This window comes from Poeciliopsis prolifica, unplaced genomic scaffold (assembly GCF_027474105.1).
Source record: "Poeciliopsis prolifica strain line A6 unplaced genomic scaffold, Auburn_PproV2 SCAFFOLD030, whole genome shotgun sequence".
Taxonomy (NCBI): domain Eukaryota; kingdom Metazoa; phylum Chordata; class Actinopteri; order Cyprinodontiformes; family Poeciliidae; genus Poeciliopsis; species Poeciliopsis prolifica.
Genome location: NW_026562405.1, coordinates 3,179,251 through 3,321,138, shown reverse-complemented (window position 1 = coordinate 3,321,138; position 141,888 = coordinate 3,179,251). Strand labels below are relative to the sequence as shown.

General features: G+C 36.4%; 11 protein-coding genes and 1 long non-coding RNA gene across 22 annotated transcripts in view; 8 read left to right on the top strand and 4 right to left on the bottom strand.

The window, feature by feature from the left end:
- Window positions 1-5,683, top strand: part of LOC129372834 (potassium voltage-gated channel subfamily A member 2) — a 6,792-nt gene extending 1,109 nt beyond the window's left edge. Inside the window, exon 2 of the mRNA XM_055050364.1 lies at window positions 335-5,683. Coding sequence (XP_054906339.1) covers window positions 472-1,968 — 1,497 coding nt within the window. The 5' untranslated portion in view covers window positions 335-471 and the 3' untranslated portion in view covers window positions 1,969-5,683. The remainder of the gene's footprint in view (window positions 1-334) is intronic.
- A 12,573-nt stretch (window positions 5,684-18,256) lies between these two features.
- LOC129372621 (potassium voltage-gated channel subfamily A member 10) lies at window positions 18,257-22,601 on the top strand. Of its 2 annotated transcripts, none has more exons than XM_055050024.1 (2): window positions 18,257-18,325; window positions 19,506-22,601. In XM_055050024.1, exon 2 carries the CDS (start codon window positions 19,663-19,665, stop codon window positions 21,340-21,342), a length of 1,680 nt encoding a protein of 559 aa, XP_054905999.1. In that variant the 5' UTR covers window positions 18,257-18,325; window positions 19,506-19,662; the 3' UTR covers window positions 21,343-22,601. The 2 variants fall into 2 exon arrangements, with proteins under 2 accessions (XP_054905999.1, XP_054905998.1); XM_055050023.1 differs by lacking the exon at window positions 18,257-18,325 and adding an exon at window positions 18,518-18,605.
- A 6,292-nt stretch (window positions 22,602-28,893) lies between these two features.
- Window positions 28,894-32,945, top strand: LOC129372781 (uncharacterized). Its single transcript, XM_055050285.1, has 6 exons — window positions 28,894-29,147; window positions 29,497-30,096; window positions 30,185-30,295; window positions 30,501-30,562; window positions 31,308-31,568; window positions 32,405-32,945. The coding sequence occupies exons 2-6, from the start codon at window positions 29,505-29,507 to the stop codon at window positions 32,468-32,470; spliced, it is 1,092 nt and encodes a 363-aa protein (XP_054906260.1). The 5' UTR covers window positions 28,894-29,147; window positions 29,497-29,504; the 3' UTR covers window positions 32,471-32,945.
- Window positions 32,946-35,279: 2,334 nt separating this feature from the next.
- On the bottom strand, window positions 35,280-37,325 carry rplp2 (ribosomal protein, large P2). The gene is made up of 5 exons (XM_055050016.1): window positions 37,212-37,325; window positions 36,247-36,370; window positions 36,128-36,176; window positions 35,551-35,652; window positions 35,280-35,408 (listed from the first exon to the last, which is right to left on the bottom strand). The coding sequence occupies exons 2-5, from the start codon at window positions 36,367-36,369 to the stop codon at window positions 35,332-35,334; spliced, it is 351 nt and encodes a 116-aa protein (XP_054905991.1). The 5' UTR covers window position 36,370; window positions 37,212-37,325; the 3' UTR covers window positions 35,280-35,331.
- Window positions 37,326-37,803: 478 nt separating this feature from the next.
- On the bottom strand, window positions 37,804-40,186 carry LOC129372790 (uncharacterized). The gene is made up of 2 exons (XR_008607290.1): window positions 38,463-40,186; window positions 37,804-38,359 (listed from the first exon to the last, which is right to left on the bottom strand). It is a non-coding gene; the product is annotated as an uncharacterized LOC129372790 (long non-coding RNA).
- A 677-nt stretch (window positions 40,187-40,863) lies between these two features.
- Window positions 40,864-43,166, bottom strand: LOC129372809 (adenosine receptor A1). The gene is made up of 2 exons (XM_055050326.1): window positions 42,410-43,166; window positions 40,864-41,688 (listed from the first exon to the last, which is right to left on the bottom strand). The coding sequence occupies exons 1-2, from the start codon at window positions 42,772-42,774 to the stop codon at window positions 41,052-41,054; spliced, it is 1,002 nt and encodes a 333-aa protein (XP_054906301.1). The 5' UTR covers window positions 42,775-43,166; the 3' UTR covers window positions 40,864-41,051.
- Window positions 43,167-44,938: 1,772 nt separating this feature from the next.
- Window positions 44,939-46,129, top strand: LOC129372830 (adenosine receptor A1-like). Its single transcript, XM_055050358.1, has 2 exons — window positions 44,939-45,300; window positions 45,420-46,129. The coding sequence occupies exons 1-2, from the start codon at window positions 44,939-44,941 to the stop codon at window positions 46,075-46,077; spliced, it is 1,020 nt and encodes a 339-aa protein (XP_054906333.1). The 3' UTR covers window positions 46,078-46,129.
- Window positions 46,130-63,679: 17,550 nt separating this feature from the next.
- On the top strand, window positions 63,680-75,370 carry LOC129372876 (tubby-related protein 1-like). The gene is made up of 13 exons (XM_055050440.1): window positions 63,680-63,848; window positions 65,606-65,738; window positions 65,831-65,941; window positions 66,355-66,483; window positions 69,241-69,360; window positions 69,658-69,792; window positions 69,865-69,947; window positions 70,083-70,247; window positions 71,741-71,853; window positions 71,937-72,045; window positions 72,155-72,253; window positions 72,946-73,117; window positions 74,350-75,370. The coding sequence occupies exons 1-13, from the start codon at window positions 63,834-63,836 to the stop codon at window positions 74,481-74,483; spliced, it is 1,518 nt and encodes a 505-aa protein (XP_054906415.1). The 5' UTR covers window positions 63,680-63,833; the 3' UTR covers window positions 74,484-75,370.
- Window positions 75,371-78,408: 3,038 nt separating this feature from the next.
- tead3b (TEA domain family member 3 b) lies at window positions 78,409-112,568 on the top strand. 8 transcript variants are annotated; one of them, XM_055050185.1, is made up of 16 exons: window positions 78,409-78,573; window positions 78,907-79,032; window positions 91,700-91,954; window positions 102,384-102,448; window positions 103,502-103,564; window positions 103,707-103,769; window positions 106,823-106,834; window positions 107,581-107,706; window positions 107,813-107,856; window positions 107,992-108,048; window positions 108,472-108,533; window positions 108,605-108,741; window positions 109,104-109,277; window positions 110,007-110,150; window positions 110,238-110,390; window positions 110,475-112,568. In XM_055050185.1, exons 3-16 carry the CDS (start codon window positions 91,831-91,833, stop codon window positions 110,586-110,588), a joined length of 1,338 nt encoding a protein of 445 aa, XP_054906160.1. In that variant the 5' UTR covers window positions 78,409-78,573; window positions 78,907-79,032; window positions 91,700-91,830; the 3' UTR covers window positions 110,589-112,568. The 8 variants fall into 8 exon arrangements, with proteins under 8 accessions (XP_054906160.1, XP_054906164.1, XP_054906163.1 ...); XM_055050189.1 differs by lacking the exon at window positions 103,502-103,564; XM_055050188.1 differs by lacking the exon at window positions 103,707-103,769.
- Window positions 112,569-113,482: 914 nt separating this feature from the next.
- On the top strand, window positions 113,483-120,253 carry smpd2b (sphingomyelin phosphodiesterase 2b). The gene is made up of 11 exons (XM_055050461.1): window positions 113,483-113,903; window positions 115,430-115,565; window positions 115,674-115,770; window positions 115,933-116,009; window positions 116,417-116,510; window positions 117,249-117,338; window positions 117,428-117,510; window positions 117,724-117,856; window positions 118,330-118,434; window positions 118,574-118,742; window positions 118,897-120,253. The coding sequence occupies exons 2-11, from the start codon at window positions 115,516-115,518 to the stop codon at window positions 119,319-119,321; spliced, it is 1,323 nt and encodes a 440-aa protein (XP_054906436.1). The 5' UTR covers window positions 113,483-113,903; window positions 115,430-115,515; the 3' UTR covers window positions 119,322-120,253.
- A 2,944-nt stretch (window positions 120,254-123,197) lies between these two features.
- Window positions 123,198-132,962, top strand: pkp1b (plakophilin 1b). The gene is made up of 13 exons (XM_055050206.1): window positions 123,198-123,550; window positions 124,581-124,675; window positions 125,287-125,729; window positions 125,846-125,987; window positions 126,632-126,839; window positions 127,145-127,301; window positions 129,255-129,372; window positions 129,504-129,674; window positions 129,901-130,071; window positions 131,151-131,304; window positions 131,474-131,660; window positions 131,790-131,874; window positions 132,285-132,962. The coding sequence occupies exons 1-13, from the start codon at window positions 123,358-123,360 to the stop codon at window positions 132,357-132,359; spliced, it is 2,199 nt and encodes a 732-aa protein (XP_054906181.1). The 5' UTR covers window positions 123,198-123,357; the 3' UTR covers window positions 132,360-132,962.
- Window positions 132,963-133,508: 546 nt separating this feature from the next.
- Window positions 133,509-141,627, bottom strand: tnnt2b (troponin T type 2b (cardiac)). 3 transcript variants are annotated; one of them, XM_055050207.1, is made up of 12 exons: window positions 141,557-141,627; window positions 141,411-141,464; window positions 138,699-138,729; window positions 138,594-138,615; window positions 137,564-137,627; window positions 137,364-137,480; window positions 137,164-137,241; window positions 136,951-137,052; window positions 136,453-136,562; window positions 136,272-136,362; window positions 135,241-135,281; window positions 133,509-133,622 (listed from the first exon to the last, which is right to left on the bottom strand). In XM_055050207.1, the coding sequence occupies exons 2-12, from the start codon at window positions 141,438-141,440 to the stop codon at window positions 133,583-133,585; spliced, it is 726 nt and encodes a 241-aa protein (XP_054906182.1). In that variant the 5' UTR covers window positions 141,441-141,464; window positions 141,557-141,627; the 3' UTR covers window positions 133,509-133,582. The 3 variants fall into 3 exon arrangements, with proteins under 3 accessions (XP_054906182.1, XP_054906184.1, XP_054906183.1); XM_055050209.1 differs by having other exon boundaries at window positions 141,538-141,573; XM_055050208.1 differs by having other exon boundaries at window positions 141,534-141,568.
- Between the last annotated feature and the right edge of the window lie 261 nt (window positions 141,628-141,888).

The window sequence follows — 141,888 nt, the reverse complement described above, 5'->3', positions numbered from 1 at the left end:
TTAGTGTCTGCTGCATTACCATTACATGTAGCAATTCAGTTCAACAGATATAGATGTTGCAGCAAATGCGTCTTGATTTGGGAGCTTTGCAAGTTTTTAAAAATTATTTTAGCCCATGGTTTTATCTGCATTGATGTTATATACATGTAAAGCGAGCTGCTTTTTTGAATGTTAATCAGTGAGACTGTTAGAATTATTTTCCATTTTCTATTTGATCTTCAAGCTGAAAAAAGTTTTTGATTTCTCTGAGCTAAGCAGAAGGATTTATTAAATGCTGAATCATTTCTCAGGTTTCTCTGACCTTGCCACTTTTCTCTGTTTGTCCTACCGCCAGTCAGATCCTAGGTGACATCCTGTGGCCTTCAGGTCTTCACTCTGTTGAGTCCCTACCCTCTCCTGGCCCCCACCTGCAGTTCTCCAGGCTGCAGGACCCAGACATCCTGAAAGGTGCAGGCCACCTCGTCCTGCAGAATGACTGTTGCCACAGGCGACCCCTCTGACGAAGCAGCTGCACATCCAGGGCACCCCCTGGACTACGACCCAGAGGCTGACCATGAATGCTGTGAGAGGGTGGTCATTAACATCTCAGGGCTGCGCTTTGAGACACAACTCAAAACCCTCTCTCAGTTCCCCGAAACTCTGCTGGGGGATCCCAAAAAGAGGATGCGCTACTTTGACCCACTAAGGAACGAGTACTTTTTTGACAGAAACAGACCGAGCTTTGATGCTATATTGTATTATTACCAATCAGGAGGTCGATTGAGAAGGCCGGTCAATGTCACTCTTGATATTTTTTCAGAAGAGATTCGCTTTTATGAGCTTGGGGAGGAGGCCATTGAGATGTTCAGAGAAGATGAAGGTTTCATCAAGGAGGAGGAACGTCCTCTTCCTGACAACGAGTTCCAAAGACAGGTGTGGCTTCTCTTTGAGTACCCAGAAAGCTCAGGTCCTGCTAGGATTATTGCCATAATTTCTGTCATGGTCATCCTGATATCTATTGTCAGTTTCTGTTTGGAGACTCTCCCAATATTCCGCAATGATGAGGATGAAATGCATAAGTCCCATGCTCAAATTTTTTCACCTGAGACTAACTCTACAATAATCAGCTACACATCCACCTACTTCACTGACCCCTTCTTTGTTCTAGAAACTCTCTGCATTATATGGTTCTCCTTTGAGTTTTTAGTGCGTTTCTTTGCCTGCCCAAGCAAAGCAGGCTTTTTTGGTAACATAATGAACATTATTGATATTGTTGCCATCATTCCTTACTTTATCACTCTTGGCACCGAGTTGGCAGATAGAGCAGAGGATGGTCAGCCAGGTCAGCAAGCCATGTCTTTAGCCATTCTCAGGGTTATCCGCTTGGTACGAGTCTTCAGGATCTTCAAGTTGTCCCGTCACTCCAAGGGGCTTCAGATTTTAGGTCAAACCCTTAAAGCCAGTATGAGAGAGCTCGGCCTCCTCATTTTCTTCCTCTTCATAGGGGTCATCCTGTTTTCCAGTGCAGTTTATTTTGCTGAAGCAGATGAGCCTGAGTCACAGTTTGAGAGCATCCCGGATGCATTTTGGTGGGCTGTGGTGTCAATGACAACAGTCGGCTATGGCGATATGGTTCCGACTACAATTGGAGGCAAGATAGTGGGCTCCCTCTGTGCCATTGCAGGTGTGCTGACCATTGCATTGCCAGTGCCTGTCATTGTGTCCAACTTCAACTACTTCTATCACCGCGAGACTGAAGGCGAAGAGCAGGCTCAGTATCTGCAGGTTAATGTACCCAAAGCTGATTCAGGCGAGGAGCTAAAGAAGAGTCGGAGTGGCTCCACCATCAGCAAATCTGACTACATGGAGATTCAGGAGGCTGTGAACAACAGCAATGAAGACTTTCAGGAGGAGAACCTTAAAACAGCCAACTGCACACTCGCCAACACAAACTATGTAAACATCACCAAGATGCTCACAGATGTGTAACCTGCATATGTTTCTCCCCATCACAGTGGGAAAAAATAAAACTGTACTGCCAGATGGGACAGAAATGCACCCTACTACAACAAATGTGATAGAAAAATCAAGGCAATAGAAAACAGAATGTCAATGACGATTGAGTGAAAAATATTCCAAATGCCATGTCTTTCCTTTGCACCGATCAAGTCTTCACTTTTCATTATGTTCCCTTTAAAACTCCTAAAACAATTTCTGCAGTTCTAAGATTTGAATTTCTGCATGGAGTTGTCTTTGTGTGATCAGCTACTCCAAAAAATTGACAAAACCTAAAACTGTCCTTCTCACCACTGTAGCCAACAGTTCCACACAATGACAAGAAACTGAAAAAAAGCAAACTCCCCGCTATTGACCGGTGTCCCTTTAGCTGTCATTTCACATGGCACACAGCTCTGTCGGGCTTTCTGAAGAGTCTGTTGTGTTTTACATATGCTACTTCTTGGAGCAAAGAAATAAAACTGCCATATGCTTTAACATTTAGAAAAAAAGGGGGATGTGTGAGCATTAATCAAGCCCACTCCAAATGGCCCGTGGATGATTTGCAACGATGCTGGTGGTTAAGTACACCATGTTATTTGAAGGATGTATGATAGCCATCAGCTTTTAGCTTATGGTTTGACACCCTTTCCTCTAGTAGACATCAGTATCTGATGAATGACTGACAATGGCCTTGAATTTTCACTGCTTTGGTCTTATATGTACTCTATGTATTGCAATGCAAGCTTCCCCACCTCCATTCACCCAAACTTGTCTTACTGCAGAGCTTTGAGACATCTTGAATGTTTCTTCCTGTTTAGTATTTCACTGTTTCACTTTTACAGAGCTTATCCATATAGATAGGTAACTTAACTGTGACTTAGCTGATATCCAATAGATAGGTAGGAAGAAAACATAGTCAGTAGATTACTGCATGATATTTTTATCTCAATGAGAAGTTCCACTTGGTTTTCAACTGCCACTTGCTTCACCTGGTCACTGTATATTTGTCTGTACACTGCCTTCTGTAGAAATCCACACTTTTAAAAGGATGCCTGCAGATAGCTATTAACCTAGAACTGTAAGTTTGAGAACTTTTGACTTATTAATAATAAGGTCATTTTCTACATGTAAAAAGATGCTTATCAATATTTACATTCCATCCAGAAGACATTGCCATTTTGCCAGGTTGCTGTAATCTGAGCTGTGGGTAGGTAAACGTAAACTCATACCCTGCTTTTGGATGTTGATCTCAGCCTCAGTGATCAAAGTTTTGCAATTGTGTCTGTTTCACAGATTCATCTAATTGTGTCCTTGTTATCAAAATAGCAACTTGTAGGGAAATGTGTGTTGGAAAAATGCTTTAACTGCCTTTTGTCTGGGTTTACGCTTTTCACCTAGTGTTGCATGACTAAAACATTTCTAGCATGCATGTAAGCGAAAACAGGAGGCCTCTAAGAGACTAAAATAAAATATTGCAATAGATATATTTCTTTCTTAAATGTAAAACAATATATCTTTATAGCCAGATCACATAATACAGCATACATACGCTTTTATCAGAGATCTTAAGCCCTCAAAAATAAGCATGAGCTTTTCCATCTTGGCTATTTCTAACAATATTAATCGTTCCTTTCAGAGTGCCAAAGACTCACTCTCGCTAGGCATCTTCGTAAGTTTTCTAGTCAAAGTAGTTCTTAGGAAAATTGACATATGACCTGTATCTTAACCATAATTTTAGAATGCTTTGTTTTTAAACTGCCCTCTATAAAGTAGGTATTTACCAGTAGGTTGAACTTTCAGCTGTAAACAATAAGCTTACATTTTTACCCTAAACATTTTATGAACATTGGACTGATATAATGTCAGTGATGTCCCACTGTCTCCTCAGAAAACTCTGATGCCAGAAGCTCAATATATCTTTGAAAGTTGGCATTAGACGTGAATTAAGTTCTCAGATTGCATACAGCTAAAACTTTCCACAGTTCGCTCAACACTGCCAAGGTAACGATCAAAGGCAGTAACATTAATATGGAAGGTGATAATTAGCAGCAGTGTAGCAGACATCGTCTGACCTACATATGGTCTGACTTTGCCCTTGTGTCTCTTGGCTCTGCTTTTTCTCACAGATGTCCAATACAGTTACAAAAGGTTGTTGCTTAAGAGAAGGTGTGTAGCAAGAATTGTGTTGATGAATTTTGTGAATGCAAGGGTTTCCTTTTAGATATTACAGTCTCAATCTAGAGTGGCAAAATATTCCAGTGTCATCGCTGCCAGTATGTGCTCAGGATGCATCGTCCAACTGCCTGACATGAGGCTTCCTAAGTCGTCTCTCTGTCCAAACTGTGGGTTTTTAGAAACTTTTTTACGTAAGTAATTTCCTGGGTAGTCTAAGGTAAATTGAGATGTTAAATTACTACTATCTCAAGGTAGAATAACTTAAGTAGCTTTTTTTTTTAGCAATACACCCATTCTACATATGTGGACCACTCTTTGTGAAAATATGCATGACTGTTTAACTACTTATTTTCATAAAGCTCTTTCATCCAGTTATGATTTTTTCTCCTGCATACCAATGTGGACGTGCTAATGCACAGAGAGCAGTAATGTACCCATGTCACAGGGAGAGAGAAGAACCTCTGAATGTCAGCATCATAGTCTGGTTCTACAGCTGCATTTATGCAACCGGATATCTTTGTCTTTGTGGAAAAACTCACAGTCTGACCAAAAATATTTGTCTATGCATGCAAATGCATCATATTTTTCTGTCTTCATTTGTTTTGTGTTTGGCTCTTATGATAAATGTTAGCATCTTAACATTTATCTTTAATGTAATAGGTGTGTTACTGTGTTTTAGTCTAACTCACTGTAGCAACTCATGCACTGGAGACCACAACATGGTAACTGAACATCCACTACTGTTTCTTCTTAAAGCACAAATGGAGCTGACTTTAAGAATATAAGTTCCTACCCACAGAGGGACCCACCAGCAAATCCCACTCCATGAGCGGAGTGTCTGACAGTGAATACGTTGAGAGATCTATGCAGAGGTTGATTTTTAGCTGGCCGCTTTCAAGGAAATAGAACGTTTGAGTTCAGATTTCCTTTAATGTTTTATCTGCCACTAGTTTCATGATGGTTTAAAAAGCTGTTGAAAGAAAACCCTATGCTTGTTAGCTAAAGAAGAAATATTAACTCCCTGAGTTTTGGTTTGTTTGAACTGCCATGTCAGCCCTCTGCAGCAGGCCCCCAGATATCTCAACAATATAAGACACAAAATGATCAATATGCAAACTGTGTGCAAGTGTGTGTTTAAGAATCAGTGTCTTTCTTTCTCTTTTACACCCAGAGCCTGATAGTGTGGCATCCATTAAAACAACTTGTACAGCTATTCACTTCACTTCTGCTCTGCTGTACAGAAGCCTAAAACATCCGACAATGCTGATACAGTGGATAATGATTTTTCTTTCTGTGAAATGAAATGTGGAACAATATTGTAAATATTCATAAAGAAGAATGGAGAAGAAACACATGTACTACATATTGTATGTAATGTTTGGATTCAAAAGTAGTATTACCTGCACTTTACAACAAAAAGGACAATCTATGGACAAGAAAACATGTAAAATAAGAAATGCGTATACTTCCAAATACTCATAACCCTGAAAAAGTAATATCAATAATGAAGCCAATAATTATTCAACTGAAACTGTGTTTGGTGTGTTTATTGTGTGTATGGTTTTGCAGCTTGCATAGACAGATACAGAGGTGTTTTTACAACGTTTCGCCATCCTTTCTTCCATCACATTCCAATGTCTGTGAGGTATTTGGTCTGCGAATGATTTGACTATCTAAAATTAGCCCACGGGCGTATTTGCTGATACAAAATGCCACAAATCTATCAAAGCTCCATTTGTTGTTATTTTTAGGGTAGTCAGCGTCTTTGTAGCCACAGGCATTGTAGAGGACATTTTCAAATGCCTCCTGGTATCTTCAGATTCTTCCTCCCTTTAAGTGCATGCTATACGCTCCCTGCAGTTTAAAAGAAAGAGCAGGGTGTTCTATTAATAGCAGTTTTTATTAGAGAATGAGAGAGAAGGAAAAGAAAGAGGAGGAGACAAAAAGAAGGTGGAATAAAAGATGCTATTGTAAAAAGATTGTTGAAGATTCCTTTACTTGAACTTGTGGTTCATCCAGCTACAAGGCACAGCTGGAAAGAACTGGAGAAATATAAATATTCTTATTCTTAAAAATATTTTTTTGTGTCAGGAAAAAACATTGAAGAAGAGAATATAATGCTTGATCATAAGGTTGTTAAACTCATGGGATAATAATGCATGTAGATTGTAGTTAGCATGAGTGCATCCTTTTCATCTGATTTACACCATCTGTAGTCAACTTGTGGTTAACTTCAGCTCTGCGTTGTGAGCAGGAACACTGAGCCTCGGTTCTGTGTAGCTTCAGCTCTGCTGTAGTCATTAGTCTTGCTTTGATTTAGTGGTACTGTGTAACACTCCACAGCTCCACTTTGCAGGAACCAGGGCAATCATTGAGAGACAGATGGGACCTAGCAAGGAATGCGGTTCTGGTGCAGGTGGCCACGGCTATGTACAGTGCAGTTGTTGTTATTGTTAGAGAGGAGTGAGTGCCTATGTGTTGTTTATTAGCAGCATGCCCACAGGAACACAGCTGAGGAGTCCTACAGGCTTGCACTGTACTTACCAGCGTGTAATTAGCAAGAGAGCACTGTGGGACCTGGAGCTTATCCAACAGGACTGCCCTGGCATCAGAGAACAACCTGCCGTTGGGAGGTGCACCTTCAAATCCTGCCCTGGTTTAGTGAGAGTGCAAAACTACTTTAATAAGGAGGAGCAGATATCCTGAGCACACTGTCACAGTCACTTTGCTTAGGAGTTTGACTGAAGGCAAAAACTTAACATAAGTGAACATTGTTTTATAGGTTTACCTAAATGCTAAGGGATGAAGTGAGAAAGAGCAAAGAAATGCTGCCCTCTAGAGGTATCATGGCAGAAGTGGTGACACAGTTGCTCAGACTTTAGTGAACGAGAAACTTAATCCTTTAAAGTGTCTGGTATAGATATTTACCAGACTCATTTCTCCTATGAAAATATAGTAAACATGTGATATTTGTTTGCTAATATCTGTTATTCAGTGTAGTATTGTAACCGTGTGAGGACTGGACATGAAGTTTGTGTGAATACTTTATTTTTAAACATGTTTGTCAAGTACAGCCCACAGTTTCTTGATGAATTGAGATCTGAGCAATTCTGAGACCAAATCAACACATGACATTTGCTGTTTTTCCAAATCCTTTCTGAACCATTTTTCTTTTGAATTAGGGCACATTGTCTTGTTGAACAAGGGGACAGCCATCAGGTCATAGTAATTCCTAATCCAAAGTTTGTATCAGTATATAACAGCAGCACAAGAGTCAGTTATAAATCAGTAAAAATTACAGGTTTAGTGATGAAAAAGTCAGTTTTATTAGTTTTAAAAATATTTGATTCTATGTTTTAGACAGTAGATAAGAAATTTCTTCACTTTGTAAACCCTTCTAATTACCCATTATTTTCACTCATCCTCCTGTTTGACTAAAACCTTGACTGGACATCAGAGAGCTTTGGAAATTCACTCATGAGAGATAAAACCCTTTTCTGAAAACAGAAAAAAATGTAGCACTTATTGATGCACTTAGGAAACCTGGAAAACCTGGGAAAATTGATTATTTAAGTCTAATTAGAAGACACTCGCTCATTAATCTGACCAGGTTCATATTTTATGAACAAACATGTTTCTCAGCACGAAAAAAAAAGAGAAATGAATTATCTATGTAATCTATGAAATATTTATATTCACTATATATAGAACTAATCAAATATAGATAAACTTTTAACAAAAAGTAGGGAGAGGTTTGCTTGGATAAATATATCTGATACTATTGAAAGGCCTGTTTATTTTTATTTACATGTTGCCACTTTTGTAAGAAGCATTTTGGGGGCTTACAATAAAAAACTTGCCAAATCCCATGAGCAGCAGCTGCTTGGTGGGAGAGTGCATGTGATAGCATGAACATGGCTTGTCATCAGTGGAGGTAATGTAAATGCAGCCGACGATTTCAAGACAGATTGTTCCAATAGAGGCAAACCCATATAACCTTGTCTTGGGGAAAAAACTATGTTCTCCGTTAATGCTCAACATCACAGAGCAGAGATTTTACAAGGACTGGACTGGAGAGGATAGATCGACCCGCCTGCAGTCCTCACCTCAATTCACTGAACACTTGTGGGATCAGCTCGACTGTGTCAGAGTGACCAACAACACCACACTGATCAGAAGCAGAATAAGGTGTATAATATTGCTTAGAGTGAATTTGAACATGAGCATGATCCACATACTTAACTCTGCTATATACTGCAAGTTACTTAGATATAAAAACTTTAATAATCTTGATCTAACAGAAAATGCAATGGAAGGACCTTTAAAACCCATCAATTAGAATATTAGTGAAAGTTAATTTGAGTGTAAATAGAGGGATAGAATTCCTGTTTCGGAAAAATTGTAAGGAAAACTTTTGATCATAAAATTAACAAATAAAAAAATAAATAAAGAACAATTAGAGAAGATGTTGGTGGACAGACACCATCATAGATGTGAGATGAAAAGCTTTGCTAACTTACTAACTAGAAAAAAAGAATAGTAGAGGCTTTAAGATACTTTAAAAAAAGTTTAACCTGTTATCAGCTGAAAACATATTTTAAACACTTAATTTATTATTTAGAAAACTTTCCCCTTCTCCCCGTTGCTGTTGCATTTTTATAATTGTATGCCTTTTTAAACCATTGGATCATGAGAAAATTGGCATTAATGTCATTATTCATTCACAAATACATCAATCATTAGGTTCTGGGTTTTTTCTGTATAATTATTGACTACTGTGTAGTTATTTCCAATGATGAATATATATTAATCTGAGAAATATACATAGATGTTCTTGATTTTTAAATGTTCTCATCTATACATTAAATTGACTGGCAAATGAAATGTGCCAGTATTTAGGTGATAAAATATTGACCTATTCTTCCAGGCCAGTATTTTATTTTTTGTCTGTACCTGAATCTCTGAATCATCATGTGAGAAACTGGAGCTACGTGTCTGCTGACAAAAGGTTTCCAGGGTGGAGCTTTTATGTCAGGCATTAGAAACGAAGCAGTTAAGCAGCTTGCCTTCATTCATAATTCATGTTGGATCAAAGAAACTGATTCACTTTAAACCGCATATAGGTAAACAAAGACTTAAAATAACAAATGGATGCAGTTTTGATCTTGTGGAATTGAGCAACATTGTTCTAAGTAGTGAAAATTGAGGTCAGCCTAAAGGGTGAACGTTTCTACCAGATGTTATAAAGGGAACAAAGGCAGCTGCAACACATGGCACACAACAATTGCAACAAATGCCAGCAATGCTCCTCTTGATAAGCTGATACCCAGTGCTTAGAGTTGAATACCTGTCTGTCTGTCTCCAACAACATGGTAGCAACCAGGGCTTTCCAGCACCACTGAGTCAAACACACTGAGGTATCCAATTCCTGTACATACCAACGCCTAGAGGCTGAACAAAGCAACCAGAGACCTCACAAGGATTTAGCCCCTCTGTTTAGAGCAGAAATATTTTATAAGTCAAGAAGAAATGCTACTCCAGGAGACTGTATTAGCACTGAAGAACTGCATTATGGGTATTGTGTGGGTTTTAGTGCTGCATGTCACTGATAAGACCCACATTGGTCCCTAAGACAAGCTGAGGCTGAATTAAGTGGAAGATGAAGGTGATTATAATCATTTAAATAAAGGGATATATGAATGACTAAGTTCACTTTAGGAACATTAACCAAAATAGTGTTTTTAATTGCACTATAATATTGTGTTGTAATAGCAGCAGTCCTACAGAAAAGGATACAGCCAGGTGCTTTGTAAGAGTTAAAACCTAAAAAGAAAATCAGACAATGTCGGCATCACACAAAACTTTAAGTGAAACATTATTTATTTTATCCAATATCAAAGACTTTAGAAACTTGGTAGTCTTGGTAAACTTTTGAAAGTAAATGTCAAAAAAGAAAGAATGAAAGAAGGAAAAAAACAATATAAAGATGCTCAGTAAATAAATGAAACAAATCAGAATGGCAAAATAGTTCTGAATTTGTATTTGCAAAAATCTATTTGTTGGCTTCATGTCAGTAAATTTTCACTTTATTTCTCTCCTCTTTGCATTTCTAGCTGAATAATTGTAACCTCATGTCTTTCCAACCAAGCCTTAACTTCAACACTGGATATGGATGTTTATACATTTTTCAGACAATGCCACTAATGGAGCAACTACCACCATTAACTTCATTAACTTGTTACTTTTCTGTAACATAAAATGTTCTCTGTATTAGTGCTTGTTTTTTTTTTGTTGTTGTTGTTTTTTTTAATCGAAGTTTACATTTACCTTCGAGTAAGTCCTTGGGCATAAAAACCCAATGAGCAAAACTCAGTTTCTAGTTTTTTGACAATAATAGGGGTCTACCTAAAAAGATTTGGAACAAAATAGCTGCGCAATGTGTGCTTGGGTTTTAGTGCTGCATGCCATATATAAATTTAGAGAGTAATTCAATACAAATACATATGTTAAGTTTTCATTCATAAAAAATAAAATGTGTAATTTTTTTCATTCCACATTGCAACGTACACTTTGTGTTGACTTATCATATAAAATCTCAGAAAATACATTGAAGTTTAGGGTTACAGCTCAAAAATGTTGAAAAAAAAATAGAAATAAAGGCTGTGACTATTTTGCTGGGCAGTGTGTGCCTGATTCACATTTGTGCAGATTTTTGATCACTCTTATTTTGTATGGGGTCAAATTATTTTACTTCATTGATAAACTAGCTGACAGTATAACATTATTCATGTAGTTGCTATGAAAGAATTATACAAAAACATTCACAAATTAGATTTTTAGGGTGTCACTTTAAGATCAAAAGTAAATAGTTGAGCATATACAATGACCACTTGACGCAATTAATTAAAACACATCTTTAGGTGTGTAACGTTTACAGTAAGGACTTGAACGTTTGTTGCCATTTTGAGTTAAGCTGTGAAATTACATACAAAAATACATCACTGGCACAACTACATGTTGCATGAATGAAAACAGATGAAAGCTTATTACAAGTGAAGGTGAAGGTGTGTCTGTGAAAACTCAACCCACAAAGGCCCCATTCTGTCCTTTGGGCTCCAGTGACTTTCAGTAAACTCTACATGGACAGTAGAAAGGGCAGAGAGGTGAAAACATAGAGAAACGCTGGCACATGACCAGTGAATCCTACACACAACTGTGAAATATGATAGAGAGGCCAAACAAGAGCACCTGACAAGAAGACGGATCAGTTCAGGACTTTACCAGCATTGAGAAAAATGAGCCCCATGCTGCACAAACTCAGGCTGACTTGTTCATTACCCTGGTGAAGGACAGACGACTCCCAATCAGCACTTGCACAGATCTACCACAGAGTCCCCCAATGTCTTGATGTAACTGTTACTGAGTTGTGATATTGTTATAACCCAAGGTGCATGTCCTGCTGTAAAGAACATAAATAAGACACTGGCACAGATGTGCAGTGACAGGACTTGTTTTGTTTGTGTGTTAACTGAGACTTATCCAAGTGACTGGAACCTTGTTGTGGTGAAAAACATCTGTCCTGTCTGTGGCGTGTGTAACTGTAACTGCCCTGCATCCTGCCAAAACGTCCCGTTTTAAAGAGATTTGTCATCGCTCCTTAAGACTCTGCCGTCGCCTGGTCACTGAATTAATCTGAGAGGATGGGTAAGCGGCTGCAGCCAAGCTCCCGTCACCGCAGCACAATGAGGTGAAGGTTTTCTTTGTTTTATCCTGAGAATGCCATAGTAGGAATAATTTTTCAGTGTTGTTGATTTCAATGTTTGTGTTGTTGCAAAAATTCTTAATGTTGCATTGTTATTTAAAGCTCAATGAAGTATCGCTTTATTTGACCTTCAAAATTTAAATCAGCCAATATTACGTAGCTTGTTCTTTGAATTTAACATGTTTCGTTTGCTTCGAGACAGGGCTAAAAGAAAGACTTGGATGAAGCTGAGGGTTTGGATGACCATAACACTAGCAGTCATGGAACATCCCTGTCCAGCGGTAAGAAATGTTGTTAAACTGGCTGGGGTATTCATAATGACTGTTTAATTGTTATCGAGCAGACATTGTTAACAGCCAAACAATACACCACTGGATTTTTTTTATTTTTATTATTAATCAAGTGAGTTTGAACATGTAAATACTTTTGTGTCAAATGTTCAGCTTCATGTTCTGCTATCAGCTTGTTGTGTATTGCTATATTATCTGATCTGCCATATCAGACCAGATAAGCACTTATCTTTTGCTAAGTAAGGAGAAAATTGATCTGGATATCTGAGTTAAGTCTGTATGATTTTGTTTACGGTATATGTCCATGTGGGTGATCTGCAGAGCTGATTTCCTGTGTTATATAATACTCTTAGTAAAGTCATCCTTTCCCACACAGGCGGCTCCATCAATGACACGCCAGATTCTCAGACCATAATTAAAACATTTTACTTATAAAAATAAAAATATTTAGTATAATAAAATGTTCATAGTTATTCCAGATTTATGGATGACTCCATCCATCCAGCCATTGTCTTCTCAAAGATAAGTCCAGAAATGAAATGCTGGCAAGTCTCCCCAACAGCACCCTGTAGCTCGCTTCAGGGTTTGTAAGACATTTTCAGGCCAAAAGTTTTATTTGGTTCCTCTGGGAAAACTTCTGGGTCTGTCCCGGGGTCTCCTCCTTGTGGGACGTGGTTCCATCCAGGACAATAGAACTCTAAAGCTTTCCTGCAGTGGAAAGAAACTAACTTTGGCCACTCAGTGACGACTTATTGGTGAACCTCTCTAAATCAGGAAGAGCAGGGTCAGCCTTTAACTGACCTTTAACTAACTCTTAGGACATGAGGAAAGGTTACTGGCTTGCTTCTTTCAAAAATCAGGAAGCCTCCTTCACTAAGTGTGACAGCTTACATAAAGTAAAAGTTGGACACTGATTAGATCACATGTGTCAAACTCAAGGCCCGGGGGCCAAATCCGGCCCGCCAAAGCTTTTTATGTGGCCCTCCACAGTGTAGACTACACTATTTAATTACACTAAGTGTAATTAAATATTATATTATCAATCATATCAATGCAGTTTTTATTTGTTTACTGCCAATTTACATCAATAAATCCCTCCTGTTTCTTGAGAATTTAGTTGATGTATGATTATAGTTCATGATTTATACAGCGAGTAAATAAACAGTCACATTTATTATTAGTTCCTGAAGGACTGAAAAGATCTTCAATAATATTATGTAATTTTAAGAATTTATTGACATATTGACAGTTTCTGAACAGGTTTTATCAACACATTCTGGCACAACCGGCCCTTTAAGAGCCTTCATGATCTTGATTTGGCCCAAAACTTAATTGAGTTTGACACACCTGGATTAGATGTTATTATATTTGAAGAAGCTTTATTTTTTATTTTCAGAAAATATGTTCTTATTTGATATGCTTTAAGTTTCATTTAACATTTTACTGCTATGTCCATTCATTTGTTGTCATGGGGTAATTCACCTACATGTGGTCTATGTTTTATTTTTGCTCCTATACAGTTGTTCTGTTAGGTTTTCCTTTTGCACGACACAGCACATCAATGAATTTGCTAGAGCTCCTGAAATTAACTACAACTTGTTTTCATTTTTTTATTTTTATGTTTTTTTTCCAAATATATAATAAATATCTAACAAACCAACTAGACATCTTGATGGCAAAATTGTGACCAGCCCTCTCGTTGCAATGACACTTCCTGTGAGTCATAAGAGTAAATTCTAGCGCACTTTACACATGATGTTAGGTAATACACCGTTACTGAGTCCATGACGCTCCCAGAGAGAGAACATGTTTTTTTTATGATCGCACCTTGTCACGTTAAATTGAGGATTGCATTTCTCTGTTAAGGCATTAGGCCCAATACTAAGGACGAAAGAGAAAGAGAAAGAGAGAGGGTAACTTGTGAACTTTAGACTCTGTGAATTAAGTTTGCAGATAGCTTATATCCTGTAACTTTGTTGTTTTAGTTTATAGACTTTGAGTTTCTGTGCTCTGCTTTAGAAAATGTATTTATTTTATTAAAGAAACAGTTTTCATCATTCAGTGACAGCTTTTATGCTTAATATAACATTATAAAAACATGTTATTTTCTTGTTTTGTAAATATTATTATTATGCAATACATTTTATTGTTGTTTATAAAAAGAGAGCACTGCAATCACAAGGTGAACTGCTTAAAACCATGAAGCAGTCAAAAATATTTCAGATTTTCTAAATCCCTCTGTTTTCAATTTTTAGCTCAAATTTTTGATATTGAATAGACATATTAATATTGCATGGTTTTGTTTCTACTTTACCCCTCTGGCTAAAGAACCAAATATTTCCTTATACTTTGATGTGAAAGCTAAAGATTCTAACTCTGTCTTCCTTAAAACCCTTTATGGCCTCAAATCCACAAACAGCTAAATGCATAGCTAGTATTGTTGCTACTCTGAGAAGATTCCAATTAAGGTGACTATTTTGCTTTTTTAACAGTTAGGTGGTATGTGTTGGTTTTAATACCAACGTTCTTATGCCCTTGTATTTTTCTGACCCATGCTACGTAATTTGCAATGAAGAGAACCCCTGGAGCGATATATAGGATTACTAGACTGGAATAACCAGTTGCCTTTACAGCAGCTATAAGATTACGAGTCTGGAATATCTAATCCGTGCTGTCTTACGTGCACTTTGAAATCCTGTCATCCTTAATAGATGAGCGTATGGGCTTTTGAGATTGAATTACCCAGATCATGTACACAAGATGAGCTGTTCAGACAGTTGTAGGCCAATTAGCCTCTGTATATGAGGCAAATGCTCTACCACTGTGCCGCATGACAAAATCTGAAACGTGGGGTGCACAGTGGTGCAGTTGGTAGCACTGGTACCTCACAATAAGAAGGTCCTGGATTTGAATCCTAGCCTGATGTCTCCCTTCATGGAGTTTGCATGTTCACCATGTGCATTTGTAGCTTCTCTCCATGTTCTCAGACTTCCTCCATCAGTCCAAAAACATGACACTTAAGTTATTTGGTATCTCTAAATTCAGAAAATGGTGAGTAAAAAGGAAAACAAATATCATAAATATACGTTGAAACAACAACAAAAAAACAAATTCAACCAATAGTTCAGAAGTAGTAGCTTTAACCTAAACATATAAATAGATGGAAACACCAATGTAATGCTAACACAAACAAACCCAGGATAATAAGCGAAGCAATGTTGCAAAGTAATGTTTAAATTTAAGCATTATAACCAACTATAGAAAGTACGTGAATCAGAAATAAGAGTAAGGAACAAGTGGTGAACGGAAACTGAACCACTTTGTGACAGTGTACCTCACCTCTCACCTTACTTAGATCGCATTGTGATTTTCTGATTAAAGTCACAGAAAACAGTGCCAGAGTGGCTAAAGAATATGGGCTTCCTGATTGGGGGTCCCCTGATTTCTGCAGGTCAACCCTTCCATGGCTTAAAGACTCTGAGGATTTTAGATGTTCCAAATACTTGGATGACTTCAGTAAGAAGAAAAGCAAAAGAAACACTGGCACAACCCTACACACAGCGACCAAATGTTTAAAGAATCTAAAAAAATTCTGTTGCCAACAGACAGAAACCCTGATGTTATAATATTATCACAATATCACAAGGTGGGACTCTTTCTAAAACTGTAAGCAAAAGAGTCATATTCTGCATAAATGTGTCTTTTTGTAATTGTGAATAAAGATGGGTGACCTCTGATAGAAAACGTTACCTGGATGAGCTCTGAACCTGACTAAAATTGTGATGACTAGTAGACAAAATAACTACTTATAAACAAAAGAAATAAGCATTAAAATGACTAAAAGAATAGGAATCCAGTCCAGTGATGCACCTGTGAGGATTTCTTTCTGAGTCTGCAGTTCTAGAGTCTTACAAGCTTTTTTTGTACACTTCAATGTACTTTAACTGATCTGTGTCGTATTTTGACTCTTCACATGAAGTTGTGTTGGAAAAGCTCTGAATGGAGCAACATATGAATATGAGGAGATCATGATCATTTATTTTTTACCATACATTTTTTACATTTAAGAAACTATTTTATGTAGTTCACTAGCTCCAGTTACTTTTGTTACAGGGCATGCCTCGTTTTAGTCATTTAATCTCTTTGTTTTCCCCGTAGCCTGAAAGCTGAGATTTTCCACTCTAAAGCAATTAAAAAAAAGTTCAATAAACCATGCTTTTGCTTTGCAACAGAATACTAGGAAGAAAATACTACCTTAAGGACAGATTTTCAAAACAGATGAGACAATCAATATAAACAGAAGATAAAGTTTAGCTGAAAACAATTATGAAAGGTGTTTCTTATTATTCTTATGTACTGAAATAACTAAATTGTTGTTAAACAGCCAACCTAATCACATCAGTATAGTTTCTTTTCTATTCCAAAAATATCTGGAGATTTTTTTTTTCTCTTCAATGTTAAAGTTAGAATTTTTTCATTTCTGGGCAGAGGTCACCGTTTGTACCAGGATCGGCTCAAAGTCGAACATCTGCGAAGGTGTGCTGAAGGTGTTTCTACCGATGCAGCACCAGTGTAGTTCACAAATAAGCCTGCTGATGGAGAATTGCTTTGTCAACACAGATTGTTTGTCGGTAAGGTGATAGTGTCATCAGGAAGGGCGGAGGAATGGATGATAGATGGAGGGCTACGCGGGAGAGTGGAGGGAGGGGCGTAAATCGCTCTGGTACACCATCAGTTCCCCTGAGAAGAGTAACAATGCAGTAACTGCAGTCTACGTCATCCTGGAGTTCATATCTCATCTCTAGACCTCCCCTTTCTCACTTTTTCTGTCACAAATCATTTTCCAGTGGAGGGGATTGATTATTTACTTTTGCTCTGACTTGTGCAGTCTGTGATCCCACCCCCATCGATGTCCATCTTCCTCCCTCTGTCTGTGGGTGTAGCAAATTTGATAAAAAAGTGTTTTAGTGGCAGGTCATGCCTCAACTGGCTTTGTTCTCAATGACGTGCAAGGCAGTGAAGGAGATTATGAAAAGGCCTATACATGTGAAGAATATCGAGTCAGCAATTACTGCTTGTCTGAGCAGATGCACATCCCCACGTCTTTTTATATGCATGGGCTTTCCTTGGTTCAGTTGCTTTAGCACAAAGTTGGAATTTAAATTCATAGATGCATGATGATATTGTGAGGACACATAATGAGGTGATAGTGAATGGTGATGAATGGGGGACACAGCAGAGACTGTCAAGTTTTCTGTGACCTTGAAGCTGCGTCCCTGAGCGCGTCTGCAGTGGTCTTGCTCGTACCGCAGTGTTAGAGGGGACCAGCAGACAGCCAGCTGCAGGCTGTAGCAGGATGACAGCCATATGCAGAGAGGATATCAAGCATTAGAGCAGCAGTACTCAATCAGGAAACACAACACTCAACCTGTCTTACCAACTTGGTCACCATTCCAAAAAAGTTTCAGGAAACCTTAAATGAAAAGTTTAAATCCTTGGAAAAGCTTTTCATGGAAAAAAAAATACAAAGAACAGCAGTATAAATAATGGATTTAATTTTTTTTAACTGTTGAAGAGACCTTCCTCACCCTTTGGGGACAAGAGCTTAAAATCTGTGCAATTTTGGATCAACTCTTGACTTTGTTAGCTTTGTAAATAAATATGAGCTTGAAAAATCATTCTTGAACACTTTGCAACTTTAAGTAAAAGTATGTACAGATTTTATATATGAAACTGGACCTTGCACTTGTTTACAAAAAATGAAGGATTTGTGTGTAAAGATTAAAAGAAAATACAGAAACAGATCAGATGTCAGATGAAATAAGAGTTTGTGTTGAATCAGGATAGATGGAAAACAGTCTGAAGTCCCCAGGCAAACAGATGTTGCAGATATTGACAGGTAGTGTAAGAAAAGACAAAAATAGTTCAATCCGAAGGTCAGGATTTATCGGATGATCCTGCAAGTGGATGCTTAGTCTGCAGAAAAAAGGCAAGCGAGTGGAACCCACACTCCCTTCCCCTCATCAAACAGCGATTGGCTCCTGCACAGTAAATCTCCTATCACAGTGCTTACCTATAATGTCTCCACTGACGGAGGAGGGAGCAGCCAGAACAAAGCCAGGTGACCCCTACATTTAGTGTACAGTCAGATACCTTTGTGGGTGTTTTATTGTTTATCTGTGTTTGTGTGTGTTTGTGAGAGAGTGAGAGAGCAGTTGTGTACGTTTCAGCTTCTCTGGTTTCGTATATGGTGTTAAATTACTCAGTGAGAGCTTTAATACAGCTAGAGACACTCTTGATTGGAAGTTTGGATGAGGGAGTGTGAGGGAAGTGGGGAACAGAGTGGAGCTGGCAGGCAGGACAAAGAGGACACAGAAACTTCTGCAGAGCCAGGGACATGGGTGAGTCCTCACTGCATGCATGTTGTGCATCTTTTGAGTCACGTCTGAGTTATGTCTCCTTACAGTGATAACTGTTTTTGTAAATGTTGGGCTAGTGACAGATAATAACCTATCTAAAATGAAAGTTTTTTCTACATTCAGAAAAGTGTCTCCAATCAAAGGATGTCGATTCTTACTTCTTATGTCTTGGTGATGTCCTTTGTCTTCTCACTTGGACTCGTTCACCCTTTGTCACTTACATGGGAGACTTAGCCCACATAATTATGTATCTATCATCTATGATTTCCTTATATAAGATTTAACTTTGTACTGCTCACTGTCATGCTATCTGCTAAGTTGAGAATGGAATCCGAGTCCTGTGAATCTCCTTGAGTCTTGAAGGGCCTTCAGTGTCAAGTGAATTGCAGCCTTATGGTGTAGGTTACAATTTGTTCAAACCTAGCTAAATGAATGATAAACAGATACACCAGCTGTATAACTGACAAACTACTTTGAACTCAAGAAGACTTTTGATAGGCAATGGAAATTAGGGTTAAAAAATATTGATGTTAACACATAAATTTTTATTTTTTATTTTTAATTAATTTATGGCATTAGCCATAAATTAGTTTATGGCGTCACTATTTTGCCAGAGGAAATAGTTTTGCTACGCATTATCAGCAATAATGCCCCTTATGCTGCATGTAAGCACTCTCACGTCTGATCTTGCAGAGTATGAGTTTTCGTTTAGGTCATTGGAAAGAAATTGAAGCGGAAAAATAACTGTATGTGCAGAGTATCAGATGGCAGGTTCTTTGCTGATGCAAACAAGAGCTGACAAAAAATCTCCTTATCAACAAAACAAGATTGCAGCACTTAAGAATAATTTAATACATCTCTTTTTATCACACAATTTTACAGATTAACCAAAGGCCTGAATGCCACCTTAGTGTCCAGCAGCCTGAATGGTAACCAGGAGGAGAGAAGCTCTGGCGCTATCTTCAGCGTGGCACTGGTTGAGATTCATTCTCTGTCTCCGGAACCAGATTGACCATTACAGCTAGCATCAAAGCAGGCAATGGAGGTGCCGCTTGTTAATTTTGAAAACATGGACGATGTTGGCATCAACCTCGGTGACCCAAGCGACTCGGGTTACCCAACCTCACCCAACTCAGAGGCCCCTGATCAGAACTTGCTGGCCCACCGACTGGCTTCACCTCCTCAGTCGCCACGCAGAGGACGGCGACAGCGTCAGTCTGGACAGGAGGGGTTGTCCCCCTCCACTCCTCCAACTCTTACCTCCAAGGCAAACTCCAGCAGTGGCAGTCTAATCTCCAGTCTGAAGCTCCTGGCAAACAGTGAGTCTCCCACTGACAGTGTCTTCAGTAAGATGCTAAAGGACTATTATGAGAATGAAGATTTGTTCGAAAAGCACTGCTTGGAGGAGAAAGATGAGAAAGTCGTCATAAATATTTCTGGCTTGATGTTTGAAACCCAACTCAGTACCCTGAGTAAGTTTCCAGAGACACTGTTGGGAGATCCCATGAAGCGGTTACAATACTTTGACCCAATGAAGAATGAGTATTTTTTTGATAGAAATCGTCCATCATTTGATGGGATTCTCTACTATTACCAGTCAGGAGGGAGAATCCGCAGACCAGCCAATGTTCCCTTAGACATTTTTGCGAATGAAATTGTTTTCTATGAGTTGGGCCATGAAGCAATGGAGCAGTTTCGTGAAGATGAAGGGTTTATTAAAGAGCCTGAAGTCCTCTTACCTACCAATGAACTGCAGAGGCAGTTCTGGCTCCTCTTCGAATACCCTGAAAGCTCCAGTGCAGCCAGATCTGTGGCTCTGGTCTCTGTCTTTGTCATAGTCATTTCCATCTTTATTTTCTGTCTGGAGACTCTTCCAGTGTTCAGGGAGGACACCGATGTTCCTCCAGGTTTCATCCAAATGGTCAATGGAACTGGCTCTTACCCTGCCCCTAAAACTGTGTGGACATATCTCACGGACCCATTTTTCATTGTGGAGACTATTTGCATTATATGGTTCTGCTTTGAGCTTGGTGTCCGTTTTGTTGTTTGCCCCAGTAAGAGTGATTTCTTTAATAATATCATGAATATTATTGACATTGTGTCCATAATTCCTTATTTTGTCACCCTGGGAACCGAGCTGGCCACAACGCCGGACGAAGATCTGAATGCTGGTCAGAACATGTCCTTGGCAATTCTGAGAATCATTCGACTTGTGAGAGTCTTCAGAATTTTTAAGCTCTCCCGCCACTCAAAAGGTCTTCAGATTTTGGGTCAAACCCTAAAAGCCAGCATGAGGGAACTGGGGCTGCTAATCTTCTTCCTCTTCATAGGAGTCATCCTCTTTTCCAGTGCCATCTACTTTGCAGAAGTGGATGAGCCCCAGACACAGTTTGTTAGCATCCCTGATGGCTTCTGGTGGGCTGTGGTATCCATGACCACTGTTGGTTATGGGGACATGTGCCCAATTACAATGGGAGGGAAAATGGTCGGCACCCTCTGTGCCATTGCTGGTGTCCTGACCATTGCCCTGCCAGTCCCTGTCATTGTCTCCAACTTCAACTATTTCTATCACCGTGAGACCGAGCAGGAAGAGAAACAAGTGATGGATGCAGCTGCAGAAGCTGCCCAGAAAATGTCAGCTGCTAACAAGTATGGAAGTACATGTTCTCTCAACAAGAGTAATGGCACATGGCAAAATGAAAAAAATGGCATGCATTGAGAAAGATAAGTAATTCTTATTAATGTCAGAGGAAGATAGACATAAAAAAAATCAAGAATATGTGTTAGTGAGACAAACTTGGTTTATTCACTCATCTTTTTGTACTTGAAACACTTGTGCAAATGATTACAGTATCATTAGGCACCATGTGATGAGACAACCAATACACAAACTGTCTGTCTACATGTAAATGTGTCAAAGTGCAATTAACATAACTCAGCAACTTACTGCTTCAGTAACTCAGAGAATAAATGGTGCAGCAAGATATGATTTCTACAACAGACCAACATTTCACCCAAAAATTGGCTTGATTAGACAGAAATAGTATCTATTTGTCCATCAGATGAAAACAAATCAAGTAATATGAGCTCACTTAGTTCATTGTTAGTCTACACTTTATCATACTCAGCAAAGTCAAGATTGGTCTTGGCAACATGTTCAAGGGCAGGCAAGTGTTGGAGGTGTAACATAAGACATTGGCATACACATTGTCTTCTCAGCAAGTTTATAGGTGCAAATGTACAGCCTGCAGCACCTTTCCGTGTAACAATACCTTTCCATGTGATAAATAGCTGGCAGAGTAGCATGTCTGCTATCAAGCTTCTAGCGAGCCTGCAAATTTAAATATAAACCTGCTTAATCTCCACTATACTGTACATGCAAAGAGTTTGCACGCTGCAGTTTTGGTGAAACGCAGGTTGCTGTTTTTAGCCACAGGTTTTCTTATTAGAATTCGGAACAAAGCCCAAATGAACATGTCAACACTTGTTATTCTCACATGAACTTACCCTTTAAATCTGCATCACTTCATTGCACTGAAAATGTTTTTCTATGTATGTCTTAAGCCATAGGTGTCAAACTCTGGCCCGCAGGCCAAATTTGGCCCGCAGTGTAATTATATTTGGCCCACGAGGCAATTTCAAATTAATATTAGACATTTACGTCAGAAAGGAGGCATTAAATGTTTATTTAAAATATTTAATATTTTATTTCATATATGAAATATATTATAATATGTTTTATTATTATTAGCAACTCAATTTTGCACACCTGCACTTTTAAGTTAGATAAGCTTTGCTGGTTCAATATTTATTGTTATATTAGAACTTGTTTGGGTCCATATTAATAGATTCATTTGTTCAACCTTGGCCCGCGACTTTATTCAATTTAAAGTTTTGGCCCACTGTGTATTTGAGTTTGACACCCCTGTCTTAAGCACTTTAGGAGCTTCACATCATCCATTGTTGGCAGGGAAAACGTGTTTATATATATATATATATATATATATATATATATATATATATATATATATATATATATATATATATATATATATATATATATATATATATGTGTGTGTGTGTGTGTGTGTGTGTGTGTGTGTGTGTGTGTGTGTGTGTGTGTGCGTGTGTGTGTGTGTGTGTGTGTGTGTGTGTGTGTGTGTGTGTGTATGACCAGACCAGGTTAGGGGAAAAACAGAAAAAAAACAAAGTTTTTTTAAAGTATTTTTTCATCTGCCTTTTTATCTCTTCAATGCATGGCATAGCAGCTAAGCTGAGGCTTTATTCCCATTATCATATCTGAACATTTGATACATACACACATATATGTATATAAAGACTGAATTTATTATAATATTTTAAACTTATAATAGGAAACAATTTATTTGACATGAGATTGAGATACATACAAAGATAATGAGCTAACTGGGTTTGTTATAACATATGACTTGTAATTTCCATAAGAAAAACATGAATTGGAACCATTTATGCATGAAACGTTTCTGTCAGTGAAAACTTAATGTATGTGAGTGTCTTGTTCATATAAATATTGCTTGTACTGAAATGTCAGTGAATGTAATTGTAACTCAGTCAATGCCTTTGTAATCCTAAGAAATACAATATGGTGATGTGTGGGTGTCAAAGAACATTGCGTTCTTCATCCATTGAAAAAACTACCTGCTAGGAAAATATAATGCAATAAGTTGACATGAATAAGTCACCTCAGTAATTAGCACTTTACTATGTTACAAAGCACTGAATATGTTAAGACTGTTACTGTATGTGTCAACATTGTACAGTATACATAATTTGCTATGTTTTATTTATCCAGCAAAGAGTGCCTTTCATTAAACATGTACCCAAACTGCGTCATGCTTCCTCTGTTGATTTTTTTAAAGAATTTATTCTGGGATAAACTGTGCACAGGTCTGAGCAGATTTATGAGTTTGAGCTTCAATTTTCCTTATGTTTATTTATAAAAGTGATGAATAAAAGTGTAAGTGTCAGTTTTTTGGCTTCAGGGCTGAACTCTCATTAACACCTCATGTTGGCTTGTTATTAACACCTTCTCACTAGCTGTTCGCATTGCTGATATCATGATGAAAATAATTGTGCGAAGCTTGTCATATGACAATACAGAATAAAGTCATATTTTTTGTGGGTTTTTTTCTGTATTGATATAAATAAGTGGTGTCAATAGCAAACTGGAGGAGCAGATGTTTGTTTGAGGTCTAACACGCCCGATAGCTCATGAAGTAAAGAAAAAGAGCCCGGCTAAAAATGGGTGAGGTGATGGAAAAATGACTACAAATTGATGCAGATGAAAACTGACACAGTCTCTATAATACTTAATACAAATGTTGAAAAAAACACTAATTAGATCACATGTTCTGTTGGCTGTACTCTGTTCTAAATGGGGAAATTACAGTGTTGTGTGGGAAACAATGTCTTTGACTGGGATCACTTCAGAAGAAAAGCACCAAGTTAAATATGCAGTGCAAATTAATCTTTTATTACATGATCTGTCTTGGCGTCTGAGGCAAGACAGAGGCTGTTTTACTTGCTGATTGTTTCATGCCTTTATATATAAACAAAACCTTCCTAGTCAGTAACTAAACCGTACCAAAATTATGTTGCTCTTCTGAATTTTGTTTTTCTCAGCCAATTTCTGCCATAAAGGTTTTTGCTTTTCTGTTTGTCATGTTGTGTTTTTGAGTCTTTTCAACTTGGCAACTTATCACTCAGGTCAGCATGCCACTCTTCTGATTTCTGATTGCTCATTGATATCCCACAGATACCCTTTGTTAGCATTTAGCATTTAAAAAGACAGATGGCTCAGGCAAGGTCAAAGCTAAAAAGTGAGGCTGCATTTATAATTCATGAGAAGTTCCATGAAGATATCAAATCTAACCAGTTTTTGATAAAAAATTCACCCCAAGAAATGATTCAAAGACCAACTGGTCCAGTCTCTGTGACACACAAGTGTAGTGCAAATCTTAGTAGAACTAAAAATATCTTTGTAGCACGAGTGCTCTTTACTTCTGACTCTCTGAGCTGGTGACAAGCTGCGTCCTTCTGCTCTAAATGAAGCAATGGACGAGTCTCATGCAAAAGCTCAGACCGTGAGTCTCATATCAGTGGATTGGGTTACTGTACTGTCAGCAGACACGTTAATTCAATTCTCAGAGCTGCACAGACAGCAGCCTGTGCACAGTAGTTTTCTGCCTCCAGAGAGTAAAGTCACCTGGAACTCAGCAGATTGTGTTCAAATCAAATCGCTTAAAGTTCTTCAGTTCCTTTGAGAAACTGCAACTCGTCTGGATTTAAAGCAAAGTCAATAGACATGTAAACGCTTTGGAGAAAAGTGCAACATCAAGTAATACTGCTATTGATTATAGCTCAACTTTGACAATGTACAGTATTACTTAAGGTATGGATCCCACACTGTGACTTTGCATTTAAATTTTTATAGCCTGTTCATTAACTACAAGACTAACATTATGAATTGAAAAGGAATCCAATAATTTTGCTAATGGAGGCAGGAAACTCAATGTTCTGTCACCATAATAGAGGATGATGAATGAGAAAATAAAGAGGGTCTGGCCTTTTAGTGCTTCACAGAAAATGCTGCTTGTTCCTTGTTTTTGAATGCAGTATTTTGTGAAGGGATCAAAAGATGCTATAAACAAATTCTTTTTCTTCATCCCAAAAAATGCAATTCCATGTGAAAGCTACAAATGAAAATGCAAAGAACATTCTTCAAAGTACATTATTTTGAAAAAGTTACTATGCTTCTTGAACAATTTCAGACTTTTCCATAAGTCTGAAATTACTGCATTTGCCTAAACTGGAGGCAAATACAGTAATTTGCCTCAAGTAATAACTTGTTTACTCAGGGAAACTAAATGCAAATATGATACATTTTAAATGAGAAAAATCATGTATTATTTTGTTTCTCAGTCACAATGATGCATTCCATTACATTGGCCTGTCACATCAAATCACAACAAAATACTTAGAAGTATATGGCTGTTAAATGGCAAAATCTGAAACTGTTGAAGGAATCTGAATGCATTTGCCCAGTTCGTATACAAACTGCAAAAGAGCCAGAGGAATAGTTGTTAACTACTGCTTCAGAAACATTTTTTGGAAAACACGGAGCATTTGAACTTAAGAAAATCCCCAATAGACGTTTAGAAGTGTGTTTAAACTTTGACCTGTTTAAACCAAAAGTTTAAAAAAAATGTTTGGTTTAACACTTCTGGAAATCTCAAGAAAAAATAGAAAAAGTGCTGTGAAAACCAAGCATATCAACTTTATCATATGTTTTTGGAAGTATCTTTGTGATTGACTAACAATGACTTGCAAAGTAATCCCTAGACAAACATGTGACAGCAGTCACAGATTCTTTAGGTGGTATAAAGACACTCATGTGCCACATAAAGTTTTAAAAGAACAAGTATTTCTCAAAACATGTCAAATGTTTATTTTATGTAGCTAAATCATTTTTAATTTCCTGGAATTTTTGTTTACCACCTTTTACTATATGCAGAATGAGAATACAGTGAATGTTGAGGCATGTTATTTAAATAGTACTTTCAGCAATATTGCTTCTATAAAATGGATTTATTTAGTTAGTAAACACAAATAAAGCTGTGGTATTGTCTTGAGTCTGTTTCTATATGAATTGTGAGCTGCCTTATGCAGCACAAATCATTTTATGATTGGAGAGGCACCCCAGAATACACAGAGAAGAAGTAATGACTCAAAGAGATAAAGATTTATGACAGGTGAATGCACAGTGACTGCTCTGCTGTTCCGCTGCAAGCTCCAGAGGTCAATGACCAAGCCTTGTGGGACGAAACGTGAGTCTCACATTTGTAAAGCTTAACACCCATGAAAAATGAAGAAGGTGACCTAAAGTATCACCAAGGGCCAGACAGTAAATGAAGCATTGAATTTGGATGACCCCAGGCTGCTTTCCATGACAACAAACTGGAAAATTCAGAAAGTCTAATGAGTACTACAGTGAAAAGGATTTCAGTCATAAATTATACACTAAGATAAATATGGGAAAATCCACATGGAGAGCGAGCCTTACTAGAAGGGATGCAAGTGACTAATTTTAGTATTTATCTACGCACCTCATAAATTAAAATACTATGTGGAACAAGTATTTTAATCAGGAAGAAGAACTTTGACTGGAAAAAAAAACTTAAAATATGCTACTGGATATGCTGCAGCCAAGGCACGATTTATGTACTCTTTTGTAGGTTCATCTTTTCAATCACAGCATCAAATATGTTTAGTTCTTAAAAAACAATTTTAATGTAATGGTAATAATATTGTTTTTGTATTACTCTTTGTTTAAATTAAGTACGCAAATTTAAATGTCCAACCATTTATGGATATAATGCACCCATTTTAAGACATGTTCACTGCCCTCTAGTGGCTTCCGCAGTCACCAGATCAAGTCAGTTCAAAAAGGGGCTCCAGCCCAGCGCTAACCAGGTGCACGTGATAAAAGTGACCAATGAGTGTTTAGATCTTGACAGAGTATAGAACTTAAATTTCATTGGTAAGTGTGACACCACGTGGAGATTTGGGGGTACTACAAAACAATCCTGTCTTTTTGATTTTGTAACTTGCATTCTCTAATTTATTTCAACTTAAACAATGCTCAAAATATTAGAAATACTTTGAGTCTATTAGGTCTAATATCAGCTTATGAATTAAAAGCAAGCTAGTGAAATAAGGTCAGCTTATAGACAAAACTATTCTTGGCTGCAAAGAGTCCATATGATAGAAAACTTTTGTGTATGGTTTCTATGGATTTACAATTTAGCAGTCAGGATAAGACTTTATTTATAGTGACGTGTCACTATAAACTAGATAAACTAGAAGATAAACTAGAAGTAAACACCTTATTTCTGGTGAGTTTTTTTTTTGTAACAAACCCCTTTTGGGAAAACCAAGACGTCCCTATTGGTGTTGTAACAAATTATTTCCGGTCGCACAAAGAGGTGAGGAGGGGAAGTTGTTACTACAGGAAGTGTCTGAGGTTATGTCAGAGTAGATTTAGTTTATTGGTATGTTAGTAATGATAATTTTTTATTACTGAAGCCACATATGCAAAAAACTGCAACTACATTTTTTGCTGCAATAATCTAGTTGCAGTTTCGACCAATTGCAGTTAAAATAAAATATGAACTGTGCTTAATCTTTTAGTAGCAGTTTCAAAGATTTCAAAAGTCAAAATGTCAGAATTGAGCTGAATCGTCACCACAAAACTTTGATTGTTTATATCAAAGTTGTACATACATAGACAGGTCATAATTGAAAACCATGAAAAAAAAAAAACGTTCACTTACAAATGAAAAAACAATAAAACAGAGCTGGGAAATAAAAAATGGATCTCCACAGCAGAATTTTGCAACATATATTTTGAAAAAAATTTACTAAAAAAGGTGATTCAGCTTTGTTTTTATTTTATTGCAGCCACATTTCCCTGAAATCCATGCCATGTTCTCACATGTGGCTGTAGTTTGCAGCTTAAGCCAAGTACACAGCTCTAAGGGGGGAAACTTGATTATCATAGATGAATTGCATATGCCATAGCGCTGAGGTGTATAATGAATCCCATACCTTTGCAAAATTAAAATGGCAGCACCACCATACAGACATTTTGAAAACAGCAGCAGAACAGGATGAATACTCTTGTAGTATTTGTGTTGTGTCCAAAAGATAACAGAGACAAGGAAAATGAAATCTTCATGAAACATCCTAATCTTGATTTTCTGCAGTAAATAAAATTCTCAAATGCACATGGATAGGGAAGCTATTTTCTGGCATACAGCTCAGCAACTGTTAAATTATCTTGAGAATAACTAAATCCCTGCAGAATGGATTACCTCATGTTATGAGGTTAGTAAAACACATCGAAATACTGACCATGACACATAGTGATAAAATATAGATTTAGATTTGACAGAAAAATCTAAATCTTACAAAGTAGCCTTAAAGCAAAGATAGGACGAACATTATAATTATTCTTATTAAGTCACTCTGCATTTTACACTCTAAAATCTAGATTTAGAAATGTCAGAAATTTCAGCTCTTCAACTTGGGTTATTCTTAAGACATATTTCTCAAAAGCGGTGGAATAATCCTTTGACAAAGATAAAGGGTTATTTTCTCTTTAGACACCCTTTTACAGGAAACACGTTGCCTTGACTTCCTATTAAACGTGGCCGATTATTACACTGCGCAGCTAAAGAGAAACCGTAAACAAGATCTTTGTAATCCCGGAAAACATACGAGGTGGACAGCGCAAAATCCCCTAGTGTCGCATTACCTTATCTCAGGTGTTCAGGTGAGAGCGGCGACGTGTCCCGAAGTGGGAGGACCTTCTGGTTTCGGCGAGCAGGTGAATTAGTCTCATTGTAAGATGTAAGCCTGTCTACAGCGAGCAGCTTCAAAACCCGCGACCTGAATATTTCATACGGATAATTTCAACGGTTAAAGGTGAGTTTACTGACAGAGTAACTTGACCATTAATACGTTTTGTTTCTCTTCCTTCTTTTTGACTTTTAAACAATATTTGTGTCGCAGTAATAACCGCATTATCTAACACAACTTAATTACACTTTCCTGTTTCAGCTGCGTTTTAAAGACTGTTTAGAACAGTAGATAAAAAAATAAATTATAATTGTCTTAAGATCCTATTTGTTGTTTCTAAAATTCGATCAAGACATTGTGCATTTTTTTAAATGTTAAAAATGAGTAAAAAATATTGTTATTTAATAGTATAAATAAATTTGAAAGTTCATGTGATTTTAAATCTGAAGGTACGCTTTTCTCTTCTTGCTCTCAGAACCCGCCATGGAAACATCAACAGAAAAACAAAGGCCTGTTCACGGCCAGATAATCTCTGTGCCCCATAAGGACACAGTGCGTCTCCTGGAGGTTTACGTCAAGCGGAGCCTCAGCCTGAATGATGGCAGTCTGGGGGCAAAGAAACCAGGGAAGAAGGAAAAGTGGGTGACCTTGTCCAAAAGATATAGACGATCCTCCAGTGACCCTTCGCTACACTTGCAAGGGGCATTAAATCACAGTGAATCCGGTGAGCTTCCTGAGGCTGAATCCCAGATGCATGAACCTATGAAAGATCCTGAGGAATCAGAGGAGCCAGAAATCAAGACGAAGAAGATAAAAAAGATCAAGAAACCCTCACTTTGGAAGACTTTTCTTGGCCTTTTCAAGAATGAGGACAAAGAAGAAGATCAAGACAGTTCATCAGAGGTGTTTGGCAATTCAAACCAATCAACTAACTGCCTGCCCACAACTCAGATCTCCTTTCAAAAGAAATCATTCAGGAAAAAGTCCTTGAGAAGAAAATTGTCCAAAAGGCGGTCTCTGAGATCAATTAAATTTGGTAAAGATGTCAACTCTACTGATAGCACTGGAGTAGAAGGTAACTATTACAGAAATCAAGATTCATATAACTGCCATGTTACTGCATTTAAAAACTGCTCATCAATATTCAAACATTTGCTTAACAGCTGTGATCAGTGTCGAACCAACATACGCCTACTATGAGAAAGTATCAGAAGAACTTGAAAAAATTGTGCACGAGGTCAAAGAACAAGAGGAAACGGAAATTCTGTCCAATGGTAAGAAATGGGTTATTTTGCTCGTAGTTTGCAGATGTTAAAAATAGTTAATTGCTGACAGAATAGCGTGGGGAAAAAACAACAAATCTGGAACTGGAAGTACTGAAAGGAAGAAAAAAAATGCATAGTAGAATTAACATTTAAGCAGATTCTGTTAAATAGAACTTGTTCAGAAAATTTATTAATAGCTCCTGTTTGTTTTCAGAGGAAGTTATCGAAAGGATTGTTGCTTTGACCATAAAAGAGGGTGATGCCATTGATGGGAAGGTGGGTGTTTCCTCCTATTGTCAGTGAAAAAGTATTGTAGTGTTGGAAATAACAGAGTAGTTTTTAATAATTAGATACCAGGGTGAAGAGCTAAAGAGATAGTAAAGATATTGTTGACAAGGAAACAATTGTTTTAAATATAAAAGTTGAAAAACTATTTTAAAAAGTACAGTTAAGGCTTTAAATCACCCATCTGTACCTCTGTCTGTTAGAGGCATGTTTTTGAAAACACAGCAAAAGCGACTAAGATTAGAAAGGAGGAAGTGCTTCGTAGAGTACATGTTGAGTCATAAAAGGTTTGAAAACCAACCACAGGTCATATGGTTGCTGTGACATATGGTCTGTTAAAACAGTTTTACATTAAATTACTTTTAACCTATAAGTAAACAAGCCAACTGTGGTTAATTAATTGTATGTTTATTGCAAAATGTAATATAAGATAAAAAGGGACATTTCAGGCATAGTTTTTACCCAGTGATTTTCTGTTTGTGTTTTCAAATGCAGCACTTTACTGTTTTTTTTAGTTAAGATACTGAGTATTTATAGACATTTAATATTTTCTTGATCCTTAAAGTGTACACAATGCATTGGGAAAATATTGCAGTGAATCAGCTGCCTAACAACTTTCAAGTAATCATTAACCACGTTTACAGAATCACTTTGGATTGCAGTAAAAGGATTGTCTTTGCTGCATTATCTCAAGTACTTTCCCTCCTGAGAGCTCTATTGTCCTCATCTCCTTCAGCTGAAAGATAACCCCGCGCTGAGCAGCTTCTTCCAGCGCATGTCTTACTCCTCCTTCCAGAAGATGGCAGATGCTTATCTGGAGAAAGAGGCAATGCCAACAAACAAGCCGCCCACTGTGCTACCTACAGCACCCGAACTGGTCAAATTGGCTTTTACCCTTGACTTTACGGCCAGGGTAGCTGGGCTTTCCAAACAGAACATTGGTCACATCACTTGTCTCGGAAACCGTTATCTGCTGGACCGATTTGAATACAGACAGGTGAGAATGCTAAAGAATGGATTCCATGTTTGCTAAAGACAAGTTTCTAGAACTTTGATAGTTTTCAAGCATAAGGAATGTCAAGCTCTAAATTGTACTGTTAGGTTGTTTGTATAGTGAAAATGTCACAAATACTGCCGTTTCTTAGGATCACAATGTTTGCACAAGCAAATTATTAGAGAAATCTAACATAATCTAATTACCTTTATCTGAAACAAAATAATCTACATTACTATTGTCTTATTGGAAACACATACTGATTATAGTAGGGAATAATGTTGGTTACACCTACTAATTTTTTGAGAAATGGATTTAAAACAAAAATTACAGATATTTCTACCAAAAACAGTATATCACTAAATAACTAATTTCTGAGGTTTAATTTCAACATGTGAATTTTAATATATGGATTCATTATTTACATGAATAAAAATGTCAGTCTTTTTTCTTATTAATATTGAGGATTATGCTTAAACCTAACAAAAACCCAAAATTAAATGTCTTAGAAAACTGAGTTTCACACAAAACTAGAAAGTGTACAAAACTACTCAAATTATTAAACTTGTTGCCTGAGTTTGATATTTTAATTTAAATTGCAACTTTAGTGCAAGTTAAATAATTCAGCAGGAATTCTAAAAGAACCACCTAATCAGACTTTTTTCAAGCAAAGTAAAGGTGTAGGTAGAAGTGTAAAACTTTAAATTCCAGAAAAAGTATGACAAATATTCATTCCCAACCTTACCCATTTAAAACCTCTATATCTTGATTGCATGTCTGCAAAGTACACATGCAAAAATGGAAAATTTTGTTTTAATATCTTTTCTTGTTTCTTTCAGGCATGCACAGACCATCCCTGGTCTGACTGCGATGATGGAGACGATGTTCCTCTATCAGGGAAATGAAACTGAGATCTGCTCAACTATCCACTTCCCCACAGATGTGACTACAGATTTGCACAAACTCCACTTTATGAACACTGAAAACTTAAGTTATTTAACATGTGCTTGAAAGAGTTTACTAACCTGTGAAAATGTGACATAGCAGGATGTTTTCTCAGAAAGCCGACACTTGACAGGCCAATGGCCCTAAGCCCAATCTTAGTGAAACGGTTGAGCAAAGTGACAGCACTTTGTAAGATTCATAATTAGGTGCTTCTCTAAGAGACACTACAATGCAAGGATTTTTGCCATATTTGAAAACTTGTTGATTTGTAACAATAAAAAACAGTGCAATTTTTCTTCTGTATGGGTAACTCTTGAGCTCTTGTTAAATATGTAATGTATGTATCAAAACTGTGATTTTTTTTGTTATGAATGCTGGCATTCATAATGTCAACTCTGATCTTGATAAAATACTGAAATGAGTTTTATTTTTTTAATAAACATATCTATGCTTCTTAATATGGTTGGCAGCTCGTTCATTCACTAACATGTAAGCAGGAAACAAATTAGAAATGAAGTACAGCTTGTCAAAATTAAAGACAAGCTGTACTTGTCTTTAATACTTCTCATAAGTGAAGAAAAGCATTGCGTGAGGTGTACTGCTCCTTTTCCTTTGTGTGGGGAGGGTGAAGTTTATCTGAATGAGTCAAACTGTTGATACACCTGGAGGATAAAGAGCTGCTTAGACTTGTTTCCAGGTCAGGGTGAACTCATTGGATTAGTTTTTATTTGCATTAGAATGGATTTGATCTACTTTCACAACTCAACTTGGTTCAAATTGGGGTCAGGAGTCCAACAAGTGTATAGATAAGTTCATTTGCAGATAACCAGTAACAGGTCACAAGACTGCATACTAACTTGTAATTACAAGATGATATGGTATGTCTGTCAGCTATTATGACTAAAGTGAGCATGATGGCTCTGCTGCAGCGTGAGACTTTGCATAACCAACAAGAAATAATGATCACTCAGGGGAAAACTACCACATCCAGTGCACTGCCATGCAACAGATGAACTGTCATACTTAAGTAAACTTTTCTGATGCAAGTTCTCTGAACTTGCATCAGAGAATGATATGCTCCTTGTATGAGAAAGTACCATGATCTCCACTTGTCTGTGCCATTTTCTCGGATGCAAGTTCAGAGAACTTGCATCAGAGAAGTTTACTTAAGTATGGCAAGAATCACAATAAAATGCTAAATGTTATGCAAAGCTAAGTTATAATTTGACTTAACAATCTGGGCTTCAAAAAATATTTCTACATAATATAATAATGTTATCATCAAGTGGGTAAATCATAAACACATAAAAATTGGCAGGTGAAAGCAAAAATTCAAATATTGCTCAAGTGACATGTTCAGTGTCAGTTCTCAAAGATGAATTGTCAAGATGATGTTGACTCACATGCTACAGCTACACCACAAAGAAAAAAAAAACATGGTTTCTGGTTGCAAACAAGTTTTACCATAGAATTAGTTAAAACTATGATTCAGACCTCAAACTCTGTACAATATGTGAATTGTTATGAAACCATACTTTAGTTTGAGTGGTTTTGCCTTTGTAATACCTTTAACGTGAGAAATATTCATTGTGGGTATTGGGAATGTCACAATTTTTCTTTCTATAGAATAGAGAACAAAAGCAACCACTTCTGTTTTAATGTTGTACGCCTGGTTTGAAGGGTTTCCAGTTGACATGACTGGAAACGTAAATTAAATCTTGCTACAATGCTAAGGTAAAAGTTTACAAATTTTTGTTTCATGTTGATGCATATAGAAAAAATACATATATTTACCGTATTTTCCGGAATATAAGTCACTTCAGTCATAAAATGCATAATAAAGAAGACAAATACATATATAAGTCGCATCGGAGTATAAGTCGCATTTTTGAGGGAAATTTATTTTATAAAATCCAACACCAAGAACAGACATGCCATCTTGAAAGGCAATTTAAAATAAAAATAGAATAGAGGCAACAACAGGCTGAATAATCGAATGGTATGTTAATGTTACATGACACATAAACAACGAACTGAGAACGTGCCTGGTATATTAACATGACATAGAAAGAGTTATTCAGATAAATATAGCATGAATAACATGCTAACAAGTTTACCAAACCATCCGTGTCTGTCCAGATCACTAAACGCAATAAAATCTTCATCCTCGATGTCGCTAGAGCGCCCTCGTGCAGTTGAAATAACATGTGATGTAATGATGTATTCATTTCCACACATAAGTCGCTCTGGAGTATAAGTCTCACCCCCGGCCAAGCTATGAAAAAAAACTGCAACTTATAGTCTGGAAAATACGGTATGTATGTTGACCTTATGTTGAGACATTTGGTTTCGTCTTTTCAAACTTCAGTTTTTGTGGTCTCACTAATCAACTATGACCACATGCTGCAATTGGATTGTTTTGGCGTCTTAAGGCTTATTTAATATATGGATTCATTATTTACATGAATAAAAATGTCAGTCTTTTTTCTTATTAATATTGAGGATTATGCTTAAACCTAACAAAAACCCAAAATTAAATGTCTTAGAAAACTGAGTTTCACACAAAACTAGAAAGTGTACAAAACTACTCAAATTATTAAACTTGTTGCCTGAGTTTGATATTTTAATTTAAATTGCAACTTTAGTGCAAGTTAAACACTTGTGTAAACAAGTGTTTACACAAGTTACACAAGTAATCATACATGAAAAACTGCCATAAATAAGCCTAAAAATATATATTCTTAAAACACAAAGACAACTAGTCCAATATCTGTGTAAACCTTTTACATTTTTATTGCTTTTTATACACTGAGAAGGACGATTAATCAAAGAGTCCAAAGCCCATGTCTTCGTCTGACTCTTCAGATTCCTCTTTCTTCTCTTCTTTTTTCTCTTCCGCTGGAAAAGAAAGTGAAACCAGCAATTCAGTGTAGATAAAACTATACAGATGTCACAAAAAACAATCATGAGTGTATCTTACATTTACAAACTATTTCATTTGTAGCTTCATGTTTACTTGTGTACAAAGACAGAGACATACCAGCAGCAGGTGCAGCCCCAGTTCCAGCGGGCCCACTACCAGCAGCTGCCGTCGGTGCTGCTACAGCACCTCCTGCTGGTACAGAGGCTAACTTGGAGAGGCCTAGAAATAGAAAGACAAAAAGGTTAGTAAACTTTCATCTGTAGTATAAACTGTAAAGTTATGTACCGTATTTTTTGGACTACAAGCTGCTACTTATTTTCCTCTCTTTGAACCAGGCAGCTTATAGCCTGGTCGACTTTTCTGTGGATTTTTGTTCAACCACCACTGTTAAACCATGCTCAGCAGTTTAACAGGAAGTGAATCATTGGAAGTCAAAATTGGAAATCAAAGAAAGTGGTGATTTTCATTTAGAATAAGCACATGCTTGATAGCTGCTGTATCAAGGATGCAGCTCTTTGCTGCGTCCTTGTGGAAAACTGAGTAAGGTGGAGATACCAGCGGCTTATAGCGTGGTGTGGCTTATATATGTACAGTTCCAGTTTTTCTTTGTTTTTTGTTTTTTACTTTGTGGGTGCAACCTATAGTGAGGTGTGCTCTATAGTCTGGAAAATACGGTAAATTATAAAGTCCTTACCTGAATTCATGACTTCGTTGATGTCTTTTCCATTCAGTTCACTAATTACCTGATAAATGAGTAAGATTTTTACTACATGGCGTCTACAAACAGAACTTCATAATCATTATAGTACATACTTTATTCAAGCGTTCATCATCAGCCTCAATTCCCACACTGCTCAGGATCTCCTTGATGTCTTTTGCGGAGGGGTTGGTGTTCCCACCAAGAACAGCGAGCAGGTAAGCGGCCACGTAACGCATTCTGGAAATAACGTGGCAAATGAGCAAGCTCTGTCTAGTTATCCATGCAAGGTCAAACATCACAAGAATGAATGTTTTAGAACTTCTGAGATTCATTTAAAATGAAAAGAATCCCAACACATGTACAACACTATTGGTTTGCAAGTAGTGCAATTTAAAACTGCAGAATTTCAAAAACTGCACCTGTCAAACTTTAAACAATTTTTTTGGGAGTGTTGGAAAATTTTGCAAAAATTTTACTAATTGCTCAATTTCTTACCTAAAAAAGTTCAGGCAGAAACAACCTAACATGCAGCTACGAAAAAGCAAAATTACCATTGTCCTTGGTATTGTTTAAAACCTGAATATAGCATAATTAGCACATTGAGGATAATGGGAGAAAAATAAGTTTTCAGAGCTTAAACGTAAAATTAAGCCTCTTTAAAATGCACACAGCGTCTGAGTCTCGTACAGACTTGATCATCATCATGTAAACACAAGGATTTCATTTCAGCGTTGCTAATTTTAGCTTTTGTTTTTGATGTCCTCAAAAAGAGTCAACAGACATCACACGACCAAATAAACGGTCACATTTTTGGATTTTGTTTTATACAACCTATACCTACCTATCTACGCTATTTATCCGATTAAACCATGCCTTTTATAGTATACATGACAGCTAGCACAGGCAGCAGCATGTGGCCATGTTGTCCAACTGCTTTCTAGTTCTATCTGCGTAGCAGAACACACAGCCGCGAGCATCACAATTTAAGCACAAAATATAAGTGTGTGCTTTATTAATATAGGATGTTACAGAAAGTGGTCTACGGAACATGGTATAAAAGGTGTACATTTTGACTTACTTTTAAGTCTAAATAGACACGAAACGTCGGTCACGCTAAGCAATCCGGAAGAGGGTGAGAGATGGTCCCGGAAGTTGAAAAGGGCTGGATACGGCATTCTCATTGGCTGGTTTGTCTGCCAGACAAATGACGTAAAAACCTACTAAGCTCTGCTCCCTTCTTTGTTTAAAAGATATGAAGTTTTGTATTCAGATTTTTTGTTGTTCAAATAAAAAAATCTATTCTGATTACAGATTTGTTTTAACTTTAGTTTTATTTAATTTAGGGTTACATATATCAAACCATAGTCATCTCGCAAATATATTCAACCGTTTATTTATTTATTTATTTATTTATTTTTGCAAAATTTGTCACAGATTAATTTTAATTTTTCTAGTGCAACTACAGAACCAATCTTTTACAGGGCATTCATTTTGTCAACTAAGACCTTTACATTTTAAACATTAGATTTCTACATAACCTAATTTGTTAAATTGTCTCAGTAAATCCTATTTTCAAGCATTTCTTCATATTTTTTAGCAATTTTCTGGTATCAGATTGTTTTGGCAATGCAGAGAGAGGCCAGTGTACACAAGTCAGATTAAGCCATACACAGAGTTGCAAAATATTTGTTTTATTATGTAGCTGTAGTTCCTGTAGTTACTACAGTCTATAGGAGCTAGACTGCAGTGTCGTTCCTGTAGAAACTGGAACAGTTTTCACTGTTACATAAATATCGCACGAGATACAAAAAGTGTAAAAGTAATGATGTGAACACCTTTTTTCATATCCTACAATTCAACCAGCTCCTCCTGTTTCTCTTGAGTAAAGAGCCAGTCGATCAGAAACACGACAGAGTCTGACACAAACTCTGCTATCTTCTTCACATTTGACACATACCAAATTTTATACAAACATTCGATGAACAAAATCATCACAAAGATGATTAAAAAGGCAAGAAAGATACGATCCATACAATAGTTTGCCTTTTCTCTGAAGGTCCATTGCTCCCATGGTTGCGCATGCTGACTTTCTACACGTTTACTGAAATGCAGCAAAGCTTGCTGTTCATCATCCAGGTCTTCCTCCGGAGCCTCTGGATCCTGGCTGCCATTTGTTTCATCAGCATTTGCCATTTTATAGTTCCAGATGTAAACTGCTTTCAGAAGCTTGAGGAGATAAAGGAAAACAAGATGCCAGTGTTTCTATTCAAAACTGGAGAGAAAAAAAAAACATCAAAAACTTTAGTCTTATAAGTATGAAGCATCCTACCTTGAAGAAGATTTATATTTTAGATTTGAGAAATATTGAAGAACATCAGAAATTGAGACAGGTATCTTCTTTGCTTCTCTTTTAAACCATGCTTCTGTTTCTTAAGCATTTGTTAGGCCATAGAAAACAGAAACAGCTCGTGAAGCCAGTAACGCCAACTTGGTTATGTGGTATCTCTGTCACTAAGACAAGGGCTAAGGATTTAACCATGCTCAGCAGTTTGAAATCCCTCAGCAAGGAGGGGAGGCTGACAGATGGTAATATACGTATTAATGAGTTCAGGACTAAGAGACAGACAGAAACAGAAAGGCACAGTGTTAACATTTTCTTCCATAACACTTCAAAAAAGTAAATATTGTTATAGAGCAGAATTCTTTTTATCACTGTAAATATTAGTATTTACCACACACACAATATGAAAATTGCATGAAATTTCATAAGAAATTCACATATTTCATTTCATACACTGATATGGAAATGAGGCAGGAGTTAAACTGATGACAAAGCAGAACTAATGCAGAAGCTTTGGGTTTAGAGTTGGAATAAATCAGCTTAATGCTCTTTGGGTAATTGATTCAGATGGTTCAATGCTTTTCACCTCTCTGCAACATCTTTTAATATATGGTCCAGAGAAGCTGAATTAGCTGAATCGAGCCATTCATTCTCTGGTAAAGACTTGGCACTAAATTGCTTGTCTTTGTCATAGTTCTGTTCCATAGAAAGCAGCCTGTTATTTTGCACTCTTAGCAAGGTTAATACAATTCATTTGCATATTGAACAAATATAAAATAATAAAAAAATGTAACACAGAATAACAACCACTCTTAACCTCTAATAACAAAGTATTAGCCTTTAATATGTTTTTATTTCTTCTTGACAATAAAATATTCTTTTGGTCAGTTCTGAAGTTTTGACCCAGTTCCAAATTTTTTTTTAAATTGTGACCAATAAAGTTAAAGTGGAAAAGCCTTGTGAAACATTTCAACTCACATTAGCCGGTTGAAATGTTAATAGATTAACACTGACATGAAGACACCATGAAAACAAAGACAATCTTGACTCAAATGAAAGTAAAGAAAAAGTTGAAGAATTTGAAAAGAACATTTTTTTATTACACCCATTATTGTTTGAAATGAAGGTAAATGATTCACAGGGTTATGATTGTTTCAATAGTTTTTTGTCTTTTAGCAAACACATAGGCAAATTTAGTATTGGTTAATATAAAAAAAAACTGAGAGATATCCTGCCAGTATTCATAAGACAGGCAAGTCTGTGGAAGGAAAATGCAGTTGACATTTGAATCCTTAATGTCTGCTAAAACATTTCTGTTAAATTTGTCCATAATATCCCCAGCCAACCATGGGTCTACCTCTTTGTGCACTTAACCTCTAATAACGGTGGCTTTAGTCAACACTCATTTATTCTTTTTACAACTTTGGCAAACATATGCTATTGATTTTTGTGAAAAAAAAAAAAAAATCCACTATTTGATCTTCCACATAGAGGGATGCTAACTTCGATTTTTGGAAGCAAATAGTCCTAAACTGGCTGTTTTTTTAAATCTATTGCAATAGTATTTGTGCATTTTGTCTTACAATTTGGTTACCACAGTCGACTAGTTCAAGCAGCATATCATCACATTTTTTTAGTTATATCAGGGAAACCTAAATAGAAATATTATGATGAGTCTATCCAAAATTTCAGCTTTGAATTAAGAAGAAAAAAACGCAATAAATTAATATAACATAGGTTCAATTAGATAACTGTAATTACAACTAACACACCCAGAAAAAAAATGCTATTTTAAATTTGAAGCACAGTTATATCATAGCATTCACATTATATGGAAAAATGCATTTGGCAGAAAATGGCATACACACTTGATAATAGAAAGATGCTTTTTACCACAGAAGTCTCTCTGTATGGCTTTTGTGGCACAGACAATAAAATCTGTATATTTCCTGTTCATATGCACTAAGATGTTTTTCCTGATGCACAAAAGGTTTCTGATATCCTTATAGACTTGTGGTATTATATATTGAAGTTTTATTTTCTTGTGAATTGTCTTTTACAAAAAAGGATTTAATCCATGGCAACTTGGGTAAAAAATTGAGGCTTGGGATCTGGAGTTTGCATATTCTCCCATGTGTAGACTCTTTTCGGTTAACTGGACTCTAAGTTGTCCTCAGATGTGTGTGAGAACAAGGTTGATTTTTAATGTATGTTTTTGTGATGGAGTGGTGCCCTGTTCAAGCTGTACCTTACCTCCGGCCTTATGATCACTGAAGATCATCCCCCACCCCGACCATCACCCTCATGACCCTTGGGATAAGGAATGGATGGATGGAATTTAAGACACATTTTTTACATTTAATGTACAATGTTTTTTAAATCAACAGTTGCCTGCATATCTAAGTAAAACTCAAATAGTGTTTAACAGTTCCAAGACCATGTATAGTGAAATTACAAAGAAAAATAAGTATATGTAAAAGAAACAGGATCAGTCACACTGTTTTTTATTTTTGAGTATTTGTAGCATTTTTAGTCCCCCTGGGACTATGCATTATAAAGTAAAGTTCTTCATATATGCTATAGGTTCACAGCCATATTTTCACTCCCTTCTATTGCACTTGTGGGACATCGGGTGGGCACCATAATTGGGTTACATGACATGCAGCGGCGAATTATTTGGATCAGAGTAAGACGGAACTGTTTCATTCTGAATGCATAAACCATCGGGTTGAGTGCTGAGTTCACATGAGACATAAAAATTCCTACATACACAACAAACTTGGGTATGTCATAGTCTGTGCAAAAAAAGTCGATGCAATTCACGATATGTATTGGCATCCAGCACATTATAAAAAGAAAAACCACCAAGACCAGCGACTTGGCCAGTCTCAGCTCCTTTCGGTAGTACTTTTCTCCATCACAAGTGGCCTCAGCACGGCGGTTGAGCTGCTGCCGGATCACTCTGAAGATCTCCCCATACAGAATGATCATCAAGACCAGTGGCACCACCACACAGACAAAGAAATTAAAGTACACCATGTAGTCCATCCGAATAACAGTTTTAAACTGACAAACTATCTCTTTGGAGTTACTGAAGTTCCCGTGGTGCAGATTGTTCCAGCCAACCAGTGGAACCAATCCACTGAGGATGGAGAGGGTCCAACACAGACAAACTGCCATGTATGCCCTCCCCTGGGTCACTATGTCGCCGTACCTGGGCAGCACAATCAGAGGACAAATCAGAGTTTTTTCCAATAACCTAAATGCTCTCGCAGACAACTTTAATGGCATTTTCTTGTACCAAGGCCAGACTGTGATTTGTCAGATACATATTTTTAAGTGTCAGCCTTTGACTTCAGCATTCAGCTGATAGGCAAATGTTAGTGTGGACATGTGCCAGCTACCTAAACAAACTGCCTTTGTCAATAATTTAGGCAGACAATATTTTAATTTACTTAAAAGGTTTAATGTCCAGCCCACTGATTTGTAGAAAACTTGGCACTGATGTGACTGGACTCGACTGTATGTAGGATTTACACACTTGGTGAGCATTCCTCTCTGTTTCTCTTTAACAAAAAAAAAGAAACTTAGGTCTGTAAATGAGGAATATTTGAGAAAGTTCAGTGACAGTAGAGAAAAAACCCTTAATATTTACTAGTTGTAATTTAAAAGACATTTCAAATTAAGTGGTAAAAGTAAAAGTTTAGAAAACTACTCTAGAGTAGAAAAAAAGATTTAATCAATTTTCTGTTTTGTTCCATTGGTAATATTCAATTATTCATTTTGAAAGCAGTTTTGGTCTCTTACATCACAACCTGAGTAATCTATCATTCTCTTTTTAATTGTGTTCAATCTCAATTTGAAATGCAGGGGAAAGACAAATAAAAACATGTATGTTTGAAATGTAGATATGTGGAATTTAAACCTTTTCTTACCTTGTGGGAATTTTTATGCGCAGATATCGGTCGACAGCTATAGCCAGGAGGGACAGAATGGAGCTCTGAGTTATGATCAGCACCAGGCTGGAGAGGACGAGGCAGGTGTAGAACTGCGTCCTGAATCCCAGGCTGATGACAATGGCCAGAGGGATAACCAAACTTCCAACAGCAATGTCAGCCACAGCCAGAGATGCAATAAAGCTAAAGGTGGTGTCATGGAGAGCCTGGTTCACATACACCACAAGCACAATTAATACATTCCCTAGGACAGAGGCCACCGAAATAGCTATCTCAATAGAGATGTACGCCAGATCCATATGCTCCCTTGGCTTGACACCTGGAGAGGACATCTTTTTTATCATTCAATGCCTAATTTATCTTTGCTCAGAATGTAATAAAATGTGAATTAGTTCCTTTTCTCCTTTTTGTGTTCTCCTTCAGCAAAAACATCTTCCAGTAAACACATAGTTTAGCTGAGACAGATATAACTTTCGTCTTGCAACATTTAGAGCCCATGAAGGCAGACTGACTGCTCAATCTTCTGCATCAAATTCAAAATCTCTGTAAGGAACCCAGGGCTAGTACATCACCACTCTTCTCTACTCTCTCACTCCCTCCTATTCACCGACTACTCTGTATAAACGAGTCATAACATCAAGGGGAGGGACTTTGTTTTCTGCAGCACTCTGCAGCATTAGTTTTTCTTGCATTAAGTGGGTGTGTGTGCTCACATACACACATTGTATTATGTAGCTTGTTTCAGTGGAAACAAGCTACATAATAACTGGAAGGATACAGTTAGGCTGTGAGGATGGGCAAGCATTAGCATTCATTTGGTCTTCTAATGAAGTTAATGTATCATAATTAACTTCATCAATAGACTTCAATGTAGTCTGTGAAAGTGGTTTGGTCTCCAGTGTGAAAGTTTTATAACTACTGTTTTTAGGATGTAATTTTCTCAGAAAACTGTTTTTTGTGTTTTCATTGACACTTTTGTGTGAATTTTGACATTTTGTGCAAATTTGTTTGATACTGCATTGTTTTGAGGGAGACCTTGCAGGGGTTAAAGTGGAGAAAAAGGGATATTAATGAACAAAAACTACAATGGACTGTTAAATTCAGTGTCAGTGGTGTGATACAAATGCTTGGATGTGGTGTATGAGTGCATATGGAAGTGTTCAGGTGCAAAAACAAAGACAAACTCAAATGTGCAGAGGAGGGGAGCTGAGGGCCGAGCACCACAAACAACAGGAGCCCAAGTGGACGCAGAAGTTCACCCAGAAGGTGGAGACGGCCAGGTTTAAATACTCTGTGCTCCATACCAACAGATCAGCAGCACCTGTAAAGGGGAGGAGCACAAAGGCAGACAACAGAACCACCTGCAGCCCAGCTTATAAGGCCCAGGGCTGTAATATTTTCATATGTGAGTGCTGGGATATTTGATCAAGTGGTGCCTAAGCAGTTTAATTCTCCTTTTTGTTTAAAACAGTTCGGCTTTGTGGCACAAAGCCGAACTGTTTCTCAAAAAGCTGTTTCTCAAAGAGCAGATTTGATCTTTTTTATCATGCGTCTCTTTTCTTCTCGGATGAGTTTTGCATATATGGTGACAGATAACAGTGTGAGTTGGCAATGTGGTTTTGGCTCATGATGTCGTTTTTAGCTCATAAGAAAGATAATAGATGACTATAGCATGGAGACCTGTTTCTTATCAGTAGTACCATTTGAAATTAATCACCGCCCAGCAGTTATTAAACAGTCTTTTAAGAGGTTTTGTATAAGTTGACACAATCTAATGTTAGATCTTGTGTTTACACTGGCTGTAGCAGAAAATTATAAAAACAAAAGAGGAAGAAAAACTCGGAAGTCTGTGTGTACTTAGTCAAAAATGTTTCACTTACTAATCTGAGTCTGAAATCTGAGTTTCAGATTAGTAAGTGAAGTTATTTAATGGATCTGTACATCGCTTGTTTCATTTTTATTTTTTTTTATTTCAAATGTTTTTATTCTAGGCTAGTTCCTAACAGACAGACACTGCAGGAACAAAATTATTTTTTCAAGAATGATAATAAAAAAGAAATTAGGAGCAGGGTAAAATAAACAAATGCCAGGTAAAAGCAAGTTTGATATGACTTCAGCAGTATAAAATATGAAAGTGAGATATGTATGGTGAGATTATAAATATGTCGCTTAAAACCACTACAGCGGTGGTTTGCATGCATAGTCTCACAAGTCACTGTAGATAGGAAAGTCAATTAATTAGTTTGTAGCTAATATTACATGGTTCATTAGTAATATTAGCTAATATGATTAGAATTTTTGTAATACTAATGTAAAAATGTTATTATGCAAACAAAATTTTAAGCAATGGTTGCAAGACAGGTAAAAAAACAAGAAAAAAATAGAAGAAGTTGCTGCAGCTAAGGACTTCCTCTAAAGGCTTCGCAAGAGTGAGATGAATGATAAATGACCGGGTATGATCTAACTAGTCATGTTCAGCATTAGAAGCTCACCCCATCAATATGCAACATGAACCAGTCGGACTCAAAGAGCACCACGGATATTGATATTGAACAAACGATTTACACTTTGGTGGAAGTTCTCATTGCAGCATGCTGCTGTCTGGGGAATGCAATGGTTGTTTTGGCTCTGTGGAAAACAAAAAGCATCCAGCAACCCACCTACTGCCTCATTGTGTCTCTGGCTGTGGCTGATTTTCTTGTTGGAGTTGTGGCTATACCCTTGGCTGTGCTGGTGGATGGACGAATGGAAACTTCATTCCACACTTGTCTCTTCATCAGCTGTGTGGTGATCCTGCTAACCCTCGTTTCGGTTCTCTGTTTGACGGCTATTGCTGTGGATCGTTACCTTCGGCTCTCTCGCCCTTTCTGGTAAGACATTTTTCAGGTATTAAAAAATGTGCAGATGTGATCTCATGGAATGCCAAAATGCTATATTCTACAATAAGAATTTTAATTAAATCTTTTCTTTCCAATGCTGTTCTTTACAGGTACAAAAGGACTATAACCTGGAGGTATTCATATTCTGTGGCTACTGCATGCTGGCTTTTTGCAGTACCATTGAGTTTTGCTCCAATGCTTGGATGGAATGGAGGACTGGAGAAGTTTAATTCCTCTGAGAAATGCATGTTTATAAATGTGATCACCTTGAATTATCTGGTCTACTTTAACTTTTTTCTCTGCACCTTAACACCACTGCTGGTGATGACTGTATTGTACGCCTATGTTTTTTGCTACATTCGAGAAAATCTCAGAGAGAAACCAGGCAACGGTGCCCAAAATCAGTCAAAGAACTACCTAAAGAAAGAGAAACAGCTGGCATCATCTCTTGCTCTTGTCTTGGCCCTGTTTGCGCTGTCCTGGCTTCCACTTCACATTATGAACTGCATCCTTTTATTCACAAACCATGCAATCAAAATAGCTTTCCATATTGGCATTTCTCTTTCTCATGCTAATTCGGCAGTAAACCCTGTCGTGTATGCATTTAAAATAAAAAAGATAAAGAGAGCATACATAAACATCTGGAAACAATATACTTATTGTGAAGCCGAAAGTCAAGGATCTCAGACCAGCAAGTCTGATGTTAGATTCAGCTGCAATAATATGAGTGAGACCAATGACAATATGAGTCAGATCAATGAAAACTAAAATGACCTGTGAAAATGTTGCAGTCTTTCTTTATTCTAATCCAAGATTTTTCTTAATGCTGATAATGGTGGAGTAAATAGGAATAGCAATAACGCATATAAAAAATATGTTTTTATTGATGCTAATGGCATTAATGTATGGACTGTTTTGCTGTGTATATAAATACTTCTTAATTGTGACAAATTTGGTATGTCTATAACTTGTAAAGGTATCTTCTCTTCTTGAATTTCTTTATAAGTCTATTAATGTGCTTATCTAATTGTGTTGGGGTGTGATGTGAAATGAAGACATTTTTCTTGTCTATAGAACATCTGTTCTACAATGCAACACCATGGAGAGTTTATATATTCCTCTAGATTATGACTGAAAGTGCAGAACTTGGTACATAGTAGGAAAAAATGCTGCCAAAGTGAGTGGAACCTGCTTAACAAACATGTTTTTTTTTTTGTTTTTTTTTGTCTTTTGAATCACTGTCATCAAATATTATGGTAAATGCTGAAGAGCAATGCTGCGATGCTGAAGTTTACATCTCATTAAGCTTCCCTTTTATTGTTCAAAAAGAAAAGCACTGCACAATCTAAAACTGCATTATTTTTAAATAGATTTTTAGAACACAATTCATGATTTGTAAAACTTGTGTTTTAGGTACAACTCATAATTGTAAAGGTCTTATTTTGTCTTCAGAAATTATGTTGTAAGTGGTATAAGATTCACAGCATAACAATAAGTTTTTATGGAACAGGAACTAAATGAATTGTTCAAATTTTGGTCTAATCTCAAGTGATTAGATCAAATCCGAATCTCAGATTGATTATTTTTCACCTCTCTGTGATATTACAATATGTGAAACCACACAAATGACAACTTTGAGCAACAGTACTGAGAAAAGTTATTTACCCCTTTCATAGTTCTTCTTTTTTTGTTCCTATTCATTAAATAATGTTGTGTATCAACCAAATATAACAAGGGTAATGTATGTTTTCTGAACAAAGATAACCAAAAAACCTGGTCATATATAAAAAATGTAAGTCTCTTACATCACATTTTATAAATCACATCCAAGTCTGATTCTTGTAGAAACATACAACTACTGAAATACACACGTCTGCACACATGAAGTGTTGAGCTGTGTTCTCAAAAAGCAATTCTTTCTTGCCTGATCTAAAGAAATTAAAGAACAGATGAGAACCAAAGCCACACTTATGAGTCTGGAAAGTGTTGAAACCACAACAAGAGAATTTATTTTAAATAAATAAAACAGAACTATGGTGAATTTGTGCTGTAAGAGCGCAATACCAAAATGAAATCACAAATCTTCAAAAAGGACAACAGCTTTTGGGCTGCAGCCCTCAAATGCTTCACTTAATGTCAGTGTTCATGTTTCAATGAGGTTTGGCATCAGTGGAAAAGTTATTATTTAACAACCTTTTGGAAAGAGTATGTCCGATGACTAGGTTAAAAACTAGATTTTGTGAGGGTCAGAAAAAAGAACATTATACTAACAATTAGACGTGATGGTGGTAGTGTCATGTTCTGTGGCTGCCTTGTTCTTCAGGATGTAGATGATTTGCTGTATTTTAAGGTGGCCTTGTCAACACTAGCTAAGACAATCTTTGGTGTGAAATAAACTAAGTAAGTGGGCCAAACGTTCATTGCAAGAATGTGAAAGACCTTTTACCAGTTATTACCAGTTATTACAAATGCTTGCAGTTATTGATGGTGAGGGTGACAAAATCAGTGGTTAGGTCAAGCATGCAATTACTTTTTGCCACAAGATCAGGTTTATTTGGTTTTCTTTACTGAAAGAAATAATCAGTAGAAAATTGCTTTTGTATTTTCTCTTACTGAGCTCAAGTTAAAGATACAAACAAAATATTGGCTTCTCTGTTTTACCTAATACATAACTTGTCACAATTGTTGTCATAATCACGAGTTGAATTAGTATTTTCACAGCTACTTCTGGGTATTGCAAAATGTTTGTTGCAAAGAAACCCACTTCCACTTGATTAAGACTAGCGAGCTTCAGTCTCAACAGTTTCATATCACTGTTTATCAATGTTTGAGTTCAAGTTTCCGTTCATCTTGAAAGTGCATACGCTCACAGAAACTAGATTCACATCATTATAAGTTAATCTTAACTTGTACTTACATAATTTTCTGGTAATGTCTCTTAAATGATCAAAAGTAAGTATATCATGCTTATTATTCTTAATTAGAAGTGAAATCAGCTTTATATTGAATATTATCTGGATTATTCAGTTTATTTTTGGGGGGCTGAGAGGCCTTGCATCTGTGCATTATCATGCATATCTGCAAACAAATGTGTACCTTCATGCTTCTGCCCTGCAATATCGCAATACCAACACCAGAAAACTGAGCCATCTTGCCTGGCATAGTTTGATAAAGGTTAAGGTTTAAAAGTTCACAGTAATGCACTACCATGACGTCAAAGTTTTTCAAAGAATCTTCTCAGAAGAATTATCTCACAAGTTTTCCAATGTCGTAAATATTAGTAAAATATTATACATTTTATTAAACAAAAAAAAAAAAAACCTGTGCATCGATTGCCATATTATTTTAGATTAATTAAAGTATTTTTGAGTGTCATATAAATAAAAACACCAGAGTATAATTCTGATTGGTTCCTATGATGTGTGAATTTATTTATTGGAACTGGTAATCCACATATTTTCTTTATTCAGTAATATATTTCTATGAAACGTCCCCTTTTGGAAGCTCATTTAGAACTTATTTAATGTGTAACTACCAATATGTACAGTTACAGTCAGATTTTTATTAACACAGTATAAAAGACACTATGTTTTTTCAGTTCTGTTAAATTTAATTTAATTTAATTTTGTTTATTTGCAATGTATTGTGCTGATTCCTTATTTAATTATCATGAGTTACGACAAAACTCATGCTTCATGTCAAGATAACTGAAATTGTTCACCCAACTGAGAAGATATTAGCAACCTCAGACTGTGTGGTTACTTTGCCTTGTGCTGTTTACAAAATACAGTAGATGGAATAAAAAACAAACATGTGGAAATTAAACATGTACAATTAAAATATTGTTCACAACAGAAAAATAACAAAGTAGAAGAAAGAGGAAAATAACAGAACAAAGATTCTCAAAAAGATTTTTCTGATATTTTTTGCATCTTCATGTGTGAAGGTAATATTAACAAAAAAAACTGACAATTAAGATTTAAAAAATAACATTTTGACAGTAATTAAAACAACTTTTTCACCATCATCACCATGGAAATCCTGTCAATAGAAGAGCTGGTTCCTTCTATTTTCCATCTGCATGGTTACTTACTGACAACTCAGCTGAAATGTCCTCTATCTCTCCCTCACAGTCATCCCAGCCTGTATTTCAACTTCCATCTGGTGACTTGTTGGGTGACTCATTGATTTGTTTGACCCCAACAACTACATCTCTTCAGCTGCTGCTGGCTGGTGCAGTTCCACCAAAAGGACTTTCAGTTATTGCTCTCTTAATGTATTGTTTTTATGTGTATTGATTACCACTCCTCTCACAACTAATGGTTTTTACTTCTGTTAACTTTTCCTGTTAGAGTTTCCAGACTGATAGGTGTGGAGGAGATGCTTCCTTTAAAGGCCAAAGCTGCTGCTTGCATCACTTCCTACAGCATGGGGAACCGAACCTGGCTTCTAGTTTCAGCTTCTAGTTGGCTTCTTTGTTACCTTAGCAATCTATACATTCTCTGTAAGTTCGGTTTTATTGTTAACGTCACTCTATCTCGTTATTACTCTGCTTCCACCAGTGCGTATATGTAAGCTTTATGTGGCGATGGCACACTCCTCCTATTCAGTCACACGTAAAGGTTCAACGCCCCCTACTGTTGTTGGCTGGTAGAGTTGCTTAGTTTAACTTTTTGGTTAAGAGAACATGGCCTGTCAATGGTCTGTCTGATGTTTTCCGGAACAAATGGATTACTTGTCCACTCCTGTTTGAAAAACAAGGTGAAAGAATAAATACAGACTGAAAGACAGAGCTGGCCCCAGATTGTATGAGACCCTAAATAGAATTTGGTTTGGGCCCCCAAACGCATTTTTATTCAAAATACATGACTAAGGAAGTAGAGACCAAAAACATGTTTGTTTCTCTTTCCTCAGCAGTTAATGTTCGAGTGGTTAATTTTACACCAAGGTCGTGACTGTTACTCACACAAAGTATACATTTGCGTAATACAAAGTATACATTTCTTTAAATTCAATATCTGTGGATTTTAATCTTATTGAAAAACCCAACCAAATTGAAAATTAGCAATCATTATTATTTTAAACTTAAAAACAATTGGCTTTAAAACTTCAAATATATCCATATTTCAGAGTGTAGCAATTTATCAGTTTTCTGGCCACACGGTGGCGGTAGAGAGTCTTTCACTATGTAGATAAGCCAGTGAGAGGGATTTCAAGCACTCATTGTACCTTTCAAGGAAGGTAATAGACTGTATAGTTATCACCTGAGTAGGATTTGCTCCATCCCACAAACTATACAACCTACTACCTCACCTTGCTAGGCTCAACTTCAAGAATATATATATGTTCTTTAAAAAAAAAAAAAAGCTTTCTTGCACAAATATTAAAAATGATGTCTTTTTAAATAAGCGTCTTTGCAGAAGCTCGGTAATGACAATCCTGTGCCTTCATGTGTCTTCAGAGGAGCAGGGATGCCTTTAAGTTGAGCGTTTATTTCTTTTCTGAGTTCCTCAACTGAAGAAGCTTCCAAAGTGCATGTTGGCTTGGCTTGAACCGTGGCTTATTCTGTTTCCTTTGGAAAGACAGTAGATTGTATAGTTATCTCAAAAGGAGGACACAAACCCCACAACTATTCAATCTACTACCTCAGCCTTAAGGACAGATAATTTGGCAGGTAGGGATGGTAAACAGGCATTTGAACCTACAAGACACATTAAAAAAAGTGAAGTTATTCTTCAGTTACAACATTTATTTTTGTGAAACCATGATTGTTATTATACTTGTGAATAAAAGCAAAATATGAGACTGAGAACTGTCTTGGATCAAAGCATTTGAAATGAAATGTAGTCAAGCTTTTTAATGTAATTGGGAAGCAATTGTATCAACATCTTTTTTTTTCAGTGTGTTTTGAAACAGTCAAACACACCAAGATAAACTGTTAAACTACTACTTTTTAGAAATTTTTCTGTCTGGGCAAATAGCTGTTTATTTACCTGCTAAGGATGTTTAAACAACTTATGATGTTGGATTAGGAGGGATAGATCGGAGGATCTAGTTTCACTTAGCAATCCATGGTTTCCAGTTTTACCTGGGGGAAGAATATGATGTGACACAAAGGCCCATTTCTCTTTGCCAGTTTTCAAAACAGGAAAATGAACAACAACAAAAAATATAAATCTAGAGGAAATAGCTACCTGTCTGAGCTTGTTCATGTATATAATAGCTACACCAATAAAAAAAATGTATTTAGTTGTGACTGTAACAAACAAAACCAGGTTTATCTTGTCACATAAGGCCACCAAATAACACACAAATATTTCACCAAACATAAAAAAACAGCCTTCATTAATGACTCGCAGTCCTCAGATGCGATGTTTAGAAAACATGTGTTGCGACCTAAAAGTAAGAGTGCAATGTTTCTGTGTTGTGAAAAGATCATAATCAAGAATGATCTTTGACCCTTCTTCACAGAGAAGAAGGATCAACCATTGCAGTGCAACCATTGAAAAATGTCATAGATGAAGATGAGGGAAGATCAGGTGGCAAAAGAGGTTCTACAACAGGAGTTATTCAAATAGAATTGCTTTTTTTACTGTTTAAATGTGAATGTAGGTTACAGACTGGCTTTTTAAACATTTATGTTTAGCATAAGAGTAAGTTCATCATAAAGTTTTGAGGACATATTTATCAGGGGTGGCATGAAGTCTAAAGACCATTAGGGTTGGAATGATTATTATACGCTCATCAAATTATGACTGGCAAAAAAGATTTCTCATAACTGACATGTCAAACATTTGCATTATAAAAACGTGTTCTTTACTGATCTATCAAAAACTATGAAAAAATAATCTGTATTCAGAACAAATAGTACATAAAACTACATATTAGTGTTTAAAAAAATAATCAACTTAGATTTTTGTTTTTTCAAATTTAGGTACAGTTTCCTCAGTTCACTCTCATATTTCTCCAACCATAAAGTGAAGAAAATCAAAGAAAATAAGAACAAAGATACCTTGAACCCTACATTTTCTATTTTAGGGAGTTGTTTGGCAGCTACACCTAACATCTGTGGTGCAGCATGTGAACTGCTTACTCTTTGCTCGCCTGTCTGTAAGTTCTGTCTTTCTTTTCCATGGAGTTATGGTACAGCCAAGGGATTTGCTTGCTTCTGACTTATCTCAGAGACTCTACTGTTTATAATTTTCCAATATAATGTGATGTGAGGAACTAAACGTAGATGTCTGGAAGTTGCCCTTTTCTAGTTCAGCGTGACAGCCACTTCAAGTCCATTGAAAAGAAGTCTAAGTACTGTGCCAGCTAGAAGCTGGGACACAGGCTGGGTAAGTGGCCAAGTCTAGACGAGGCCGCGCTTTGACAGGGAAAATTGAGGCCAGACACCACTATAGTAGAAAGCAATGGTCAAACCATGCAAAGGCTGGGACACTGCATAAATTAACATGTGAACCATGTTAGTTGAAAGGCGGCTATGCTTTTCATTGACATTCTCAATTCCTTTTTACCCAATTAATGCCAGCAGAGATTGAAATGTTTTGACAGGATGCGTGGTTGTGCCAGCAGGGCATGCTCAGTGGGGCAGAAAGAAACAGCAGGGCATCAGACAGCCAGTAGTCTTAATTAAGATGTTGAATTAATCAAATGCAAAATGATATGAGACTATTCTGACAACAGCTTATAGCAGAAAAAAATATCAACAACATTCTTTTATACCATTGAAGAGAATCATATATACCAATTGAAACTGTGCAAATAAACCAATGCCTTCTTTTCCAGTAGAATTCTAAGTTGATGGTGTAATGTAATCTCTATAGCTAAAGCAAAAATTAATCACACTGAGTTTAATGACATCTCATGCATTATACAACTGATTTCATACACATCAGTAATGATTTTCTTTTCTTTTCTCAACCTGTTTGTTGAGGTTTGCTATTTTAGTGGTAGCCTGCTCCTCTACAGTTGCATTATCTGATACTTAATTGTGATTTCTGTCTCTGTTCTGCGAAATATTCCTGTGTTTGGAGAATGTCCACAATATGTCCAAGTTTCAGCAAACATTCACAAAGCAGAAGTGACATTTAAACCACTGAACTGCTGCAATGAGTATAACAGTTCAATTTCATTTTATATCAAAGCTGTAGTAAAAGAAAGCATTTATTTAATTTTCTTATAAGTTCTACAACACATGTAGCTTTATGAAAAGCAGCATCTTTGCAGTATACATATTAAAAAGAGAAATCAGTATTGTGGAAATGTAGAAAAGAGTAGATTAAAAAACTCAATTTTTAAAGTTGCAGATATTAAATCTGGATGATTGGATTGATTTCAAAATGACATTTATTATGTCTGTAATTTTCTTCTAGGCAATATCCCAAGAATATAGCTTAGTGACAAATAATTTAAGAGACTAAGAGAATTTTTAATCTTTCTGTTCATAAGCCAAAAATAGGTTTGTGTATTCCAGTTTGTGAGGTGGAAATGTGGAACAATATGTGTGGCAGCTTAGAACGAAGGTATAAGTTAATGTAAAAAAAACTGTGTAAAAAGACATTCAGAGGAGGTATGCAGCCAAGGTTGGTGCCTTAAACTTTTTTGTCACATAAATTATTTAACTTAGATAGTATTATTAACTTATTTTACTCCTGCAATCACGTTTCGATTTCTACTTTATGTGATTTGCTTTTCTTGATGTGCCAGCTAAAATACAGAAGTGTAATTTGCCATTCATTTCCCCACCAATCACATTTCTCTTTTAGTTCTATGTGGCTTAAATTGTATTTTCCATTATTTCTGTCAAAACATGCATTTTGCTTTTTTTCTTAACCAACACATAAGCCCTGTGACTAAACACTTACCTTGGAACTTCGTTGTCTTATTTTGACAACAGATACAAGTTTTAACTGGCTGTGTCTTTGGTGCATTAAACTAAATGATGGACAAATTATCATTAGAGGTAATTTTTTTAAATATAACAGGGTACCTAATGTCCAACAGGCTTAAGATTTTGTTCAGTAAATGTAAGGGTCAAATATAAAATAGATGGTGACCACATCTTTCTGCTTCCAAATTAGAAATGATTTTGGGGGAAAGGAATAGAGGAAGCTCCAAACAAGCTGTTTCTTTTGATGGGTAATCACATTAAGCAAACTATATTTTTAAAAATGTTGGTTTGCTGTTTTAAAAATATCTTCTTGTGTCTACTTTTATAATCAGACACATATTAATACATTTTCTGCACCGCTTTGCAACTTGTTCCACTCTTTGCTGTTGCACTGATTACTGGATGACATTTAATTATCTCAACAGTGTTGAACATTCACCCAGAATAAAACCAGGTTTCTTCCTGTCCAATTTCTATCTCCTATACACAATGAAATAAGACAAATCTGGTGGATGAATCTAATTGGGCCTTGAATGTGTGCTCTTTTCAAAAATAATGCTGTAGAGGATGCTACCATTCCCATGTTGTGGTTGGGCTACAACAACCCACCAGAGAAAAAAATGTCTATAAAAGAATAGTGCTGCTGAGACAGCAATTGGTGACCAAGAATTTCAGGAAAAAATAGTAAAGATCCTTTATGATGTGAAATATCTTATGACGTCTGTTATGATATCGCAGCAATTTTTTATTGCCTTGGTCTCTGTGCATTAATACAAGAAACTGGGACTGGTAATATGTGGTCCATGTCCAACTTGGGTTGCACACGCCTGTGACCAACCCACCTCAACAAAATAAGGACTATTTAAGTACTGGTACACCTCAGGGCTTTTAAAGTTTACCTTGGAACCACTGTGAATATATTATCTGACTTAAGTTTTAAAAAATGATGCTCCCACATATATTTGCTTTGTGACAGATCATTTGTTGGTGCATTTATTTATTTATTTATTTTCACTGCAGCTGATTCTTTAAAACATTTGTTACATTTTGTATTCATGGAAAATCAGCACTGAGCTTGCCCCATAACTACTCAAAACTGCTTGTAAATAATTTCAGCACACTGTACAGATATTATTTTTAACACTAACCAATCTGAGTGGTAAATGTTTTACCAATTCACAGTTCCACTGCTAGCATATGTATGTATGTGATGGTCTGTTTGTTTTATGTTTATTATGATAACGCTAAAAGATAATAATTTGTGGCCATTTCCAGTATCTACTATCAATTGTTTTCAAGTGTGATTTTAATGGTTTTCCTGATGAGTTAGCTGCTGAAAATCAGTGCTGCAGCTATGATGATCATAAGGCAGTGTTTTAACATTTGTTTAGTAAACCACTGTCAACTTTAAATCAGTCATTTAATGGAAAACTTGCCACAAAGATAAAGACAGATGGTAAAACACTGGCCAACTATTTAGAGTCTGTCTAAAGAGATCTCTCACAGCTTTTGCTTAATGGTTTCTCTTGGTAGTCTTTTGTAAGACGGCTGTACACCAAAGAGTTTGATCAAGTGCTGTTTATAGGCCCTGAAACAGTTTTGCTAACAGGAAGAGCTGATTAAGTGTGTGCAGTCTGACCTGATGAAAGCAAAAAGGCAAAACGAGACTTTGATCCTGACGACCACAGAGTCACACCAGCTATGGGGAGGAGAGAAAGACAAATAGCGGAAGACGTGGCTTTCCAAACATGTCATCAAGCTCTATGGCAAGTTCATCTGAGGAGAACTTAAGGGGAGGAGGAAATAAGCTCTTTTTTTTCTCCTGACTCCCACCCACTTTGTTTTTCTTTAATCACTCTATGTGTGTTACCATATGTAATAATATGTTTGTATCATGCATTCAAACAGAAGCCTACAACTGGCAACTTCGCCAGCTGGCTTACATAACTTTACATAGTGCACCATAAATCTGTGCAAATGTAATGAAAATATGAAGCTACAGTTATAAAGATACTTTTTCCTGCAGACCAACTGCTCAGCATGTGTGTTTTGATGCTTAAATGACTAGAAAAGCAGTCCAAGCAAATCAACTCTATTTGATCTGAAGCAGAATTTCCTCATCCTGGTAACACAACCCTCTTCATGAGCAGAACGATCATCAGCTATCCAAAATCGCCCACAAAACAAAATATACTCTTTTGGGCAAATGTGCTGATCACATGTTTCAAACGGTTTGTATTGTTGCTTAAAGTGCTTTTGGATGGTGCCCTTTGAAAAACCTGTTTTAAAAACCAGTGTAAACCTGATCTTTCTGTGGAAAACTGTTACACTTCAATGTTGTTCCTAACTGCAGATTTTCACCACCTTTCATTACTGAGAACTTCATGTTTGAAAATTAGAGGTAATAGTTGCTGTTAATTTGGTTGGTGATTTGAATCAAAACAGATTTATTAAAACAGAGGAAATAGAGTCGCAAATATGTCTTTTATTCTTACGATCCCACATTAACATGAATAATATATTTTCCTATGTATACAAAGTTTGAAAACTTTGAGCAACAACAATGCATTGAAACAAGATCGCAATAATCAAACAAAATCCAAGTTCGTGTGCCTGCATTGTAAACTACTCCGATTTCTGAATTGTTAACAAAAGAGAGATCTGTGTTGTGCAAAAGATAATATTAAAATATGTTTGAAACACCAACAGACACAAATAAAAGAGGCCTCGTTACAAAAGGACAACGTAGGCCCAAACAGAACCAGAAAAAGAAATTAGAAATACCTGACGTCTTTTTATGTCAATATCAGGCTAGCGGTCACACACTGGCAATAAGGAAAAGGTGTTGATGAGAGAAAAAACAAAAACCGTTGGTTGAAAAGGAAGAAAAGAATACTATTCCATACGTCTTTCTTTCGCCTGAGGAATGAGGGAAGGCTGAGCAGTGTGTAAATGTGCAACCCCACTCGAACAGGGGCTGGGGCTTGAGAGCAGCTTTTGGGCCATGCCCTCCTCTGTCCCTGCCCACTTTTACATGATTGCCAAGAAGCACAGAAAAGAAGGCAGGAAAAGAAATCACTAAGTTAGAAAATCTTGTCTCCACTCATCCTATAAATCACAAAGAGCAACGTTGATTATGCTGTAAATGTAGAGAGAATTCAGCTTTGACACAGAGCTATAGTTGGCTAATTAAACTCATAAGTGCAGCAGTCATGTGAGATGTAGATTATGTGTCGTCTAATAGACATCCCACTTGACTGAAGGAGTAAAAGTAATCGAAAAGCTACAAAGCTGTTTACTAAAGAAATTAGAAATGAGTACTTACTTGCTGTCTGGTAAAAAGCTAAAAGGGTTGAAAGAATTATCTGTAGCTGGCCAAACAGTTTTTTGCCGAGTTGTCCTGAAGCGAGTGAGTTAAAGTCTTGTCTCAGAGCCGTGCAGTAAAGCCTTTTGTCAGCAGCTGGCATCATTCCCAGGTAGTACATGCCTCACAGTCCCCATTTTCAGTGGTTCCTCCAGACATCTTCAGTTGGTCTGCACCTGCTTTTGTGTTTTTATGAAGACTTTTTAACAGAAAAGAGAAAGGAGAATGGTCAGCACTGAGATTCATTAGTCTAACAGAATTTTTGGTAGTGAACTAGTTTCCAATGTCAACACAACAGGAAATTATTTACTGCTGAACACACTAAGGCAACAAATCGTATCTTGGGACTCTAAAAAATCTAAAAAGAAAAAAAAAATTGGGCACGAATCAGGGTTGAGCTCTGGAAAAGCACAAATCCCAGAAAATAAAAATAACACAAATAATAGTTTCAGCCTTATTAGTAAACACTAGTTTCTTTTATCAGGCAATATCCAAGACAGCTTTCTGTGTGACGTCACAATTCTTAGTCCTTTTAGCTGATACTGCTTTGCATGTTTTTAAAAAATTCTTTCTCATTCTGTGTAGTCCTACTTCCAAGAATTTACCTCATTGATATTTGCAAAAAAAAAAAAAAAAAAAAAAAAAAAAAGAAGTATGAATGACTTTTCTGAATAAAGACCAGAAAAGTCTTTATTCAGCAACAAGCTCCCTTTTGGTAATCTCTCTGTGTCTTTCTCTTCCTGTTTGTGAGCACTGAGCTTGTAAAACTTTCAGCTGCAAGGATTTGAGCCAGCCTTCATTGGCACAATTTCAAAAGAGCAGGAAAAGAAAAAACAGAAAAGTCAAAGGAGACAAGTTTGCGGTCTCTCCTTCCCTCACCCTCTTTCTGGGACTCTCCATCCAGCGGCACTCTTTCCTCTCTGCCTTCAGGGTATTTTTTGCTCATGCCAGCTCAAGCCATCCTGTTTTCTAGATCCATGGTCATTTGAATTTCTCCACATATTCTGATCCTTATCAAACAGAGCACACAGAAAAGGAAATCCACACATCAGCACTATTTTCTGAATGTTGCCTCCGACTTTCCAGATATATGTCAAACTCTCCTATGGCTCAGCACTGCTTGTGTTATAGTTCACATGGTTCTGGCTGCTGTCTTTTCTTCCTGTACTGTAATGGCTTGAGGAACTCTCATCTAGACTTGGTGTAGCTCTCCTAGTGAAAGCATAGTACTGCAATAATTTCATTCAAAGACTTCTAACTGATCGTCTGTTATTGTTTTTCTACTGTCGTCAGTTTTGATGTAAAATCTGAACAAAGTTTTAAAGGGGCGGTATTATGTATGTTCGAGGCGTATGGTGCCATTTCTTCACCACAATCAAGTAATTATGTTATCTTCAGTTGTTATAAAGAAACTACATAGATCAAACATGACTTGAAAAAAGTTTGGCTTAACAATTTGATGCCTTGAAAATAGTCACAAGATCAAAAACTAGATGTTGCCACTGCAAACTGAAGAAGACAGCAGGAAGTACTTAGAGGATCATGCATGATGTTTTTTTTTTTGTTGCATAAACAAACTTATTTATGTATGATTTCATTTGCATTTCTTATTTAATGCAAACACCACAATTGTGAAATTATGTTTTTTTTTGTTTGTTTATTTGTTGTTTTTTATTTTGGCAGAATATTGACAATCGTACAATATTTGTAATGAAAATGCAGCTACTATTTAAGAAAGTCCAGAGTAAACTCTGTTTATAAAACATGTGGATGAAGGCCAATATTTAATATATTGTGCATAGCAAAGAAATATCACCCTATGTTACTCTAAACAAACCACCCTGGTGGTGAACCATGGTGGCAGCATTATGCTGTAAGGTTTCTCTTCTTAAGTTAAGAAAAGTAAGCTGGTTAAAGTTAGAAGCAAACTAGATATTGGTCAGTGCGATTGAAAACCTGCAAAAGACTTGAGACTGAGCTAGAGGTTCACTTTCCCACATGATTATAAACATGCGGCCAGATCTACAATGAAATCACTTGGATCAAACCATACTTTATCAATCAATTAATCACATATACTTGTGATTAATTGATTTATCACACAAAGCATATTTCAGCAACAAGGTGGTTCAAATTGCTTTACATCATAAAAACACAAAACTACAAAGTCAATGACAATTGAAACATTACATTTGCCAAATGCCATTATTACACATCAAAATATTGGTTAGTCTTTTATTTAGTATGGTTCAAAAGCAACTCTAAACAGGTGACTTTTTAGCCTAGATTTAAAGAAACTCAGTATTTCTCCAGGTTTGCTCCAGACTTGTGGTGCATATAAAAGCTGAATGCTTTTACATGCTATACTGACCTTGTCAAAATACAAACCTAAAACCAACAGTTAATCTGTGACAAGACATGAATATTGATGTTCAAAAACTATTTTTATCCAGCTTGACTGAGCTGAATAAAATGAACTTGCAGAACCTGATGACAGGGCAAATTAATTCAGATTTGTTGTCACATCTAAAGCATGCATGATACCAGCCTGCATGAAGACTGCAGTTTATAAGAATCTGAAGGACTTGAAAACAGATGCTACACCCAGTCTGAACTTGAAATATTTTGCAGTGAGGATTGGCCAAAATTTCTGTAGATGTGCAGCTGGCAGTGCGATTCCCCATAAGACTTGCAGCTGTAAAAAGAGTGAGAGGTGGATCTACAAAGTGTTGCAGATGCATCTCAAACTTTTCAGATTTCATTTCATAAAGAATTTTTAATCCTGTATCAATTTCCATTTTCTGTAAATTTGGAACCACAATTGATAATGTTGTTCCCTCAGTAAGATCCCAGTCAAATCTACTGAAGCGTGTTAGAAAAAGTTTAAAGGGGTAGATATATAGACTTTTGCTAGGCACTGTAAGCTAAATATGAAACTACATTCTTTTTATATTTAGCAAGATGTTGAACTTGACTGATCAGATTAACTTTTACGCTGCATTTCAGATCATTTGCTGCACATGAAACATGTTCATAGCAAGTCACTTCAGGGCATTGTGCTGTATCTGATTTGCCTCAAAGATTAGTGCTCTAATCTGGGAATGATGACTCACCTAAATTGAGTGCCTTCTGGTGTCAAAATGAGTGGTATTTGCTAACTGCTGTGGCAGTAATGTTGCATTTGACATCAGGGATACTTTGGAATCTATGTTCTGACTGGAATACATTAAAAGAAAATATCTTCTGATGTTATTTTCTGAGGGAATACTGAAGGCTCAAGTTTAAAATGATTAAACACACACTATAGTTTGATCCAGGTTAGTTCAGTCTGTTAAGTTCAAAGGTCTGTAGAGTGTAGAGCCATCCTGACGTTTCGGCTCCATTCTACCACCATGAAACAAGCAAAGCCCCAAGGATAATTATGGAATTTCTGCTGAATCCCATTACTTGGTAGATAATTACTCATTTTCAGTTCCCTGGCGTACTTTATTTTATATTGAGTGCTTGGTTTTGAATACAACATAAATGTTCTTAATAATAAAACAACAGTATATATTATTTACTAAAATAGAAATGAACACATTTCTTCTTTACAGTATTACTTGGTTCCTTATAATACAATCATATTTGATAGGCCAGATCAGTAAAAAAAAAGAAGAAAAATGTTTTTGATGCTACAGTTTTGTATTTCTGAGGATTCATTTGACACACTGTTGTCTCCCGACTCTCTCCAAGATATGGTACTTGAGTACTTGATCAAACTGATTAAATCGTAATCTCACTAATAAAATCTGTACTGCTCCTTTGCTTTCCTTCAAGATTGTTTACCATCTTCTTGTGTTGAAACATAATTCACAAATCAATTGGAAGGGAAAGTTTCTGTCTCTTTTAAGATTACAATGGCTTCACTGTCGCTCCCTGGAGGTCAGTGGCCTTCCTTAGGCTCCCTGCCAACTGCCATGTCACTGTCAACTATTTGCAGAAATGCCAGCAAAGCCATTAGTCTGGAGCCTTTTCACAGTCAGCAAACTGGACTGCGTGACCAGAACATCAATGCAGAGCCACAAAGAGTCTGGCCTTATAAAGCTACAAACTACTCCTCCTTCTTTATGTCCCACGATGTGTTGTTGGTCACTGCAGCTGTAATATGTCCTCTCCTCTGTTTGCTCTCTGCCTGCAGGTCAGTATGAACCTGGATAACATGTGGATAAACCACGTCATTTTACAAACAAATTTCAGCTGACATCTTTCAGTACTGTTAAGGTTTAGTCCGCCCATCTGTGAAGCATAACATCTAAATTACATCAGCATCTCTCCATGTGTTCAGAATGTTTGTGTCTTTGTGCACAGCAGCCTCTGGTGGCTGGAAGAGGAAATTACGCCTAGTTTTGAAAAGTGTTTACAAAAGACTGTCAGAAAGACATCATTGTTGGTCTCATCTAGGGCTGTGGAAAGTCTAGCCTTTCTGTATATATGATTCTTGAAAAATAATATACACAGAAATCCCAATATAAGAAAATATCTCAGAGGTTTTGTGGGTTTTTTTTCAATATGTTTCTATGTTACATAAAGCTCTTAAAGTAACTTTATGAGTCCCAATGCTATGAAACTTCTAAACATTATTGTGGAACATAATTTAGTAATTTTGTAGTACAAAAACATCCAATGTGTTCAGTGTTTTCTTTTCTTTTTGGTTTATTATCTGTTCACTTGTATGTTTCTAATTTTTGATTTGATTTCAATTATCAATTGTATTACTGCCTTGCAGTTTGCACAAGTCCTTTAATAGAAAAATATGAATAAGAATGCTCAATTACTTGAAATATAAAAACATTTCAAATAATTAAAAGCAAGAAAAAATCAATGTGTTTTAAGTTGTTACAAAAAACACCAGAGGCTTTTCCACGATGCTGTAGAAAAATTATGATTTCCCCTCTTTACCAATCTATTTCAAAATGGAAATGTTCAAAATGAAACTTTTCGTGTCTAAGCTCTACTAAAAATGCTACTATATATATATATATATATATATATATATATATATATATATATATATATATATATATATATAGGCTAAGTGATTCCACTTTAAGGTTCAGAACATCCTGATGTGATGGTGTGTGAGGAGTGTGTGTGTGCATTGTTGTTGATAGTCATGTGATACCTTTCCAGCAAGCTGTGTGAGGAGAAAGTATTTACTTCTAGTGACATATTTGCATAAAGAGTTAAAACAGGGTTAGACCTCTTTTAGCATCTGCTCTGCTCCTCCAGGTTCACCTTACGAAAAGAGATTTAGGTAATTACCAGCTTAGAGTTTGTCAATTTGGCTTATAAAAACTTGGTTCAAGTATTTCTCTGGAAGTATTTAGTTTGGTGGTTATGTTATTTTGTTTGTCTCTTCCATCACTTGTGAAGCCTTGTGGTTTTCTGAATGAGTGTGAACTCCTCACCACACCCTCTTTCCACAGTTTCCAGCCAAGAGTTGCTTAACCAATAAGATGCTGCAGTCAGGCAGACCTACTTAAGCACACTGACCATACTGAACCTGACCTGTTTGAAGAATAGCAGTTGATATCTACAAGTGGGTTAATATTCTGGAGGTGTTGCAGAGTTTTAAAATTTCACCATTGTAAATTCTAAAAGTTCACATTTATAATAATGAAAAATAATCTTGTGACAAACATTGAAGACATTTGCAGGACAATGACCTCCTTACCAAAGAATGATGTCACACTTTCAGCCTCTCGTAATCCTTGCCATCCGTACAAGCACAGAGTAACTTCAGGGTAGAGAATCTCTAAAATTTTGCTGATCCAATTGAGATGATGTATTAAAAGTTCTCTACTCATCTCTTAATTTTTAAATTTCTAAGATTTCTAAAAGGAAGAATTTCTGCAAAACAATAGACCAGGTCCTTCAGCTCTGTCATTGTCACTTATCGTTTTCTTGAGATTTAGGATTTGCGGAGAAGCGGTAGCTTTACTTTGGTGAAAGAAAGTAAATTTCTTCTTCGAAATGTTAACCTACATAACAAACAACTCAGGTCCCTCCTCCTGAGGCTGCCTTGGTTTCTCCTGTTGACGTGTTTCTTGCAGAGCAGATGGCTTTACACATAAATCCTATTAGCAACTTTCTGCTGATGGAGACATCACACTGAGTTCAGGGCTTTCTCATTCTTTTGTTATCTATGTGAGAAGCTTGCTTTTGCTACTTTCTATTAATTGAAAAAGAGTAAACAGTGCATCCTAATTGGGAAAGCAAGCCATGTCTGCAGAAAAGGTAAGAACTAGATTTTTTACATATACATTTTCAAAGTGCCAATTTTAATTTACAACTAGAAAAGATAGTCACACAAAAGACAAAATAAATTGCCCTTTGTTTAGATTTTTATGTTGATTAGATTTCAAAGTCATTTTGGAAACAGAATGGTTGCATCTTCTACTCATATCTGTGCAAAGAATTTTGTTTACTTATCCTAACATGAATTAAACTAGTGAATTAATAAATAGTGCTAAAGGTAAGAAAGTTTAACATTGCTATAAATTATCCCTGCTGACAGAAATGGCTCATTCTAGTACTGGACCATTTAAATGAAAAATCATTTTGACATTATATGTGAGTACTATTGAACAAGCAAAGCAAAAACCAGCTAAAGTTATTTAACTTATCCAGTACTGCAGAATTATTAAATTAGAGCTTAATAAATGTTGATATCTTGTCTCATATTTATGCAAGCCTTTTAGCACTTTTATAGGTGTTTCAAGTACATTTTTGTAACATATAATATTTGATGAAAGATTATCCTTTTAGATTTTAAGATGTATGTTTAATTTAAAATGGACAGATTGCTATGATTTTGCCATGTGAGATTTCAACATCTGGGAAACAACAACTCACTACATTGTGGTTGTCACATTGGAGCACACTTCACATCAATCTGAGTTTGAATTTTCTGCAGACACAAATAGTCTCCATGGATGCAGGATCTGAACCTAATAGGATTATCCCCTGTGTTTCCGCCGGCTGCAACCACACTGAGCTTACTCCTTGTAACACTGTGACATCTTGTACAAGTCATTAAGTGCAAAGCTAAAGAAACAGTAGGGTTATATATTCATCAATATGACTTCTGGGCAACATTATCTCTTGTACAAATGATTGCATACAAAGAAAAATATCAGAAAACATTTTTTTTCTTTTTCTGAAAAGAACTAATATGTTAGTTTGAGCATCATTTGAGCTCAAATGACGCTCAAATGTCAAAGCGTCATTTTAGCCTTGTGTCGTGACTGTGGTTTATGTTGGAATCCATGAAAATGGAAAATCAAGAATTTGGATGATTCTAAAGAAAATATGCACCTCCCCACACAATATTGATATTGTTGAAAATGCACTATGAGATTCTGCAACAAATGGGAATGTTTGGATAAATGAAATTAAAGTATGATTAGATAACATTTTGTTTCCAGACACTTTTACATCTTAAAATCTAGGCATTACAGCAGGTGCATTTTTTTACTGCAAACCTGAGCTTGTATATTAAATCAGACATAACAATAAAACAATAAATATGTATTAGCAAATCACCTCGATCTGTCTATATTATGTTTTTATGAGTATTTGGTGGGAAAAAAGGTTGGAAACAAGGTTTTTACAAGTTTGAATATAAAAACACTGTATTATTAGAAATAGTAATAGATGACTCAATGCTAGAAAGATGTTTCAGCATCTAACTTGGATATCATGTTAGTTGTACTGAGTTTCCTTGCTGATATTAATAAACCAAAATGAGGTGATTATTCACCTAAACTCAAAGAATTTTACTCAGATAAATTAAGCAATTTGTCTTAATTTTACTTCTATTCTCCTCCCCTTGTTCTCTCTGTCATCTGACCTTTCAATGGTGAGTTTTTGATACCTTTGCAAATATTTATTTTTTTAGATAGTTAATCTAAAATGTCATTGCATCTCAGCTCAAATGTCATTACCTACAAACCCACACATCTAACTAAGATTTATCAGCAGAAAATGGAAAGAAACCAAAAAAGAAGAAAGAGCAGGCCAACGGTAGCTCTGAAGCCAAGCTCAACGGAAGTGAAGCCAAACCTAAGAAAACTAAAACAAAGAAGAGTGAAGATGCAGCAGAAGATGATGCCTCCACCACTCAAAGTGAGAATTATTTCAGCTATTCCTACAAAAGTGCCTGAAAAACAAAAAAAATTTGTTTCTGAGGCAGATCTTACAACCAATACATTTTATAGGTGGAAAAAAAGTAAAGAAAAAGAAACCAGAAAAAGATAAAGAGGAACCTGAGAAGGATAAAGAGAAAGAACCAAAAAAGAAAGCCAAAAGTGCTCCAAAAAAGAAGAAATGTGAGTCAATACACTGGACACAGTATGTAGTTAGAATGGTGGAAACAGAAGAGAGGGAGATATTTCATTAACCTTGTAGAATAACTGTCATATTAAATAAAGTCATATTTTGGCCAAATTAAGATAATATTGATTTTCTATATCTCCCTACCTAATTATCTATCAGAACACTTATTACAGTACAAAATCCATATTTTTAAAAATGTTTTTCCATATTTTATTCATGTCCTTTCTTGTTTTCTGAAAACATTACAATGGGACGATAAAGTAATTATGTCATGAAGCTTAGAATTTTTAAGATGGTATGAAAGGTTCATAAACCTCACATTTAATGTTTATGTTAATGTCAATAAATTTCCAAAGTTCATGTATCAGTCTAACAGTTAAATAGTAATGTGTTGCTTTTTTTCCAGCCTCAGACACTGAAGAGGATGATGAAGATGAGGAGGAGGATACCCCAAAAAAGAAAACAAAGAAAAAAACAACAAAGGAGAGTTCTCCATCTGCAAGTAATACCAAGGAGAAAAAATCTAAAACTAAAGGTACAATAAAATGCAAAGACATTAAAATGTTTATATTTATTTTAGATGTGTCAGTTATTTAGCAATATTTGGTCACTGTAATTTATTAGAAGCACAAAAGCTACCAGTTGTAATGTAACGTGACAAAAACAGCATCATATAATATTTAAAATTGTAGCCTTGATATGTTCTATAATGCTAGTAATAATGTAATTTATGCTATTATTCTTTTATTATAAGGTATAAAAATAATATGTCGGGCCAGAACTTCAGTGGTTAGACTGTTTTTTTTCATTGTTAGGTTGGCATTACATATTTTTTCAATTTATTTTCTTACCTGAGGTGTGAATATGAGTGCAATTTTCTCTAATAATAATAATAATAATCTGGTATTTAGAAAACTGGAGAAAACCCGTAATCTTCTGGGTGTTAGTCAACACTGCTAAAATTTACAACTCAGTGCAGTCCAAGTCATTAAAGTGCTTAAAACAACAGTTATGTGACCAGACTGTAGGTAAGCGGATCAGATTATTTTATTGTGTAATGGTGAGTGAGTGGAAGTGCTGTCTTCACAGCAGGAGCAACAGAGTGTAAAGGTGCAGATTAAAACAGTGATAAGCAATGGATATTCTGAAAAAAAACAGGAAGATTTTAAAATTGTTATACTTATTTTTAAAGATCTTTTAATCTTTTTTAAAGAATGCTATGATCAGCCAAAAGTGATGGTTGTTAGTAAAAAAAAAAAAAAAACAATAAACAATTAAATAAACATACTTGATAAGTAAAAAAATTTAAATAAATGTGCACTCACTTGTAACTTTATGAAGATATCTTTCTAGAACCCAGTTGGACACTATTTACCCCCAAAACAGCTTTAATTCATTGTGTTTTAGATTCAACAAGATGTCAGAAACATTCCTGGGATTTCGGTTGAAACTTTCTGTATGTTGCTCATAAAATCAGGATTTGATTAGAGATAACATTCAAAGAGTCTGCCGTCTAAATTTTGACATTTGTGTGATTTGTAGCTGTTCTTCGCTGCCAACAGTAGGAATAGTCTGGCCTTTTGCTGCAGCAGCTTGCTTCAAGATTTGAGTGTTTGGAGATGCTAATCTGCGTACCTTTGTTGCAATGAAGTGGTTTTTGAGCTGCTGTTGCCTTTCTGTCATTCTCAGGCCTTTTTGTCAACACAACTGTTGCCCAGTGGATGTTTTCTGTTTTTGGGCTTTCTCTGCAAAACCCCCCGAGACGAGCGGTTTTATGATGTACTCAGACTAGCCCACCTGACACCAATCACAACAACATGTTCAAAGCCACTTAGTCCTTATGACTCTCAATTTGAGCTTCAATCATTCTTTTTCACTACATGTAGATGTCGAAATGTCCAAAGTTTCTGCTATTTGAGAAGCTGATTTGGGATTTGTGTTAAATAATTTAATATGTAGCAAAGAAGCTGGAAGCTACGTACCAATATACGTAGCTTGCTTTTCTCTGCATCTTAAAGTATCCCAAAGAATTTTTTTGAAATATAAAATAAAACAGTAGATTTAAAAATTGCATCTCTTATTTTTTGATATTTGTTCTTCTTACAGAAATGATTTTATCTAACTCTCTTTTTCATTTTGTACATTAAAGCTTTCTCCTATCAATCTTTAAAGTTTCAGCACGAAACATGTCTGCTCATTCTAAACAGAATACTGTCTAATAAAGAAGCACTGTCATGATGTCCTTAACAGAAAACGATACTTGCTTTTATACTTGTGTCTTGTGTATCCTGTTTATAAGGCAAATTATTATGATATAATCAATGGCAATACAGCTTCTCCCCTGACACAAAATTTCGCAAAGAGGGAGAAAATTCAAATATCACACTCATCATTATGCAGTTTTGGCTCAGTTAGTATCCGCTGCTCTAGTCCGACCCCTGGAGATATGATGCATGAATTTAAAAGAGAACTATTTTAAAACATTTAATTTCTTATTTGACTAAAATCTCTCATTTATTTACTATCAATCTTAGGGCTTTCAGTCCTAAAGCGTCCTAACGTTTGTTACTGTCAACGTCACACACACAAAGCACATCTTTCAGAATTTATTTGTTAGCAGGGCTAAGTATTGGGGCATGTTCTAACAGATTCATTACCTTGGAACTGGTTTTGGTTGCAAGTTTTAACAGGACTGTAGGTGTAATCGAGGTTTTGAAGTCGCAGGTCTTATGGCACCAATTTGAGCGGGGAGTTTTGAATCCTTCACACAAACCTCGCATTCTGAGATTCAGTGAGTCACTTGTGTTTTTGGAATCTACACATAAGAACAAACGACTTCCTCATGTAACAAGAGGCCATAAAATTTGCTTTCTAAACAATTTTCCCATAAAAAAAAGAACAGGCAAAGAAATGCATTTGACATCTAAATATGGTCAAATAGCTGTTAAGCCTTAATTCTTTCCACATTCCTAAAATTCTTGAATATGACAAAACACCTTGCAGCAGCAAAAGCAGATGTCAAACAAAATGCATGCAAAATCAAGACTTTATGCTCTAAATTACTGTTTTTGTTCCACATCTGTCCCACCCTCAATACGTTACTAATTTGACCTCGGATGGTTTGGCACTAACTCAACAACATTTTCCTATCCCTCTGTCTTTAATGTTTGGTTATTTCAAAATCTGTTTTTATTACTGGTTTTTATTTCAGGGTCTATTTTCCTAACCATTTCATGGGTAAATTGTGTAATTCTTTTTTTTTTTTTTAACTCTACTGTTTTCTTATTTGCAGAGGACAAAGATTCTGATGGCAAAGATAAAAAGTCAAAATCAAAAGACAAGGAGAAGAAGAAAGAACCTGCATCAATGTTTATGATAAATGGGGACAAATCATCTAAAAGCAAAAAGAAAGGTAATTAAATACTTAATATTTTATAGATTTTCCTTACTGTACTAATTCTAAAACCTTACCATATTTTTCCTTATGTTTAATATGTTGTGTAGAAAAAAACAAATGTTTACTTACTGGAAAGACCTCCAGATTTCTTTACGCACTGTCCAACATAAAATCAGAATAAACTTTAACAACTGATTTTAGTTTAATACTATAATAGCTTCTTGTTCTTTTGAGTAAAGAGAACAATCTTAACAAAGACATTTGTTTTTATAAATGCATGGAATTCAACTAAGATCTGTGTTTACCAAACAGCTGCCAAATCAGAGAGTGATGACAGTGAAGAAGAGACAAAGTCAAGCAAATCAAAAAAGAAATCTACTGCTGGTTCAGCATCTATGTTTCAGACAACAGCAGATAAGGAAAAAGACAAAAAAACAAAGAAAAAAGGCAATTTAGCCTGACATTTCTTCCACGGTTTGGGTTTGTTAACCTGTCTAATAAAAGCGTCTTCTCTTATAGCAAAGGTAGAAGAGAGTGATGAATCTGAATCGGAGAAAGAAGAAAAGTCAAAGAAAAAAAAGGGTAAAGGAAAGAAGAAGAAGGTAATTTAAATTCTGAAAAAGTTTTTTCAAAAAAAGTAAAGCTTATTTTAATTATGTTATGGTAGTAAAACAGTACAACAAACATTTAGAGTTAGTAATGCAGTAAAATGTAATAATTCCTTGTCCTGTAATCAGGAGAGAGCTCCCTCACCTGAGATTGAGTTTGATGACTTGGAGACGTTTGTGATGGAGCCGGCTCCACAGGGTGTGACGGTGAAATGCAGAGTGACACGGGACCAGAGAGGAGTGGATAAGAGCCTTTATCCTCTGTATTATCTTCATCTAGACAATGAGAAAAAGGTCAGGAAACACTCATTAATAAACTGAGGGAAATGTGTTGATTGGTCAGTAAATTCGAAATAATTCATTTATGGACAAAGAATTATTTCTGTACAGCTGAGGATGAATTGCTGAGTGAATACAAAGTAAAATAAATATTTTATAATGCCTAAAATGTTGACTACCATGGTCTTCTCAAGTTAAAAAAAGGATAATAACTGACATTCAGATACCTAGAGGAATCACGAGAGGTGATGATAAATTGGTCTTATTTTCTTAAGCTTGGGAGATCAGGTGAGTATGAGCCGACACTTACCTGTGAATTCAGTCTTATCCTCTAATCTTATCTGCCTCTGTAAAGGTTTGACAGACTCTGCCACTAGATCATGTCTGCATCTGTTAGGTTAACAATAGCCACTTCACTGTTGCCAATTTAAAAACTGTGATGCGATATTTAGTGTAAATTCTAAAAAAAAAAATAATAATAAATTAATATAAGCCATAATCGGAATTTGGAGGTCAGGCTTTTTGGAGATCAGTGATTGGCCAAAAAATCATCGCCATTTGCACCCTTATGGTTTACAAATGACGTAACCAAGAACTGAGACAGTTACAAAGTTGGCATTCATTTTACCAGAAAATTACCTATGTTTGCCTGCTGCCTCTTAAGGTTCCTGTCTAATTCTGGTCACATAGAAAGAAAAGTAAGGTGCATTATCAACAGATTATGTACCAAATCCAAATTTCAGGTTACATAACATTCTTTTTTTTTTTTTTTTTTTTTTTTTTTTTTTTGCATTGTGTTGATATTCAGTAATACCTGATGATGCAGATAACAGGCCTGGTCCAAACAGCAAAAACATTGTCAGGTTTTAAAATGTAACACCGACCATACTCTCTCCTCAGTTGGAACAAAAGATTGTCTATGTTGTATTTTAACATCAGGTTGTTAATCATCCAATAGTTGAGTGACACATATTATTTGATTTAGTCTACATCAAACGTTTTCAAAGTAAAAATGCTCCATAATGTCAGATTCTAAATTATTAAAGGAATATAAAACTGTCAGGAAATAAATTTTGATAGCAATGTGTCAAATGTGTTATGATGCTGTGATGAACACAGCATCATATATTGAAAACAAAAAGAGTGTGGTTAAATGATGAACCTTGTGAAATACCTCTTGTTTTACACAATGACTCTGAGAAGGACCTATATCTTTTCATTGTCTTCTTCTTCAGAGAAGTAGTTTCTGAACCAACTAAAGATGTCAGACTCAGAATAAACATTGTGAATAGGAGTGGAAATGTTTGACCAGTCAAAGCTGTTTAGAAAGTGATTTAAAGTCACTTTCAGGTAGGCCAATCTGTCCACTTAATCTAATATTTCAGAGATTCTGCAGTGCACTTCAAAATTACCAAAATAACAATCATTCAGCAAGATAAAACACTTTTTAACATTGACAACCTTCTTCATGAGGATCTAATGTGGCTCATTGTGATCACATTTCTTAGACATTCCTGTTGGCTGGAAGGAAAAGAAAGAAAAGCACAACTTCAAATTACCTCATCTCCATTGATGCCACGGACTTGTCAAGAGGTGGTGAGAATTTTGTCGGAAAGCTAAGGTATGTCAAAAGAAGTCGGACAAATTGAACGATTATGTTTTTAAAATCTATTTGTGGAAGTCAAAATATCTTTTTTTAACCAGGTCCAATTTAATGGGAACTAAATTCACAGTGTTTGATAACGCTCTAAATCCAGAAAGAGCTCTTCCGGACATGTCTAATGCACGGCAAGAGCTAGCTGGCATCATCTATGTGAGTTGCCTTAGAATTTATTGGTTGCTACTTTACAGGGATGTATTCTGATCTGAATACTGAAGAGAAGAAATGTAAATATTTTGAATATGGTTGTTTCTCACCTCAGGAAACAAATGTCTTAGGAATGAAAGGGCCCAGACGGATGACGGTCATCATTCCAGGAATGAGCAAGGACAATGAGAGAGTCCCACTCAGGCCCAGAAATGTAAGCTTCATCAGAAACTTCACTGTACACAAAATGACATAAGAGTTTCATTTTCTTTTAGTTGAATTGACTTTTAACTTACTTACACATAAGTTATAACTGATCTTAATAGTCAAGACAAACATTAAAAAAAACACACAAAACTTAAAGTAGGCATTACAAGCATGAAACTGTTGGATGCACTCCATGTTCTTTGAATGCTCTTCATGTCGGGGTAGCGTAATTGAAAAGAGGCTTACTCATGCAACTGAACTGAAATTTAAAACATTCCCAGCACCACTTCTTTTGCTCATGCATTAGTTACACTTATACTGTATTTTAAGGAGACTCTATGAAAATTTACACCCCATTAAATTGTGATCATGGCTCATTTGTTTTTCCAATAATATCTGTTTGCTTAAACAAACCTTTTTACTTCTGTAGTCAGGAAAAGATTTTTCTAAACTTTGGTTTGAAAGCATTTCCAGCATTTTTTTGTTTAAGAAAACAACCACACCAAAACAGAACCACCAAATTAAAAACTAAATATGCAAATGAACAAAAGCACCCTCTCTGGTTGCCAGCAGAAGAGCCAGATGTTTAAAAGCTTGATTTAGGTTTTGTTTATTATGAAAACCAAACAAGGCAAGTGGGCAAAATCTCATTGCTCTTTGCTGATGCTCACTGACTTATGTTTTGCCAATTGACCACAGGAATGTGACGGCTTGTTGGTAAGGTACCAGAATAGAAGGATGGAAAATCTGATTGAGCTCCACAACAAGACTCCCGTGTGGAACGAAGAAACTGCCTCTCATGTGCTGAATTTCAACGGTCGAGTCACACAGGCCTCCGTCAAGAACTTCCAGATAGTTCACAACAAGGACTGTGAGTTCTCCTTATACATCTGTCTTTTTCCCACAAACAGTCTGGTTTGTTTGGAACCAGATGTGGATGTGTGGGACAATGAAACACAAAGTGGTTTACTGTCAAAACAAGTTCAAGGAAGACACAAAAGATCAGATGAGTGCATATGGCTCACCTTAGCAGTCCCTCAAAAACTGGTTGCTAAGCACATTTACAAGTGAAAAAGTATTTGCCTCCTATTAGACATATTTTTCTTTAGCAACAGACAAAAACTTATTCAGTTTCATTCATTAAAGAAAAAAAACTATCCAGGAGCTGTGACACCCTCTAGTAGTTTGGAAATCAATTTTCTACATTTCTGTGGAGGGATTTTTTAACCCACTCTTCTTTGCAGAATTGTTTTAATTCAAGTGCATTTAATTCAAGTGTTTTTAGCATGAGTTTCCTGTTTACCCAAAATACCTCAGAAATATAGAGAGCCAACCATGGGAATCAACTCATTTAAAGTTTAAACTCAGTTTCACACAAACCCGAGCATAAATGTCAGACTGTTGAACTGGACCTTTCCAGGTCGCTACAAAGCTAATTTTCTATTAGCAGCTTTACAAATCTTTTACATTACCAATGCACATTAAAACAAACCTTTGTCTAGGCTTTTTTTTTTTATTCTTCACCTTTCTTTTCTCCCTCCCTGAAGGATAAATCCTTCTTTGAGACATTGTTTTGCTTACTTACTGGGGTAAGTAAGCAGGGGCCCCCCAAGAGCAATTTATTATTTTTTCTTTTTATCAATAAAATAATTTCTACATACATTATCAAATATATATTATTGTAAAAACAATCACTTCATAGTGAAATTGCTTGTTTTTGATATTATAATGACATAGAAATTATTACTAAAAAAATGTGAAAGTCACCTCCCTTGGGCCCTACGTTGCTTCGGTTGCTTTTGCCTTGGGTCAGCCCTGATTGTCCTGCTGCATAACTCCTGTGCACTTCAGCATAACCCTGCATGACTGTTGATAGAAATCTCCTCTAAAGGCTTCTGGCCTTAATGCAGCTCACACGCCTGTTAAACCGTAATCTATGCATACCAAGGATTGTATTGGAAGTAATGATTTTGTCAATGAAAAAAGGCAAAAACAAGAAATCTTTAAAGTGGCAAATACATTTTGGCAGCACTTTAAGTGATTTATATCCCACTTTCCTCCGATCAGCTCTGAGTTCCTAATATATTTTTGCTTTTTTTCCAGTGGACTACATTGTGATGCAGTTTGGAAGGATAGCTGACGATATATTCACTCTGGACTATAACTACCCCATGTGTGCCGTGCAGGCCTTTGCCATTGCACTCTCCAGCTTTGATGGCAAAATTGCTTGTGAATAAACCAATGATTATTCAGCACCACAGTACTAGCACAAGCATTGCTACCTACAGTGGGTTAACGACTACTGTAACGTGAATGCTGCAAGTTCATGCCAATCTGTGACTCTTACTTTCCTACACTATCAGAGATGAGTAGTGGTAACCAACAGTGTTGCAGCAGTGCCATCTCTTTGCTACGCAGATTTCCTCCTGCAGGTGTCAGACGCAAGTTCAACCTTTGTAGCTTAGTCTGATTTAACATGAAATGTCCAAATTAGTGTTTATCACAAAATGTCACAATTAGCATTTAAAGAAAAAAGCAATAAGATTAGTCTTCAAAGATGTTCAACTTTATGTGTTTCTGTTGATTTTTTCATCTCAATGTTGTGTTGTGACCTGTTCCTATATAGGGCCAGAAGTAGAAGAGTTTCTTGTGTCACATTGAAAACAAATAAACCAAAAACTTTTTTTCCAAGTGACACAATGTTTTCTCAAAGACAAATATCTCACGAATAATGTAGATCAAAAATTTGTGACATTTGGCTCTATTTCACTTTGATTATACCATTAATAACTATGATATTTAGGCTTCCTGTGTCCCTCAATTTTTCCTAAATGCAGTGAGTATGAATCAAAAATTGTCACGGTGAAAGTAGTATCCGCTAAAGAAGTGTAGCATCTTTGAAAAAGTGTGTTTATTTTTGTAGGTTTCTATTCATGTGTGATGATTCAATCCTCTTTGTATATTTAACACAATCTGTCCTAATGAAAGCTGTTGTAGATTTTTTTCTATTTACAAAATTTTTGTCAGAATTTGTGAAAAATCTTGTCCTTTTCCTTCATCTTGCCTTTGTTTGATGTGCTTATTGGAATAATGTGGGCAAATTAAACCTTCTTAATTACAGACACATATTGTCCTCTAAGTGAAATCCTTTCAGAAGACCTTATGGGATCTGCCAGAACAGTTATAAAACATGTTTTATGATTGTATCATCTGCTGCGAGCAGGGAGCAGGCAGCTGGCAGATAATAAAACAAATTCCAGTTGCAAGATTTTTAGAGACACCCACGCTTTTCTCCTCCTGCCGTCTGACATGTCGAAAGCCTCACTCAGGATGAAAAACCTGTTTGCACGGAGGGCCTGGAGCAGGAGTGAGAGGTGTGTATTCTGCCTGAACCTGCTCAGGCAGTTGTCCAAACTCGCAAAATTAAATGAAGCCTGAAGCAGGCGGCTCCTCTTGAACAGATGCTGTAAGGTGAGTTTGTCTTCCACCTCCCACCCCCACCTTCTACCCTCCCTATTGTCTGTTTTTCATTCTGGGCTTTCAACAAAACAACTCTCAACATAAGTGTCTTAAATTGTCTCATTCTGAGAGATCGCATTGTGTGTATATAAATTCTCCATGTATAAACATGCATTACTGTTAGATGTTGCAGCCACATTGATGACCAACAGAAGGAGCTGTTGCTGGATGGAAACTTAGATTCATCTGATTTCAACTGAGAAACATTTGTCAGATGTTGAACGCTCATAACTTTCTAACAGAATCATGCGTGGAAATTAGTCTATTTAATTCTTGAGGCATTATATGTGACAAAATTAAAATGAAAGGTTTTAAAGCAGAAGTTAAACTCTTACTGAATGAAGCTCAAACATATTATGACAAGCTGCACAATGACTAATGATGAAGTTGTAGCATACTAGTTAGACATTACAAATCCAGTGAGACTAGATGGACAAAAATGGAGATCAATAGAAAAACAATAAAGGTCAAATGTAAGTTTCAATTACCTAAAGTCAAACTAGTGCATTTGCTAATAATAAATAAACAGCAGTAATATTTATTTTGGACCTCAGTATTTTGAATTACTTTCTTTTTATATTAGAATTTTAAATGCACTATGAAACACCAGCTCTGCCAAAATATTTAACAAATCAGGTTATTTTGAACTGCAATAGACAAAATGATACAATATGATAAAGAACTTTAATACAAGGAGGGGGGGGGGAGCGTCCACTTTTAATTTAGCTTCAGAATATTGCATTTGTCATGTGCAGATGCAAAGAGATACACTGACTTTGGTTTACAACATCCCTTTAAAATCTAATATTATATTTATTTATATGTCTTTTCTCTATCTGCACCAAATGATGCCATAGTTTTAGTTGTTTTTATACAAAAACCACTTTAACTTTGTTGTTTCTATTTATTTAGAAAATTGTGGATATCATAAACAACTTTGATCAATTTAGTGCAATCTGCATTCATTATTGCAAGACCTTATAGGGGAAATGTATGTATGTGAGTAAAATAAAGTATTTCCTTTAAAAAAAAAAACAAAATGGAATGCTTTGTGGTCTTGGACTGATGATAGTCTTTACATGACATGCCAATAGTGTAAATATTTGCTCTCCTTGATGTTAGCTTTCATTTTAACATAGGTTTGTCCTATGATGTACTACTTATACAAAGTATGTGGTCAAACTAATTTAACATTTTGCTTCAATAGATTAATAATACCAATAAAATTAACACTTTCTGCCAACACTTTTGTTCAAGCAGCAGAAGAAAATTCATCCAGGAAGCTACAATACCACAATAATGACTTTCTTAGACACTAGTCAATGACTAACCTAAACTAATCAATGCCTGTGTTACATAAGTTTACTATTTGGTATTAACAAGCCTGACGTATTAATTAATTGAGACCAATTCGCATCAATTGTTTTTTTTTTGTTCTTGTTTTTTTAGCCGGGGCTGTCCAGCGGTGTAAAAAAAATGTCTGTCTGGGAAGCCAAACTGATGTACTTTCCCAAGTGGAGCTTTATAGCTTTTGCTCTAATATGCCACTTAATACACATTTTATTATACATTTCTTCAGGTTTATTTTTAAATTAAAAGAAAAGGAAAAAAAAACAAAGACAGAAAGTGAGTCAGGGTAAAAACTCCTTAAAGAGATAAGCATAAAAGATGTGAAGAATGATGAAAAAAAAAAGAACAAGACATATTGAGTCTAGTCTAAGCTTTTTAGCAGATACCAGGGAGCTAGTCAAGCTTAAGCCAAACCACTGCTAACCAAAAAGAACAGGAATGCCCATGTTTGCTACAAAAACACTTTAATAATACTAATGGCATAATGATACATGACCTAATACTTTTTCACGTGCCAGATTGTTTCAGGCACCTTGTACTGATAGTGAAGTTAATCAGTTGAAAACTGTTTTATTAGCTCAGGGCTTTTTTGTTATATGGTCCTCTTTAAATCTGTAATATTTCACACAAATTAAATAATAAAAAAAGGAAATCTGAAAGGGAGCAAATTCTTTTCCCAAGTGTGTACACCTTTATTGAAGTTGTAGTTGTTAACTGGATAATGCTTTTTTGGTTAACTAGTGAAATTTGAGACCTGAGCTGAGTTGTTGATTTAAAGTGTTTATAAGTTGTAAGACTTCTGTTTACCTTAAAAGTTAACCTGGAACCTGTAATATGCCCAAGTTGACTGGTTGAAACTTTTTCAGCTTTATTGATAACTGTCACTTTAAATGTGAAACATATTCATTGATTAGTTTACCCACATACTTTAAAATCGGTGCTTTGAATTTTACATGTATGCACCAGACATCTGTTCCATTTCAATTCCTTACAGAATGGACTTTTTTTCGATTCTTTATTTTTTATTATTATTATTATTATTGTTCCTCTGGGATAAAGATAACTTTAAGTTTAATTCATGTTCTCTTGAGGAAGTTCTCTATGTTTTTATTGACTGGAACAGAACTGTGTGTGCTCTGTTAGACAGGTTTCGGGACCGGAAGCCTCAGTGTTCAGTGATTTGTAGGCGCGGCCTGGAACCGAGTCTCGGCCCCATGAGCCTGTTGATTGACGCGCACCGATGGCTCCTCCTTGAAAAGTCTTTCTTTCCCCTCCCCCTTCGTTTTCCAGTGTAGTGCGTTGATTTCATACCAAAGTCATACTTAACATTCCACTTATACTGTCAAACCTCTGACAAATATTACGGAAAACAACAAGGCGCCAAATTGTAACAAAGTTACTTAAAAGCGCACCTGGCCTCACTGGGAAGAATAGGGAGACTTCCAGAATTTAAAAAAGGTAAGTTCTCCACAGAAGTTCCCTCTTTCTGTTCTCAGACTTTAGCGGGGAGATTTTTCATGCCGCTTGCCTCGGTGAAGTTTTCAGATCATTGTCATTTTTCACATTTTTCCGCGGAGCTGCCTGCGTTGGGAGGGAAGAAAAATATGTGGAGATTGATACACGATTGGGATTGACTTTCCCAGAGAGCAGGGGCATCTTTGACAGCCGCTGTACATTCATATTTACACCAGATGTCCGCTTATTGGCACACATTATATTACAAAAGAAAAGTTTCTCTTTTTTTCACGCAGAAGAACCGAGCCAACATGTTTTATGTTTTCTGTCGCGCAGAGTTCCCAGCTGGATCCAACACTTCCAGCCTTGAGGATTCCAGCAGTTACATCAAGTGGTCCAAGGAGACACAGACACGATTTGGAGGAATAACTTGGGACTGGTTTGGAGCTCTGCATCCTGAAGGTAAGACCAGATCCTCATCGGTCAGCGCAGTTCAGTCAAGGCGACATTTCAACGCAGAAGAATTTATTACTAAAAGTAAATAAACAAACAGTTATTGAGTTTTGCTCCAGATGACTTTAAGATTGTCAAACAAATCTGATCTAAAAAAAGTATTGCAGGGGAGATTTTTATATGCAGCTTCAGTATATTTCCCTTCAGTTTATCCAGCGCTGCGATTTAAATAAAAAAAAAAGAAAAAGAAAAAAAATACAAGAAAAGAAAAGAATGGTGCGCTTTAAGACATGCGTCAAATAATGTTAATCAAAGCAACCAGGTTTGGACCGGTTAGTTTTTTGTTGTTGTTGTGGCATTAATTGTTACATTTAGAGCACGATAAATAAATAACATTAGAAATTTGCATTGCAATTGTAAATTTTTAAATATATATATGATTAATATGATTAATTGAATTTTCCTATGTGGGATTTTTGCTTCTGTTTAATAAAATAAAGGCTATAAAAATGAAAATTATTATTTTAGTTCAATTATGTTTTTAATTTTCAGCATAATTACAAGTTTGTGAAAGAATTAAACTGAATAACTGCCCAGTGTGTGAATTTATTTATTTATTGTGATCTTAACTCTTATTTTAACTTTACTATGAATGATTTTGCAAACTTAATTATTATATAATTTTCAATTTGACGTGTTGCTCTCAAACTTCAAATCTTTTTTATCCAATAAGACACTCAGTTTCTCCTGTCTTTCTGAGTTTTCTCATCTCAACAGCCAAAGCATGCCACGATACTCTGCAAAGTCTCACTAAGTACATAATTCATAGGTGAGGATGTGAGATGCATGGATATGCAACAGGCTAATTGTATAATTAGATACAACCTCGGGCTACACTTGTCCTCTCTGTGTATGTGCTCTTGCTTCAGTCTAACTTCACATTTTGACAGAGTTTTATATTTTGAATGGAATAGAAACAAAACAACATTCCTAATTTGTGCAGTCATAAGAGCTGCTCAGTTGAATCACTGACAATCAACAGGTTTAACTTGGAAGCAGAATGCAGTCCATCTAGTTGGTCACACTGAAAATATAAGTCTTTTAGTTCTTGTTCTAACATATTAATAAACTCTATCAATTCATTTTTTAACATGTTTAAATCATTTCAACAAGATTGTGTGATTATGAACCTCAGTCTTTCTCTTACAGGGCAAAACATTTTTGTACAAGTCTTGTTGGACTCAGATATCTCATACCATGAATTTGTTTATGACTACTTGAAGAAAAGCTATAATTAAAATAAAAAAACATTGCATTTTAAAGCACCCTCAAGAGTTACATTTGATTACCATGAATGAAATGTGCTAAAATGAAAGTCTTCCTCAGAACAAAACAACGGCATATCTGTAAATGAGACTCATCAAGTCGCTTAATAATAAAATCTGGAAAGTATTAAGTATTTTTTGCTGCAGTGACAGAGTCCTGTTTGTTTTAAGGCACTATGAATATGCCAGGCCTCTGTGGTACAATGTGGCCTTTTCTTCCTTGTAGTTTATGTTTCTCCACTTTTGCAGATTTTTTTGTATCTGCTCTTTTGTTGTGTGAGAGAGTGAAATGGAGAGGAGAAAGTTTAACAACTCAGTGGGTGTAGGGGTCAATTAGATTATTTTGGGTTAGTGTCTGTTTTTAATGCCCCAGCTGTGTTCCTCCAGGTTGTTTGCTGGAGCCAGTTAATGACCATGTGTTCTCCTCATTAGGCAACAACAAAAACAGAAAATCTGGATTATATACATGATTACAAACTATGAATAAATAATTTCGCACATAATTCATGGTCTTTGGGTTATTCCCACGCTGGGGCACATCTTCATGCACTGCACTCCGTTTGCTCTGGATGCAGCTCTGTTGACCGACAGAAGCTGCTTCACTCGTTTGTGCTAAACCCACAGAAGACCAGCTAATGAGCTCGTGCCCATTTGTGCAGGCATTGGCTGCCTTTTAGCACCATCCCCAGAAGTGCTTGTCCAAATGGCGGACACTTACCCCTCTGTTGGGCCAGAAGTGAACAAATACAGCCTCACTTATGTCTGTATGGTGAGGACACAGAAAAAAAGCCTGAAGCTCTTGGCGTAGTGTCTTTAGTAGCAATTTAGAATATAATAGTTGCAGAGGAGTTCTTATGAAGAGGGCAACATGACATGAGCTGTTTGTTGCAGTCACTCAACAAAAGAAGAAAGTGAAAAGATTCAAAGCAAATTAGACCAAATCTTGTAACATAAACCAGCTTCTTCAGTCTCAAATTCCCCTCGAACACAATTTATCAGCACTGTATTCACATCCATGCACTGCACATGTTTACATACTCTCCAAACCATCAGGTTTTCATAGATAAGCCTTCTGGCCTCTTGTTCGGACCACTCAGGGGAGGAGCCGGGGAGTGGCCTAGAACAGTGTTCTCTTTGTGTCAGCTGTCCACAACTTGTTAAATGTTTTAGTTGTTCTTTTCTCTTCAGACCAACTGGTAGGACTGACGTTACCTAAAAAAAAAAAAATAATAAAAAAAAAAATATGGTCAAAAGAAGACGAGCACAGAAGGGAATATCCAGGGCAATCCCAATCTCTGTTACAGATAACAGGAGCCTTACTCCTATCTTAAGTCTGCCTTGAATTTTATAAGTGCGTTTTGGTTTTTGTGTGTGGCTGGTGTGTCTTTGTGGTGCTCTAGTGACCCAAGGGCACTCATGTGAAACTACTTTAATCCCTCTGTTCTGAGTGTTATAGGTTGGGGGTGATAATCTCCTTCTACAGCACAGAGCTTATTCATTTCAGTCATATTCTGCGCAATCATACATGCATCAATTGTGAAACGGTGCCAAAAGTCGCAGAATTTGGCTCTGCTTTTTGTGTTTGGTTGCAGTTTTTTCTTGCGAAATTGTCATGCATATTACACTGATCAAAACCGTGGCTGCTCTTAATGCCTTGAATTATACAGTGAGTTGAATTATTGGCTGGGTGAATTCTGCCTCATGTCTTAAAGGTTTCACAGATTATGGCCTGTGACCGCTCCCTTTACCACAAAATGACCAATTCAGGCTAGAATGGCTTCTCTGCTACGTTCCTTGGAAAATTTCCGATTAGAATGCTGATTCAGGCTGTTGGTGGGGGGAAAAAGGCCCTGTGGCTTACTTTGTCTCAGTCTTTCCCTTTGCAGTTAGAATCAAGCCCAACTGTTTGAAAGTGTGACATTAGACTGTAGACCACATAGCCAGGAGCATCAGCTATTAAAATAGAGCAATAGAGGAGTGAAACTTGTTTTTGCTCTGACTTGACTTGTGTTTACCTACCCTTTGTTCTTACTAGTCTCAAATTTGTGTTTTTCACACTATGTAATATTTTCTAAAGAAAAAAAATTAAAAAGGACTAATTTTAGCTCATTTTAATGTTTTTTTTTCAGCCTCGACATAAACAAATTATTGCACTTAAGTTGCGGATTATTATTTTTGTATGCAGCACATTACTGTGATGGTCATTGTTTTCTTTGAGCTTGCAGCTGGTATCAAACTGCAAATGTTTGACTTGACAAGCGGCGCATATGTTATGTGTATGTGCGTGTGCTGATGTGCATGTCTCAGATTTTCCCTCTGCCTCTTGCCGTGTGAGCTGCTGGCTGTCCAGCACTCCGCTTACTCTCAGCTCTGATTGTTTCCTGAGCGCCGTGCCAGATAGGAAGTAGGAGGAAGTTATTGGAGGAGCTGGAGAGAATTTATTAGGGCCATACACAGACACAGGAGGCAAAGGAAAGGGTGATGACTCCCTGTTTTTTGAGAGGCGCTTGTGATTTCATGAGTCTGGCTGAGCACATGTCCTAAATGTGCTACAGTCAAATGTGTGTGTTTTGCAGAAAATCCTTAACTCTGCAGTATCTGTGTTGGACAGAATAAAGCTCTTGTCAGTGGAGCTTTCCTGGCCTGCAACCTAAAATGTTTTCTTTATCTGTAATCTGACCTTAGAGAGCAGCTGCTCCTTCTGCTGCCAAGACCTGTTGTTTCTCCCCTTCAAATATGTGTTTGTGTGACGCGGCTACGAGTTGCGGGGTCTCGCTGTGACGAAAAGCGCTGGCTACATCTGTGAGACCCCCTCAACCTTGACACAATGTGCGGTTCTCATGTGGAGAAGTTTTCAGGCACGGATTTGTTACTGTGTGTAAACTCAAAAGTTTGTCAGAGGTGTATTTAGGTCTCAGCTAAGCAGGGGGGCTTTTGGCCGCCAGCAGCGGTCTGGATTTTTTGCCAAGAACTGTCACAAGCCCTACAGCAACTAAACAAAAGCTGAATTTCTAAAGACAGGAACAAATCGTGCTGTGCAGCAGTTTGCAACTAGAAGGAGGAATATACAATCTGACAGGAGAGACATGAAAGGAGGACAACTTTGAAAGATCAGCACTGAAAGAGGCAGATTTGAAGGAAATCTGCTTGCAATCTGCATCGCGGCTTGGAGTCATGATAGTGGAGGAATACAAGACTGTAAATAAGAAGCTAGTTTCTCATAGTTTTTGTGGGGATTGAAAAAGTTCTAGATTTTTTTACATTTTTCTTAAATAAAAAGACAATCCTCTTCATACAATATAAAGCAAGTAGAAAACAGTTTTGACAAACACAAAATCATTAAGCAAAGGAAATTTTTACCTCACTGTAAAGGGTTTCTACAGTTAGCATCTTCATAATTCCTGTAAAGGTGTGTACAAGCTCATTTCAGTTCATCAGGTCAGTAATCAAACTTGTTTAATTTTTAGATTCTTCTCAAGAATGTATCAGTAAATTTACTATTCAATTATTCTTTATTTTGGCATTAAAATATGCTTTATGACATATCACACCATGATGTTTCCACATGAAATGTTTACTTTTGGCATGGGGGGATGTGTAGGACCAATCTTCTTCCAAACATTGTGTGTGCAGTGACGTACAATGTTTCATCTTGTATTTCAATGGCTTGTCCAAAAGCTCTGCAACAAACTTGAAACAAGCTTTAATTCTGTTTTTCAGCAGTGGATTGTTATGCAGTCAGTGTGCATTGAGGAATTGCAGTTCATTACTTTTCTTATTGTTTCTCGTGGGGTAAAAACTCTACATGCCATTTTCAGGATTTTTGAAGCTCTTTGTGAGAGGCTGTTGGACAACTGTTGATGATTGCTTTGACTCAGGCTGGTTTATGAAGAAATCATGTTTTTTCCCCTTCCCGGTTGTATGTATAATGTGTGGAGCTGCACAATATGTCGCAAATAAATCATCATCACACTGTCAGTGTGTGCAATATTCATATCACAAAGAACTGTCTGGAGTGGAGTACTTGTTGGATAATACAGCATATTTTATAAAATCTAAAGTTGCAGTTTTCATTTTTGAATACAATATTCAGTCAGTAGGACGGAGTGTCACGCAACAAAAGCTCACATAAGACACATATGGCATTACCAAAATTCTACTGGTCTCATAAAATAAGCCTAACCTATTAGAAATCTTGGAAAGAAGAAGCAAATAGGAATATATCGCACCTGATATTTTTTTATATCATATAAGTATTGTGCTCATTAGAATTTTTGAGATGCAGATGTAACTACTAAAATTTGTATTTTTGTAGCAGTTATGAAACTTTTGTTGTGATGGTCTCACTGCTTTTACAAATTCACCTGAAATATCATCGAGCATAATGTAAAAAGTAAATGAGTAGCATGACTGCATATAACCACAATAAAAAATGGACATTTGTTTGTTGTAATTCTTTCTGGTATTGATTGCAGTTTCCGTGAGCTCAGGTTTTAATACATCATTAATATTAACATTTTCTTATGGTTGTGAAGCAAACACTGAATCTCCTAAGCTTAAAAGTAACTTATAGCATTCAATATATCCCCAAGAGATTAATGATACTTGTTTGGCTCTGTCGGCTCTCCTGGTTCTCATGGTGAAATGTTGGCATCTATTTCTATGTCCTGTCCTGTTATTTGTAAAAATTTTGTCATAAAGGGTATTCAGACGCAGTGGAGAAATTCTCAATAGTAGTTTTTCAGTTTCCCTAAACGGCATGGATCTATTCAGTCTGAGAACACCAAGGTGATGTTTGTGTTACGAGGAAGATAAGGGAGTAGAGTAGTAGTCAAAAATTTGACAAATTTGGAATAGCTTCAATTTTAGTGAATAGAAATTTGAAGGGATCCCTGCTACCTGAACAGACTGCATATGATTTTTAAGGTTTTAAGGCTCTTTTTCTTCATGTGCAATGGGATCCCTTACCTTATTTAGGCCGCATTGACAGCTTTCCTCCATGTGACCCGGCAGCCTCAGAATGACTCATATGAATTACTGGAATTCATTAGTACACAATCCAGTCTAGGAGGCAGAAAGGAAACTCTGCACAGCTCTGGCCAGTTCGTAGTTAAAACTGAAGCAGAGATAAGCCGATTGCTGAAAACACACGGCAATATGATCACTCTGGTTTGCTCTGGGAAAATAGGAAGAGGGATTTTGGTGCATGAATGGTGCTGTTTCAGTGAATGTACAAGGAGCATAGCTTTACAGCATTATTTACATTCCTGCTGCACATTGGAATTCTGAAGCATGTTGGTCTCAGAGTCTCATGGCATGACTCCCAGAAAATAGGAGGGGAGGTGTGTTATTGATTTTTTTTCCCGTTTTTTTGTGATGTGTGAAAGGATAGTGTGATTCGGATATTTATGAAATGTCCAACACATGGTATTGTGAAGTAAATTGAAGTTAAAGTAACAGTAAATTGATTTCATTAACATTTATGCCTTGTTATAGTAAATGTTAATCATAAAGAATGTATTGTAAGGACTTAAAGCTTTTTTTCCTTAGAATGTTTGCAGTTTGTGATCCATTTTGGTGTGAAACACCAAAATCCAACAAAGGTTTTGTAAAATATCTATTAATTTAAACTACATCATTATTCCCTATTTTAGCAATAAAAGCAGAAACTATTAAAGACCATTATTATGTATTTTCCAGAGACAGAGTGCCACTTTACAGCACAATTAAGTAGCTTTTAGCTTTATTTGTTATACAAATTCTGTCTATATAGAACCTAATTTAAAATAAGCTTAACTTCACAATTTGCCTTGAATTTGGTCTCTTTCTTTTCTTTTGAAGAAGATTCTGTTCTTTTTTACCCGGACATCAGCTTGTCGTCACAACATTGCTACTGTCATTTAGAACCATTCTTATGAGCGTTGGACTCAAGTAGTTTTTGTATGATAAACTCAGCAAATGCGCAGTTCCACCTGTTCCACTGTTTGCTAATTGATGCTACCACTAGTCTGAAGGAGCTGTGTGGGGAAGGTGCTAGGTATGGTTGCTCTGTGAGGTGGAAGCTCAGCTGGAGGTTGTTCCTCTGAGGAGTTTTGTGGAAATAGGTGGTGATTTGTGACAGCAAGGGTTTAGGTACCTCCAAATGCCTAAATGCTGGGTGCATTGGGGGATTCACGCATATCTTCAGACATGCATGAAACAATCAAAGTAACACTCCAGGTACCTTTTTGACAAAGGATTAACATTGGGTGAAGTAAAGCTCAAAAAAGTCAAAGTTTAAAATTTCTGTTCATAACACTGACTCAAAGTTTTATCATAAAAATTACCCTGAGCTAACTTTTGTAACAACCACAGAGGACATATTGAAAGATGGCTGAACAGACGTTGCCCTCCCTTTGGTCTGAGCTCTGAACATCATAATGCTGGAGCGATTCAGTGCTGATGTTGCATTCCAGCTGGAACAATCCCACTGTTTTCCAGACCCCAAAGTGGACGCCTAAATTGGACAACAATCTGGCCCCCCTCACCACAATCCCTCCCCTTTCCAATACCGCTCACCTCTCTTCCCCCATGGAGACCCCTTTTTTTTCTCCCGCTGCTCTCCAGCCAGTCAACCAACCCACTCCTCCCATACATGCATCCCCTGGTCTCCTGCCCTTATTTGGGTAGAGACATTCTGAGTTAGAGGGGTGGAGGGTGGAGGGCAGAGAGGCAGTGAAGGGAGGGAAGGAGGGCGTTGAGTTGACACAAGGGAGGCAGGAGGAGAAACAGTGAGCTCTCGCAGGCCTTTCTTAATAAGGACATGTCTGGAATTCAGGCCCCTCTTGCGGCGAAGAGCCTCTCTTTTGCAGCACCTCTCTCGAACACACTCGTGTGAGCACTCTGAGCTCCGCTGAGGTCGTCAGATCGGTCGTTGTGCCGAGCACTGTTTGCTGCTCTTCACAGCTCGCAGTGCAGAAGAGGTTTGTGGTGTTTTCTCTGCTATAATTGGACATAAACAATAGGGTAGCCACTTCTCCCTCCCTCACACTGCCACCAGCCTTTAATTACTAAACCGGTTACCGCACAACACCTGCAGTTTCATCATTGATACATACTGTCTCCTTAAAAAACTGTTTCACATTAGACTGCTAAACTGCTGCTGAATGTAAGAGATGTTAAAGTCTCAATGTAAGAATTACTTTTACAATTATATTACTGGATTTTGTTCCAGTTTATTTTTTGCTTGTCTCTTGGATTAAAGCTGATTAAAATTTTGTTAATATCTGCAAGTTAATCTTCTGATAAGAAACATAAATAGGACTGTGAGCACATTTTCCTTAACATGTTTTTCCATTTATAAAGTATTATTTTTTCGGTAATGGTTCTTTTATTTTCTACACGTTAATAACAAAATGCTGCCAAATCACAAACCAAGTTTGTACAAATAATTCAAGAACAAGCAAAAAGCAAAATCATCACACTAAACTGGAAATTTCCAATCTTGGCATTTACTTCCCTGGAATAATGGAGAAGCTGGAGTAGGATGCAATGCTTTTGATTAAACCAATGGACTATTGTTGTGTGTAGATTGTGTAATCCTGAGGGACCCAGCCTTGTGATCTGTGTGGTCTGAGGAGATCATTTGATCTGCTGATGGGAGCTCGGTTTCAGTGTTGAGTGATCGTGTTGCGAGGCTTCGTCATGAGGGTACCGTCTCAGCTAAAATTAACAGGCTGACTTCTGGATATTCATCAAACTGTCGTTTACGTTCTGTGGCTGCAGCTGATTTTATGTTGCGTGGCTTTAATTGGACCATGAGCTACATTGATAGCAAGGGAATTACAATTATAAGATAGATTGTACACTATTTTTAAAAAGTTGAGACATCAGTTTCTAGGCAATAATGAGTTTCATGTCAATGCTTAGTAATAATCCCTTGCACACTTTATGTGCTGTGGATGCAATGATGAGACATGTCAATGCAAAATTCTTGTACAATTAAAATAGACTTCTTTGCCCTCTGTAAAAACAAAAGTTGTTGTATAGGCATTATTAGATAAACAATCAGTTTAGTTTAGGTATTTTTAATGTACAATAACTATCAATTCTGATATTAAAACTCGTCTTGGTAAATCAGTTTAGAATGTAATTAAAGTTTGAATAATTTATTTGATCTGTTTGTAGAAATAAGTGTAAAAATAACATCTATTTCCAGATGTTCCTTTTTTTGCTTAAGAGGAGGTGTCTGTTAAACAACGAGCCATCTACCAATGCCATATGTTATTAACTTTGTAATTGCCTCATATTTCTATGTTGAACTAAGACTTGCATAATGTCATCTCATAATGTGCCAGTCATAATGTGTCAGCCATAAAATGTGGCTGGCACATTTTTATGGATTTGTAAAAAAAAATACCATGGCACGGGCATTGCAACACAGATACCACATGTACTCCACATATGTGTGTCTGCTACAACAATTTCGCAACTGCTAAGTGTTTATAAAGTTACTTTTCCTCATGCTATACTGTGCATACACTTTGTCCGCATTGATGAAGATTCACTTACCGGTACCTCTCAGCATGCCGAATGCTTAAAGACACCGACATGGTATCTGATTCCGTATTTTTTCCTGATTCATTTACAGGCAGGGTCATTATAAAAACATTTAGATGGTGATACTGAAGAGTGACTGACTACATCTTTTTCAACTACAGCACCACACTGCGGTACTGTTCACAGAAATACAATGTATATGCAGGACTGCATATACATTGATGATTCACAAAATGAGCTTCTTAGTCTTGCTTGGATGGAGGTAAAAGGGGTTTTTAGACATGACGACATGACTTCAGTTTAAAGAAAAGACTGTAATGTGGGAGTGAAATGTGCTGGACTTAGTAATGTTTTAGTATGTTATAGTAATCTCTTATTTTTTAAAATTTATTTTAATTTCTTTTTGTAGAAAATATATTTACAGATCTATTTTTATTTGCATTGCCGCCGTGTTAAATTTAAACTAAACTTGGAGCAAATGGTTGTATCTGTGATTAGTTACTGTTTCAATAAAGTTAAAAAGGGGTCAAAGAAAAAATGGTTTTCCAAACCTCACTTATTGTCATATCACTTCACAATTTTTAATATAAATAATAAAATATGGCAATCATGCTAAATGCTTTGAAATCATTATAGCTGCCTTAGTCTTGTCTTGTAAACTTAAAACGGCCATATATTTGGTTAAAATGTTTCATTCCCCTGTATTTATCCATTTTACTTCACGTTTGTCAGTGTCTGTTGAAATGTTAAAACAGAAAGAGAAGCATCCTGGGAGGATCATTACCTCATTGACTTTTATTACTGAAACAATACAATGTCGAAAAGACAGCTTGAAAAATACTTAAGATCTTTTCCTGCAGTCAGCTATAATCTGACCACATTGGGAAACAGTTCCCAAACCACAAGCATTCTCAGAGACCAATGCTGATTATTGGGGTCTTTAAACTTTGTTTTATGAAATATCTTGAATTCATCTAAGCATTTGAGAGAAATCGAATTAAAGTATAGTGATAGTGACATGACTGTGGAAAATAAAGTGTTATCCTTGTGCTTTACATGATTTCTCACAGCTCTCTCTCCTTTGAATTTTTATAGTGAAAACATTATTGAGGGAAAAGGAGCACCAAACGAGCCGACAAATTCCATTGACTAAAGTACTTACAAAGTATCTTACAACTATTTGCTTTGGAGATCAGTTTACTAAAATAATAACAAAAAAAGTATCCATAGAAACTTCTAACTTGTTTGCTTGTTGGTTATCTCGGATCAGTGCGTTCATGTAGTCATGAAACTTGCTCATCCAGCTCAAACAGAAAAAGAGTTTCCAGATTTCCATTTAGTTGCCTAACTGGTTGAGTGTCTTAGAGAGAGAAACTATGGCACACAATTCTCAAGAAAGTTTTAGTCATATAATGTTTGAATTACTTTTCTACCCGGATTTGGTGCTGTCATTAGTCATACAAAATGAGTAAATCTAATAATGATTTAGCGTTGCTTAAAACAAAGTTATTTGGATTTTGCGGATAATCATTTTACAAAAGATTATCTTTTGCACCATCCTTAACAGTGAGCTCTAAACCTATTCTCTTACTAAAGAGTTTGTTTAAAGCTTAATTGTTTTAATGTTCTAGCAGTTTTATTAAGCCATGTAGGTCACACATTGCAAAGTATTTTGGCAAAAATAACATGAGATTTTTGCTAAATTGGTTGTTGAAAAGCTGAAGCCATCTCTACATATAACTTTTCTCTGTAGTCTGACATGATATCACACATAAAGAGCAGCAGAGAGGCTTGGATGTTCTGCCAGTGCTCAGCCAAACTTTAAAAGCTTTGCCCTTCTCATTGTGATGAGTTATTCTTGTTGACCTCATTCTTCCTTTAATCAAGACTCCTTCCAGTATTGCCTAAATCCCATTATTGTTTTATGGAGTTGTTAAATTTGTCACTCATAATTTTCCAAACACATGGTTCGTATGCAATGTTTCTAAAATGTTAACCAGAAATAGTTCCACATGCTCTGATTATATCCAGCAGTATTTGGTGGGAGAGAAATTGGAGCGTTAGTTTAGTGGAGCCTAAGCAATGGATGCAATGGATGGAACATTTCATTACTTTTTCTGCATCTAGTTTACGTCTGTCAGTGGGGCATTTGAAGGTATTTGACAAAAACGGTTAAAACAGAAGACAAAATATGAGTGGAGTAGCTTAAGGTCAGTTGCTGTCCTAACTATGGATGCACCAATATGAAACTAAGGGCCAATATAAATGTCCGATATTTATGTTGCTGACTTCACCATTCTGCTTTAATTTAATTTCCCACAATCCTGTGCTACATCACTGTTACTTTCACATGACCAAAAAAAGTACCACATGACCAACAAGATGGAAATAAATATCAGTTGTTAATAGCAGCGTCATTTATCGGATCAGATTGATGCTGATTTGTTAAAAAATGACCAATATCAGCCAATCTCAATATTTTTGACGATATATTGTGCATTTCTACTCTCAACATCTCTGACAATAAATATTTTCTGTTGAATTTTATAGATTATCCAGACAACAGATATGTTTTACTGTCTGGGGTTTACAAATTTGAATTTTAATACAGCTTGGATCTCCCTATGCATCAAAAATTTGGGGAAACCAAAATGTTTGTGAAGCTTTTTCAACTCATATTCAAAAAAGAATATGAGAAAGGTATATTGGCTGTTCATTAGAGTTACGTATTGTGAAATTGTAAATAACATTGATTTTGGTTGAAACTTCACTGCTGAGTGAAAAAAGCTTGTGCTCTGTTTTTTTTTCTACAGATTTCCCACTGATCCTTTGATCTTGGGGCTCAGGGTTGGGCCCAGGGGGAGCCGCCACCATTGCGTCCAACGAGTGGAGTGCCAACGGTAGCCCAGAAGATGGGCTGGACGGGGAAAATGAGGACAAGACCATGGACGGAGATGCAGAAGGCGTTTGGAGCCCAGATATTGAGCAGAGTTTTCAGGAGGCCCTCGCCATCTACCCTCCCTGTGGCAGAAGGAAAATTATCCTGTCAGATGAGGGAAAAATGTATGGTGAGTACACGGCCAGAGCAGCACAAGAACAGTTAAAGGGATATAAACCCAGACGAAGTGCTTATTAATGAGCACTTACTAATAAGTGCTAGTAAATCACTGCAACATATGTGGTTTCTCCATTAATTAATGGAAAAGTGTCTAAAAGAAACACTTTTCCATTAATTAATGGAGAATTAATGGAGAAACCATTAATTGATGGTTTAATCCTCAAATCTCCAGTGATTTGGGGATTAAAACAGGCAGATTTCTACTCTGCTACTTTAAAAGCAAATAAGAAAATGATTTTTCTTCCTCTTTCGGTTTTCATGTCACAACTTAAACCCAGAGGTGAGTGTTTTCTTTCTACAGGTAGTTCTGTTTAACAGGTCTGTACCTGTTGAGCTGTGACCCACGGGCAGGTTCCTCCAGTCACACTAGCACTTTCAGAGTTGGTTATTGTTGTCCTGAAAGAGACTTAGCTCTTCTTACCGCCTGATTTACACTAGTCTGTTTTTGCAGAAGGTTTTTATTTATGACCTGTTTTTCACACTCAGGCTCTTCCTTCTCTGCCTTCTCTCCAAACTTGTCTTTTATCACTCTGCTACAATCAGTTTTTTTCTCTCTCTCTCTAAACTTGCAGTACTAGCAAACATTGCCTGTGGGTGACTGGTTAAAATCTTCTGTTTGATGCTGAATCGCTTGGTTATATTAAAGACAATTAGCACAGCATGAACCAAGACTTAAGAACAAAAACATTGGATTGGCATGCTCTGCTGTTGAAGTATTTAAATATCCATGTGGTTGTGTTGTTTCCTGCCATATGTTCATAAAATTGCAGGTGTTGAGTCCTTGATGAGCTTAAAACCTCCAGATGGCCATACTGGCAAGTGTTCTAGCAGAATCAATAGCATCCAGGTGCAGCAATTTAATCACACTTCTCTTTAATTACTTTCATCCCATTTTCTATTGTTAAAGCTTCAGTTTGTAACTTTAAAAAATAATATGTTTTTTTACATATTCGTTGAAACAGTCACTGTGTCATGACAGTGTAATATATTGGAATATGTGCTGATGGCAGAGAAACAACTTGACATTGCAGGAAAAGTATTAATCTGGTTTTATCAGTGGCCATGTTTACTTCTCTGAGGATTCATGGCAGGCTGCGTTGTGGAGAACCAGCTGTAGTAGCAAAGAGGAAGAGGGGTATTTGAGCAATGCATACACAAGTTTGATGGACAGTGCTAAGGGCCTCCTCCTGGCTCTGATTGGTCTTTTCTGAAGAAGCGGTGCATTTGTGTAGATGACAGTAGGAACGCTGGAAGAAGGCAGAGGAGACTGATTTTTCACAGATTATCAGTGTCAGTTAGAATTTTAACAAGTATTTCAAAATATTTCCTATATATAAAAGTTACGTACGACAGCTTTAGAGAAAATATATCTTTAATTAGATTTGCATCTTAACTTGGAAGAAAGAACAGCAATAAATGTTGACTGGCATGATTTTCTTCTGCCTTCTTTTCTGTTTCTCTCGCCAGTGATAGCCAAAAAGTCTAGGTTTTGCGAGATTATTTTTTGCAACAATCAATCTCAGGCTATAAACTTTTAGATAGGTTGAGTTTTGGTTTGAAAATAATTGTTTGTGGGAGTTTTTTTGTCAATTGACGTCAGATTAGATTCTTTTGGTATGATTCACCCAAGATGGAATCCCATTCGCTGACTTGTCAGAGAGATTTGGAAACTGAAGAACAAGGTCATACCTACGTTGATTCAACTAGAGTAGCTGCTTTTGTTTGTTGTCTGTTCAGTTTTTCAACTTAAGGTGTAAAGGCGAGGCAAAATGAATAGCAGAATTTGTCAAAATTAATCAAAAAGAATTGTTTTGATTGTTAGATTCATTATCTGTTAATAATAGACAAGAGGTAATAATAGTGTGATATGTATTTTGTGGGTTGTAGAAATAAGGAATTTGCCAATATTGAGCCCAATTTACTTCACAGTCAAATTGATGCTATTTACCATATTTATTTAGAGCCAAAAGGAATAAAAAAATGTTGGTACCACTGAAATGAGCATGATGCATTTAAATGGAAACAAATACATTTATCTTAAATAAATAAATAAATAAATAAACATTAATGGCAAACACATAAACTGCTAAGTTTTGTTCATGATTGCATAGTCCTAAATGAGTTGAACATATCTTGCTTTCATAAGGAGACTGACTAAACTACTATAAATATTGAAGAAATAGCATAAGTGGTTCTACATAATTGGCTACCAACGTGGTAACACTGAATCTGACAGTAAATGCGTGCATCTATGTAAAACTGGTCAATATGAGACTAGAGGACCAATCACAATGAAGACATTTAAAGAGCTAAATACAAAAATCCAATACAGTAAGTGCACAACATTCAACACCATAGGTGTTTCTTTTTAATGCATGAAGATTTTATCATTACAAATCTTCTTAAATTAATCTACATAGCTTTGGCATGCTAATAAAAAAAAAATTTAGTTTGAAGTTCAGTGCAATATTCCAGAATATTTAAATTCTCCTTTCAAGAAATTATCTACAAAGATCAAAACAGTTCAATCCAGAAGGCTTAAATTGTAAACTATGCAATTTACAATTAATCCTGAGTTAATTTTGTTTTACCATCCATTTACCAACCATTTGTTTTACATGAAGTGTGTTTGGTATTTGAAATTGTATAAATGTTTGTGAGAGTGCAGTTGTGACAGTTTGGAGAGTAACAAACACCCTTAGGGTTCTGTTCAGAAGCAAGCATTTTAATTAAGAAACAAAATTAACATTCATTTGAATCTTCAGCTTCTTACTGGAACAAATAAGGATGCAGTTTGCTTTAGCTGCATTTTGTTACATAATTCTGTTGAGACAACCCATCATTATTGCAGAACTAGTGTGGGGTGATTTTTGACATCTAGGAAAAGTCTGTGGCAGCCGAGCTTATCTAGTGATCAAAGTGTGTATTCCACATTGCTATTTTTGTTGCAAGGGAATATGGTAATGTTTTTGTCCTGTGACAAATGTCTTCCTATGCCATGTAAATGAAAGGCATACGGACCTCTCCATGTGGAGAAAATGTTTTATCGCTTTGGATTGTTGTTTTCTCATGGGAGTGATCTCTTAAGAGCCATTGCTTCCAGTGTATTGATCTCAAATCAGAAAAAAAAAAACATAAGTTAGCATGATAACAACCATGCTAACCCATGTAAAGTAAACCAGCCTCATGATGCTGGAAATCCCAAACTTTGTAAAATGATTACCACAGTATAGGTCACCAATGCAAATTTTATTTGATCTTGAACTGAACTCAGTTCTCAAAAAAATTGTAACAAAACAAAACAACATTATTGTATGTCGAGGAGGTATAATTTTCCGTTTGACAGTTTACAATAAATATGTTTTATGCTTTCTGTGGAAGCAAGTATAAATAAATAAAATGTTTTATTTTATTTTTACTTAATAATGTTCCTGCCCTGTTTTCTAAATGTGTGCTGACTCAAAAAGTTTGGTATGAGAAAATCATCAAAAAAGAAGATTAGGCACAAACTTTCTGCCATAGCAACAAACTGTCAAAACCCCTTTTAAAAGCTGGTTTTTCCCTAGGGCACTAAACACGCTCTCCATTTACAATAAGTCATCTGAGGCTTTACTGGCAGAGCCAAAGCATGCCCCAGAAGAAGCCCTCTCACAAGGTGATTACCTCAGATTTCTAAAAGCTGTCCTGACGTTAGGTTAGGGGAATGTTAACGATTGCACAGCATGTAATACTGTCTACCTTGCAGTCTCAGACTCCAAGTAGCCTCCAAAAGCAGACAAGTCATCCCTCCCATTGGGAATTCCACTTCTTTTCTGCCAGGATTTTTTTTATTATTATTTTGTGGGAAACCTTTGCACATTTCCATTAGCTAGTGCACAGTTTTATACAAGTGTAATCTGTGCTCCACAAGGCTGTCTAGACCAGTGGCATTTATTTTCATTCAGATAACTTAAAGGTTACAGAGAGTTCAAGGAAAACTTATGTTCTACTGCAACCTCTCACATAAGGAAATATTTAAGCTGTTTCAGGACATGAGAAATAAAAGTTTACCTTATAATGGTTTTGGCACGTATGTGCTTCTGTGTCCAATCCACCGGAAGAGCACTTTGGTTTAGTTGCTTAAACAATAAAAAACTTAATTGCAGAATTAAACAGAAACGGAAATAATTACTGTGGAGCATTCTGTTGATATCGCTGACCAGAAACATGTGAGTGGGATGTATCATGATGTTGAGATGCAGCAGTGTGAAAGGTGTAGGCAGAGATGACTTTAAAATTGGAGTGGGAGATCTTTCCAAAAGATTGAATGACATTCTCTTACCATCAAGGCCCGGAATGTGAATCGTCACTCAAATAGACCTGTTACTGTAAACTTTAGCTCCTGTGAAGGTTGTCGTCAACTGTGTTGTTGTTCGCAAATGACAACTTTTCTCTGCCAGGTAGGAAAGCAATCATGCTTTTGCCTTTTGGATGAAATCTTTAAGACCCCGCAACTTTTATTCAGCGAGCAACTTCTGCAAAGCACGGGAGATTATAGCTGAAGATCTGTTAACAACATAACATAATAAGACTGACCGAATATAAGATGGAAAGTAAAGCACACAATTTGTTTACCTAAATAGGAAACAAAATATGATGCATCACCTCAAGAGGTTTGGCTTGAGAGGAGTTTTATAACATGACGACATCCCCAAACAAGTAAATAAGAGTGAAACTAGTATGTCTCCAGGCCTGTATCCAATAGAATACCTTTGACATATTTAGAACTGGAAAAACAGCAGAAAACAAATAACAACATGGAACGGTGAAGACAAAAGATTACACTTGTTGTTAGATAATATTATATGCTCCCAGCTTAGCAAGGATTCATTTAAAAAAATGGAACAAACCCATAAACAAAGTTTCCATCAGCAATATTTTGTGGAGCAAAATATTATAAACAAAACAATCAAAGAATGATTGAGCCTTTAAGATTATTTGTAAAACAAATAACTGATAATTGTTGTATGCTGAATTCAAAGAAAGCATCAAGAAAAGAAAATGCAGCCCTTCTTGTTTTGCTTTGGGGCTGTGCTGACATGCCATTCACCTGTGTTTTCTGGTCTCAACAGGTGTATCACACGCCTCTTTGCGTCCACGCCCCTGCAGCTGTCACGATTGCAAAGCACTCTGGGTATGAAAATGGAGAAAGGTTCCAAAGGATGGTCGGTGTCTGTTCTGACCTTGAAGGTCCGAATTAGAACAGGTTCAGTGCATGCACGGCTGTGGGAGAACATATGGGTACAGATATGGGAGCAGGGCCTGAGCACGCTGTTTGATGACTACGCAGGCCTGGTGTTTCCTGTCAGCTCCCTCGCTGAGATGTTAGGAATGTTTTCAGTCATGGCTGAGCAGTATGTTAACAATTTAGGATTACCTCAATGTTATGTGAAGGGAGGAGGGAGGGAAATAAAGGAGTTGAAAAGGTTCAGGGGAGAGATGGAGCTGTAGAGAGGTAAAGTTGTGATGACTGAATAGAAATTACCTTTTTTCTCGCTATTTTAGCATGTAAGTGGAAAATTCCAGTGGTCATATAAAAAAGAGAAAGATGGGTGTGTCTTGTCAAGGGAGTTAAGAATGGCAGCCTGCAGCTATCTGACTGACTGTTGAGCAATAATCAGGAGAATCATGATAGGTTCTAAAGTGTTGCTGCAGAGAAAAGTGCAATACTGTTGAAGCTGAGGACAATGAGGCTATGCACTCAAATGAATGAGTTGTGTCTGTTCAGATTCACCTGTTATAGTTCCCTGAAGTGTGGACTTTTGGCTATCTGACTCTCCCAACACCATCAGCCTCCCTTTCTACCCCCATTTCAGACCACAATGTCAAGTCTGAACAGATGTCAGCTGCTGCAGCTGTAGACCCAGAGTGCTGTAAATCATTTCTGGTAAAAGGTTTAAGGAAGCAATCAGTCTAAAAAAAAAGATAAATGCCACCCAACACAACCAGTTCTGCTGGGTCTACATTATGAAGAAAGACAAAGATCATAATTAGCAGGAAGATGAATTTCTATACCAAGCTGTCTCTTTAATTTTTGGTTGTCTTTGAAAGTAGAGCTTCTCTTTTACAGAAGGTGGTTGTTCAAAAAAAAAGTCTGCTAAGATAAAGCGTTATCAGATCATGGTTCTTTAGAAATGTAGCTTATTATCTTAGAGTGTATTCACACAAGCTGTGTTTAGTCTGTTTTTATCAAACTCTAGTTCGTTTGCCTGGAAAGTCCGGTTCGTCTGGGGAGCTACGAAAGTGCAATCAAGCTCTGATGCACACCAAAAAAGCTAACTCTGGTTTGCCAGTAAAACGTAGGTCCTGGTTTGGTTGAAGTGAACTGTTGCGAGTTCGAATGTATACAGTGTGTGAATCACAAGCGAACCGTAGACCGCTACAAAGACGGGCATTCTGGATAAATGCAACCAAAGCAAAGCCTCCAGTGTAACGCTAGCAGGACAAATAGCTTGTGGTCTTATGTTTGTAGAGCTGCTAAAAGCTGATACCAAGGAAGTTGTATTTATGTTTTCTTAAGAGATTTTCATGTGACTTTCTTCAATGATTCTTAGTGCAGTGCTATCAGGATAGGGAGGTAGCCGTTTTTTGAAAGGATTTGGCATTCACTCTTACAGTAGAGTGTGAAAGCGAACCCCAGCAGTTAAAAGTATCACAAATAATGCAATTTTGGGCACCAGTTGTACTGAGTCTACCAGACCATCAGGTGTGAAGACACCCTTCATTTATAAAGATCTTTATTACGAGTCCAGGGGCCTATAGTAGGTATCTTTTCCAGTCATAATCAAGTGATTCTTTTTATTTGTTAAATATTGAACCTTATTTTAACCAAGACAGTCCCATTGAGATTGAAACCTCTTTTTCAAGGGAGTCTGCGAAGAGATAGAAAAGTTACACAACTACAATTAGCTACATAATGCCATGCAAATAATCAAAAACAGTCACAGATTAAGGAAGTTATCGCTAGTACTCTCAGTCTGGACTTAAATGTACTCAATAAAATAAGCTCAGTTAATTTCCTGTGTTTTGCAACATGTTTTATGTAGATGGAGCAGAGTAAACAGAATCTCCATTTTCCCAGTTCTGTGCAGGGAAATGGAACAGAGAGCAAGAAATTAACATGTGAAAACAAAGAGTAAGAATTAATGCTTCTCTATGTTGTTAAATCGCAGATTTAGGAGGACAACAGCCCAAGCATGGCCTTATGAATAAAAGAATCAGTGTCCCAATTATGATTATTTTGAATGGTTCCATAGAAAATATGGAAGTCTGCGACTCAGTGGGTAGCATTGAATTGTCTTGCAGTTGAAAACAATTGCATGACAGTGCAATTGCTGTAGGTTTGATTCCAGCTTTCTCACATGTCAACATTTCCATGGGCAAGGCACTAAACCACAATTTGTCTGTTAATTGGTGTACTGGTGAGAGGAGGGGGTGAATGTGGCTTTGATCAGTCAAAATGACTGGAAACATGCTTTATAAGTTCTGTCCATTTAGGTCCAATGATGAATTCAAAGTTCTGGGATTTTCAAGTGAACTACTAATATGCACCTATTTGATTTAATGATTACAATTCCACTGCCAACCTAAAGTATCAACAGTAGAATTTAGCTATGTGCTTCACACGTGTTTTGGCTTTTGTACTTCAATAAGGGCATCATGTCTCTACACAGACCTGTTATAGTTACTGGAAGCATTATTTTGCATAGATGAAGACATTTCTAGAATTGTTTCAATTTCATAAACATTTATACATTCTGGAAATATTCTGTTTTCTTGTGATTAAGCTCTGTTGACCCTTTTCAACCACATCACGTAATCAAGATGAGGCATTATTACACATGGTCTAGAGCAGGGGTGTCAAACTCCAGTTCTCAAGGGTCGGTGTTCTGCAACTTTTAGATGTGCTTCTGCTGCACCACACCTGAATAGAATAATAAGGTCATTAGCAAGGCTCTGGAGAACTGATCTGCACAAGGAGGAGGTAATTAAGCCATTTCATTCCAGAGTTTTCTACCTGTGGCACATCCAAAACCTCAGGATACCAGCCCTTGAGGACTGGACTTTGACACCTGTGACCTAGAGTATTGGACAGAGTGATTGTTTTCCCAAGTTGTTTTTGGTAATGCTGCCATGGCTTCTACTTGCTAATTTGTCTGTGAAAGAAGCACAACTCTTTACAAAGAGCGGAGATAAAGGTGTTCGAGAGTTGCTTACCAGTTATTTTGAACATGGTAGGAGCATTGTCTTTATGGTTACTTATAATTACACGGGTACCTTCTTCATTTTGCAGTTGATTGTATCTTGCTCATTTAGATTATTTATGAAGTACATGAACATTTATCTTCTTACCTTGTAAAAAAATAGTTGCTTGAAATCCGTGTATACACCGAGGCTTGCAGTGTTTAATTATAACTTGCTGCTATCCATCAGCGTCATCTTCCTCATCAAAGGGTTTACAGTAAAATGACAAGTTTGGTTTGCATTCTTGTCTCTGCAGGCAATAAAATGCTAGTTTAGGCTACCAACCGTCTGTTACAGGAGTTAATGTGCGCATATAGGTTGTTTTGACATATGTCAAGGGGGTGTGAGTTTGAAGAGTGTGATGTCACTTGCAAAGGGTCAATTAGCACTACTGTGTACCTAACTTCCAGTCCTTAGTAATATCTGGGTATGGCACTATGCTGACTTTAGCCTAGGGGCCCAATGTTTTCGAGATCTGCCCCTGATCACTGTGCTGCATTATCCCATAAGCAATAGGTCTGATTCAAAGTATTAGATAAAATCTAAATTCACATAATTTTTTTTAATTCTTTATATAATTTTATTCTAAAAGGTCTGTAATTGGAAAAAGCAAATGTGGCTCAGTGTTGAACCGAAAACTTCAGTTATTTTAAATCTGGCTCATGTTTTGGAGAAAAATTCTTACCGTCAATTATTTCGCTTGTACATCAGTGAAATACTTTTACCTCATTGAGTAATTCGATGTGACATTTTAGCGAAATTCTTTCCACCTCCGTGATGCAACATTTACTCTCCTTTCCCCTCCAGCTGAAGAGACTGAGAGTGACAGTTGGGTGGGGGTTGAGTGGGCGTTATTCTTTCCCTGCCACCCTCCACCAGGATGGTCTGCAGCAGGTGCTGTTGTCTGTTAGCTGTGGGGTCACATGGTGGTGTTGTTTTGGGAAAAGCGGCTGCCTCGCTGCCAGGTGGCAGTTGTTGGCAGGGACAGTTATGGCTTTGTGTTTTCTCCAAGAGCCCCTGCCCTTTTCAGCTGCCCTTTTTGCCCCTTTATAAGCGATCATCCCCCATACCCATACCCGAGCCTGATGGCCTTCACCCCGGCTCTAACCCCTGTTTCTCCCAATGCTGGAAGTTCATTTGAGCATGTGTGCACTCAGCCAAGCTCTGTGTTTGTAGGCCCAATCAGACTGGCCAGCACAGATGTGACAGGCTTACAGGAATGTTAGGAATGTGGAGGCGCTGGAGCGGGTGTGTCCATCCTTGGCCTGGGGCATAAGAGGAGGGGCTCCCTCAGTATCTGCAGACTGCTCAGCTCTGCTTTGCTGGCTGACTGCCTGACAGACTGATTGGTTAGTACGATGAGTCCTGTAAGCCTGTTGAAGATGGCCTGCGGTACTTTTATGGTAATTGCAATAACCAGTGCCTTTTGGAGGCCAACTAGACTCGTTTCTCCTGTCATTATGCATCTGGAGAGCTATTAAACTCCTTGGGTTTAAAAAGGCACGTCTTGACCAGTTTTGTCAGCATAATTTTCTGTCAGCAAATTTGAAAGCATTATTTTAATGATATGGTGGTTCTACCTCTTATTTCAGCCCCATTTCCACAGAAACCCAGTAAGCGTGACTTGGCAGAGAAGAAAACTCCAAAACCAGTTTCCTATGAGGCAAAATCATGCAGCTTGTTTGTGCGTCTCATGTACCAGGGTGAACTTTTAATATGAAGGCATCAGCAAAAGTACAACCCAGCATAAATGCCTATGATCTGCAGAAGGTGTTGGGCAGAATTTTGAGTGGAGATATTATGTCTTGACAAACATGGTTATGTTTGTAATCATGCTGCATGGAAAGACATATTATGGATTGTTAAACAAGCAAATCAAAACAGAAAGACAAAATAATTTAACCTTCCTAGTTCTACTTCAGAAACATGTAACAGGAAACAATGGAAGTATTGTGAATCTTCGTGTTGATGATGAACTCTGAGGCAATGAGATGACTCAAAAGACAACACTGCCACCAAGAGTCCAATTGGGGATGTACAATATAATGTTTGTGTAATTGCCTTTCATAACTTTTCTTTCTGCTTTTTGGTTACAGGTCGAAATGAACTGATAGCAAGATACATCAAGCTGAGGACAGGCAAAACCCGCACGCGAAAACAGGTAAACTTGTGCTAACAATGAAAAAGGAAAACATGCATGATTTTTTTGGGTCTATTTTGGTGACAGTAATCCACTAAATAGAAAGACAGAAACCAAGATTTTACAGGATAATTCTGGTTTTATTTTATGTTTATTTCAACAAATTTTGTAAAACAAACTTAACTTGAGAATATTAAAAGACATGACAGAATAAAGTGCTATTTCTAAAAATCTTCTCAAATTTGGTCTTTGTAAGTGTTTTTGCTTGAAAGAATTAAAACCATGCCATTGTTGGCTGATTGCTAGAGACTAATCTGGCTATCTAAAAGCATTAAAATAATAGTCTAAAAGTATAAGAAGTATATTTGTGCTGTATTATGCACACATTAGTGGTGAAATCAATTTTATTCATCACACAATAGTTCCAGATTTTATTTGTCGTCACATTGAAACAGAGGATCTCCAAGCTGCACATGTGTCTTCATAAATATTTTTCTGACATTTTTTAATAAAAAAGAGAAAAATCTGTATTTGCATGGCCTGTTGACTTTAACAATAAAGTACAACAAAGGCCTCTATAAAAATGGCTTTACTTTTGTTGTGGATTCTAAAGTTTCTGAGGTCTAATTTCTAAAAGGTACATCTTTTCACCTGATTTTGTGTAGCAATTCCCAGAAGTGTTGACCTATTTGATGTATTGGTGTTTCAAGAAGGAGTTGAAGTATTAAGGTGAAGCAAAACAAACTGTGTTAAAAGCACCAGATTGTGCTGTTGTTCGCAGTCAGTCTCATAAATTTTCTGGCTGTTTCTGTGTTATTATCTCTTATCTCCAGCTTTATTCCACAGCTAACTACCAAGTTATAAGAAACCTATTCACTAAAATGTATAGTTACCAAACTTAGCCTTTAATTTCACCTTTCAATGTCTTTTAGCAACTGTTCTGACTACTGAACATTTTCGTTGTTTCAGTAAAGAGTTGGCATACGCTCTACAAGTATGCACCTGCATGGTTGTGCATGCATGAATTTGATTGCATGTTATTTATTTGTTGAAAACTGTTTCACACCCCTGTAGGTGTCTAGTCACATACAGGTGTTAGCACGGAAGAAAGTTCGTGAATACCAGGCGGGTATTAAGGTAGGTCCCGCCGGCCCGCCTCCCGGCAACACTGACTGGGCGTCTCTTTCCTCTTTGGTTACGGCTTCTCCCTTTCTTCCCCGTGTCCTTTCCCTCCATGTCTTCCTTCCTCTTCCCTTCTCTTGGCTATTCTTCTGTGCAGGTTTCTAGCCATTTGCAGGTTCTCGCCCGGAGAAAATCTCGCGAGATCCAGTCAAAGCTAAAGGTATGCGCTTCACCTCAGCAGGGCTGGTACACGCTTGGCTTTGCACTAACCAGCTAATTTGAGATTATCAATCTTTGCTCATATGGAAAACCCATTTTGGCTACACAAGCAGATGCATGCTTGCTGTGAACAAAAGAATTGTTTGTAATCAAAAGTTTAAAATACAAATTAGATTTGCTTTTTTGCATCCAGTACATTGACATGCATGTTTTTTTAGTCCTGTATTTGTGCAGCAGTACACAGAAATCAAAAAATTAAGCTGTAATGGTTGTTACTGTAGTCTCTGCTTTAATTGAATGTGCATTGCTAAGCCAGTCTAAAAAGTTTATTTAGTTGCATGTTGCTCCAGCTCTGTCTCTGTCCTCCACAGCTTACTGTACTTCTTTTGCTCTTTTCTTTCTTTACTTCTGTTTATCTTTCTTTCTTTGATTTCTTCCTTTTTTCCTTGTTTCTTTCTTTCTTTCTTCCTTTATTTCTCTCTTTCCTTTCCTTCTTTCTTTCTTCTTTCTGTTTTCTACTCCTTCCACTTGAATATCGACAGTTTCTTACCTCTTCGTTTGTTTGTAAAGTTTTCTGTAAAACTCAATATAAAGTTTTGTGAAGCTCTTTTTAGCTTGTCTCATTCAAATTCTCTGAACTCTTTATGCTTTTTAAGTAATTTTTGCATATCCACACTGAAATAATTCATCTACTTCTAATACTTCTATATATTAAAAATACTATATTCTATGGGGCAAAAATTTGATTAAATTAAACTTCTAAGGCTGACTAACCTTCTAGAGTAGTGCCTCCCAAACAGGGGTTGGGAAGCTGTGGTTTGTAAAAACATAAATGGGGCATCTTGAGGTGATCCCTATACCCGAGCCTGATGGCCTGTTTAAGAGATAAAATCAAATTGGGGTTTAGTTATGTCTACTTTTTTATTTAAATCATAAACTTTCCTAAATACTGGGTGTACTTTGTTACTACCTGCATAAACAGGCTTGTAATGTTGCAAAATAACTATATGTAATTACCATTTCAGTGCTTTTTATATGAGAAACAACAGATGTTTCTGTTTTCCTCACTCAAGTCACAAAACACAATGATCTAAGCTGTAGATAGGATTGTTCAATTTCTATTGAGCAGTCTTTATTGCATATTTAAAAGAGTAATGAGGTGTTTTACATTTCTTTTATACAATTTACTTTTTTATCAATCAGAAAACAATACATTTGGTTTAGTTGTTTATTTACCCAGCAAATTTTTTTATTCTTCTTCTATGTAATTATGAATTAGGGATTTTTACTACTGAGTGCCTACTATCTATCTGCTAAATTCAAGTAAATCTCAGCACAACAGCTAATATTTGTTTTAGTTCCAACCAAATGATCCATCATACTATACTATACTGGTTCTTTGGTATTCCAGGCAGTCAGTCCCAGATTAAAAACTGTCTGATCTGAATGAAAAACAAGACAAAAATCTTGCAGGTATCTAACAAAATAGCTATATTTAAGATATACTGTGCCACCTAAATTTAGCTCTACTAAGTCTAAAACGGGAAATTAAACCTGGCCATGCAAGGCTTCTTGCTTGTTCAATTATAGTTTTTTTCTAGAACCTGTAAATTTCAGGTGAAGTAGTTGTCATGGGAGATAGGCCAATTAGATTGGAAATTTGGGAAATGTCCAGTCTCACTAGACAGCCACTTCTCATTAGACAGCCAATAAGAAAAATGGTTCCCAAATTAATTAGCAGATTCTTTGGACAAAATCTATCCTCATAGTTTCCTATCCTCCTTTGGGAAACTATTTAAGCAATTCATGTTGATGATAGGTTTGAATTTAAATCAGTTTAAAAAATAAAATAACTGCTAGGTTAACATAGAAAATGGAGAAGTGCATTTATTAAAAGAATAGGATAATTGTAGTGGTAAAGTTACTGCCAAAGATTCACTGAAGTTACTCTTAAATACTACACAACTGAGTACATAATGCCACTGCAAAGCAGGAATGGAATCAGAAGAAAAACGTTTTGCAGAAAGTACAGAAAAAAATGGAGCATATTTAAACTTTTGTGTGAAGTATTTACTGTGAAATTTGCATTTTTTTTTTAAATGACAATAATTAAAGAAATGCCTTTGCTATTGTATGTACCCGTGTATTCTTCAATACTGCGTAGCACTCCACCTTATTATAGCTATGTCATGTTTGTATTGTATCATAAGCAATAGCTAATATCATAAGTTCAGGCTCATGTTTGTAGGTTCAAATATAAAAAAATTATGAAGTACTGGAAAGTACGTCAGTGTCCATTGCAGTCATGTTTAATTTAAGTCAAAAATGTGGTGTCTACCACTTTTTTCCATACATATTAAGTTTATCCGAATAAAATGTTAGAAGCCTTGCTTTGAGCACCTAACTGTCTGATTGAAGAGCATGTTCCCTTTTTCAGAACTTGTAACAATGAGGTGTAAACTAAGTTTTACATTGTACAATACCTGTTTTAAGACTTTACCAACTATGTCACCATGTCCTAAGCATCTACATAATCCAAACATAAGTTGCAAGTATAAGCCCGAAAGAGGAACTGCCCCTTAACTTCTTCAAGAACTCATTGACTTTCATATCAGTATTTGGGATTGATAGTTAAGTTGATAAACTTCGTACAAAGTTAATAGACTGAAGACTTAATTTGGGAGCAATTAGAAATCAGATTTCCATTCAAAAAGATTGTTAGACAGGGCAAATTGCATTTTGTTAATAATATACATATCTACCATTAGCTTTTTAAATTAAAGATAAAAATTCTTGAAATCTTAGATAACGTTGACTATCAACCTCAAATGGAATGTTTTGTTTTCCCATAATTCCACAAGCTGTGCTTTATTTGCTATGGGTAGACTGTACCTAATATTTTTTTAGCTGAATCAAAAGTTTTACTTATTTCACCCCATTTTCATGCTGACTTTAGATTTAAAATCACTATCAAATTTAAATACCTTAGAAATAAGCATCAAAACATTCCATAGAAGTGCATAATACTAATGGTTTTTCTCTTTTTTGATTCAGGCGATGAATTTGGTAAGTGAATCTGCCTTGTGTAATATGCTTCCCTGCTCCCCTTTGTTTGGCAGCACTAGTGCACTATCCTGTTGCTATGGCCGTCTGTAGGCGTGGCATCCCATCCCATTGTTATCCGGTTAATAAACCAATGCTAAAGGAGAGAGTTCTGAGCACAGCCCTTCTATGATGCCGCATTCTCGCCCCTCAGCCTCTGCCAGAGATCAAACTCTTGCTTGCTTTGCATTAGGTGTCATTCTTGACACAGAGTCCTACTTCTGATGTATCTGTCTTTCAGGCGCAAAGTAAGAGATTGCAGTACAAAATCCAACTATTTTGCAATCTAAAATATATAATTTTTTTGTCTTTTGACATGCTTTCTTAAATCCAGGTGATGATTTAACCTCCAAAGGGTTTGGATTGAAATTAGATGGGTTTAGATATCTTGAGCTACCTATGTATTTTCTTGGGTCTTGTGGTCTCTTGGATCCAGCTTTAATGGCTTTATTCTATTTTTCTTGCAATGTTCTTGATAACCCACTGACATCTACTATTTATATTTGATCAATGCTGCTTCATCTCTGTGTCCTTCTCTCAGCTTTATTCTGAAAGCTGCTTTTCATTCAGAACACAGTTTTACTGCTAAGCTAACAATTTTCCAAGCTTTCTTTGATGGCTATATGAGTTGTTTTATTTATCAAACATAGATGTTTTTGAGAAAAAAAGTATATGCTGATTATTTCTGGCATGTTTCTCTCAATTTTCAGGATCAAGCATCCAAAGACAAAGCCCTGCAGAACATGGCCGCCCTGTCATCCGCACAGATTGTCTCACCGAGCATGATAAAGAATCACCTTCCTCCTTTGTCTCCCGCACCATACCAACCCACTCGAGTGAGAATAATTAAAAATTGACTGTACATAAACATCTTATCACACTAAAAAGAAGGGGAGTGGGGGGGAAATAAATTAAACACTTGTCTCTTTTTCTTGCCTCCAGTTCTGGCCTCCTCCAATCCCAGTACAGCCGGGACCATCTCAGGAGTAAGTAAACACAAGAAATAAATAGCTGCAAAAATAAGTAAAAAAGTAAGCAGGTTAGGTTTTATGTCAGGTGAGTATTGCAGGCTTTTTTTTTTTTTTTTTTTTTTTTTACTGAATAACATTTTTCAACACTAGGATGGTTCTAGATGTCAACCCGGGAAGGACTCCTGGGCCCATCTGCACCAGCCATGTGTAAGTTCTCCTTAGCCAAGGCCTGAATTTAAGCACAGAACAGCACTAACTCTTCCTGAACACCTGTATTGTTTGTTTCCTACACTGTTCTTGAATTAACCACCTTCAGGCAAATAAATTACTTCAGATTTGATTGAAAAAAGAGGAAAAAACATTTAATTCCTCATCATGTTGATGATCTTTTAAAAGTACCAAAATTCTTAATTGGTTTTCTGTGATTTGTCTGGAAATTATATTAACTGGTGCTGTTTTGTTCTATTATGTAACACTGAAGAAGGTGAACTTAACGCTTAGCTGGTGCAGCAACACATGCTTTTTCTTAAAAGTTAACAGATTACCACAAGAAACACAAAGTTGGAGACATTAGCAGTACATCTTATAACTAAATACTGATAACTTACTTGGTCATTTGTTGTCTTTCAGCATCAAACCTTTTGTGCAGCCTTACACAACCCTGTCAGGCCCTGTACAACAACCCATACCAGGTAGGTGTGACTTGTGAGTGTTTTAAAATATGAAAACAGACAGTTTATTATGCCTGTGTGTCTGTGCCCAGCCTATGAGCCCTTGGCGCCCCCTCCTCCACCAACAGCGACCGCAGTTCCAGTATGGCAAGATAGGACGATTGCTTCATCTAAGCTACGGATGCTGGAGTACTCAGCCTTCATGGAGGTCCAGAGAGACCCAGACAGTGTAAGCTGAACTTTGGAATGGAATTGTCTCTACAAAAAATGCTCCTTTGTAGTGATCACAAAGGAGCATTTTTATTCATTTGTTTGTACAAATTATACCCTTTTTGTGAGATACTTAAAAAGATAAGAGGGACTCAAACTTCACCTGTGTTTTGGTGTTACGCAATCATTATCCACTGTTTGTTTAGTTATAGGTGGATATAAAAATTAAGTTTATTTTAACTCAGATAAGTATTGAATGGTGCATTGAAGGTTACTTGCTTCCTATGTCAGTTGTTTATCGTTCTTAAAGAATTTTTTCCTGATGATGTGATAACAATTTTAAACTGACAACTTTGATCCTCCGGTGTTTTTCCACTGCAGTACAGCAAACACCTGTTTGTCCACATTGGACAGACCAACCCTTCCTACAGCGACCCGCTCCTCGAGGCTGTGGAAATCCGGCAGATATACGACAAGTTCCCTGAAAAAAAAGGAGGCCTGAAAGAACTTTACGAGAAGGGGCCCCAGAATGCTTTCTTCCTTGTCAAATTCTGGGTGGGAATTTGTTCATTAACTGCTAAATATCTTCTTTTCCATTCTAAACATCCCTCCTGGTGTATACGTCTTAAATGTCTTAAAGAAAGTCTTTTAAATTAATTGCACAGTGTTAAAGTTCAAGAAAACTAAAAAACAAAACATTTAATATGTTATTTTATTTTGGTGGAATCCCGTTATAAGACATAACTTGAGGCCCAGAGGAAATAGCAATCCTAAAGACTACAGCTTTTTTCTTCATTTTTAATTATATTTAACTTCTGCAGATTTAAATCCATGACCCCCTTATGGAGTGTCATGGAGTAAAAATAGAGTGATCCGTTCTCACTTACTTTCTTGAGATTCTGTGAAAGTTTTTTGATATCCTGAGAAATACTTGAAAAGTGTGTTTTAGTTGGAGATGATGGTACTGCAAAAAAATATTCATTTTAATAAGCTTTTTAAACATCCTTAGCAAGAGAGCCAATGACTACGTGAGGTGGTTGAAATAATGTTAGAGTTGTTCTTTAGTATATTACCTTTTGATGACACCATGACAATTATAATAACTCAAATGATATTTATTAGATCCAATGAGTTTTGCAATATTCACCATTGAAATCTGTCTAATATATAATTTACCTTCAGGCTCTTTGTGAGATTCTGGTGTTTCTCAATTTGTTTCCTATTAGACTTAATTTTTCGTTTTATGAAAGTTTTTGTTATAACTAAAGTTTGTGCTCTCTAAAGGCTGACCTGAACAGCAGCGGGTTGCTGGATGGACCCGGCTCATTCTATGGTGTAAGCAGCCAGTACAGCAGTATGGAGAGCATGACGATCACAGTTTCAACTAAAGTCTGCTCTTTCGGGAAGCAGGTCGTAGAGAAAGTCGAGGTACGGATGTGAATTAAATATATATTTTCACAAACTTGTATTTCATACTGTTCACTTATTTTCTCCTGTTTTTGTTGTATGCTCCAGACAGAACACGCCCAGCTGGAGGGAGGAAAGTATGTTTACAGGATCCACCGCTCTCCGATGTGCGAATATATGATCAACTTTATCCACAAACTCAAACACTTACCTGAAAAGTACATGATGAATAGTGTTCTTGAAAACTTCACAATCCTACAGGTAAAAAATACTTAATTCAAATTAATTCTTAAAAACTTGCCTGAAATACATAATAATTCTAATCAAATGTGTGTTTACACTCAGGTGGTGATGAACCGTGAAACCCAGGAAACCCTTCTCTGTATAGCGTTTGTTTTTGAGGTTTCCAATAGTGAACATGGAGCTCAGTATCACGTCTACAGACTTATAAAAGACTAACAGCTCGTCAAGATGATTCTGGAGAAGCCAGACTAAGCGTGACGCAATCTCTCTACGACCACCTCAAACATCCAGGAAATCTACAACAGAAACTTTTGACAATGCTAGACCGGACTAACATGGACACACTTTATGCTTTAAAGAAAGAATGCAAGGACAACAGACAGACTCGCCAACATGAAACAAAATTGTGAAGAACTGTGGATAACCAGCTGTTTTTATGTGATTAAACAAGATGAAGTGGGTCACTTTGTATTTGATGAAGATTGAAATGTTTTATTGAGGGAGGGAGAATGTGATTATGGGGTTGCAAAGACTCTGATGGTAGCAGTAAGAGAAGTGCTTATTGGCCTGAAAAATGGAGCGATATGGACCACAGAAAGGGGGAAACTAGAGGGAAATTGTTTAAGTTTGTTAGTACAGAAAGTGCCTTTTTTTAACCAAAGGTTTTACCATTGCCTGCCACTTTGGATTGCCTTTTTTACTACCTCTTGTTTTTGAATGAACAAAATATGTTCATACAGGTGTATTTTGTTACAAAAAATATTGGAGTCTGATCAACATCTGTGAGGGCAGTTTTTGTCTTTGGGCACACAGAGGAATGGGATAATAAACTTTCATTCTGCCTTATCTATAAAATATGACATGAAAAAGAAATTCTAAGCAAAATGTTTAAAAGTCCAAGTGTAATTGGGGAATCCTGATATAGTTGCTGTGTTATTGTAGTTCTGCTTGTATGTTTTTACATCTTAGTAAAAAATCAGGTCTTACCAGAATCTATCTGTTACAGACATTTGACACAAGGGTCTTGTATTATTGCAGTTGTGACAGAAATCCAGGGCTTTATATTCCTAATGATACCCTCTGGTATTTCTTGCTGTTTAAAAATGTGTGCTCAGATGCACTTAAAAAAAAATATCACGATGGAGGGTTGCAGCAACAACAGTGCTTATTTTCTGACTTGAGTTATGTAGCATAATTAAAATGTTTCTTTCTGTACTGTGAGTCAATGGATATTAAAGGAATATGTGTTACATAGGAGTATTTTTCGGGGGGCTTTCTGTTGATATTTGTGATCATGTAATTCAACACAGAGACCATGGTTAAAGGGGGAGAAGTTAATCACTGTTTCTTTTGTTTAAAAAAGAGATTGTATGCTGTGAAGTTGGTTTATTTGCTTCACTCTTCTCCAAGTAGTGTGTGGAGAGGCTGTATTCAATGATAAAAAGTTCAGTTTTATTTAAGTCAAGTTTTTTACATACAAAATAATTATGAAATCAATTCAAATGGTGATTTTGAAACATAACTATTGTCTCTGTGGAGTATGACTATTGATTGTTATTTATGGGGTTGGAGGAGAATTACCGAAAAGGCAGGGTGGGGTTTCTCAAGACATATTGATAATTTTCCAATGTGATAAAAGTGTTAAAACTCTGGCATAAGTTTTATTTGAGACATAATTAACTCTTGGCTCCACAATTCCTGCTAGACAAGCATCAGTTTTGTGAGGTCCACTGGAAAACATTGCTACAAGAGAGTAAAACTGAAAATATATCTGTGACTTTGGATGTCAAACTTCACAGCATGAATACTGATAACACTTCTCCTTTTGCAGGTCTCACAGTTTATCTTTTATACAGACATTTTCTGCCTGCATCAAGATTAATTTTTTGTTTTGATCCTGTTGTTTTTTGACTTTCAGTGTTTGCCGTATGTTACACTGAAAATAATGTGTGATTGTTCTGGTATTGATAATACTGAGTTACATAATGTATCATATTCGGAATGGTGTGGGAAGTTTTTTTTTGTCTTTGGTTTAAGGTGGTTTACTATTGTCTTTGTTACAATTGTGCATTGCAATTTTATACTTAAAAGTAGAGGTTGGACTATGTAATCAACAAATGTATCTAACAACACAAGACGCATGGTGCCTTTGGGGCCATTTTCCCCCAGAAAACTCATTAAATTTATGTTAATTTGTTTTGTCTATGGTAGTTCTTCTTAATTTCACAAAAATATTAGCAATAAAATGTGTGGTTATGAAGTCTGCAGATGTACATTGTTAGAAAAGAAAATATAATAGTAGATTCTAGTTTAAATTAAGGTTAAACAGAAACCAACAATTAAATAATTAAACAAACAAACAAAAAAAACTACTGCCTGTACTATCGTGAATATATTTACATGTACACTCAATGGCCACTTTGTTAGGTGAAGCTTGTGTTGAACATCCTTTTTGCCCCCAGAACATTTTCATTTGTTTATTTAAATACAAATTTTTGGAAAAGTTCCTAAGTTGATGGTCCCTAATGGCATGATAGCAAATCAGAGTTACTGCACATTTGTCAGCTTTACATCCACTTTGCTAATTTCCATCATCATCTTAAAAATGCTGATTGACCTAGTGATTGTGGAGGCCACTAGAGTGCAATAATCCATTAGCCATGTTCAAGAAAGTAGCTTAAGCAATGGGACAAAGTCTGCTGTCCCACTGGAATTAGTCATCAGAGGAAAGACATACAGGTTCTGGTCATAAAGGGATGCCCTTGTCTGCAGGAATACTCAGACACGGGCTTATTTAATACTTCTTTGGATGTGCTAAGAAATATCCATCAGTACTCTAATACCGCCAGTATGAAACCATTAGTTCATGAATCCAGGCTTTCTAGTTAGTACGCAAAACTCTGACATTAACATCAATCTATAGAAAACATGTATTGTTGCTGAGAAAAAAAAATAATTGTCATTAAAAAAAATCCATTCCGCTTGAAATGTAATACACCAGGAAACATTTTAACTTACCACTGTAAAGTACATCCAGGTAGTGCTGAACTTCAACTCCCAGAACTCATTTCGACAAATGTATCTCAAACCGGAAGTAATACTCAAAATAAAACTGCGTAAAACTTGTAAGGGTTGCTTTAATACTGTCGGCTTTGACAATATTGCACGTGTTACGTATGATTTGAAGGTCAGTCCGTAGTGTACAACTAAATTTGAACTGATGTCAAGCTTGGGTCAGGAAAGAACAACTGTAATCGGGAGTCAGCTCATTATTTTTTATATACCAGCTGACTTGACGTCGGCGTGAGAGAAAGCTACGTATCAATGGCAACGCTTGAGTACCGCTATGTTAGAGTTAGTAGTGGCCTGAAATACACAGACCTTACTGCTATGTGTTTCCTAGTGGACCATTAACCCGGCGGCTAACAGGCTAACAGGAAATGTTCTGGGACTAAAGCAAAAAACAAAATAATCTCATAACTCCGACGGCAAATCAACACTCCAATTCAGCCGACCGGAAGTAGACTGACGGTAAGTTATTGAACAAACCGGGCCAAAAGAAACCGGAGCAAGCTAAAGAGAACAGCTAAGCTATTTAGTAGCTGTAAGCTAACTGTTGGCGTTACCTGCAAGATAATGACGTTTATAAACAAGCGGAACCACTTATAACAGAGCGTTTTACTTGTTTCAATAATGTTTTCACAAAGGACCCAGGCGGCTGCTAAATGGGACTAAAGAGTTGTTTAAATCAACATGTCAATAACAAAGTTATTTTGGGCAAAGCGCCACCTGTCCTGTCACAACACTTTACAAGTGTAACATTGTATTTGTATGACATCTGAATCTAACATATCTGAGCAACCGGAGATAGATTTCCTACAATCTTACTTTTTAAGTTTGTTTCAGGTGTATAATATACATTGTAATGAATCACAGATGTTAACGTTTGTTATTTACTTATTTCTAGTCAATTTATCAGAGTCACCTACACCAAAACCTGCTGAACAGATATTGTAACCAAGATGCTTTTGGATGTTTGTCATGTTTTTGCAAATTGTGTTTTATCAGTTAACCAGTTATAATATGTTGTGAAAATCAACTGATAACACTAAATTGGAGACTGCTTTTTTTTTTTTTTTTTTTTTTTTTTTTTGGTTTTTTGACATTTATAATGAAGTAAAATCCAAATGTATTCAGGCATCCTGTAATAACAAGATATTGTTGAATAATTTATGATGACAAATTTAAAATTTACTTTGTAGCGGATCTGGGGAATCTGACAGCAGGTGATAGACTCTTTCTAAACTCTGTTACCTTTGGCCTCTCCTAATTGTTTTCACATTACCATAGTTTCTCCCTTTTCTTTCTAAACTGAGCCATGTCAGCACTCTGGTTGGGGCAGTGTGTTGTTCCAAGAGTTGAATGCAAAAGGGTATGTTTAAAAAAAAATGTGAAAAGAAAACACAGCAGAAATGTGCATGACATATTGCTGCCTGACTGGGTCAGCTGAGCTTTAACACAATGATCATTCATCAGCTTTACTACTGACATCGCAAAAAAGTTATCTCAGCATTTTATCAATTAAAATGTATAGGTCACAATACATAGAATTCTAAAAATGTCTTTTAATTAACTACATATATTTTTTTATTGCCAAAAAAACTAATCTGGTGGACATAAAACACTTAAAAATAACTGAAGCATGGAATTATAAGTCAGGTTCTAGTTTGCTTGACTTGCACTTTTCGTGCTTACAAAGCAGGTCACAAGTCACAATTTTCCAGTTTCTCCTTTTGGTATCTGTTGTCTTTTGTTTTTGTTTTAGTCAAATGTATAGGTTTTTATTTTTGTATAAATAAGTGCACATAACCTTTTGGTCATCCTGCAATTTCTTTAATAACCAGGTTATGTTTACTAGTGACTCTAATTTAACTGCCCAAGTGATGCCATTTATACATGTGCATTGGATGTTTTTTGTAATGAAATGCCAGCAATAAAAACAACAAAGGAACTTGGTATCATTAAACTCATCAATAATATTTTATGTGACCCATCAGAATCTACGTCAGCCATCACATCTGATCTTTGCTACTCCCGATCTGAAACACCATCATCACCTCCACTGATCCACACACTCTTCAGCATGGCCAACACAGACTGTGTCAATGTGCGAGTCTTTTCTCTGAACTGCTGGTTAGTGGCTGTGGTTTGGAGATCTTCCAAATACAATGTTTCACATCTGTGTGCATGTACAGCTTTGCAGAATAAAAACAATGTCTGTTCAAACTCTCTGTTCAAAAGGGGGATCCACTATCTAAGCAAACACTGTTCTCAGCGCTATCAGATGATTGGAGAAATGTTGTGCAAGGAACAACATGATATTGTCTTACTGCAAGAGGTAAGTGAAAGCTGTTGCACAATCAGCTAAAGTTGATTGACTTTATCAGCCCATAATTTTGTAAGGATGGGTATGCTAAAGGCATTCATTTAAACTGACAGAGAATAAACACTGAATTATCAAAAACTTGATTGTGAAAGTTTACATGTCTTTTTTTTTAAGGTGTGGAGTGAGAAGGACTTTCTGTATTTGAAAGTGAAGCTTGCCTCTACTCATCCTCACTCACATTACTTCAAAAGGTAAGATCTGTGATCTGCTACTCCCAAAGGAATTCTAGAGAACTTTGGATGCTTTTGCCTCTTAACTGAGTGGTGCTATCTTATATTTTCAAAAAAACCATTGCAAGTGCAGTGTCAGAAAAGTAGACATGCCTGGCAGTGAGCTGTTTAAAAATTTAACTGAAAACCGTCATGAAGGACTGATATTTGCTACTTAATCTTTTGTCTTTTACCCACTTCTGCTCCTCACTCCAATGCTGTTTTAGTTTGAGTTCTATTACAGCATATGAAAGTACAATTTTAAATGGATAATCACTTGTGCGTAGTAGAACAGAATGTAACTTTTTATGTCTTATTTGTGTTATAGCTAAAAATAAAATAACTAAATGTAGAACTGATTGTGTCCTGCCTTTTTTTCTTCTTTGCAGTGGAGTCATAGGAAGTGGACTGGCCATTTTTGCCAAACACAGAATCCATGACACGTTTCTTTATCGCTACTCTCTGAACGGTTACCCTTACATGGTAAGTCCTTCACATTATAGAGGTTTGTGAAAGTTTACCTTTTCTTGCACATTAACTGAATTTCCATTGTTGCAAGAGATAAAAATGCATATATGTGCCCATACTTTCATCCAACCACATCTATGTTTTTTATTTATGTGTATGTAATAAAACAAATAAAAATGTAAATGTATGTGTCACTTCTAACTACAGTAATAGCATGTGTTTAGAGTAATCACTTTTAATTTATTATAAGGAATTTTGATCTTTGAAGGGTGAGTAACATGTTGGTAGTAAATTAAAGTATCTTGCAAAGCGTTTATGTGAACTGCAGTTAGTAACATTTTCTGCCGTTTCTGGATGTCTGAATTCTATTTTTGAAGAAAGTAATTAAATTTACTTATAAATAAATATCTGTAGGAGATTTTTGTCTCAGTTTGTAGCGTACTTTAGACACAGAACAACGGGCAAAAGTCGAATGAATAGACTAGGCTTTTCTTTTTACCTTTGTAGTTGTGTCCACTAAGGTTAAATTATAAAATGTCCATAAAGCCCAGGGATGTTTAGCCTTTTAAATTTGCCTGGCTAATTCATAGTACTGCTGATGCTGTTTGAAAATGAAAATCATTGTTAAACACAGTTTTGGAAGTTAGCTGAGGTAAAAGTACTGTCACTTTTAGTAATGCTGCCATGTTTTTCTGTTATTTTCTTCTTCTATCTGTTATTTTATAAATTTCATATATGCTCTCCTATTTTCAGGCTCACCATGGGGATTGGTTTGGAGGTAAAGCTGTAGGGATGGCCATACTGAACATTGCTGGCCTGACCGCAAACGTCTATGTCACACATGTAAGCTTTTATAAAATCATTTATTAATTAATTTTTTTCTTGATTTTACTTAAATGTTAAAAAAAACATTTGTATCTGTGTATTGATAGCTGCATGCAGAGTACAGCAGAGAGAAGGACTCTTATCTGTCCCATAGAGTGGTTCAGGCCTGGGAGCTGCAGCAATTCATCCGGTAGTGTCTCTTTGCTTCAATGCAGCCTCTGTCGAATACTGTGTGTTTACACTGCAATATATTTACATATCATTTGCATTGCTATCTCCACCAGCTAACTTTTAGTAGTAACATATTCCATGAGGTTAATTTCAATCATTGACACAAGAACCAAAGCAAATTCTTAAATTTATGCCGAGTTGCATCATTAAATAATTTTATTTTTTTGTCAAGTCATACGTCTACTGGAGCCGACGTAGTCATTGTGGGAGGTGATCTCAACATGCACCCTCAAGACCTGGGCTGCAGGCTGCTGATGTCTTACACTGGACTGAAAGACTCTTATATAGAAACTGCTAAATTTGATGTAGGTCGCAAAAAGACAGCTGCACTGAAAAAATTTGTCTGCTCATATGTAGAAAATGTATTAAAAATGTATTTTAGGAAAAATTTTGCAGGTTTTAGCTAATGTTGTTTGAGATTTTTTTTTTACACTTTTGATATTTCTACCATTACAGAATCTCAAATGAATCAAATATACTTTAAGCAAGTCCCAGCTTCAGAGATGGAGAAAAAGCTTTATTTCAACATAAACGTTTGATATGAGCTTCTTTTCAGAACTGTTGTGAAACCGATGGACTTAGTTTTATAGCATCATTGTGGTAAAAGTGACTTGTATGCAATGACGTTTAGGAAACTAAATTAAGTGACACTAAACTTCGAACAAAAACTCCAATTGTTGAACAAAAACTCTCCAGCAATAGTTTTTGTTGAAGAAACAAAAACTATTTGTTTCTTCATGGTTACTAAGATTTTACAAATATGTTTCTTTTTTTTTAGGGATGTGAAAATGGTATGACTTTAATAGCAGACAACCTTTTTATCAGTAAAAATGAACTCATTCCCTTTGAGAAGGGGATTCGGATTGACTACATATTGTTCAAGGTGGGTGAAAGCTTAAAGTTATTAAATGCAGTTGTTTTTGTTTTTGAAGTCCTACTTGTTCACATGAATATTTTACAAACTGTAACTGTTTTTTTTTTAAATTTATTTGTTTCTCATTCAACTCACTTTGTCTTTTCAGGGTTCCTCTACAACCAAGATTTATTGCGATTTCATGTCCACCACGAAGGGCTCAGTTCCTGGCCATCCCCTCCCGTACTCTGACCATGAGGCTCTCACTGCAGAGTTACGGCTAGAATCCCACGTTCCAGCTCAGGCTGGAAGTGACAAAACTCAGGACTCTCCCACAGGTATCGCTACCATAAACGTAACTTAAGTAGCGTCAGTTCATAGATTTCCCTTGAAGGGACTCTCTTGTCAATGCTTCTCTTACAAAATGTATTAAATAAAGTGTTTAATGAGCATTTTTTGACAACATCTTTGTCTGTTTATTCTGTCGTTCAGAAAAGCTAGCTGAGCTGGTTGACACTTTAACCGAGGCACGCACAGAGGTCAAAGTGGGCTTGCACTGTGCGGAGAGAATGCGCTACACCTCTGCTCGTACCGGAGTGATGGGCTTAGCACTCCTGGTCCTGGAGCTGGCCATCGCAGCAGTTCCCTGCTTCGCTCTGGGAGCGGAACAGCCTTTTCCTCGTATCTCCTTCTACCTCCTGGCTGCCCTGTGCTTTGCCATCCTGCTGACCACCTTCCTGCTGTACATCTTTTATACCATGGAGCTGAAGTCTCTCCAGGGAGCTGAAGATCAGATGAGGCTGGCTGTAGGTAGTCTCCAAGAAAAGCTCAGAGGTTTTCCTGTTGCTCAGCCTCATGATGCACCACAAAAATCTCCAGAGGGGCAACAGCCAAGTGCCTTAGATTCAGAGGAGTAACTTTAAAAGATTGTAGTAAGAAGGTTTTCAAGTCAGCTTTAGTCTTTTCTTTCAAATATGCTTTTGCGATTAAATGCCTCAGAATAAACTAGAAGTTTGAAACATTTCTGAAAGTAGTGCAGGACACATGCTTTGACATTTTTATACTTTTATAGTCATCTGCAGATCTTTATAGCTCCTAAGTTTCCCTCTATGCAGCTGCATGATAACTGATATGCTTCCTAGTACACAGCAATTCCATTAAATGTTGCTGTGGTGCTTAAAAGTCTTAAATATATATTGTTTTGCATAATTAAGCCTCGGGTCTGACGTCCATTCCACCCACCCGTAGTTTGACTGGGACCAGTTGTTTTTGCGTTGAATTTCATGCGTGGCATTATTGACTCCTACAAACCATCACGCAGCAGCTGTGGGCCAGGTTGTGATTGTCACAATGCGCTATGAAGCTGAGAAAAAGTTCTCCGACAGAGAAGTAGCAGACATTTCGAACGGTTTACATTTCAGGTTTTTTTTTTTTTTCTGTAGTTACTGTAAGGATAACTATAAAGCTGTTAAAACAAATTTATCTTCGTCTTTTTTTTTTCTTGCTAACCGTTATTAATTATTAATGTCTATGTTTTAGAGACAATCTCCACTCCTGCTTCATGTATTATTAAGCTATGGAAATAGTTTGAATTTGACCTTTTTGATCATCAAAACGATTTTTCCAAAGTTTTCTGGATGACTGAAATTTTTAAGATGAATATATTATTAGTGATGTTGATTTACATTACATTTGCTTAATTTGTGCTGCCACATGACTGAATGTGTTGCTCTAAAACCATGATGTGAAACACTTGGTAGTTCTTAAATCAAACATTTTGTTCATTCCCCTGTAAAGATTGTGATGAAGATGAATCATGGAAACAATAATAAATACTTTTTAAATGCCACCACACTGTTTCAAATTTGTTTTGTTTTTCGTTTTTATTTTATTTTTTGTCTTTATTTTTATTTAATATTTTGCCATGTTACAATTCAAATGCTGATGTCTTTATTGCAACTTTTCTTCTTATATTTTGACGTCTTTGTTGGTCCGTCATAAAATTCTAAATATATTCCAACTTTTAAGGAGATACAAAAAAGGAGCACAAACAACACAGCATAGTTTGGCAGAAAGTTCATACATTCGCCACCAGAGGGCGGTCTTACTGTATTTAACAGATGGACTTTTAAATGGCGTGTGCAACATCACCGCAGATTTCAAGACAGGTGACAGGAGGATTTTACTTAAGCCAAAGTTGCCAGCTGCCACATGTACACCCAGAGAGCAGCACTACCCTTCCCCCCCCGAGCGCTCACTTGAATAATACATTATATTTGGAGGCTATTCTGTATACTTGTCCATGTGAAAAAGGTACTGTGCTGCCAATTTCCTGGAGTCAAACCTGATTTCAAATCCAGTTGGAATGATATTGGCTCACAAACTAATTATTTTATATTTTCCTAAATTAGAGCCAACTTGGACCATGATTCAAAGCCCTTTTAGTTTACAGGTTTGTGATGAGAAAACAAGGCTGTTTTGATATAATTTGTTGTTCCGACTGAAAGGACTAGTTAGTTGTCTGTTTCATTACAGCTTCGTAATGAAACAAGGTTGTAATGTCTGTTTTGAGTTTCCAACAGAGATGCTTTCATTTAAAAAAAAATAGAATTTGAGTCAAATTCAAGGATAGTCACACAATGATAGAATGCATTTATAATTTGTTTAGTAGCATTTGCTCAGTATGTCAAAAGGTCAAAAATTACAACGTGATGCTTACCTATTGCAAATGAGTCCTTTGCATGTATTTGCCTAATACATTACTCAGCAAAATACAGATTGGTGATAGGATGTAATGAAGAGGCCTTCATTACTGAATTAATTTATTCAATGTATTGTATAGCACTGTAAAAAAAAACATTTGCACTTTGTCACTATGCACTTTATTTAGCACTGCACTTTTAAAGTAGATCTATAAATTAATAATATTTTGCACACAGGAAGTTTTAATTGTATTTATTGAGTATTTTAGGTATTAGTGTGTAGCCTTTGTTCTGGGCTCTGCACAGCTGCTCCTCATTGGCCAGTGGAGGTGGTTGACTGTGAAGAAAGGATAATTGGTACTCAGAGCAATGAGCTATTGGTGGATAAAACTAAGTAAATGGTGTGCATAATTTATTAGGTGGGGAATGTGCTAATATAGTGACTCGCCTGTCTTTTTCTGTCCTCTTAGGATGTTTGGACAAATATTGTCCTAAGGGGCTGGACAATGTGATAGGTCCTGGGAGAGACCATTGAGAAGAATGGGAGAGGGGTGTATTGTTTTATGGTGTACTGTTTTATGGTGTTTTAGTAAGGGTAAGAATAAAACAAAAAATATTTATAAAAAGGAAGTTGATGTGGTTGTAGTAAAATGTATTTTATTCAATTAAGTGGAACAGGGTAAGATGGGATTACCTTATGAATTTTCAGATTGTTTTATCTGTCACAGCTGGGACTATTTAAGATTGCAATTTTCACCTGTGAGACAGATATTGAGACATTGAGATTTGTGAGACCAAGAGTGTGACTTATTGTTTGTGATGCTGGGAGGAATAAATCTGCTGTTCCACCTAAACTCCGTTTCATATCATCTGTTTGCACCGTAAAATCCAGCCGAAAAAGGCCAACCTGTTGCATAGGAGTAATATCTATCGTCAGGTTTCTTCATCCTTTTTTGTGTTATAAGAATGATCAAATTGATTTTTATGTTAAAATATTACCCTACTAAAAAACATATTGATACAAGGTTTAGAAAGTGAGCTTAAAAATTGGTTGGGGCTTCTTTTGCATAAACTACTCCATTGACTCAGTATATCATGAAGATCAGTCAGCTCACAGTAGAACTGAGGTGTTAAGGAAGCAAAGGTTGCATAAAAAGCAGCCTTCATGTCACCCTGTGCTGTTTGGTCTGGTGATTTCCTCTTCACAATATTCCACAGATTTTCTATGAGGTTTAGGCCAGGAAAGGATGTCTCATATCTCTAATTCTCAAGTTAAGAAACCATAATGTACAACCTATCACAGAGGCATAGCTTCTCCAAGTCATTTCTGTCCGTGGACTTTTCTTGTATTCTGTGTACCTCTGTACTTTTTCTCAAGATCTTGACTTAGAAATTAAGTGACATTTTTCTTCAAGTGACTCCAGCTGCAGTGTTAAGTCCCTCGAATGCTGTGGTTATCCCTCTTGTTTAATGAACATTTTCAGTTCCATTTTTTTCTTCTACTGAACTTTCCATTAACAGCATTACGTTAAAAGGCAGCTTCAACAAAAAATATCTTCTGTGACTTACCTTATAAATTGCCAAACTAACTGCAATTTAGTTGAACGGGTCCTGGTAGGATCATAACATAACATTTGTACAAAATGATGTGTTTTCATAATTTGCACATTTCGAGAGAAGTTGAATTATGATTCTTGATTAGGTATAATAATCATTCAAATGAATAAAAATAAACTATTGAAATATATATTCTGTGTAATTCACAATGTGTGAATTAAGACATTTGTCGCGATGTTTACTTTTTGAGTAAAATTGCTGAAATAGCTGCTCAATAATAGCCTATTCTTCGTTTTGGCCTGCACCTATTGATGGCCAGATCAAATAAAGTTAGTTTTAGTTATAATCACTAATACAATGGTTTTTTCACTCTACCCCTGTAATTAGGTCAGAAGAAAAACTTTACGCAGAATAGGGAGAGCCAAATATCTACTTAAATATGTACTGCCACAACTTCCCCCTGCTCACATTGTGGGAAAAAAGGGAGTTGGTTGATGTGTGCAGCTCGTCTATCCTGCAAGTAGAAGTCCAGTCTTGCAGGTCTATTGTGGTTTCATGTGGGCGCGGTTTCGTCGCTCAGGGCAGCGCAGCGCAGCGCAGAGCAAGGTGAGCTGTTCACACTCTGCCGACGCTGACTTTCCTTCGGCTGCCGGATCCTTCGTATGTTGAGTTCGCTGTCTAAAGGCTGAGCAAAATGTCGAGTGCGGATCCCCTGAAATCGGCGATTTCCATCAAGAGCTCGGACGACACGTCGCTGGCTCTGCCGTCGGCGAATGAGTATAATTCGCAGGAGCAGCGCGTCAGGGCGCAAGTGCAATCCATCAGGAGGACAAAGTCGAGGCACTCCAGCAGCGGCAGGAGCGGATCTGCTACTCTTTCCCCAACAAGTGAGAGGGACCTTTGCTTTACTGTAGCCTACACACATTTCAGCAGGATATGGCAGAGTTGAATTTAAGCTGGATAAATTTTCAAGTAAAAATATGTGTTAAAGTTTCACATCTTAAGGTGTTTTATGGTGCAGAAAAAGAGAGAGGTCGATAAATTAGTCATGTAATTTATTACACCCTCATAAACTTTGCTGGTTATATGAAGTGTGCATAGGCTTTACTGTCCTTCTAGTTTTTTTTTTTTAAAAAGAAGATAAGAATACGATATATTGCTGCTTCCCTTCAGTTTTAAACATCTGCAATGATTTACCAATGACTAGTTTTCGACAAAATAAAAAAAACTTTGAGTTTGCTGTTTAAAAAGTATTTTAAGAAAGATTAATTACAACAACTAAGGAAAAGAACAAATGATTTACATGTATATTAATAAATTATTGGTTTCAAAAAACCCAAACACTTCTAAAATAGAGACTTATTCAATGGTGACAAAGTTTTTGGACTGAATACAGTGAGTTAATGTTCAACTTACTGCCCTAATCCCTTCTCTTATGTGAATCACATCCATGCCAATGTTGACAAAACATTTCAGATATTTCTTGGTTATAAAAAGAAACAGAATAGTTTGTTTATTCAATAGCCCCATTTTTTTCCTGCAAATGCCATTTAAAGCTGAAACCTGTAAGCTGTCAATTTATTGTAATTATGACAGTAATAATAGCAGCAGTTTATGGTTATCATTAAAATGTCAATTTTATTGTTACATGCTTGTTCTAAAGAAAATAAGAGTCCAATTTGTTTTTGCTGTAACTTCAAACTTCAGTGCTTTTTTTGTTTCTGGCACCAATCATTACTGGTTCTACATTTTCATAGCAATTCATGCTTTAAGGGATAGATGAAGATGAAAGGTGCAGTCACAGATTCAAAGCAGTTTATTGTTTTCCCACAGGCAAAGGATTTAAATCACTGGCTGCAAAAGAGGTGTGTTCTGAGCGCTGGATAGAAGCTAATAACCTTTAACTTCTCTTCCCAGGCACTGAGTATGACTCTGTGTTTCTTGATGCCTCAAAGTCTCAGTTGAGTTCATCTAATGGAGGTGTTTCTTTGAGCAATGGCTCCTCAAAAGTTGTGAGTTTTTCTTTCCTTCTTTTTTGATGCTGACATTTTCACATTCAAGGGTTGTTTTCTTCTCAGAGATAGTTTTAATAGACCGGAAAATTTTTGTGAGTTCATCTTCCAAAGCTTTTCTGTACGTCTTTAGTTTCTGACACACACAGCAATCTGTTGAATCTTTGCTTCAGTCCAACCCTTGATACTCCAAACATGCTATTGTTATTTTTTCCTCTTTTTAAATATAAATTTATTTGTGAAATTATTTAAAATTGGGTTTTTCGACAACAATTTTTACTTAATTTCATAGCCAGTGCAAAACTTTACATTTTTCTGAAAATTTTTGTCCAGAAAAAGGGAACAGAAGTTCAAGAGCCTGTACTGCTCCTCCCTATAAATTAGAAAAAAGTCTTATATACTCCACAACATTTTATTTTCTTTGACATAAATGAAACATTTTTAAAGCTCTCATTTTACACAAAGAGTAGAAGCCATTGCACCACTGGGTCTCAGAAGTCAACAGTCTTTCACTGTTTGGTTTATTGTGTCATTGCTTCACTGCTGTCCTTTTAAGACATTATGTATTTCTCTTGATAATGCTGTTTTTTTCTCTCTCTTCATTTCTCCAGTTTACCACAAACAGAAATAGGAATAACCAACAAATGATCAATAACATGAAAAGATCCACGATGAGGAAGCAGACTATAAATCACTATGAGAGCAGGTATGGCGCTATTGGCGGTGTAGCCAGTCTGGGTCTTGCGAACACCAGTCGCAGCGAGCCCGGACAGGTCTTGAACACCGGCGTCCCACAGTCGTATGTCCCAATGCAGATACGACCAACCGTAGCACCGCAAGGCAACAGGAGCACCTACATGAAACAACACAGCAACAGCAATCACAAAATGAGGAGGACCACATCCCAAACCCACCCTCTGTATCCTTTAAATGGAGCGGGTCTGATGCACAAGCACAGCCAGTACAGGGTCAGTGTCAGTCAACCTGAAATGAACAAGACACGGTCGCAACACACCGTCACTGATTCTACTTCCAAGACTCAAATAAACTCAGAGTGAGTCTGAAAATCCCCCCCAAAAAAACACATTTCTCATATTAATAAACTGGATCAACTTACCTGTTTAGAGGTTGTTTATGAGATACATTGAAATGCATTTTTTTCTTTTTCAGAGTAAATGAAAACAGTGTGAGTTCTAACATCACTATGCAAGAAGCTGTGCAGCTTCTTTCCAGTAAAGATGAGAAACACCAAAACTGTGGCGCTTCCTACATTCAGCACGACACTTTCAATAACAACAGAGCAAAAGAAGAGGTGCCTTAACTCATTCTGATTTAACACTCTTTGTATTCTGTTGATATTTAAATCATCCAGCTAAATCAAATTTGATACAATGTGCTCAGTATAAATTGATCATTTTCAACCTGCATTTGATTATTTACCAGGACATTATTATCCTTTATTTGTTGTTATTTTAAATCTGATCCATTTAAAGACACTGCGGTAAAACCATAAAACTAGCTTCAGAATTTCAATCTACAGCAATGCAACTGAAGCAAAATATCTTTTTGGGTTGGAGACTAACCAATTTACTCATCTTGCAATGAGAAAGGAGTAGAATTTGAAGCAGACAAAATTATTACTTCAACTGGAAGGGAGGGGTCAAAATGCAAAATGTTAGACTCATGAGAATGAAAATGAATGTGAGTGTTCCTGAAAGTCCCCTGTGCTTTGTTGGGTAATTTGAATCCAGGTCAGGATATACTGAGTACTGAATCAAGGAGAGAAAGGTGAACAAACTGATGGAATCCTCAAGGAAAAATGAACAGAATCAGTCTTATTTTTATTTACTTTTTTATTAAAAGCACAATTTATTTCAAACATAACTATTGTTTAATGATTAAAACCAAGTGTTTCTCAGTGTCTTTGTTAATGAGTTTATTGTTATTGCCTTGCAGGTTCTTGCCTTGAAAGGTATCCCCCTTCTCGTTGGTCTGCTGAAAAGCCCCAACTCACAGGTCAAATGCACGGCCTCTGCCGCTCTGCGAAATCTGACCTTTCAGAACAACAAAAGCAAAGAAGAGATCCAACGCTACGAAGGCATACCCGAGGTGGTTGCTCAGCTCAAAGACTCAAAATCTGCAGAACTGGATAAACACCTGGCAGGTACACAGTAGCGATTTGAAATGAAAATCTGTATATGTACGAGTACATGCATACAAAAGCCCAAATGAACAAGTCAGACAGAGAGTGGCTTGTTTTGGTGTTACATAATACTGTTGAATTCTGGTCCTCTGTGAAACGAGACTGGTGCTTCAGTTATACTGCTAACACCCATCCTGCTTCCTGCTGAAAATGATAAATTGAACAGTTTTATTTAGTTAGCTTTAAAGGGAAAATGCCTTTGTGGGTGTTTTGAGGCTGTATTTTAACAAACTTAGCTTACATTTTGACATTTCTTTTTTCTCTAGGTCTTTTGTGGAATTTGTCGTCTGTAGACAACCTGAAGAGAGACCTGCTGAAGAATGCTCTGCCTGTTCTAATGGAGCGAGTGATTGCGCCTTACATGACAGGCTCTAGAAATACTGTCAGTGCTGATGTCTTCTGCAGCGCCACAGCATGCCTTGGGTGAGATACAGAGTCCAGTTTTGTGCTTCATGTGACTCTTCTGCATTTTAGAGAATCTTCAGATTACCTTTTTAAATTTCTTTGTAGATTCCCACCACGACGCTGACATTTAAACTTCTTCGAAAGCAGTTAGTAGAACTTGGCTTTGTGTATCATTTTTTCCACAAATGGGAATTTAGATTGAAGATTTGAGCTGCAGAAATTCGGACTACACAGATTTTCAATATTTTTTTAATCACAACTGCCGATTTAGTTCTCTAAAACATGAAAGAGAAAAATGTGCTGCAGGCTCCACTGTAAAAGTAACCATTTTTAAAAGTCAATGAAAAAAGAAGGAATTACAAGATTATCTCCATTTATTCATTAAAGCATGACATTTTTATTTTCAGAAAATTCAAGAAGTATTTATGAAAGTGCATACTTTTTAACAATTGATTTTTAAATGTGTATGTTTTTCTTATCTATTATGTTTGAGCATAAGACCTGCTGATACAGATTAGAGCTGAACAAGGAAATTGTCAAATAAATGGCCTTTCTCTCTTTGAAAATAATAATACCTGGAGACATCGGATGACAGAATGTGTCTGAACATGCTTAGAAGGTTGAAAGTGAATGAGGGTTTGGGTAACTGCAACTACAAACCCAGAAACAACACCATGGTGACGGCAACAGTTGCATGATAAATGCGATGAATGGAATCTTTATGATTCTGTCCATTGAGACATTTCTTTTTCTAATTTATATGTTTTTGTTGGAAAGGAAAAATGAATATCAACACTGAAGAATCAGGCGCAATTTGCTTTTGGTGTTTTGCACACACCTTGAGCTGTCAGACTCTCTGTAAATGTTTTAGGTGTCTGGGGAAAAAAATTCTCTTGTGTTCATTGCTAATTCCCTGCTGTTGTTTTTTCTTACATAATTTTCTTTTGTTATTATCTTTACAATGTCTAGAATCTGTTTGAGGTGTTTGCTGTAGTACTAAGCCTCTGCTGAGTTAATTCTCGAGTTTGACAACTTTTCACCTCTAACCTTGTAACAGATATTGAGCAACACAAACCACTGTTAGAAATTTATAGCAAAATGATGACAACCACCTTATCTACTGCAAAAATATATGCATGCCTGCAGTGTTGAATTTTTGACTGACATCCAGGGCCGTTGTGCAAGAGCTGAAACTGTAGTCTGCTTTATCATAACATCATCATAATCAGTGTTAAAAGTTTCTCAAACCTCGATGGCAGATGATTGACATTTTTCCAAAGACACAAGTTTGTTGAGAACTGTAGGATATTTTTTACGTCAATACTGACACATCTAAACTTCCATTGTTACATCAGCCTGAATTTCAAATTTGTCTGCTTGATGGCACTGTCTATTTATCCATCATTGCAATTGCTGAGTCCCTCACAGATGTTCTCTCTCTATGTCTTAAAAAAGGTATAATATTCAAGATTATAAGTAGTTAGAATAGAATAGAATAGAATAGAATAGAATAGAATAGAATAGAATAGAATAGAATAGAATAGAATAGAATAGAATAGAATAGCATTTATTGTCATTGAACAGGATTCAACAAAATTTCTATTGCAACTCCCGTGCAAAAAGAAGCTCACTATCGGTAATTTCTGTGACCAACTATGTGCTCTTTCCCACATACTTGAAAAATTTGTTCATCCTCGAATTGTGAAATACATGCATTCTTTCAAAAACCTTCTAGATTCTATTTTAATTTCAAATTAAATATGATTTGAATTGATTTTGTACAGATGTATTTGATTTTCTTATTTTATATCAAGAGTAGGTTGCCTATTGAGACTTTAGGATCTTCTCAGCTTTTGCTTCAACGGTTTCTTTTTTTCTGCCTTTTTGTTTTTGTTGTTTGCATTGTGCAAATGAAAAAAAAACCCAAGTTACTCAGACATGTACTCATATCTTGGGCTTTGATTTCATCAGAAACCTCAGCAGTGCAAAGCAGGACAGCAGACAGACGATGAGGAAATATCGAGGTTTGATCGACGGCTTAGTCGCTTACTTGAAAGAATGTGTGGAAAACAATAAAACAGAAGATGAGGTAAAAACAGGAAAAGATTTTGTTTCTCAAACTAAAGAAGCATATTTTGTGAAGTTTGTTTCTCATTGTGTGCATGTATGTGTCATGTCTCCTGATGTGTGTGTTTGTGTTTTTTTTTTATATGTCCATAGGCTTTAGTAAACTGTGTGAGCATTCTGCACAATCTGACATTTCACCTGCAAGAAGAATTTCCAAGTCTGTTCAACAACATAAATTCTTTGGGGAATAACATGATCAGTAATGGCAATAACGCCAACTCTGTTGGCTGCTTCAGTGCACAAAGCAAACCCCTACAGACTGATGTGAGTCAGACAATTTCACCCAGTAGATTCTTGATGACTTCTAAACCAAACCGACAATTATCCATTATTTTGTCTAGACTTAAACTTATATGAAGTAAATTAAGATAAAACATGCAGCTTAGTTTAGTACATGCAGTTTACTTTTATGTTACCATCATAGTGCTTTCCAAAAAATGACATTTGAAAACCTCATCAAAATAATGTTTTTTTAAATTTTTTTATGTAGTGTACCTTTGACTATGCAGTCACTGAGGATTCGCAGCCTTGTGGAGCAAGCCTTTTGATCCACTCCAAAACACTGCAGGATTACTTGTCTCTGCTTCAGCTGTCCGAGAACCAATCAATACAGGATGGCTGCTGGGGCATACTGCACAATCTCACTGTGCATGAAAGCACTGTAAGTTACATTCACTCTGTAAGCAATTTAAATTCTAACATTGTCTAGAGCTGAGAATAGCAAAGGAATTTTTTCATGTTAAAAAAATACAAAAGAACAAATTATAAATTAGAAAATGTGCTGGAGATTTCACTTCAGTGCTGTTTTGTCGTTTTGCAGTTTAAACTTTTTAACGTCAGATATGTATCAGTTTTACCTACCACGAGGATGTTTCGTACCTGTTTTAAAATCTGATCATTTGAGTCAATATTTACAATATTCTCATAGTTTATAGTAAAGATATTGTCTCATGTGACTTTAACATTTACTGTTTGCCAATAATGATTTTTTTCTTGAATGAAGGCCAAATAATATAATACTTAGTTTATTTATACATTGGATTTGAGCAGTTCTATGATTGTTTGTCTTCATGATCCATTGAAACAATTAACTTACTAAAAAAAAACTAAAAAAAAACTAATGTTTTGTAGTTAAGTATGTGGGTGTGAAATGATTTGTTTGCAGGTGTAAAACAGAAGTAGGAGGGACAAAAGGATAATGTGTGGGTGTCAAATGGGGTTCAAATTGGTAAAGAGACAAATTCACAACAATCAATTGGGAGTGAAGAATGTTTCTGAAATCAAAAAACATTTTTTGTATCAGAACAAAAAGAAATATGCATAATATGTTCCTACTGTTCTTGCCATGATAGATGTATTGCCAAAAATGCCATGAGGATTTTTTAAACACTTTTGGTGCACATGTGTCATTTTCACAATAAGTACCTCAAAATATCACTGTGAAATTTTAAGTCTGCATCTCCACATTGCACATATACCAATACTGTCGCTTTGTAAAAGTAGGTGTGGCATTAGCCAGTCTCCAACGTGGCCACTGCTAAAATATCTTCAACTGTCATCACATTTTTTTGTTTGACGTTGAACATTATAATGTTATGTTGATATAATTTTCAGTAGCATTTTGACTTTGATTTAATCGCATGTTTTTTTACATGTTAACACTGCAAAATAACAACATGGTTATATTGTAGATTGACTTTAACTGGGTTTATGAACCAGTATGCTTTTGTGTTTCTGCAGGCGTCTTCTGTAATAAGTCAGATCATTGTGAAGAAACTGAAAGGCATGCACTATATCTCCCCCTTCTTAACGTCAGATAAAGTCAACATGCAGAAGAACGCAATGGGTTTGGTGATAAATTTGATCAAGAACCCAAATCTGCACAGTGTTGTTGGTAAGAAGCAGGTCAAAACAGAATCATGTTGTGCATGTCATGTTTGCTTGGTGAATTTCTGCAAATATTTGTGGCTTTGAAATCCAATATCCTAAATATGCATGTGCAACCTCACAAGTGTTTACTTGTGTTCTCTACTAAATGTATCTTGTTGGATTTGTTACTTCAGGTGAAAAAAGCATCCCAGTCCTACTAAGTGTCCTCTCACAAGACACGGCTGGAGCCAACGAGTCCGATGACACTCTTGCGTTAGCCTGTCAGGCTACCAGCGCCCTGGTTCTGAGTAACGTTGAATGTACCAAACTACATTTGAGGAAAGAACTGATTCAATCCCTGAGCAGAATCAGCCAAAACATGTGAGCTGGCATAAATACAGATATAAAATCTTTCCACATGTGCCTAAAATAAATATATATTTGTCGTGTCTGTCAGAATTCTCACATAAATTCAACTAATATGTTTCTACTTTTCCTTTCCTTTTTTAGTTATTTTCCCAAATCGAAAAAAGCGGCTTCAGTTCTTCTTATCAGAATGTGGTCTAATAAAGAACTTCAGAGCTCTTTGAAAAAGGTGAGCTGAAGGCCAAAACTTGTATGTCTTTGGGTGTGTCCTCTATGTTTCCTAGGAGCAACATAGAGACACAGAAGTCCACGCCTCACTTGGCAATTTGTGAGAAGAACGAGGAAAGGTTGCTGGATTAGTCATGGTTCCCATGAAAGTTTAAGTGAAAAAATATACTGGTACTGATGATGCTATGGAATCCAGTAGGTCAGGTTTGATGAATCACACATTCGACTTGATTTTTATACGCACACAACTGTGGTCCCAAAGTTTTACATTTCCACTTCAAAGTACATTGTTAAGAATGTTTTATTAGCATGTTTGAAAGCTTCCGAATGCGCCTGTTTTTGTTAACTCAGTAATTACAAAGAGAGGGAGAAAAAAAAAACTGATTTCAGTGTGATTTATTTTTCCTCCAGCTTGGGTTGAGCAAGTCTATGTTTATCAATGAAGTCACCATGGCAGCACAAAAATCTCTCCACATTGTGGAGTAACACAATTTAAAAGATCAGCTGAAGGCTTTTTATACCCTGAAGAAACTCACCTGCACCTGGACGTCATAAGGACCCAGAGCCAATGAGGCAGAACATCGTCGCTTCAAAAGTCAGAAAAAAATGTTCCAGAAGCTTTATATAAAGCATTTCTGTCCTGTGCATGTGCTGCAAGATATGTGTTTAATGTAGGAATAAAAGGTGAAGGAGAAGTTTGGCAGCAATAAAGTTCCTTACAATAGAATTGCTTGTATTGTCTTGTCAGTTAAATGTCTTTTATGGTAAATTGTGTTTAGAAATTCAACTTTCTTTCTTTCTTTTTTTTTTTTTTTACTTAGCACTGTAAGATATTAATGTAGCAATGCTGTAAAATTGATTTTGATTGTGTAAAATAAGCAGCAGTATAAAACATGTTCCTTATAAATGATATTGTTTTAGTCATTGATTTTTTTTCTGTTTTATCTGTATTTTCTCATGTGCAATCCAAAAATTTGCCATTTTGAGTTGATGCAGTATCACTAGCAGATGTGTAGTGTAGTGAAAGAGGAGAGATGATAATCATTGTTTTGTAATTGTTTTTGCAGAATGAATATTTTTGCAAACCTTTTCACGCCCTGTTATTTCTCCTTAATTTTGGCACCAGAGTCTGAAAAGCCTCTGGCAGATTGCCAGTCGTGCCTCACCCTGGTGATTTGCCTAGCTTTCCCTCCAGGAAAACAAACATATAAATAAAGATTCTCTTTTACTGCATTTTTCCACAGTCTGACCCAGTTTCAACCAATCAAGAATTGAAGGATTTGTATGTTTGCATGACATAATTTGTAGAAAACAGAGAGGCAGAAAACAAGCCTTCTTGGGTTTGTTGTGCCAGAATACAGAAAAAAGAACTTGATGCTTTAAGAACGACTGAAGTTTTTAAAGCTCACATTAAGTTAAAAACAAACAAAAAACAAATATTGCAATTTATTTGTTTAATAAATTACAATAAATTTGTGCTTTTATTCATCCCACAAGTTTGTTTACAGACTTCAATAATCACTTGTCACCAAGTAGCTGGTTGGTTTAAAGATTTTCAGCTGTTTCCAAGAAAGCACATTATACAATGTATTAGTTTATATATTCAGAAATCTGAAATGGATCTGACTAGTTTGAATCTTAAACACAATTATCAGTTCGATGGAACATTCTGTAAGAATAATCAAGGTTGGCAGATTTTGCAGCAGGTGTTACTTCCTCAGGCCTCGCTTGCTCCGGGTGCCTTTTGAGCTGAGAATGAAGATAAAGTCAGCAGAGATTTGACAAATCAGATGGGAAACAAACTACAGCATTTCTCCAAGTATAGACTCTTGAGATGACATATCTTTTTACTCTGACTTTTGAGATTTTTAACAGCCAGTGAATCAAGTAAATTTCCTACAAAAAAAATCTAAACTTGAAGTAAAACTTTAAAGTTTGACTGAGGTTAATGAGGAATAACCCCTGCCTGTATTCTGTGTCTTATTTCACAGAACACAGGGGAGTGAAGCTCAGAAAATGCTCAAGTCAAACACTCATCATGTAATATTTTTTTATGCAGTGACTCGTTTTGTGTAATGATGTTTGTTCAGCATTACGACAGTGTTGTTGCTGCAATGCTGATTAACAGACACCATAATAAAGGTGAATTTATCGGTGAGTCGTTGGTTGCCACAACAACCATAGCAAATGTTATTTGTGCTATATACACACATACACACAAAATATATGTTTGTATATAATAGCAAACAAGTGGGATGTGATCAAAGGTAGTTCTAAATGTAAATACAGTGCATTCATATGTGAAATATTTCCTGTGCACACATTGTTTACAGAGTACTATCACTGTGCATAGTACACACTTCTGAAGAACCAGTTATTATCATGAATGTTCATGATCAACATATTGATCATGAACAGAAGAGGAGTGACTCCATAGAAAAATTGCATGATGAGAATTTAACTTTAGGATTTACTGAATTTCACTCCCCTGTCTTCTGTGAAATAAAGGACTGAGCAATAATCCCAGTCATCATCTCGTTACCTTACTTGATCTTTCACATTGAATGAATGCTATTATTCTTTTTTTTCTGTATGTTCAAAATGTTTAGAATTTTAGGGCAGCAGTTTTTATTATCAATTATGGGGCTACATTTTTCAAAATTAAATGTGTTCAATTTTATGTATAAATATTTTTTCTAACAAACGGTTTTTCAACTTAATTTAATAAACAGTTAATCAGTCAAACTACAGACAAAAAAGCTGGGAGGACAACAATGTCAAACAAAGAACCCCAACTGACCTGTTTGAATTACAACTTCAAGTAGCCCTGCATGAGTAGCACACATGATTTCAATGACAGCATGTAATACTAGCCACTGTTTAATTCTCAGCTACATGAGCAGAGATAATGTCATCAAACAGCTGAGATAATAACCCCTTTCAGCTGTTGTGCTTCCACTTTCAGCTCTTTTATCCCCTGAGTCTAAATTCTCATGCATGGTTTGGAAACATCCTGCTGCTGATTGGTCAAACATGTTTGCTAATTCTGTTTTTTGTAAAGCCAATGTGTTTGGCGGAGTGTGAACAGGAAGATCAAGGTCTAGTTATGTTGCTAACGGTAACTTTAAAAAGTTTTCAATCCCTGGAGCCCAGATCTTATTCTATTATATCTGGATTTTAAGTGGCTAATGTAAAGGGGACAAACAAATAAGAAATGTTTTAAAGTTTTTGCACAAATAAAAACCTCAACACATGAAACTGGGATGGAGGTTGCAGGATGTTGAATTTGAAATTAAACTTCATGAGACAAGTTGCCATTATTTTCCTACTTTGCTTCCGCAAAGACAGAACAACAGAAAAGACTTACATTTTCTGATGATCGCTCACACGATTCCTGAGCACTGTAATCTGTGCAAAGAAGTACAAACAGAGTCAATTAATTTAAATTTATAACATAAGTCTGTTCTGATATTGTCAGGCATTTTTTGCTATTGTCTGACTAAATCCAGCCAGACCTTTGCTCAATGACTGCTGAACATAGGCACCTGGTCCCCTTTTAAGACCTTTTTTTAAATATAAGCAGGTTCAGACATCAGATGGTCAAATGAATTTGAAAAAAACTTAAAAATTTAGACTTCAGACATGTGAAAAAGGAGTGTTTTCATCTTGTCATGTCCTTAAATCTACTAATTCAAAGTAAAAAGGGGAGAAATAATTTTTGTTCAATGGTCAAAACAATCCATAAGAATGACAAGTAGAATTTATCAGTCTGAAATGCTCTGCAAAAATGGCTTTCAGAAACATCTTGTAAAAGGCAAAGAATCTGAAAAACATACAAAACTTTCAAATTCCGTAAAAAGTCTCCAAAAAGGAAAATCTTTGTTTTTAATTAGCGGAATTTTAATGATGTAAAGTTTTTGACACAGCAAATTAGCTTTAGTTATTTCACCATGAGCACTAAACTGGATGAAAGCATGCTGGAAGTAAACATGAAAAAAAAGCTTAATTTCTCAGAAAATATCTTTCTAAGAGTGAGGTGGTCTGAATACATAAAACCCCAAATATGTAAAGCAGACTTTAAAGTCCTGCAGCCCTTGGAGGAGTCTTTCAGTATATGCTTACCTTTGCAATGAACTATTGTTCAAAAATGTTACTATTTTTTAACATGTTGGAAAGTGTCAGCTGTGTCTCTATGTTATCTGCACATTCCTAACAGAGCTTCTTTATCTGCTTAATTCCATTTGGAACAACAGAGAAAGTTGTTTAGCTCTATTGTACATAATTTCTGCAAGTGTCCCTTAAAATATTTCTTGTAGCTCTTCATGCCTGAATGTTTCTGTTCCAAACACAATCTTTGTGCACATGCTACTATGCCAAAAAGAGTGTCAGCAGCTTTACCTCATACTTCTGCTTCGTGTACTTAAATTGAAGGTCAAATTTCTCTGCCTCAAGCTGCCGCATCCAGTCCCACATTTCCTTTGCTTTCTCTCTGAAGACAGAAAAAGACATATTTGAATAGATTAATTTCATTTAAGCTAAGAAATGATTACATCTTTGTGTGGCAATGGATACTCCCAACCTCAGTTTGTCCTCCTTCAAGTGATCAATGTTCAGCTCCTTGCGGCGATCATTTAAGATCTTCCTCTTCTTTTCTCTTTCTGTTTGTCTTTTAGTTCCAGGCTGTGTTTGCTAGAAATCCATAGATCATCAATGGTAAATAATTTTACCTAGTCATGATATTGGATGTCAGTGAACATAATTTGATAACACTTTATTTTACTGGTTGTGAATAAGACTATCATGACACCGTAATAAACATAACGTAACACCTGAGTAAGTCTTTATGAATATTTATGACTGTTGTCACAATGTGTCATTCAGTAAATCATGACACTTTTAATAAAAAGTTGACATTATTCAAAATGTATTTGTTATGACAACCTGACATTAACCAAGAAATTATAATCTAACAAAAATTTGTTACAAAAGTATTACTGATTAAACTTTAAAAATGATGTAGCTTTATGTTATTAAAGCTAAAGTTATTTGCAACCAGTCAAACTTGCAGATTTACTACATTGTATCCGGTGAAACTCAGATTGGACAAAATCATCTTCTTCCTTGCATCATCGTCTGCTTTCTTCTTAGCTTCCTCTTCCTCTTTCCTTGCTTTCTCTTCCTTATTGTTTGAAAGAAACAGATTTGATCTACAAATCGCATTTCATCAGTAAGAATTTCAAATAAGCTATAGTTACTTGCTAAACTGCATTAGTTTTCAGCTTCCACTCACAGCTAGTTTGGCCTGCCGTTCTCGTTCTCTCTCGGCTCTGATCTTCATCTGCTCAGCTCTCTCAGACCTGCGTTTTTCCTGGGAAAAACAACGAGACAAACCCTAAGCATCAGGAGAAATCCTTTCAATTGAAAACTTTAAGAACTAGCATGGGAACTTTCATTTGCACCAGTGTCAGCTGTGTCTTGAGGTAAACATACAATGCGATCTGTGAGCACAATCAGCTCTTCCTCTTCTTTCTTACGCTTCTCAAAGTGAGCTTCAATCAGCGTGTGCAGCTCAGTCAGGTCCTTTTCCATACGCTTCCTATGAATGTCCTGGAATAAAGGGATGAAATATTAGGGAAAAATTTATCCAAATCCAAAACAGTAAGTTTGGATTTGATCAAATATTAGCTTACATCAAAGTCCACTTTTTCACCATCTGGGATCTTAGGAGGAGCCAAGCCAGGCACAAATGTAGATCTGAAAGGGAAAGGGGAAATGCGTTCAATCTCATTATGTCTCCCATTGGAAACCATATTGTACAATGCCTTGCACAACTATTTATACCCCTTTGAAAGTCCATATATTTTATTGTAATTGTATATGATAGTTCATTATAAAGGATTATATATGTGAAGTGAAAGGAAATAGATGCTTTTCAATTTTCTTAGAAATATAAATTGAAACTGAGTTGCACACTGATATTCTCAAACATCTTATTAAGTAACTAAATAAACAATGTTAGTTTTGTGAAGGCCAGACTGGTTTGTAAGACAGCCTTAGTGAAAACCAAGGAACACAGCCAATTGGTGGCAAACAATAAAGTAATGGAGATGTGTCAAGCAGGATTAGATCATAAAAGACTGTCAAAAAGGCTTCAGTAATGTCACCTACATTCAACAGGTGGTAGGTGACAAAGCAAGAAGGTGTTTCCATTAAATAAGACCATAATAGAACTGTTAACATGGATGCAAAATGCTGTTTGGCTTCAAGCTAACTCAGCATGTCATCCCAAACACATCAAAGAGCATCATGCAAAATATAATTTTACATTCAATGTGGCCGGAATTGAAAATTCATCCAGTTTGACTGAATTTGACCTACTGTGCAAGAGAAAATAACCAAACTTGCTGTGTCTCCATCCACAAATCTGGTGAAGCCATCAAAACAAAAAACCTGCAGCTGAATGGTTGTATGAAGTTTTGACCCTACGAATGGATACCACACTTTTCAATTTAATTTTGTTATAAAAATGAAAGCAACATTTTACTTTGCACTTTACAATTTTGTGTTCATTCATGGTTATCTTTCACATCAAATCCACAAGTAAATGAAAAGACTGGTGTTGTCGTACAAACAAATGTGGAAAGGTTTAAGGGTATAAAAAACTTTTCAAGATACTGTTATTGACTGATGCAAAAAAAAAAGTCTGAACTCAGGACTTACTTTATCTTGGGCTTTGAATCCTCTGTGTGTCAGAAATTTGATAAAAAAATTTCAGACCCATAAAGGTAAAAATGCACAGTTTATGCACAAAAAGTGACATCTCACCTGTACTTCCCCCATTTTCCTCTGTATTGTCTGTTGAAAGATTGACAGTAAACAAATCCCAATATGGCTTTTGCATGCAGGTAATCTTTGCCTGTTGTTGCTTATGATAAGAGCTGGTTGTCAACAACATTAGCTTGGAGAGCCCTCAGGCAGAAACTGTTACAGAAAGTGAGTCAATAAATTCTCTGATGTTATCTGTCCTTGCTAATTGACAGAAAATATGCAAGGTATGCATGTATTTCTCTGTTAAAAGCCTACAATTTCATCTTTAGACTACAATCACTGATGACATATGAATTTTCTCCACCCAAGTCTGTGAAGCCGAATGAAAAAGAAAAGGAACAAACCAAAAAAATGTCCTGACCGACACAAACATTGTCATCTGTCACACATAATTGACTTTAAATGAATGATAAAACCTACAACGAATATTTCACTTTTGTCTTTATCTACCTCATTTTTTAAATTACTAATAGTTTTGTCAACAAAAGCACAATATAAAAATCCTACACCATGTATTACCTCAGTGACTCTACAGATTAAGCAGAAAATAGACCTAATTGTAGCAACTATGTGAAAGGGTTCAGAAGTTTAACTTCAGCCTGTTTTTTGTTTCCATATTTATTCATCAAATTTTTCCCATAAATCTCACAGCAAGAGTTTGTTTTGTATTCTTTCAGATATAAGATGGATGACAGATGAACAATGCTCTGTGAGGCTGATATTGTTTTCCATCCTAACCCCACTCTAAGCTTGCATGTTGTATTTCTTGTTTTTCATTATGCTGTTTGCTCATAAAGCTTTTCTAGCAAATCTCTCAGACTTTCACGAGTAGCTGGATTTAAAATTAAAGTCCATACAATAGGACTATGCTTAATAATTATGGGACATCTCATATGGGACTTCTCGCTCAATCCAGTAAATTCTGTCATATAACTCCTCTTCTATATTCACCACATTGGCTTCCAGTTGGTTTTAGAATTTATTTTAAAGTACTTGTACTGACATACAGAACATTACATGCCCAGGCTCCTGATTATCTTTTTCAACTTTTAACTAAATATTCTGCTGCTCCTGGTCTTCATTCTCAAAACTCTGAAACTTTTGGTTGTTTTACAAATGTGGTTAAAAACTAAAGGAAACCAGGGCTTTCAGTCGGTGGCCCCAAGGTTGTGAAACAGCTTGCCATTACTGATTCTGTGGAAGTTTTTAAGAAGCAACTAAAAACATTTTTATTTTCCTCGAATTTTATCTTTTGATTTTATTGTGTTTCTTATGTTGGTTTTATGTTTTGTATGGTTTTAAGGTTAATTTCTATTGTACAGTGCTTTGTGACTTCACGTCTGGGAAAAGCAATTTATAAATAAACTTTACTTTTTTACTTACGTACTATCTCAAGGCAACCAGTTTAATGGATTTTATTGAAAGGAATACAGTAAAAGGGACTAAATTCAAATCATGTCAGCAGTTTTGTGTTTGTGAAAAAATAAATGACTTTCTTTTGCTTCCACTTCACAATTTTATGCTACTTTGTCCTGTGTTAATGCCCTCCACCCTCACTTCTCCATGCTTTTTTGAATTATGCTGACAAAATATGAAAAGGTTCAAAGGGTATCAATATTTTTGTGAAGCAATGTACAAAAACAGTTATTTGTCTTGGTTCAGCCTGCAGCTTTGACAGATAATGCTTCCTAAGTAGGTTTTTTATTTCAGGTGTCCTCATTAAGCCTCTGTTTGGGCAAATGTACCTTCGACATTCAGAAACCAAAACTTTTTTCATCGCAAAGACAGTAAGCCAACCTCCATTTAGGCAGATCTCTAAAAGCCAAAAAATTGCAAGTGGGTATTATGTTTCAGCTCCTACTTCCCTAAGGATCTCTATTCAGAACACTGAGTGACCTACATTGCTCTGTAAAAGGGACTGTTCTATACACAGGAGGAGAGGCGGGTGCTGTTTAGCTTCAAGAGCGGTCAGACCGCACAGGCAGATATAGAGTGATGGCCATTCTGTTTCATATTGACCTTATGAACCCGTAGACATGAAAAAGAAGATCTTGAGGGATCATAGCTATCTTCAGATAAAGTGGGTTTACTGTAAGGGCAAAGGTCAACCAGTAGAAAAGCACTTAGACAGCAGTTGCCTGTGTACTGGCGCCAAGGAGTTGAAAAAAACTGAAAACTGAGCAGTAGAAACAAAAGGATTGGTGACGTAATTCTGTGACTTTGAATCTTTAAATGCAAAGTATCAAAGCATAAAATACAAGACAAAGTGACAGAAATAGAAGTCACCTAATGCTGCATTTAGAAGATAATTATATGTTGTATATGGATGAACTTGAACTTGTTAAACTAAGAAATGCTCCTCTCTGCACAACAAAGCTTTAAAACTTTTTACAATTAAACAACAATTACAATTAGAACAAAGCATTTAAATTATGAATTCATATATCAAAGTTCCAGCACCATTTTTATTGCTTCAGAAGCAGTTGGAAGGAGTGCCATGCAGCTGCCTGAATCTGCATCTTGTAAAACTCACTTCAGTATCAAAATGTGAAGAATTATCCATCTTGTACATGGGATCAGTGAACTGACAATGCTTTCTGCTTACCCCTGGGAAAAGAAGACAGACAAGAAAAAGATTTTGTCTAAACTGATTGTATCAGTGCAAGCATAGCTTGGTTTTTCTCTCTGCAGAAACAAATTGAACACTCACTCATATTTGGCCTCTTCGGTGTCCGACATGTTGTAGAATGCAGCACCTACACACTGCAAAAGGTTTGGGTTAGACTGCATTCAAAACAGCAAAATAGAGTCAAAAAGGCAAATCAAACCTACATGCCTACATTGCAGGACCTTACCCAGATCTGGTGTCTGCTTCAGACAGGAGCAAGTTGGGAAATGTGTACTATGTTCTTCTCTTTGGGTCCTAAGCTTTTAAACCCGGCAGAGGATCACATGGCAGCAAGCAGCCCATGACTACAAATGATGGGCACATACCTACAAACAGATGGTAGATGGCCTTAACTGGAATAGGAAAACATGCGTTGTCCATGGATCTGCATTGTCTATTTTTACCTTTCGAAGCTTCAGCAGTAGATCACAGGATTATTGCTCTGAAAAGGTTTCACTCATACGGGTCTACCCGACTCAGGCATGTTGCATTTAATCCTCATAAACCTGCTCCTACAAA

Excerpts from the sequence above, each read along its gene's own strand:
- tnnt2b (XM_055050207.1), bottom strand. The coding sequence starts at position 141,440 with ATGTCGGACACCGAAGAGGCCAAATATGAG. Across the intron at positions 137,242-137,363 it reads TTGTGCTCACAGATCGCATT|GAAAAACGCAGGTCTGAGAG; the intron begins GTATGTTTACCT and ends TGTTTTTCCCAG. Across the intron at positions 135,282-136,271 it reads ACACGAAGCAGAAGTATGAG|ATTACAGTGCTCAGGAATCG; the intron begins GTAAAGCTGCTG and ends TTCTTTGCACAG.
- smpd2b (XM_055050461.1), top strand. The coding sequence starts at position 115,516 with ATGGCCAACACAGACTGTGTCAATGTGCGAGTCTTTTCTCTGAACTGC. Across the intron at positions 116,511-117,248 it reads TGAACGGTTACCCTTACATG|GCTCACCATGGGGATTGGTT; the intron begins GTAAGTCCTTCA and ends TCCTATTTTCAG. Across the intron at positions 117,339-117,427 it reads CAAACGTCTATGTCACACAT|CTGCATGCAGAGTACAGCAG; the intron begins GTAAGCTTTTAT and ends GTGTATTGATAG.
- LOC129372830 (XM_055050358.1), top strand. The coding sequence starts at position 44,939 with ATGAACCAGTCGGACTCAAAGAGCACCACGGATATTGATATTGAACAA. Across the intron at positions 45,301-45,419 it reads CGGCTCTCTCGCCCTTTCTG|GTACAAAAGGACTATAACCT; the intron begins GTAAGACATTTT and ends TGTTCTTTACAG.
- tead3b (XM_055050185.1), top strand. The coding sequence starts at position 91,831 with ATGGACGGAGATGCAGAAGGCGTTTGGAGCCCAGATATTGAGCAGAGT. Across the intron at positions 107,707-107,812 it reads CACCATACCAACCCACTCGA|TTCTGGCCTCCTCCAATCCC; the intron begins GTGAGAATAATT and ends TCTTGCCTCCAG. Across the intron at positions 108,742-109,103 it reads TCCAGAGAGACCCAGACAGT|TACAGCAAACACCTGTTTGT; the intron begins GTAAGCTGAACT and ends TTTCCACTGCAG.
- pkp1b (XM_055050206.1), top strand. The coding sequence starts at position 123,358 with ATGTCGAGTGCGGATCCCCTGAAATCGGCGATTTCCATCAAGAGCTCG. Across the intron at positions 123,551-124,580 it reads TGCTACTCTTTCCCCAACAA|GCACTGAGTATGACTCTGTG; the intron begins GTGAGAGGGACC and ends TTCTCTTCCCAG. Across the intron at positions 126,840-127,144 it reads ACTGGATAAACACCTGGCAG|GTCTTTTGTGGAATTTGTCG; the intron begins GTACACAGTAGC and ends TTTTTTCTCTAG.
- LOC129372621 (XM_055050024.1), top strand. The coding sequence starts at position 19,663 with ATGGAGGTGCCGCTTGTTAATTTTGAAAACATGGACGATGTTGGCATC.
- LOC129372781 (XM_055050285.1), top strand. The coding sequence starts at position 29,505 with ATGGAAACATCAACAGAAAAACAAAGGCCTGTTCACGGCCAGATAATC. Across the intron at positions 30,097-30,184 it reads TGATAGCACTGGAGTAGAAG|CTGTGATCAGTGTCGAACCA; the intron begins GTAACTATTACA and ends TTTGCTTAACAG. Across the intron at positions 30,296-30,500 it reads AACGGAAATTCTGTCCAATG|AGGAAGTTATCGAAAGGATT; the intron begins GTAAGAAATGGG and ends GTTTGTTTTCAG.
- rplp2 (XM_055050016.1), bottom strand. The coding sequence starts at position 36,369 with ATGCGTTACGTGGCCGCTTACCTGCTCGCTGTTCTTGGTGGGAACACC. Across the intron at positions 36,177-36,246 it reads ATGATGAACGCTTGAATAAA|GTAATTAGTGAACTGAATGG; the intron begins GTATGTACTATA and ends CTCATTTATCAG. Across the intron at positions 35,409-35,550 it reads TGGGGCTGCACCTGCTGCTG|CGGAAGAGAAAAAAGAAGAG; the intron begins GTATGTCTCTGT and ends TTTCTTTTCCAG.
- LOC129372809 (XM_055050326.1), bottom strand. The coding sequence starts at position 42,774 with ATGATAAAAAAGATGTCCTCTCCAGGTGTCAAGCCAAGGGAGCATATG. Across the intron at positions 41,689-42,409 it reads CGCATAAAAATTCCCACAAG|GTACGGCGACATAGTGACCC; the intron begins GTAAGAAAAGGT and ends TGTGCTGCCCAG.
- LOC129372876 (XM_055050440.1), top strand. Across the intron at positions 70,248-71,740 it reads ATCTAGACAATGAGAAAAAG|ACATTCCTGTTGGCTGGAAG; the intron begins GTCAGGAAACAC and ends CACATTTCTTAG. Across the intron at positions 73,118-74,349 it reads GATAGTTCACAACAAGGACT|TGGACTACATTGTGATGCAG; the intron begins GTGAGTTCTCCT and ends CTTTTTTTCCAG.